The sequence below is a fragment of the Hemiscyllium ocellatum genome, chromosome 46, assembly GCF_020745735.1.
Source record: "Hemiscyllium ocellatum isolate sHemOce1 chromosome 46, sHemOce1.pat.X.cur, whole genome shotgun sequence".
Taxonomy (NCBI): Eukaryota; Metazoa; Chordata; class Chondrichthyes; order Orectolobiformes; family Hemiscylliidae; genus Hemiscyllium; species Hemiscyllium ocellatum.
Genome location: NC_083446.1, coordinates 23240026 through 23384204, shown reverse-complemented (window position 1 = coordinate 23384204; position 144179 = coordinate 23240026).

Genomic DNA, 144179 nt, shown 5'->3' with positions numbered 1-144179 from the left:
TTCATATAAAGGGCTGTCTGACACTGCACATTGCCATAGTAAAACAAGAGTTCATTCAGCACCTCACGCTGGTTTCATAGGAATATGAGGAAGTCGTTCCGCCCATTGACACTATTGGCGAAGAACAGGGACAGCCCATTCAGTGCCTCCAACATGTTATTCAGGAAGCGAAGGGTTCTAGTGTGATGGGCCACACCAGAGTCCCTCGACAATATTTGAAGGCGTTAGCCTAGACTCTAATGTTTTCTTATTTGAAAGAAAATGTAAAGTGTCTGTTCCAGATGCAATGTGACTGGTCAAACAACTCGGTGTGAAGCGTAACATCATTTACTTAAACACTATAGATGAAATAAAACCAAAGAAAGAGGAATTTAGAATAACGTAATTATATTGGACAAGTTAACAGAATAAAAGATCTAGGAACTAATACTAATGAACTGTTCCAATACTGGAAAATCACAAGAACACAGCCCTTGGAAAAAAGGAGTATTCAGACACTGAATGACACAAATATTTCTCCAATTCAGGATTTAAAAACAGCACCAAGAGAAAATTCATAGAGAGTAGCTGCCAGGAGACATTCATTAAAGCTTTCAACTCGGTGGAGACCCCAATGATTTCTGTTGTTACTGAGAAACCAAAACCCAGAAATTCTAATCGGTGAGAGCTGACCATACCCATTCCATCTGCATTAAAATAAACCTAAGGCCTCACTAGTTGTTTACTCAAGTTGTCTTCACTAGCCAGCTTGGGAACGGTCATTCAATCTCTCTCTTAAAAGGAACCAGAACAAAATAACCTCTTAAAGCTACAACATCATCACACTTGTCAGCACATCGAGCTGTCATACAGGAACCAGAGGTAACCAATGAGGCCCTTGGCCCTGTCCAATTAGACTAGGAGGAAGCCAGTCAGTCCCTTGAGTCACTTACACAGGAACAGTAGGAGGCCATTCCCACCACAATGCACGTACACAGGGGCAGAATGATGTAATTGATGCTGATTCATGATGAATGGCTTATGCTCGAAACGTCGATTCTCCTACTGTGCTTTTCCAGCAAACCACTGTCTACTCTGATATTCAGCATCAACAGTCCTCGCTGTCTCCTAACTGATGCTCTAACATGGTGAACAAGTGGAGCAGAAGCTGCGCAGACAGACTGCTTCACGTTGTTCCTCGTAGCTCCGTCTGTCATGATACACACGTGGGACTTTAACGTGGTTTTCTATTGGTAAGGAGGGAAGCTATATGTCTTGTGTGAAGTCTCAAGAAGGCATCTTCCATCTCCGAGAAGCCAGCCTCCTGTTCTCTATGTAGGCTGAAAGCTGGTGGGAATGGCTACCTGTTTCAGATGGAAGGTATTGTGGAAGCTGTTGGGGATTGTGAGCAACATGACGTTCAGTACGGGTTCACGCGCCGACTGCACAATAACTTGAGGAGAGTTAATGTCGGCATATAAACTATTAGGAAAGTCACGTTAGACTGATGAATTGACTCTCTAAGTTCAAGTAATGGTGATCTTGTTCATGTTGATCTTGTCTAGTGCACGTCCTGTTCAGTGTATGCTGTATGCCTTACTCTGTCCAAGTCTATTTCCACCTATGATCTGTCTGGCTGTGCTTACTATGATCTGTCTCCGCTGCTTATAAATAAAGTGTTTCCCTGTACTGAGGTGCACGTGACAATAAATCAAACTACTCAATCCTGGGTAAAGTATGGAATTTCTCTCCCTGTCAATGTCTGTTTTGGAAATAAGAAACCGCCGCCACTCCTCATGTTTCAGCATCGCCATTTCTTCGTCTCTCACAGCTCTACCGATTAAACACTGAGCTGATTCACTCTATCCTCATGTTACCATCATCCTTGTCTGTGGTAAGGGAATAATTCCTTACAAAGGACATCAAATCTGTCCACAGTTCCCCAAATGCTCTCTCAGCAAGGTTCTACAACAGCCGGAAGATGGCTTTACTTATGTACTCGAATCATCTTACAATGAAGACAGCATACCATTGGCTGTACCCATGACTTACACTGGGTTTGATTCGGAGCGGTCAGCATAGACTTGTGAGTGTGAGATCATGCTTCCCAAATTTCGTAGAGTCCTTTGATGAAGTTACCAGGACGTTTGATGATGTTTGATAAGGCTCTACATGACAGGCTGCTCAGGACGGTTAAATCACGTAGAATGCGTGAGAACTGTCCAATTGGATATACAGTTGGCTTGATGTTAGGAAGCAGAGGGATTAGTGGAAAGATGTTTGTCAGACTGGAGGCTTGGTCCATTGTTATCCGTGATTGGGTTGAGAATGTACAAAGTATGATTAGTAAGTTTGCAGATGACACTAAAGTAAGTGGGAGCATGATCAGTGAGGAATATTATCAGAAATGGCAGCAGGACCTTAATCAGGTGGGAAATGGGCCGAGAAATGGAATTTAAGAGAGAAGCGTGAGATCTTGCATTTTGGAAACTCAAATCAACGTAGGAGTTTCATGTTGAATGGAAGGGTCTTAAGGGGTGCCGTGGGCAGAGAGACGTTGGTGTTCAGGTGCACGATTCCCTGAGAGTGGAGTCACAGGTAAACAGGGCAGTGAAGAAGACATTTGGCACACTGGCCTTCATCAAGCACGATATTGAGTATAGAAGTTGGGAAATTATGTTGCAGTTACATCGTACTGTGTTAAGGCCACACTTGGAGTATTGTGTTCAGTTTTGTCACCTTGTTATGGGGAGGATGTTATTAAATTAGAAAGAGTGTAGAAGAAATTTACAAAGACTTTGCCAGGACCCAATTGTCTGAATTATAGGGAGAGGTTGGACAAGCTAGGCCAATTTCTTTAACGTGTAGGAGACTGAGGGAGTTATTACAGAGATGTATAAAATCACGAAGGGTATGCATAGGGTGAATGCTCTCAGTCTTTTTCCAAGATGTAGAGAATCGAGGACGAGACAGGATCAGTTTAAGGTTAAAGGGGAAGGAATAAAAGGGAAGTGAGGGGCCACTTCTTTACACAGAGGCTGGTACGTGGATGAGCTGCCGGCAGATGTGGCTGAGGGGGGTACATTAACAACATTTCAAAAGCATTTGGATAAATATGTGGATAGGAAAGGATTAGAAGGATATGGGCCAACTGCAGGGAAATGGGGTTAGCGTGGATGGACATTTACAAGGTGGAGTAGAACCCTTCTGTTAATTAAAACCAAACACCCAGAAAAGCTCCCCTCACCTCGTAATCTGTTAAAATATGAGTGACACAGACCTCCTACATTCCACCATTAAAAAAAATTAACAAGTTAGGTTCTTTACCTTAATAGTGAACACTAAACAACAACTATTCACAAATACAAGCCCCTCTTTTCTTAGCTACTTACTATCTGACTCCAACTCTGTAAAATTATGCTGTTCCAACAACCCACATATTAAACATTACAATCTCAAGACCATACAGTCTCTATCTCTACAGTCTCTATTTGCATGAACATGTGTCTTTGATAGAGAGTGTTTGAGATGGCCAGTTAGCACTCCTGCTCTACAGCAGTTGCTCTACTGTTGGATGGCAGTAGCTCTCCCTCCAGTGTTCAAAATGCTGTGTTTATATACTCCCCATGATACAATAATTCTCATAATTGGATTGCTGTCCAGGTGTCCAAACAATAATATTCACATTCTGTTGGCTTCTGGTATCCTGAGCGTTATTTAAACTCTTTGGTTACATTTGAATGGCTGTCAAAACAGCAACCAAAACTCAGGAATCCATTTCTCAACTAATGTTGACATGTGGAACAGTGTGACCTTCAGCTGGCATCTGTGGCTTTAATTTTTTTTCAGCAAAACCCGACCTGTCTTAAAGTGTCCATATATGTTTTTGTCTTCATCACATCTCCCCGCTTCAGAAAATAAAATGAACTAGCAGAATGAAACGATTGCTACATTTCTTTTCCTCTAATTCTTAATCCCAATTTTATGAAATACAAAAGTATTAATCTCAGTTATATCAGTCATATTAATTCTGCACAACAATACAACATTGGAATAAGTCAAATCTTATCTACACTGCTTTCCTTTAAATCCGCGAAAACACATGTGCTTTCACATTGTAGGAGCCACAGCATGTACATTTTGTGAGTTTAAAGTCGGTAAGGTAAGACTCCAATGAAATAGTCTCATATTCTGATCTTTAAATGTTCCAAAATATGCGAGAGATTTGTCGTTGCCCACAACCATCTCCGAAAATTTGTTTTTCATAAACACATTAAAATATTGTCAGGCCAGTGTGGAACTTAATCATTCTTGTTCAATAATGGAGAATTTCTATTTTTTTTCTGGTGGATATTGAGTATTTTCGACAAGTAGCCAATCAGCCATTCAATTCCATCATCCTCTTTCTGTATCAATACATCTCTGACCCCTATATCCCGATGTGTTTCAAAATATGTGGTGTAGCTAAAACTGGTGGAGTGATTATTTCTGCTTTAAAATTCTCAAATGCCTCATGACATTGTTCGGTCCACCACAATTCTGTGATCTTCTTGAATAAATCCATCAGTGGTGCCGAAACGCTAGCTGACGTTTGGAACAAGCTTTCAATAGAATCCACTCAGTTCCAAAAACCGAAACACCTCTTTCTTCGAGGATGGTCGTGGAATTTCCTCAAAACCCTTCGTTTTTGTGTTCCATGGGGTCAACCTTCCATGTCCAATGTAATGTCGCAAGAACGTCACCTCTACCTTCGCGAATTCTGTTTTCTTTAAGTTTATGACCCAGTTTGGTTCTTGTAATCGTTCAACATACTCTGGCAATTATAACATGTGAGCTTTCAATCACTTGCTAAAGATCACTACATCATACAAATAAGCTGCACAATTTGTTCATTTGGTCACACCTCTGTTCTTGAGTCTTAAATGTGGCTGGTGCATTATTCATCCTTATGAAATACTTGATAAAGATTTCTAGAACATAGAACATAGAAACATGCAGCGCAGTACAGGCCCTTCGGCCCTCGATGTTGCCCTGACCGAAGCCTACCTAACCTACACTAGCCCAATAACCTACATATGCTTATCCAATGCCCGTTTAAATGACCATAAAGAGGGAGAGTCCACCACTGCTACTGGCAGGGCATTCCATGAAGTCACAACCCGCTGAGTAAAGAATCTACCCCAAACATGTGTCCTATACCTACCACACCTTAATTTAAAGCTGTGTCCCCTAGTAACAGCTGACTCCATTAGCGGAAAAAGGTTCGCACTGTCAACCCTATCTAAACCCCTAATCATCTTGTACACCTCTATCAAATCTCCCCTAAATCTTCTTTTCTCCAATGAGAACAGCCACAAGTACCTCAGCCTTTCCTCATACGATCTTCCTACCATGCCAGACAACATCCTGGTAAACCTCCTCTGCATTCGTTCCAATGCCTCCACATCCTTCCTATAGTATGGCGACTAAAAGTGCACACAATACTCCAGATGAGGCCGCTCCAGAGTATTATACAACTGCAACATGACCTCAGGACTCTGGAACTCAATTCCTCTACCAATAAAGCCGAGTACACCATCTGCCTTCTTCACAGCACTATTTACCTGGGTGGCAACTTTCAGAGATCTGTGTACATGGACACCAAGATCCCTCTGCTCATCCACGCTACCAAGTAGCCTACCATTAGCCCAGTAATCCATCTTCTTGTTACTCCTACCAATGTGAATGTCTTCACACTTAGCTACATTGAACTCCATTTGCCAACTTTCTGACCAGCTCTGCAACTTATCTATATCCCTCTGTAACCTGCCACATCCTTCTTCGCTGTCCACAACTCCACCGACTTTCGTGTCATCCGGAAACTTGGTCACCCAGCTTTCAAGCCAGTCCTCTAGGTCATTAAAAAAATTGACAAACAGCAATGGTCCCAAAACAGATCCTAGTGGAACACCGCTATTAACTGCACTTCAAGATGAACCTATAACATCAACTACTACCCTCTGTCTCCTTCCAGCCAGCCAATTCCTAATCCAAACCTCTAATGCACCCTCAATGCCATACCTCCGTAGTTTTTGCATTGGTACTATGGGGTACCTTATCGCGTGCCATGCTAAAATCCATATACACCACATCTACTGCTTTACCCTCGTTCACTTCTTTGGTCACCTTCCCAAAGAACTCAATAAGGTTTGTGAGGCACGACCTGCCCTTCACAATACCATGCTGACTATCCTTGATCACATTATTCCTATCCAGATGTTCATAAATCCTATCCCTTACAATTCTCTCTAAGACTTTGCCCACAACAGAAGTGAGACTCACTGGCCTATAGTTACTAGGGCTATCCCTACTCACCTTCTTGAACAAGGGGACTACATTCGCTATCCTCCAGTCTTCTGGAACTATTCCTGTAGAGAACGACGACATAAAAATCAACTCCAATGGCTCTGCTATCTCCTCCCTAGTTTCCCAGAGGATCCTAGGATAAATGCCATCAGGCCCAGGGGACTTATCTATTTTCATCCTTTCCAGTATTCCCCAGACCGCTTCCCTACGTGCCTCAAGGCCATCCATTCTAATCACTTGTGACTCAATATTCACATCAGCAACAGTGTCCTGTTCCTGAGTGAATACTGACGAAAAGTATTGATTTAGTGTCTCTCCAATCTCCTCTGCCTCCACGCACAACTTCCCACTACAATCCTTGACTGGAGCGATACCTACCCTAGTCATCCTTTTATTCCTGACATACCTATAGAAAGCCTTTGGGTGTTCCCTAATCCTACCAACTAAGGACTTTTCATGTCCCCTTCTCGCTGCTCTTAGCTCTCTCTTTAGATCCTTCCTGGCTACCTTATAACTGTCAATCGCCCCAACTGAACCTTCACGCCTCATCTTTACATAGGCCGCCCTCTTCCCTTTCAAAAGGGATTCCAATTCCTTATTAAACCACGGCTCCCTCACAAGACCCTTTACTCCCTGTCTGACTGTTACATACTTATCAAGGACACCCAATAGCTGTTCCTTGAACAAGCTCCACGTATCATTTGTGTTCTTCCCTTGAAGCCTATTTTTCCAATCCACGCGTCCTAAGTCATGCCTCACCACATCATAATTTCCCTGCCCCCAGCTATAACTCCTGCCCTGCAGTGCACACTTCTCCCTCTCCATCACTAGAGTAAAAGTCACCGAGTTGTGGTCACTGTCCCCGAAGTGGTCACCTACGTCCAAGTCTAACACCTGGCCTGGTTCATTACCTGGAACCAAATCCAGTATAGCCTCACCTCTTGTTGGCCTGTCTACATATTGTGTTCGGAAACCCTCCTGCACACATTGGACAAACACCGACCCATCTAACGAACTCTAGCTATAGCTTTCCCAGTCAATATCTGGGAAGTTGAAGTCCCCCATAACAACCACCCTGCTACTTTCACTCTTCTCCTGAATCATCCTCGCAATACTTTCCCCGACTTCTCTCGGACTATTAGGAGGCCTGTTGAAAACTCCTAACAGGGTGACCTCACCTTTCCTATTTCTAAGCTCAGCCCAAACTACCTCAGATGGCAAGTCTTACTCCATCGTTCTTTCCACTGCAGTAATACTATCCTTCACAAGCAATGCCACAGATCCCCCTCTTTTACTCCCATCTCTGACCCTACTAAAACATATAAACCCTGGAACCTGCAACAGCCATTCCTCTCCCTGTTCTACCCTCGTCTCTGTAATGGCCACAACATCGAAATCCCAAGTACCAGCCCACGCTGCAAGTTCACCTACCTTATTTCTTATACTTCTGGCATTAAAGTATACACACTTCAAGCCACCTTCCTGTTTACAGGCACCCTCCTTCGAGATCGATGCCATGTTCCTAACCTTCCTACACTCAAGGTCCTGCACCCTAAAGCTACAGTCCAGGTTCCCATGCCACTGCAGAGTTAGTTTAAACCCTCCCAAAGAGCCCTAGCAAACCTCCCCACAAGGATACTGGTGCCCCTCAGGTTCAGGTGTAGACCATCCTGTTTATAGATGTCCCACCATCCCCAGAAAGAATCCCCGTTGTCCAGAAACCGGAATCCCTCCATCCTGCACCATCCCTGTAGCCACGCATTTAACTGTTCTCTCTCCCTATTCCTCGACTCTCTATCACGTGGCACGGGTAACAAACCAGAGAGAACACCTCTGTTCGTTCTAGCTCTGAGCTTCCAACCTAGCTCCCTGAAAGCCTGCCTAACATCCTCACCCATCTTCCTACCTATGTCGTTGGTGTCAACGTGGACCACAATCTGGGGCTGCTCCCCCTCCCACTTAAGGACCCGGAAAACACAATCAGAGACATCATGTACCCTTGCACCTGGGAGGCAACATACCAATCGAGAGTCTCTGTCGCCCCCGCAAAACCGCCTATCTGTGCCCCTCACTATTGAGTCCCCAATAACTATCGCTCTACCTTTCTCCACCCTTCCCTTCTGAGCAACAGTGCCAGCCTCCGTGCCAGAGGCCTGAACCTCGTTCCTTACCCCTGGTAAGTCATCCCCCCTTGTTCTTGAGGGGAATGACCGCAGGGGGTCCCTGCACTGGCTGCTTCCTCCCACTCACCCTCACTGTCACCCATCTCTCTATAACTTTCGGAGTAACTACTTCCCTAAAGCTCTGATCTATGACCACCTCTGCCTCCCGAATGATCCGCAGTTCATCCAACTCCAGCTCCAGTGTCCTAACACGGTCTTGGAAGAGCTGGAGATGGGTGCTCTTCTTGCAAGTCAAATCAGCAGTGACGCTAATGGCTTCCCTCACCTCATACATGTTGCATGAGGAACATTGCACTGCCTTCGCTGCCATCCCTCTAAAAGGTAAACTTTTAAAACTAGATCTAAAGAAACAAATAAGCAAAATGCAGCACTTACCTGCTTACCACAACGGGTCTTATTATTAGGTTAGAGGAGGAGGGCAGGTGGGAGGCTCTACCCCTGTAGTGCCTCGGGTTCCTCACCTGCGCGCTTTTATAAGAAAAAAAAACCTTCCCAGGTAAGCTAGCAAGACACCATCTTCCAGCGCTTACAAAAAACTCTAAATTTTGTCATCTCCGGTATCTTTGCCAGGTAGTTTAACTGACTCCACACTTTTTTTTAATTTGAAAGGGGCCACTAAACCTGGCTTTGAAGGGATTTCTTACCACTGGTGGCGATACTAATACGTCATCCCCACGGGAAATCGTCAAAGTTTCAGAGTTTTTACCTGCCACCTGCATCACTCTATACTGTGCCCTCTTCAGGTGCTGTTTAGCTAACTCACCTATTCCATCCAATCTCTCCTTCACCTCAGATAGATAATCCAAGTGTGAGATCTCCGACTTTGGTCCTGTCAATTTATATTTCATAAATTTCAAAGGACCTCTCACTTCATGCATGAATATTAAATCAAAGGAAGCAAAGTAAGTAGATTTATTTGGGGCATCTCTAATGGCAAACAATTTAATGGTGCACCTTTATCCCAACCATTCGGGTAATCCTGACAGTACGCTGTTAACATGGTCCTCAGTGTCTGATGCTAACTTTTCAATGCTCCCTGGGATTCAGGATGGGACGCATTTGATTTGAAGTGCTGTATGCCTAAGCTGTCCATGAATTCCTAAAACAGCTGAGCAATAAAATGAGACCCTTGATCTGACTGAATCTCTCTGGGCAGTCCACAGCGAGTAAAGAAAGTTACCAACCCCTCCACCTCCCTTTTTGCCTTAACACTCCAATAATGGAATTGCCTCTGGAAATCTGGTAGACGCATCCATTATGGACAGCAAATATTTGTTTCCACTTTTACTTTAGAAAGGGAAGCCACACAATTAATCATAACCCACATGAAGGGTTCTTCGAATGCAGGAATTGGCAACAAAGATGCTGGTTTTATTACTGCCTGTGACTTACCTGCCATTTGGTGTGTATGTCACGTCCAACAAAAATGAACCGCCTCCTTGCTTGTGCATTCCAGGCCACTAGAAATGCTTCTGTACCTTAGCTTGAGTCTTCTGTACACCTAGGTGACCGCCTGCAGTTAGTTTCTGAGCTACCCATAACACTGTACGTTACTGCTAACACAGTCTGGTACACTTAGGCCCATTTCCCTTCTGCAGTAACCTGTCGGGGTCTCCATTTTAAGTTAATAACGATCAACAATATATTCTGATTCCTTTTCTGTGTGTGTGCATGTGAATGTGTGTGTGTGTGTGTATGTGCGTGGATATATCTGTTGTAAGCCCATTAGCCTTTCTGGAATAAACACCTCTGCCTGATCCTCTGCTTGTTCAGATTGTTCCTGCACCGTTATATCAAACAGGGTGTCAGTTCACTGAGCATTAAGTCATTTGTCTTTTTCGTTCGTTTTTCCTTCCTGTTGTATCTTATGACAGTGGGATCTTGTTAAAACATAGTCTGGAAAAAATCCTGAGTAATTTTCTTTTAAATCACCAATTCCCTCGTCTTCCTTTGGCTTCTCCACCACAAGGGGTGCCTCTCCCACCTCGCCTCCTGCTAAATCGTTCCCAAGAACAAACTGTACTCCTGGAACTGACATGCTTTTACTCACTGTCACTGTTACTTCCCCAATCTTGATTTGTCACTCCATCCTGATGTTACACAAGGGAATGCTTAATTTCTGTCCCCATTCCACAAGTTATCACGGTCTTGATTAAATCCAGAAAGAGTGAAAGAAAACTTTCATCTCTTACTATTAGAGGGTGAGAGAAAGTGAGGGCGGCAGATGCTGGAGATGAGAGTTGAAAAGTGTGGCGCTGGAAAAGCACAGCAGGATGGTGGCATCCGAGGGGCAGGAGCGTTGACGTTTCTGACATAAGTCCTTCATCAGGAAAGCGGGGGGTAAGGGAGGGGGAAAGAGGTTGAGAAATAAATGGGAGGGTGGGGGTGGAGCTGGGTGAAAGGGAGCTTAGAAGGTGATTTGTAGATGCAGGTGGGGTGTGATTTTGATCGGTCGGAGAGAAGGGTGATAGGTGGGAGGACAGCTGGAACCCTCAAACTGTACAGCATCAACGTTGACTTCCCCAAATTCCAAATCTCCCCTCCACCAACCATTCCCAGATCCAACCGTTCAACCTAGCACTGCCCTCTTGAACGGCCCTAACTGGCCATCTTCCTTTCCACCTATCGACTCCACCCTCCCCTCCGACATATCACTATCACTCCCACCTACATCTTCTTATTGCTTTTCCAGTGACCCTCCCATCAGCCCAGCTACTACCCTCGTATGTATCTTTCAGCCCCCTTGTTCCCCCACTACGTTCCGGACGATGGGTTTCTGCCTGATATTCGATTGTCCTGCTGTTTGGATGCTGCCTGATCTGATGTGCTTTTCCGGCGCCTCACTTCTCAACTATTAGAGACTGAGCAGGTCCCGTATCTCACAAAATTATAATTTCTTGTCCTTCTCTCCCTGTTTTTTCTGAGTAAACTTTATCTACAGAGGCGAAGTTTTTTAGAGAGATCATGTGCTGCCTCCATACCCAGCCCTTGCCTAGGCTGAGCACTCTCCTTCAGCCCCTCGGCTCCACTTGGGGTCTCATTTACCAGTTTTACTAAAGCCACTGGGCTGAGCCTCTTCCACCACATCTTTTCCCAAAATGTCTTCCTTTAACGCCCAGCACAGTGTGTGCCAGCTTACTGCAGTGAAAACAACTTTTTCCCTGGGCCCTTTTTAAGCCATCGGTACTGTAATTCTATGTGTTCCACTCCCTTATAGTGAGAGCACCTGAGTCCTTTCACCACCTTTCAACCCCCTTGGGCTTCTTTCTTCACCTGTGGTAAACTATTATGAGCTACTGTTCGCTTTGTAATGTGTGATCTTCCCTTCTCCCAGTTCCTATCCCCCACAGGAAGAAATTCCTGCCAGAAGCTAAATTTCACCACATGCCACAATGCATATTTGCCTGCCATTTTTGCCGCGCTTCTCACTTCTTGAACTTGCTATTCATTCACATGAATTTTTACTATCTCTGGAAGTGAGTCTTTTAACTTCTCCAGCAGATTAATCTTCCTTCAAGCCTCACACGTCTTATCAATTTTTAAGGCCAGCACCCACCTATCAAGATGATTGGTTAATTCTTTCAAATTCAATATAAGTCTGACCTGGTTCTGTCTCTATTTTTCTGAACTTCTGTCTATATGCTTCTAGTACCAATTCATAACTAATCAAAATAGCCAATTTGACATCTTGATAATGTCTTGATCCCTCATCTGACAGCGCTGCACATACCTCACTAGCTGTCCCCACCAGCTTAGTCTGAACTAGCATTACCCACAAGTTCCCTGGACACGTCCTCTGCCGAGTCATTTTTTCAAATGAAATAAAAAAAGTTTTGACATTTTTCTCACCGCAATATGACAAGTCACTAACCTAGTTGTATAGATCCCTCCGTTCTCCCTTCATCTCCATCCTGTTAATTTAGCTTTCTTATCTAATTCCCAACTTCTGAATTTCAAATCCCCTCTCTCTTTCTTTCTCTTCTCTTTCTCTTTCTTCTCTCTCTGTTTCCGTCCCTTTATTTATTTCTAACTCCAGTTGCTACATTTGCAATCTAAGTTTTTATAACTCTACTGCAGTTGCCTGTTTCTCTGACACATCAAAGTGCTTGACCAACTCCATTACAATTTCAGCTTCCCTTTTCTCCCTGGTTAAACCCAATTCCAACCTATTTGCTAATTCTAAAAATGTCCTCCTTCTGTCTTTCTAAACTTCCTCGGAAAATTTGGGAACCTCTTTAGTAATGTTAAAAGCCATTTCCCTCACTTTTCATTTAACCAACCACAAGTAACAAAATTAAACGAATTTTCCCACTGGCTTTATTTGAAGATCAAAGTCACTAGTTGCAATGAGTTGGAATTTACTGGGACCTGTTGTATTTCAAATCTGTTCAAGTTTGTCCAAATCCCATACGGCAAGGCCCCAAACTGTTATGACATCAATGCCGAACCCCCCGTTCATTAAAGCAACACACTCACCTCACATCATAATCTGTTAAAACATGAGCGATAGAGAACTCCTAAATTCCACTAATAAACAAAAAATAACAATTTATATGTGTGCAAGTTAGCTCGCTGAGCTTGAATGTATGTTTTCAGAAGTTTTGTCACCATGACTAGGTGACATAATCAGTGAGCGTTTCTGCTGAAGTGCTGGTGGTGTGTTCCACCTCTATTTATAGATCTTAGTTTCTTAAATTGGTGACGTCATTTCCGGTTATTTTAACAAGAGAATGTTGACAGGATCTAAATTGATGAGTTTATTGATGGGCTTCTGGTTAGGAAAACCATTCCTCTAAGAAGGTCCTTGCGTGCCTTAGTATGTGTGTGTGGTTTGTCCCAGTCAAAGTGGTGCCCTTCTTTTTCTGTATGTATGGAACATAGTGATAGTGCGTCATGTATTTTGGTGACTTGTTCGTGTTCATGTATCCTCGTAACACGACAACAGGACAGTTTCAATGGTGGAAAAAAGATTTTATATTAACTGTTTAATCAATGTGTGTGTGCAGATAAGTCGCATATGATGTATAAAATTGATAAAATATTAAGACATGATTTGATCCTCTCAACGTTCCCTCATTTTCTGGCATTCCCAACTCTAATCTCTCATTCTTACTAGGATGTGTGCTCCAAATTCTTGATTTCAGTCAATCCCCTTTCTACCGGGACTTCAATATGTTGGCCTGCTAGGTTCTTTCCAAAGCTCGTGTCTGTCATATCAGTAGAGATAAAAATTTCTGCCATCAGACCCAGCATTTGAACACATTGTTCTGTTGTACATGCACAATGCAAAAAACCACAGCACACAGACATTGCCAAAACATTGGGGGAAGTTCATCTATTTGTTTCGATAATGTAGTTTTCTCATTTTCCACATCTCCATATCTATATCCTCTCTCTCGTTCTCCCTTTGGATCTGGTTAAGAATTCCACCAATTATTCGTCGTGTCCCATCTCTCAAAACACCTTTCAGTTTACATCTCTTCAAAATGCAATGTGGTTATAATTAAGCAATGTAACTACAAAGACTTGCAGACGTAGCTGGCCAGAATTAATTGAAAGGGGAGCTGAGCAGGAAAGACCATGGAGCAGGAATGGGAGGAGGTTCTGGGGATAATTCGGACGATAATTACAGAAATGCAACCCCAAAAACTTGAAATATACTCATGGGAGAACAAGGCAGCCATGAGTGATAAGGCATCAAACCAAAAGAGAAAACATACAATGTGGTGAAGATGATTGGGAATCCAGAGAATTCGTTGGCTCTGAAACTAGATAAGTCTGGTATCACTGACACTACAGAGCTCTTAATCATTGTCAGGGAAAGAAACAGAGGACAACCATTCACTTTAAATACAGACGATGGTATTTCTCAAGGAAAAAGATTCAGGTAAATTAAACATTTGAATTAAGTACTTTTGCAGAATGTGTCAGGTTGGAAGCAAAACCCGGGGAGACAGGCCCTCAGCAAAATGAGAGTTTGATATTGAAGTATTTCCACATCAGAAACCAGGTTAGGTCACTGATGGGTGAATGGGTCTGAGTGAGAATTGGGGAACAGACAGCAGAATTGCATTGCAGATATTGCAGCTCAATACTGCTTATTTATGTAGTGGTGTAGACCACAGCAGCGGAAGAAGCAGGCATGCATTCAACCACAATCTGTAACTTTTTGCCAGGATAACACCCCAGTCTGCTATTACCATCAACACCATCTATGGCTCAGTGACGAGCGTGGGTGAACATGTCAGAGTCAGAATCACATGAACCTTAACCTGATGCTAACTCATTAAAGCTACCAGACTTGACCAACAGATCTGATCGAAGCTCCGCAGTCCTGCCACATTCAGTTATAAATGGTGATGGACGATTAAACAAATGACTGGAGGAGAGGGCTCCACAAACATCCCCATCCTAAATAATGGAACAGACCTGCACATCAGTGTAAAAGAGAAGGATATTTTATCTGCACCATCTTCTGCCAGAAGTGTTGAGTCGATGATAATCCTCACCCTCGCCAGGATGCCCACAGACTCACAGATGCCAGTCTTCAACCAATTTTATTCGCTGCACGTGACATGAAGAAACAGCTGAACACAGTAGAAGTAGATACGACACAGGCAATGGGTCCTGACTCCATTCCTGCAATAGGACTGAAGACTTATGCTGCACAACAAGCCGTGTCCCTTTTTCATTCCAGCTCCAACTCTGACATCTCCCTGACAATGTGGAAAATTACTCAGCTAAGTCCCGTTCCCTAAAACAGGAATAATTACAATCTGATCATTTACCATCCCGTCAGTCCCATCTCGACAATCAAATTGGTGGGAGATATTTTTGACAGAGCTATCAAGCAGCACAGAAATAACCAGCTCAGTGTGGTTTCCGAAAGGTTCCCATGTGGACATGATGCTGTTGTGGAAATGTCACTGGATTACTAATCTAGACCAGGCTAATGCTCTGGCAGCGGGTGGAAGTTACGACAATTAATACAATATCGAGATCTAAAACCTGGGTTCAGTAACAGTGACCTTGAAGCCAATATGGATTGTAAAGAGAATTTCCTTCTCCAATGTACTTTTAGGAAGTGAATCTCCCGTGATTTCCTGGGCTGGCCTAAAAGTGACTCCAAAGACCCTGACATGTGATAAACATTTCAGTGGTCTCTGAAATAGCCAAGCAAGGGCACTCATTTATATCAAACTACTCCGAGGTCTGAAAGGATGAAACTGGACAGAACATCCGGCCTCAGTATCAGTGTCGGAAAAGGGAATGGGAACACATTCCTGTTGACCCTGCAGAGACCTCCTTCTTATCATCTGAGAGCTTGTGACAACATTTACCGAGCTTTCCCACAGACTGAACAGAAACAGTTGGAAAGGAGTCGGTCATACATCACATTGAGCCTCCCCCATTCTAGTTCATGGAAAAAATCTCCTCAATGTACTTACCTCACACGATATACATATCTGTTAATGTGAGTAACCTTGGGAAACTATAAAATAAGTGCTGCAGTAGTACGTTTGATCCATCGAGTGTGCTAACCAATTCCATGCAATGATGCTTGGCCCTTCATTTCCACACCGTACTCCAGCTCTCCCACCATCCCTTTACTGTCTCTTAATCCTTATTTATAATCAGTGTCTTGGTTTCCAGGTGCGAGCGAATTCCCCAAGTTCACCAGTCAGTGAGTGCAGACAATTTATTCTCATCTCATTGCAGAGTGACCTGCCTTTACCTAATACTGTGGTTCCTTGTTTTAGGCATCCCAGCCAGGGGAATATCATCCCTGCTTTCAATCTGTCTCACCATGTCAGAGTTTTGTATATTTCACTGAGATCTCCACTAATTTTCCTAAACCCCATGAAATATTGGCGCAGTCTTCCAAACTCTGCTCCCACAACAAGCCCATCATCCCAGAGTACAGTCTGGTCATCCTTCACTGCTCTCAATCAATGTCAGGTTTGTCCTTTATTAGGTAAGGAGACCAAATCTGCACACAATACTGCACAATGCTCGAGATGGGATGTATCCAAAGGCCTGTACAGCTGAAGTAAGACACCCTTTCTCCTGGACTCACATCCCCCTGAAATGAAGGTCAACACATCATTTATCTTCTTTACTGCTTTCTGTTTCTGCAATATTGCTTTCAGCGACTGGTGTACAAGGATATGCAGATCCTTCTCCGTGTTATAGCTCCCCACTTGTTTGTTGTATATACACTGGTCAGCGTGCCAAGGCCATGCCCAGTATTGACTTCTGGTTACAGAACACACTGCGCTGCGGGGCCGTCAGAGGTTTATGCAGAAGGAAACAACAAAAAGGAGCATATGTCCCTTTGCAAATCAACATGTTTCCACCAATCCTTTTCAAATTGTAGGCTGCCAATTTATCGTTTCCACCTAAGGGCACACCGCCACCTCTATCCACATTGTTCTCCATCTGTCGCGTATTTACCCATTCACTCCACTTGTCTTAGTCTGCTCGGTTCTTTTTTACATCCTCCGCACCCACTCACAATCCCACATCCGTTAGTACTGTCAGCAGGCTGGGATGTGTTGTATCTGATTCCAGCAACCAAATGTTTAAAGAGCATTATGAACAGCTGGGCCCCAAGCACCGAACCTTGCGACACCTCAGCAACCTTCCTCTGTTAATTTCTATTAATTTATTTCGTGAATCTTGGTGTCACTGGCTGGGTCAGCATTTATTGCCTGTCCCTAGTTGCCCTTGAGAAGGTGGTGGTGAGCTGCCTTTTTGAATGCTGCAATCCACCTGCCGTGGTTGACCTCCAGTGCCATTAGGGAGGGAATACCAGGATTCTGACCCAGCGACTGTGAAGGAGCGGTGATATATTTCCAAGTCAGGATGGTGAATGGCTTGGAGAGGAACCCAAAGATGATCGTATTCCCATACATTTGTAGCCCTTGTCCTTCTAGATAGAAATGGTCGTGAATTGGGAAGATGGTTTCTGAGGATCTTTGGTGAATCATTTCATTGCAGCATGTGGATAGTAAAACACTGCTGCTGCTGCTGAGCGTTGATGGTTGCAGCATTGTGGATGAAGGGACAGACAAACTGGCTGCTTTGTCCTGGATGGTATAAAGCTTCTTGAGTGTTGTTGGGGCTCTTCTATCGCACTTCTGACTTATGCATTGTAGTTGATGGACAGACTTTTGGAAGTCAGGATGTGAGTTACTCGCCGCAGTATTCCTAGCTTCGGACCTTCTCTTATAGTTACTGTGTTCATGTGGCGAGACCAGTGAGTTTCTGAGCAATGATTACCCACCAGGAATTTGATACTGGGAGATTCAGTGATAGTAACACCATTGAATGCCAAGGGACAGGTTAGATTGTATTTTATTGGTGATGGTCATGGTCTGGCATTTGTGTGGCCTGAATATTACTTGCCACTTGTCAGCCTGGATACTGTCCAGATCTTGTCGCGTTTGACTGCTTCAGTATCTGAGGAGCCAGAAATGTTGCAGAACATTGTACAACAATTGACGAACATCCCCACTTCTGATCTTACAATGGAGGGAAGGTCATTGATGATGCAACCCTGAAGAAGTTTTCATTCATTGCTCGAAGGACTCCTACAGACTTGGAGCTGAGTTGACTGACCTTCATCAACCATGACCATCTTCCTACGTGTCAGGTATGATAATAACCAGCAGCGAGTTTGCTTCTGATACCTATTGATTCCAGTGTTGCTAAGGCCCCTTGATACCACACAGGGTCGAATGCAGCCATGATTTAAAGGGCTGTCACTCTCACCCGACCTCTAGATTTAAGCTCTTTTGTCCATGTTTGAACCACAGTTATGAGGTCAGGAGGTGAGTGGCCCTGGTGGAGCCAAAAATGAGCGTCATTAACCAGGGTATTGATGAGCAGGTTGCTGCTCAAAAGCACTGATACCTTCCCCCACTTTACTGATGATCGAGAGTAGACTGATGGGGTGGTAATTGCCCGGATTGGATTTGTTCTGCTTTTTATATACAGGAGATACTTGGGGTAAGTTTACACATAATCAGGAAAAGCCATTGTTGTATCTGCATTGAAACAGTTTGGCTAGGGGAGTGGCAAGTTATGGAGCACAAGTTGTCAGTATTATTGCCAGAATGTTGTCAGAGTATGGGCCCTTTGGAGTATCCAGTGTCTCCAACTGTTTCTGGATATCGCTTGGACTGAATCGAATTCGTTGATGACTGGTAACTGAATTGCTGAGGACCACTGGAGGAGGCTGAAATGGATCATCCACTCAACACTTCTGACTGAAGATTGTTACGAGTGCATCAGCCTTATCTTATACACTGAAGTGCTGGGCTCTTCCATCATGGAGGAAGGCGTGATTTGCGGAGTCTCTTCCATCAGTGAATTATTTAATTGTCACCAACGTTTCTCGACTAGATGTGAAAGGACTGCAGAACTTAGATCTGATCGTTGTGGGATCACTTAGCTCCGTCTATCACTTACTGCTTATGCTGTTTGGCCCACAAGTTGTCCTGTTTGATGGCTTCAATAGGCTAACACTTCATTTTCAAGTATGCACGGTACTGCTCCTGTCATCCTGCACCCTCCATTGAACCAATTTTGATCCTCTGGCTTGATGGTAATTGTTACGAGGGGGATACGCCGGGCCATGAGGTTGTGTGGGTGTTCAATTCTGCTACTGTTGATGACCCACAACACCTTATGGATACCCAGACTTGAGCTGCTAGATCTGCTCGAAGTCTGCCCTATTTCACACCATGATAGTACCACCCAAAATGGTAGGGGTTATTCTCAATGTGAAGGGGGGACTTTGTCTCCACAATGACTATGCGGTGGCCGCTCTTACCGATACTGTCATGGGCAGGTACTTCTGCAACTGGCAGATTAGTAAGGCTGTGGTCAACTAAGTATTTTCCCCTTGTTGGTTCCTTCACCTCCTGCGGCAGTACCAGTCCAGCAGTTATATCCTTTAGGACCCGGCCAGCTCGATCAGTAATGCTGTAGCTGAGATACTCTTGGTGGTAGACATTGAAATCCCCCACCCAGAATACATCTTGCGTCCGTGCTACCCTTAGTGCTTCCTCCAAGTGTGGGGGGGGAACGATTTACCAGAGATAAGCAATGTGGTTCAGGCCTCTGGCACGGTGCCTGTCCCAGTTGCTCAGAAGGGAAGGGTGGAGAAGAGCAGAGCAATGGTTATTGGGGACTAAATAGTTCGGTGCACAGATAGGCAGTTTAGTGGGGGCGAGAGAGAATCACGATTGGTATGTTGCCTCCCAGGTGCAAGGGTACTCGACGTCTCTGATCTTGTTTTCCGGGTCCTTAAGGGGAGGGGGAGCAGCCCGAAGTCATAGTCCACATTGGCACCAACGACATAAGTAGGAAGAAGGATGAGGATGTGAGGCAGGCTTTCAGGGAGCTAGGTTGGAAGCTCACAGTTAGAACAAACAGAGTTGTTGTCTCTGGTTTGTTACCCATGCCACGTGATAGAGAGTCGAGGAATAGGGAGAGAGAACAGTTAAATGCGTGGCTGCAGGAATGGTGCAGGATGGAGGGATTCCAGTATCTGTATAACTGGGGTTCTTTCTGAGGAAGGTGGGACTTCTATAAACAGGATGGTCTACACCTGAACCTGAGGGGCACCAGTCTCCTTGGGGGGAGGTTTGCTAGGGCTCTTTGGCGGGGGGGGGGGGGTTAAACGAACTCTGCAGGGGCATGGGAACCTAGACTGTAGCTTTAGGGTGCAGGACCATGAGTGTAGGGAAGTTAGGAACATGGCATCAATCTCGAAGGAGGGTGCCTGTAAACAGGAAGATGGCTTGAAGTGTGTATACTTCAATGTGAGAAGTATACGAAATAAGGTCGGTGAACTTGCAGCGTGGGTTGGTACCTGGGACTTCGATGTTGTGGCTATTACGGAGACATGGGTAGAACAGGGACAGGATTGGCTGTTGCAGGTTGCAGGGTTTAAATGCTTTAGTAGGGTCAGACGTGGGGGTAAAAGAGGGGGAGGTGTGGCATTGCTTGTCAAAGATAGTATTACAGCGGTGGAAAGGACGATGGATGAAGACTCGCCTTCTGAGTTAGTTTGGGCTGAGGTTAGAAATAGGAAAGGTGAGGTCACCCTGTTAGGAGTTTTCTACAGGCCTCCTAATAGTCCTAGAGACGTAGAAGAAAGGATTGCGAGACTTTAACTTTCCAGACATTGACTGGGAAAGCTATAGCTCGAGTACGTTAGACGGGTCGGTGTTTGTCCAATGTGTGCAGGAGGGTTTCCTGACACAATATGTAAACAGGCCAACAAGAGGTGAGGCCATACTGGATATGGTTCTGGGTAACGAACCAGGCCAGGTGTTAGAATTGGAGGTAGCTGAGCACTTCGGAGACAGTGACCACAATTCGGTGACTTTTACTCTAGTGATGGAGAGGGATAAGTGTGCACGGCAGGGCAAGAGTTATAGCTGGAGGCAGGGAAATTATGATGCGGTGAGGCATGACTTAGGATGCGCGGCTTGGAAAAGTAGGCTTCAAGGGAAGCGCGCAATCAATTTGTGGAGCTTGTTCAAGGAGCAACAATTGAGAGTCCTTGATAAGTATGTACCTGTCAGGCAGGGAGGAAAGGGTCGTGTGAGGGAGCCGTGTTTAATAAGGGATTGGAATCCCTTGTTAAACGGAAGAGGGCGGCCTATGTGAAGATGAGGCATGAAGGTTCCATTGGGGCGATTGAGAGCTATAAGGTAGCCTGGAAGGATCTAAAGGGAGAGCTAAGAGCAGCAAGGAGGGGACATGAAAAGTCCTTGTTTGGTAGGGTTATGGGAAAACCCAAAGGCTTTCTATAGGTATGTCAGGAATAAATGAATGACTAGGGTAGGAATAGATCCAGTAAAGGATAGTAGTTGAAAGTTGTATGTGGAGGCTGAAGAGATTGGGGAGACACTGAATGAATATTTTTCGTCAGTATTCACTCAGGAACAGGACATTGCTGCTGATGCAAATATTGAGTCACAATTAATTACAATGGATTGCTTTGAGGTATGTAGGGAAGAGGTGTTGCAAATTATGGAAAGGCTGAAAATAGATAATTCCCCAGGGCCTGATGGCATTTATCCGAGGATTCTTTGGGACACAAGGGAGGAGATTGCAGAGCCATTGGCCTTGGTTTTTATGCCCTCGTTGTCTACAGGAATAGTGCCAGAAGACTGGAGGACAGCAAATGTGGTTCCATTGTTCAAGAAGAGGAGTAGGGATAACTCCAGTAACTATAGGCCGGTGAGTCTCACTTCTGTTGTGTGCAAAGTCTTAGAGAGAATTGTAAGGGATAGGATTTATGAACATCTGAATAGGAATATTGTGATCAAGGATAGTCAGCATGGTTTTGTGAAGGGCAGGTCATGCCTCACAAACCTTATTGAATTCTTTGAGAAGGCGACTAAGGAGGTGAACGAAGGTTAAGAGGTAGATGTGGTGTATATAGATTTTAGTAAGGCGTTTGATAAGGTTCCCCATGGTAGGCCACAGCAAAAAATACGGAGGTATGGCATTGAGGGTGCGTTAGAGGTTTGGATTAGGATTTGGCTGGCTGGAAAATGACAGAGGGTAGTAGTTGATGGTAAAGGTTCATCTTGGAGTGCAGTTACTAGCGGTGTTCTGCAAGCATGTGCTTTAGGACCATTGCTGTTTGTCATTTTTATAAATGACCTGTAGGAGGGGCTAGAAGGTTGGATGAGCAAGTTTGCGGATGATACGAAATTCGGTGGAGTTGTTGACAGTGAGGAAGGATGTGGCAGGTTACAGCGGGATATTGATAAGCTGCACAGCTGGGCAGAAAGGTGGCAAATCGAGTTCAATGTGGATAAGTGTGAAGTGATTCACTTTGGTAAGAGTAACAAGAAGATGGAGTACTGGGCTAATGGTCGGATACTTGGCAGTGTGGATGAGCAGAGGGGTCCATGTACACAGATCTCTGAAAGTTGCCACCCAGGTAAATAGTGCTGTGAAGAAGGCATGTGGTGTACTGGGCTTTATTGGTAGAGGAATTGAGTTCCGGAGTCCTGAGGTCATGTTGCAGTTGTATAAGACTCTGGTGCGGCCGCATCTGGAGTATTGTGTGCAGTTTTGGTCGCCATAATGCAGGAAGGATGTGGAGGCACTGCAACGGGTGCAGAGGAGGTTTACCTGCATGTTGCCTGGTATGGTAGGAAGATCGTATGAGGAAACGTTGAGGCACTTGGGGCTGTTTTCATTGGAGAAAAGAAGGATTAGGGGTGACTTGATAGAGATGTACAAGATGATTAGGGGTTTAGATAGGGTTGATCATGAGAACCTTATTCCACGTATGGAGTCAGATATTACGAGGGGGCATAACTTTAAATTAAGGTGTGGTAGGTATAGGTCAGATGTTCTGTTATGATTCTTTACTCAGCGAGTCGTGAGTTCATGGAATGCCCTGCCAGTAGCAGTGGTTGACTCTCCCTCTTTGTGGGCATTTAAACGGGCATTGGATAGGCATATGGAGTGGGCTAGTGTAGGTTAGGTGGGCTTGGATCGGCGCAACATCGAGGGCCAAATGGCCTGTACTGCGCTGTATTTTTCTATTTTCTATGAATCAGCTCATGGTCAAAGGGACCTCCCACAGTTGTGACTTGTCTGCTTCAGCTGCAGATATTGGCCAGGGATGGGATGGAAACAGTGGAAGGAAGTGGAATTTGTAACCAGAACAGTAGACAGTGATCTCCATGCTCTTAAAATTTAAATAACAAAGACAATGATACAATGCATTGTGGTTCTCCGCTGAAACTGAGTAGGTCAACATAGGGACCCATGAGTAACACTGTCAGAGCAGAGAGGGAGACAGTAATTGAACACATTCATTGATGTAGTTAGTAGTGATCTGGGGAGTGAATATCTGGATTCAAAGTTTCAACAGGAACAATAATAGTAGCAAGAAGTGTAGTCTATGTGAAAGAACAATAACACAGTCATAATTGGTTTATAGAAAACAAAATCTGGACAGTGACGCTTACCAGGAACACCAACGATAGCCAGGAAGGGATAATAAAAGTATTGAATAATGAGAAGAGCGTAATAGATCTGCGATGATAATGACAACCAATCAAATGCAGAAAGATACCAAACATAATTGGATAAGCGCCTGTCTATTGTTGGAATATTCCAGTCTAATATTCTCAGATTCTGATCCATTGTTGAAACATTCCAGTCTAATGTTCGCATATTCTGATCCATTGTTGGAATATTCTAGTCGATTCTTCTCAGATTCTGATCCATTGTTGGAACATTCCAGTCAAATGTTCTCAGATTCTGATCTCTCCTCCCCCTTTCTCTGGAGCTGCCGATCCCTGTCAGTGCTGTCGGTGATGCTCCACTCATGTTATGGGTTGACACATTGAACGGCGCCCATTTATCATTAAAAGATGGAAACCCTCCACTGGGATAATTAGAATCCGTGGAGACTGGCATTAATCACTGTCACTGAACAAGTAGGCTCAGTTAACCAGTTCCATGCATCAGTTTTCATAACACTATAAAAGGTAACATTTACTGGGTTTGGATGGTTGGAATGGAAGGATGGACCATAAATCTTTCAATCTTTTTTAAACTTTTTTGTCTTGTATATGAGAGTATTAACAGAACACTGCAGAGGTCTTTATATGTTCACTCTGTTTATGAAAGGAAGCAGTTATAAAATAACAGATCGGCTGCATAAAAAAAAGTCGGCTGGGCAAGTTTATAGATACCTTAATACAAAGTACTGCACTTATTGACCAGTGTGAGGCTATTCCTGGTTTTAATGTCCTGTTATCAAATCTTTTCTTAACCTTGAGACAGAGCATTGAGGCTGCTGCTCTGGAACAGGCCAAAGCAATTCTGTCCCTATGAACCTCTTCCAGAGGGATAAGAGAAGGCCATTCAGCTCATATTAGCCTGTTGTTACTTGAAAGGTGGAAAGCTGGAATATTGGCATATTTTGTCAAAAGAATCATTCAAAATGAAGAGATGTGTCGTTGCAGCAGTATAAAGTGTTACTGAGAGGACACCCGGAGTACATTGTGCTGTTTCTGTTTCTGTAACTGACAAGAAATGGGCCTCCATCAGATACAGTTTATCGGCTGCTCATAATCCACGGGTTGCTGTGTCATTTAACGTCTCGGGTGTGTTACACAGGGACAGGATGAGGCCATGAAGCCTCTCGAGTTTGTTATAGAAGAACAGTAGGAGACCATTAAGCCTCTTGAGTCTATTACAGAGGAAAATAAGGAAGTAATTCAGCCTCTCCAGCCAATTACAGAGGAACAGGAGGAGGCCATTCAGCCTCTCAAGCCTGTTCCAGAGGGGCAGGAGTGTCTATTTAACTTGTCAAGTCTGTTACGCATAAATATTAGTTTCACACTAGTTGTGAAATAGGAAAGACCTGATGTAAACATTAAAGTTCTAACTTTGACTAAGGCCAATTTTGAAAGTGTTAGGTGAGCCCTGTGAAAGGCTGACTGGGATACCCTATTCACAGGTAAAGGGATGGTTGGAAAATGCAAGGCCATCAAAACTTGGTTTCAGTGAGTCCAGAGCCAACGTGCTCCTATTAGTGAGATGGGCAAGGCTGGTGGGTGCAGGGAGTGCTGGATGGCTAGATATATTGATGTTATGGTCAAGGTAAGGAAGAAGGCATATGTCAGGTAAACAGAGCTGAGATCAAATGGATCCCCAGAGGAGCATAAGGGCAGTTAATGTATAGTCAATGGGGAAATCGGGCGAGAAAGATGTGGACATGAGATGGCTTTAGAAATAGGGTTAACGAGGCATTCAAGAAATTCAGTAAATCCTTTAATGGCAAAAGATTAACTAGGGAGAATATAAGGCCTCTTGAAGATCAGTAAGCCTATCTATGTGTGGAACCACAGGAGATGGGAGGGATTAGAAACAAGTATTCCGCCTCAGTATTTAATGTGGAAGGGGTTAGAAGAGCCAGAGAATTAAGAAATATATAGTAGTATCTTGGAAAGTATCTATATTACAAAGAAATTTCGGACATTTTTAAATATATAAAGATGAGCAACTTTCTGGGACCTGATCAGTTATTTCCCAAAAGTATGTGGGAAGCTAGGAAATAGATTGCTCAGCATTTTGCTGATATATTTGTATTATTGATTTCCACAGGTGATGTGTCAAAAGACTTGAGGGCTGCTAACATAGTGTCATTATTTAAGAAAGTAAGGTTAAAACGGGTAACTATATATCGGTGAGCCTGACGTCAATGTTGTCTAAATTGTTGAAGGGAGTTTTGAGGGAAAGAATGTATATGCATTTGGAAAGACAAGGACTGAAGAGGGCTCTGTACATTGGAGGTCAGTTCTCACTGACTCGGTGGAATGTTTTGAGGAAGTGATGAAGAGGTTTGATGAAGGCAGGCCAGTGGATGTTGTCTTTATGGAATTCAGTAAGAAAACCAAAATGTTCTACATGGTAGACTGGTTAGCTAGGTCAGACTGCCTGGAATCCAGGGATGGCTCGCCATTTAGATCCAACATTTTCTTTATTATTGGAGACAGGGCGTGACAGTGAATGTTTGTTCATTGAACTGTGACCAGTGGTGTGCCGCAAAGATCAATAATGTGTCCATTGCCTTTTGATACTTATACAAATTATTTGCACTTGAGTATATGAAGTATGGTCAGTAATTTTGTAGACAATTCCAAATTTGGTGATGTAGTCGACAGTGAAGAATGGTCTCTCAGACTATAATGGGACCTTGATTAGGTGAGCCAAGGGGTTGCAGCTGGAGTTAAATTTAGATAAATGTGAGGTGTTGCATTTTGGCAAGACAAATCAGGGCAAGAAATGTAGGTAGGTTTCTGTCGAAAGTTGCCACTCAAAGAGAACTCCATTGAAATTATAGAATCCCGACAGTGAGGAAACAGGCTATTCGGCCCATCGAGGCCACCCCACGAAACAGTATCCTACTGGACAAACACCTATCCTATCCCTCTGAGCCTGCTTTTCTCATGGCTAATTCACGTCCACCACACAACTCTGGGTACTTGGGGCAATTTAGCATGGCCAATCTGCACTTGCTTGTATACCTTTATAATGTGGCAGGAAAACGTAGAACCTGGAAGAAACACACGCAGACACGGGGAGAATGTGAAAACTCCACACAGGCAGTCATTCAAGGATAGAATTAAACCCAGATCGCTGTGCACTAAGATAGCAATGCAAACCACTGAGCTAACTGTGTCACCTGGTGGTGCAGGTTCTCTGTTCCTTGAAAGTGCCGTCACAGGTAGACAGTGCGGTGAAGAAGGCACTTGGTGATCTTCCCTTTATTGGTGCGTGCTTTGAGTCTGTGCGTTTGAATGACATGTTGCACGTGTCCAGGACATTGGTTTGTCCACTTGTGTAGCATTGCCTTTAATTCTGGTCTCCCTGCTGTCCGAAAGGTATCGTCAAACTTGAAAGGGTGCAGAAGAGATTTAAAAGAATGTTGCAGATGTTAGAGGGTTAGAGTTACAGGGAGAGTTTGAATAGGCTGGGACTATTTTCAAGTGTTGAGGCTGAGGGGTGACCTTAAAGAGGTTTATAACATCATGAGGGGCATAGATAAGTTAAAGAGTCAATGTCTTTACCCCAGGATAGGCGAGTCGAAAATTACAGGACAAAGGCTTAAGGTGAGAGGGGAAAGATTTATAAAGGCAAATGAGGTATAACACTTTCAAAGAGAGACTGCTGTGTGTATGGACTGAGCACCCAAAAGAGGTGGTGGAGACAGGCACAAATGGGTACGTGCATGGGAATGGTTTAGACGGATATGGGCCAAGTGCTGGCAAGGGGGACGAGATTAATTTAGGATATTTGGTCAGAATGGACGATTGGATCGAAGGGTCTTTTTCCGTGCTGTATATCACTGAGACGCTGTTGACTTTTGAGTGTATAACACAGGAACAGGAAGAGGCTATTCGGGTTCTGAGTTCAGTCAGACAGCTTGTTTGCTCAATTACTAAGAGTCAAATACAAAAATACATCATTCAGATTTTGATGGTGTTTTACCGAAACAGGAGAAAAGCTTTTAGTCAAGAGAAGTTGTAAGAAATGTCAAGAGGCCATTCAGTCACCCAAGTCCATTCCACAAGAGCACCAGGTGAGCACAGAGCTATTGCAGCCTGTTAGTCAGTAGCAAGAGGAGGTTATCAATTTTCACAAAATTAGGATCAGGAGGCATCACTCAGTTGCTCAAGACTGGGACACAAGAGGCAGTCACTCAACAGCTCGAGACTGGGAAACAGGAACAGGAGGCAGTCACTCAACAGCTCGAGACTGGGAAACAGGAACAGGAGGCAGTCACTCAACATGCTAGAGACGGGGACACAGGAATGGGGGAGTCACTCAACTGCACGGGACTGGGACTCAGGGACAGGAGGCAGTCACACAACCGCTCGAGACTGGGACACAGGAACAGGAGGCCTTCAATCAACTGCTAGAGACTGGGATACAGGAACAGGAGGCAGTGACACAACTAATCGGGACTGGGACGCAGGATCAGGAGGCAGTCACTTAACTGCTCGAGACTGGGACTCAGGAACAGGAGGCAGTCACTCAACTGCTCGAGACTGGGACACATGAACAGGAGGGAGTCATTCAACCTCTCGATACTGGGACTCAGGGACAGGAGGCAGTCACTCAACTGCTCGAGACTGGAACACAGGAACAGGAGGCAGTCACTCAACTTCTCGAGACTGGCACTGGGAAATCTGGAGGATTGTTCTGTTATGCAGGGACAGCAGGAGGTGACTCACTCCCACCAACTTTGGGCACTGGGAGAGGAGGGGAGTTTGCCTGTTAAAAATAGAAATAGATGAATAAGTTGCATTCGTGGTCCACACGATCCTGCCCCAACATTCACTAAGAGCAGGGCTGATCTGATGGTGATTCCCTCATGCCATTTTACGGAGACTGTCCTCTCTGCAGCCTCTGCTCCATTTGTTGTCATGTTGCAGACCCAAATGCCGTAACAACAGTCACCATCACTCATCCAGAGGGATGGGTCCAATCAGATGAGTCAGGATTTCAAGGGTCCAATCACAAGAATGAAAACACAAAATAAAGGCATTGCCAGATGTTTAGTTCTCTCACATTCGCAATCCAACTCACATAACCAGCCCATCCATTGCATGTTCAGTATGGAGCAATTTATAAATCCAGCTAGCGAACTGCTGAATGCAACCCAGCAATGTCCAGAGTGGAACTCTGGAACAGCAATGCCTGATCTATAATCCTGGGATAAATGTCCAGCGTGAGGAGCTATGCAGACCAAACTGTTTCATTCATATATAACCCCAGGCTTTTGCATTGTTCGGTAACACTGTGTTAGATCACTACCCAGTGTGGTGAAACTTGCAGCCAATGCTGGCAGTGACAGGAAGTGCAGCTCTCATCCATTTACAGCTTTATATCTCGGTTGCGCCTTGACAAGGGGTGCTGTGGGTGTGAAAATCACTGGGAGGGAGAGATGTAAATTGAAACAGTTTAAATACCAATAGTTCAGATTCAGGCACATACCACTCCAGTATTTAACGATGACATAACTGAGATAATGTCCAGTGAGGTTTTGTGGATGGTGCAAAGAAGTAAGAGGGGGATGGTGATGTGATAGTGCTTGCACTATAAGCCTCCAAATAATCAATGGTAATTAGAGAAACAAATATGCAGGGAGACTGGGGAGACTTGCCGGAGCAATAGAGTTGTCATAGTAGGCGATTTTAAATATACAAACATAGACTGGGACTCCCAGAGTTTCAAGTACTAAGATGGAAAGAAATTAATTAAGTGTGTTCAGGAACGTTTCCACAATCAGCATATAGAGGGTCCTACTCGGGAAGGAACAACCTCGACCTACTGTTGGGACATAGGGCAGGAGGTAAAGTGGGGGAGCATTTTGGGACCGGTGCCTGGAATTGTATTAATGTTAAAATAGTTATGGGAGGGACAGAATTGGTCCACAGATTCAAGTTCTAAATTGGGGCAATGCGAATTTTGTTGGAATTAGACAGGGATTTGCAAAGGTTGATTGGAGTAGCTTGTTTCCAGGCAAAAGGATCTCTGGTAAGTGGGAGTCCTTTTTAATTGAGATACCTCAAGTTCAAGGTCTATGTGTTCCTATGAGGGTGAAGTGAAAGTGAGGCAGGAAGAGAGAACCCTGGATGGCAAAAGATAATCAGGATCTAACCAGTAAAAACGAGGCGTGGCTCAGGTTCAGGCAGCTGGAATCAATGAATCTCTGGTGAGAGACAAGGGACACAGGAGTTTACTGAAGAAGAAAATCAGGAGGTCGAAAAGGGGATATAACATAGCCTTGGCTGAGAAAATTAGGGTGAATCCAAAGATGTGCTTTCAGTATCGTAAAGAAAAAGAACGACTAGAGAGAAAATAGGACACCTTAAAATCTAAAGTGGGCATTCATGTGTAAAACCACAACAGATGGGCGAGGTCCTCAATTTCCCCTCTGTGTTTACCATGAAGAAAGACATGACGATCTGTGGCCTTTGGGGGGGGGGGGGTTAGTTGTCATATATTGGTGCCGTTAATATCACAGTAGAGGTGCTGTTCGACATAGTAGAATGCATAAAGTTAGATAAATCTCTTGGTCCTGACCAGATATATCCAAGAGCACTGCAAGAGTCGAGAGAAGACAATTCAGGGGCAAGGTCCCGGAAGACAGGGCAGTAGCAAATGTAGTGCCCTTATTCAATAAGTCTGCAAATAAATGCCTTGGAAATATAGACCAGTAAACTTCACAACTGTTTTCGGTAAACCACTTGAGAAGGTTCGGAGATATAAGATATGCATGCCTTTGTAAAGAAAGAGTTTGACTTGGAGCAGTCAGCATAGCTTTGTGCGTGGCGGATCATGCCTTACAAATTTTGTTCGGGTGTTTTGAGCAGGTGGCCAGGAAGGTTGATGAGGGCAGGATGGTGGACATAGTCTATCTGGATTTGAGTAAGGCCTTTGATAAGGTTCCACATGGTAGGCAGCTCGAGAAGCTTATATCGCATGGGCTCCAAGGTAATCTGGCAAATTGGCAACACAATTGGCTTGGCGTTAGGAAGCAAATGGCTATGGTGGAGGTATGCTTGTCGGACTGGAGGTCTGTGACTAGTGGAGTGCGTCAGGGATCGGTGCTGGGCCCGTTGCTGTTTGTTATCTGTATCAATGATTTGGACGAGAGGGCACAATGCAAGGTTAGTAAGTTTGCAGATGACACTAAAATAGAAGGGATCCAATGAGGAACACTACCAAAAATTACAGCAGTACCTTGATCGGCAGCGGAAGTGGCATATGGAGTTGAACATAAATAAGTGTGACGTCTTGCATTTTGGAAAGTCAAATCTAGGTAGGAGTTTAATGATCCACGAGAATGCCTTCAGGAGTTTAATGGAACAAAGGACATTGGAGATCAGGTGCACGGTTGTCTGAAATTTAAGTGACAGATACACAGGACAGTGTAGAAGGCGGTTGGCACACAGGCCTTCATCAGGGCATTAAGTATAGAAGTTGGGACGTTACGTTGCAATTATACAGGACGTTGGTAAGGCTGCAGTTGGAGTATTGGGTTCAGTTTTGTTCTACTTGTTCTAGAAAGCATATTATTGAATTAGAAAGAGTGCAGAAGAAATTTCAGAGATGTTTCCTGGGCTAAATGGTTTAAGTTATAGGGATAAGTTGGACAGGTTAGAACTTATTTCTTTCCAGCCTAGGAAACTGAAGGGGTTCTTATAGAAGTGTAGATAGTTTGTGAGAATATTTGTAGCTCTGGTGTTCGTTGTTGTGGTTCTGTTCGCCAAGGTGGGAATTTGTGTTGCTGACGTTACAGCAGACAGCTGTAACTGACAACCGGAAGCGGCAGATACAAACTACTATAAATGCCGGAGGAAACATTACAGCAGTGCTTCACAGGAGGTTCCCAAGCACTGAGGATGTCACGTAGACAGGGGACGAAACGTCTGCAACACCAATTGCCAGCTCGGCGAACAGAACCACAACAAGAAGTATAGATCTTATCAAATTATGAGAGACATGCATAGGGGTGAATACTTCTTTTTTTTCGCAAGGTTGGGGAATCCAGGACTAGAGGACATCCGTTAATGCTTTGAGAGGAATAAAATAAAAATTAACCCGTAGGGGCAACTTTATTACACAGAGTATGGTACATATATGGGAGGAGCTGCCAGTGGAAGTGGTTGAGGTGGGTACAATAACAATATTGAAAAGGCATTTGGACAAATACACAAATAGGAAAAGATTAAGGGATACAGAGCAAAGGCAGAGAAATTGGAAGAGTGAGGATGAACATTTTGTTTAGCATGGTGCAGCTGGGCAGAATGGCCTGTTTCCATTTGAAGAACTGCATGACTCTAAATACATGTGTTTTGGGATAGAGACAGGGAGGGGGAGACTGAGAAAAAATGTCATGGAAAGATATGTTCACTGTTTCCAGACTGCTGAAATGAAGACATTTCGATAGTATCATGCAACACGGGTCAGTATTATGAAGAATTATGAGTGACTGGTATATTAGTATGAGTTCAGGCGATGGAGAGTTATGAATGAGCATTTTTCCTGCAGTTTTGTAACTGGGAGGGGGGACTGCAGAGTCTTCGACACATTAAGCTGTATAAAACAGTAATTTGTCTGAGTTTCATTTTCGTTGAGTGTGGCAGAGGGATTATCTGTATGCAGCTGAGCTAGTTTCCTGGTGCTATCTTATCGAACTCACCTCATTAGCTACCCACCCCACCCCATGATGTCCCTCTCATTCAATACCAGCCCAATTCTCCCACCCATCATGATTGACCAGACGGCACTCCGGCACTTTTACCCCAGTTTTCTTCAAGTGCCTGTTCGAGGGCATTTCCCATGGAACACACTCTCCTAACAATATATTCTATCTGCTTTATACTTTCATACCACGGTCAGGCATGTTTTACACAGACTAAACAAAAAATCTACACTTATTTTATGGTTGTAGATTCCAATCACACTTAGTAATTCTGGTTATTTCACTCGACTCACCTTCATGATATTAAACCAAAGACAGCTTCTAAACACGTCATGTTATAAAATACAATTTCTAGCAGAGAATATTTTTACCCTCAGCCGTTATCTTGACCATTATCTGAATTGTACCCTTTTTCGTTGTTATGAAAGTTTATTTGCACTTTGTTTGTGACTGTTTCTGTGTGTAACAGTTACACTGTCTCCCACTCAGTTAGCTGGACGGCAGGTTTGTGCTGTAGAGGTAGGCCAACAGCGCAGGTTCAATTGCCCACACTGACAGAGGTTCCCATGGTGGGGACACTCTCTCAACATCACCTCATCACCCGAGGTGTGGTGATCCTCAGGATAAACCACCGTGAGTGGTCTCTCTATGAGAGTACTTTGGGAATGTATTCTATCAATGTTAGATTTTTAAATTTAAAAAAATATATTGAAAAAGAGCATTTTAATATTATAATAACCCAATAGCAACACAACTCAAATAACTGAACAAAATTACACTCATGTGCATGTACATACAAAACAAGTTAAAACACTAAATTGCAGAAGAAAATACAGCGAAAAACAATGAAAAATGAATAAATAATACAGCACAGCATAACAAAACGATAGTTCTCGTTCTTCAAGGGCATTAACTTATACACATTTTTATGTTCATAATTCTTCCTCCCTGGATATTAGATAAATTAGCCAATATCGTCATGGCTGTATGTAAGCCCTTAGAGTGGCAGTAAGCCTGTATCATGACAATCCAAAAAGTGCTGCCATATCTTATATAAATCTCTGTTTTTTTGATGCACCATACTGGTGAGAAAGTCCAAGGGATATGCTCCATGAAGAACTTACGACGACCAAACAGACCCGGAATGTTCAGACATCCAACACAGCAGAATATTTTTCCTAGCACAGAAAGTAAGGATGTAATTTTTTTTTGCCTCATGTGCATGTGCATAAGGAACCCTGAGCAGGCCCAGGAAAAGAAAAACCGGGTTCATCTCCATTTCAGTCCCTAAGACTCATTCTATCATACATAACACAGTGCTCCAATATATATGAAGCCTGCAGCGGAACAACAAGCAATGAGTAAGAGTGCTTACAGTCATCCTGCATTGAGGACATGCTGAAGATAATCGCACTTTGAATTTTGAGAGACAATCTGGGGTCAGATAGACCCTTTGAAGAATTTTCAACAGCATGGAATGGGCCCTATTACAGATCAAAATCTTTAGAACATAGAACATAGAACATAGAAGGATACAGCGCAGTACAGGCCCTTCGGCCCTCGATGTTGCGCCGACCGAATCCTACCTAACCTATACTAGCCCAATAACTTACAAATGCCTATCCAATGCCTGCTTAAATGACCATAAAGAAGGAGAGTTCACCACTGATACGGGCAGGGCATTCCATGAACTCACAACCCGCTGTGTGAAGAATCTACCCCTAACATCTGTCCTATACCTACCACCCCTTAATTTAAAGCTATGTCCCCTAGTAACACCTGACTCCATTAGCGGTAAAAGGTTCTTAGTATCTACCCTATCTAAACCCCTAATCATCTTATATACTTCTATCAGATCTCCCCTAAACCTTCTCTTCTCCAATGAGAACAGCCCCAAGTGCCTCAGCCTTTCCTCATAAGATTTTCCTACCATTCCAGGCAACATCCTGGTAAACCTCCTCTGCACTCGTTCTAAAGCTTCCACATCCTTCCTATAGTATGGCGACCAAAACTGCACACAGTACTCCAGATGAGGCCTCACCAGAGTCTTATACAACTGCAACATGACCTCAGGACTCCGGAACTCAATTCCTCTGCCAATAAAGCCCAGTACACCATATGCCTTCCTCACAGCACTATTTACCTGGGTGGCAACTTTCAGAGATCTGTGTACATAGACACCAAGATCCCTCTGCTCATCCACACTACCAAGTAGCCTACCATTAGCCCAGTAATCCATCATCTTGTTATTCCTACCAAAGTGAACGACTTCGCACTTAGCGACATTGAATTCCATTTGCCACATTTCCGCCCAGCTCTGCAACTTATCTATATCCCGCTGTAACCTACCACTTCCTTCCTCACTATCCACAACTCCACCGACTTTTGTGTCATCCGCAAACTTGCTTACCCAGCTTTCAAGTCCTTCCTCTAGATCATTTATAAAGATGACAAAAAGCAATGGTCCCAAAACAGATCCTTGTGGTACACCGCTAGTAACTGCGCTCCAAGATGAACATAATCCATCAACTACTACCCTCTGTCTCCTTCCAGCCAGCCAATTCCTAATCCAAACCTCTAATGTATCCTCAATGCCATACCTCCGAAGTTTTAGCATTAGCCTACCATGGGGAACCTTATCGAACGCCTTACTAAAATCCATATACACAACATCTACTGCTTTACCCTCATCCACTTCCTTAGTCACCTTCTCAAAGAACTCAATAAGGTTTGTGAGGCACGACCTGCCCTTCACAAAACCATGCTGGCTATCCCTGATCACGTTATTCCTACCCAGATGTTCATGAATCTTATACCTTACCATTCTCTCTAAGACTTTGCCCACCACTGAAGTCAGACTCACTGGCCTATAGTTACTAGGGCTATCCCTACTCCCTTTCTTGAACAATGGGGCCACATTCGCTATCCTCCAGTCCTCTGGTACTATTCCCGTTGACAATGACGACATAAAAATCCAGGCCAATGGCTCTGCTATCTCCTCCCTAGCTTCCCATAGGATCCTGGGGTAAATGCCATCAGGCCCAGGAGACTTATCTATATTCATCCTTTCCAATATTCCCAAAACCTCTTCCCTGCATATTTCCAGGGCATCCATTCTAATTATTTGTGATTCCATATTCACATCAGCAACAGTGTCCTGTTCCTGAGTGAATACTGATGAAAAGTACTGATTTAATGTCTCTCCAATCTCCTCCGCCTCCACACACAACTTCCCACTACTATCCTTGACTGGACCGATACCTACCCTAGTCATCCTTTTATTCTTGACATACCTATAGAAAGCCTTTGGGTTTTCCCTAATCCTACCAGCTAAAGACTTTTCATGTCCCCTTCTCGCTTCTCTTAGCTCCCTCTTTAGCTCCTTCCTGGCTACCTTATAACTCTCAATCGCCCCTACTGAACCTTCACGCCTCATCTTTACATATGCCGCCTTCTTCCCTTTTACAAGGGACTCCAATTCCTTACTAAACCACGGCTGCCTCACAAGGCCCTTTACACCATGCCTGACTGGTACATACCTATCGAGGACACGCAGTAGCTGCTCCTTGAACAATCCCCACATCTCATTAGTGTTCTTCTCTTGAAGCCTGTTTTTCCAATCCACACATCCTAAGTCATGCCTCACTGCATCATAATTTCCCTGCCCCCAGCTATAGCTCTTGCCCTGCGGCGCACGATTATCCCTCTCCATCACTAAAGTAAAAGTCACCGAGTTGTGGTCACTGTCCCCGAAGTGCTCACCTACCTCCAAGTCTAACACCTGGCCTGGTTCATTACCTAGAACCAAATCCAATATAGCCTCCCCTCTTGTTGGCCTGTCGACATATTGTGTCAGGAAGCCCTCCTGCACACATTGTACAAACACCGACCCATCTAATGAACTCGAGCTATAGCTCTCCCAGTCAATATCTGGGAAGTTAAAGTCCCCCATAACAACCACCCTGCTACCTTCACTCTTTTCCTGAATCATCCTCGCAATATTATCCTCTACTTCTCTAGGACTATTAGGAGGCCTGTAGAAAACACCTAACAGGGTGACCTCACCTTTCCTATTTCTAACCTCAGCCCAAACTACCTCAGATGGCAAGTCCTCTTCCATCGTCCATTCCACTGCTGTGATACTGTCTTTGACAAGTAATGCCACGCCTCCCCCTTTTTTACCCCCATGTCTGATCCTACTAAAACATTTGAACCCTGGAACGTGCAACAGCCATTCTTGTCCCTGTTCTACCCACGTCTCTGTAATGGCCACAACATCGAAGTCCCAGGTACCAACCCACGCTGCAAGTTCACCTACCTTATTCCTTATACTTCTGGCATTGAATTATACACACTTCAATCCACCTTTCTGGTTACAGGCACCCTCCTTAGAAATCGCTGCATTATTCCTAACCTCCCTACACTCAAGGTCCTGTACCCTAAAGCTACAGTCCTGGTTCCCATGCCCCCGCGGAGTTAGTTTAAACCCTCCCAAAGAGCACTAGCAAACCTCCCCCCAAGGATACTGGTGCCCCTCAGGTTCAGGTGTAGCCCATCCTTTTTATAGAGGTCCCACCTTCCCCAGAAAGGACCCCAGTTGTCCAGAAACCGGAATCCCTCCCTCCTGCACCATCCCTGTAGCCACGCATTTAACTGCTCTCTCTCCCTATTCCTCGACTCTCTATCACGTGGCACGGGTAACAAACCAGAGACTACAACTCTGTTTGTTCTAACTCTGAGCTTCCAACCTAGTTCCCTGAAAGCCTGTCTGACATCCTCACCCTTCTTCCTACCTATATCGTTGGTGCCAACGTGGACCACGATCTGGGGCTGCTCCCCCTCCCCCTTAAGGACCCGGAAAACACGATCAGCGACATCACGTACCCTTGCACCTGGGAGGCAACATACCAAATATGAGTCCCTGTCGCCCCCACAAAACCGTCTGTCTATACCCCTCACTATCGAGTCCCCAAGATCTATTGCTCTACCTTTCTTCACCCTACCCTTCTGAGCATTCTAGTATTTTCTAGTATTTTCCCAAATATCCTCCTATGTCTCCGAAGTGTTCTGAACCCGCAACTCCCTCGCAGACATCACAAAGCTGCACAGTCTCGTCTGAGGGGACACTCTCCAACTAATGACACAGGATACTGGCAGAGAGAGTCTTCTGACACTAAGCACCCGCTTTTCTCTATCGGATCTGTAAGAGTCTGTTAAAAGTATGCGTTTTTTTTATAAATCAAATCCCTGATCTGAAAAAAAACAGAAGAGGACTCTACTCGGTAGTCCATACTTACGAGTTATTTGACCAAATGATGGCATTCCTTCTCCCTCAAATAAAACGTCGTGGCTCAGTCGATAGCACTGCGGCCTCACAGCACCGGGATCCAAAGATGTGCAGGTTAGATGAATTGGCTATTGTTATATCAACCATAGTGTTCAGGGATGTGTATGTAGGAGCATTAGTCAGGGTAAATATAGGATGGTAGGGGAATGGGTCTGGGTGGGCTACTCTTTAAAGAGTTGAAGTGGACTTGCTGGGCCCAAGGGATTGTATTCATACTGTAGGGATTCTACTAATTCTAAATCACTCAAGCAAGGTACAACCCTGGCTGCCCACAGTTTAAACATGAAATCCATTATCCCCGGTTGACAACCTAGTATACCAATCGTACAGGAAAGAAACATCGTTTTGGCTGTATTGTCCTCGAACTGACGCATTGTCATTCATGCTTTAACTTTCTTGATAATTATTGGGTTATGGCAATACTCCATAAATGTTGTTATTTTCTCTAAGAACAACAGACTAATAAGGGTTCACTTTGTCTGAGAGGGTTCAATATCTAACCATATTGGTGCCGGGTCCTCAGCGGCCCAGACACTAACATGGTATAATAAAAAGCTTAATTGATAGCTTTTAATCTGGGACATCTACTCCCCACACTCTGTGGGGTAGTTGCAATTTGGTTAGCTTGATAAAGAGTCGCATATGGCGCCAAATAAAAGAGCTAAACCAGCCATTAAGTCTCTTAAATATCTGTCTGAGAAACATCAAAGGAAGCGTTCACACGGGGTATAGCAAATAAGGAAGGACATTAATTTTAAGAACAGCTATCCGACCCAGCCAGGATGTTGGAAGTGCCTCCCATCTTTGAGGGTCTTGTATAAATTGCTCAAACAAATGGACATAGTTCACGTTAAATAAATGACCAATAACGGATGTAATCAATATACCGAATCGAGAAACCGCCCCCACCCCACTCCCTGACCATTTAAAGGGAAACCAGGATTTGCCTTCAATATCAAGTATTTCCCGAATACCTCCCATAGGCATGGCCACAAACTTTGTAAAATTAATCTTATAGCCTGAAAAGGCGACAGGCGAATTAATGCATTACATCAGGTGAGCTGCCAAAATTGTGGGATTTGACAAAAACATAAGACCCTCATCTGCATACAACATAAACTTATGTGACTTCTAACCCAATTCTGTGCCAGGTATGTTGGTGAAATGTTTCCAATTGTTAGGATGCCACCGTGTCTAAGATTGTTGCAGGGCTGGGGAAGAGATCAACCCTCGTGTGGCATTAGTGTGGGTTAAAGAAGAAAATAAAATCCCGACTTGTGAGGTTGATCTGCCTCCAGACATCCACCAGCTCTCGTTCTGCACACAAATCCACTAATTGCTTACGTTATAACGAGGGTATTGGGGGATCTTTGGACGTTCTGTCCACAGTGGGGCCATAAGACAGTTGAAATCTCCTTCTACAATAATCTGCCACAATGCAAGATAACTTAATTTGGAAAATGCATCTATCAGGATTTTAAGAGGGTGCGCCAGAGGGGCAAGAAACATTCAAAATACGATATTATTTCCCATAGTTCAAGACTTTGGGGGTGATGATCCTTCCGTGAGTATCAAATACAATCTAGTAATTTAAATGGAAGACTCTTCCTAACTAGAATGGCTTCTCCCCTGCTCCTAGTATTAAAAGACGAGAAATAAACACGATCAAACCCGCCCTGCTGTAACGTCAAATGTATCTTGTCATCAAGGTGCATCTCCTGCAAAAGGACAACATCCACCCTCTCTGTTTTAAGATGAGAAAGTACATTTTTTCCTCTTGACTGTCAGATGGCTCACCTTAATGTTCCAGGTACACCATTTAATCACATCATTATCCATAACACACTGTAGCAACATTTCAACTCTAGTTTCACATCGACTTACACATCGCTGATCGTAAAGGGAAAAAAAATACTCATAGAGCCTAGAAACCTTATAAACTAAAACTACTACAACCAACAAGCTCTCAAAACTTTCCAAAGCTAAACACAGACAGAAAAAAAAACAAAGAATAAAATAAACTCCAACGTTCTAATGACACTGGTAAGGGGAATTTACCTCACCCGCCTCCCCCCCTCCCCCATTCCCCGCCAACTGGGGACGCTTTTACATCTTAAAACGTCACCATCTGCCCGCTACCAATTTGGAATCCAGGGCAATTAGCAACAAAAATCGGGCTTGAACTGCCCTTCGGTCAGCACTTAGTCATGACAACTACCTCTGTATCACCCTCCAGCTTGGGCCGCATCCCAGACACATGCAAAGAAAGAGAAAAACAGGAGTAATACTAATGAAGAAGTTAAAAATGAGTACTCTACCCATATCCGACTATAATTTAACACTGGTTAAAAGCAGAGGAATCCAACAAAATGTCTTTAAGGAGAAATATAATTATCGAAATATCCAGCTAACTTTAAAATGTCCACAAAGTTTTCGCGTTCTCTGGAGACTCAGACGAGTTCGTGGATCCATTGAAAGCAATGCAAAGCACCGCTGGGTACCGTAAGGAATACTGAATCCAGAGTTCCCTTACTCTTCTTTTGATCCCATCGAAATATTTTCATTCCTGAATCACCGTCGCTGAAAAGTCCTGAAAGAACATTGTCCTGGAGCTCTCGTGAATTAAACCCATCGGATTTCAGAACCCCGGGTTCTGAAAGCTTCCATCAGTCTTTGTTTGTCCCCATAACTATATAATCGCACAAGGGCAGGATGAAGGCTTTGGTCAGAGTCTGACTTCCACCCCGTAACCCGATGAACTGTCTCAGTCTTCACCCGTCCCTCCTCAGTTTCGAAGTGAAGGGATCGCTGCAGCCAGTTCTTGAAAAAAACTCACCAGCTGACCACCTTCTGTCCGCTCCAGCAAACCGACGATGTGAATATTCTTCATCCTACCCCTGTTCTCGAGGTCGTCATCTTGTTCAGTTAAGGTGCAGACCTGTTTTCCAATGGCGAGGATCCTCTCCCGAGAGGAATCGATCATGGTCTCTGTCGCTGCACTTCGGCGCTTGGTATCGTCTGTTTTATTTCCAAGGATTTCAAGTTGCTGCTCATGTTTTTGGAGCACGGCTGAGAGCGGTTCTAGCCACGGCTAAACCCTTCTTCAATCATGGCTTCAATCATTTCCCGTAACTTGATGAACTCAGTGACCAAGGCCTGGTTAGATAATTGGGTCCATCGAACGAGCAGAGGAGGTTGCAGGTGTCACCTCAGGTACGTTCGATGTTTCTGACGGTGCACCGCTTGTTGGGACTGACTCGATCCTTTCCCCATATTTTGTCATTTCCCTTTGACAAATCGGGATTAGTAAAGATTCTATCGCTCTTTTAGTGTTGAATTTTAAGTAAATGGCTGGGATGGGGTGGGTTAGATAACCACCTTGCCCGTGTGTTGATGCAGAACCCAGCAAAGCAGACCTCCTGGATTGCCGCCATCTTGTATTCCCCAAAACTATTATTATATTCCTGGAGGTTCTGAAGCCGTGTTATTTGATACCACTGTCTACATTCCCCCCACCTGCACGTTGCTGCCAATTTCTCGATAATCCTTGACTGTGTTGTTATTTATGAACCTTCCATTTGTGCTTCAACAATATTTAATATCTCTGACTCCAATGGTCTGTGGGGAAGAGTTTTCCAAAAACTCACAGCTCTTTGAGAAAACAATTATAAGCATTATGATCTGAGTGTGAGATGAGTTTTTTTGTATCACCTTATCAGAGAAAGGATATAACTACATTGGAAGCAGTTCAGAGATATTTCATTTCACGTATTCCTGGGGTGACGGGCTTATATCATCAAGGCTTTAATAGGTGATTCTTGGAATGAGGATGAAACATACAAGATCTTGGTAAGAGTGATTAGGTGTGTACCCACTGGGTGTTTGTATTGTCTTGATGAGTGAAACAAAAGCCAAGAATCCATTTTCAATTGTTGGAAAGACTCATCTGGTTCACTGATGTCCTTTAGGGAAGGAAACTGCTGTCTTTCCCTGGTCTGGCCTGCATGTGACTCCAGACCCAAGGCAACGCTGTTGACTCTTAACTGTCCTCTGGCATGGGCAATAAATGTGGGTTATAAATGTGACGCCCTCATCCTGTAAATGAGTAACAAATAATCATGGGTGCTGCAGTAATACTGAGTGGTGTCAAGTTGCATCGAAACTGTGTTAACTAAGTGACTGCTCATGTTGTGAAAAATAAATTCCATTAGTGTGTTTCAGGTAGGCTGGAGAGTACATTGTGAACCAATCTAGACAGCAGGTTATTTCGGATTTGGTGTTTTATGGTCAAGAGGATTAATTACTAACCTCGCTCTGAATCAGCTTTGAGGAATTGGGACATTAATATGTTGCATTTCACATACCGTCTGCTTGCAATATAGAAATTTTGAACATTATAGTCAAACATCGTGGAAGCCTGGAGGCTGGCGGGTCAAGTAAGTTCCAGTGAATTTGTAAAGTACAATATAACATTCAGTGAGAGACAAGCAATGGTTGTTCGGATCATAGAGTCCTACAGCACGGAGATATTCCCTTTGTCTCAAAGTGGTCCATTCCGTACAAAATGTCCATTCACACTAAACCCAATTTCCCTGTTTTTGTCCATTATCCTTCTTATCCTTTCCTATACAAGTATTTGTCTAAATGCCTGTTAAATGGTGTTAATGTACCCACCTCAACCACTTCCACTGCCAGCTCATTCCATATTCGTACCACCCTGTGTGTAAAACAAATCACTCCTCAGGTTCTCTTTTATTCTTTCCCCTCTGACCTTAAACTGATGCCCTCTAGTCCGGGATTGCCCAACCCTGGGGAATAAAGACTGACTGCATTCACTCTATCCATGCCACCCATGATTTTATACACTTCCATCAGATTCCCCTCAGTCTCATACACTCTAAAGTAAAACGTTGTAACTTGTCGAAACTCTCCTTAAAATCCAAACCATAGAGTCCTTCCAACATCCTTGTAATTTTTTCTGCACTCTTTCCAGTTTAATAACATCCTTCCTAGAGCAAAGTGAACAAAACTGAACATAACGCTACAAGTATGGCCTCACCAATAGCCTGTATAACTGCAACATAACTCCCCAACTTCGATATTCAATGCCCTGATTGATTATGGTCAGGGTGCCAAAAGCCTTCCTCACTGTCCTGTCTATATCTGAATCAACTTTCAGAGAACAGTGCACCTGAATTCCAGGGTCCGTCTGTCCCACTACACTCCTTTAGACCCAAAGACTCACCATGAAACTCCGACCTTGAATTGACTTTGCAAAATGCAAGAACTCACATTTATCCACATTCAACTCCATTTGCCATTTCTTGGTCCACGTCCCCAACTGATCAATGTCCTGCTGCAATTTCTGACAACCTCACTGTCCACGTGACCACGTCATTTAGTGTCATCTTCAATCTTACTAATCATACGCTGTACATTCTAAACTAAATCATTACATATAAAACAAACAGTAATAATCACAGCACCGAACACTGAGGCCCTCCGCTTGTGACAGGCCTCCAGTCCGACACGCATCCTTCCACTATTACTCTCTGCTGCTGACAATCAAGACGATTTTGTATCTAATTTGTCATGTTCCCACCCCATTCCATGCAATCTAACCTTCCAGAGCAGTGTACCATGTGAGCCCTTATTGAAGGCCTTACTCAAATCAATTGAACTACGTACACCACCCTGCTTTCGTCAATGTTGCTGGTTACTTCATCAAAGAACTCGAAAAGATTTGTGAGCTACGCTCTCCCATTCTCCCATACACAAAGCCGTGCTGACTGTTCCTAATCGCACCCTGCCTTTACAAATGTATGTATATCTTATCTTTCAGAATCTTCTCAAGATCCTTACCTACTACTGATGTCCGGTTTACTGATCTATAATTCCCAAGTTTTTCTTTGCAGACCTTTTTGAATAAAGGCACAGCATTCCTTGTCCTCCAGTCATCCGGGATATCACCCGTGGCCAGCGATGATGTAAAAATATCAGCCAGCCCCCCGCAATCTATTTTCTGTCTTCTTGCAACGTGATTCGTTATATCTGTTTTATGGAAATACTGCAAAGTTTGAAACAAAAGTCTATTTCTTAACGGTAAATCACCAAAGAGTGATAAAGTGACTTAATGATGGTTAACACAACAAATTGAAGATTATTTTAATTATAAGAAGTCACTTCAGAAGAATTCCAGACATTGTGCAAACCTGAGAAATGTCAGAAATTCACAATCGAGAAAAGGATGGCCATGAAAATGATAAGGAAATCAGAAAGCGAACATGCATGTTCACACACAGGAATATGAGGACTGCACAAATCTACAATCTGTATTTCAAAGGAAACAAAACAAAAGTAAGGTAAAATGTGGAAATTTGTAATCGGGAGAGGACAGTTTATTGTGGAGAACAGGGAAATGGCCGAGAAAATAACCATTACTCTGCATCTGTCATCATGGAGAAAGACCCAGAAAATAATCCAGAAATACCTAGTGATCATATTGGGCTTGAAGAACTAAAGACACAAAGTCAATTCATATCAGTAACAAGGTAGTCCTTGAACATGTCGCTGCATTAAGCATTGTCATGTCTAATGAAACAAATGTAATTCATTTCAAAATGCCAGAAATAAATTAGCATTGAAGTATTAATTGCACTGCGTATTCAGACTAATGCTAAGTATTAATCGTTGGGTATTAAGACCCAACGATTCACCATGAAACTCCGACCTTGAATTGACTGTGCAAAATGCAAGAACTCACATTTATCCACATTCCACTCCATTTGCCATTTCTTGGTCCACGTCCCCAACTGATCAAGGTCCTGCTGCAATGTTTGATAACATTCCTCACTGTCCACGCGACCACGTCATTTAGTGTCATCTTCAATCTTACTAATCATGCCTTGAACATTCTAAACTAAACCATTATACATAAAACAAACAGTAATAATCCCACCACCGAACACTGAGGCCCTCCGCTTGTGACAGGCCTCCAGTCCGACAAGCATCCGCCCATTATTAGTCTCTGCTTCCGACCATGAAGACGATTTTGTATCTAATTTGTCATGTTTCCACTCCATTCCATCCAATCTACCTTCCAGGGCAGTGTACCATATGACCCATTATTGAAGGCCTTACTGAAATCAATTGGACTACGTACACCACCCTGCTTTCGTCAATGTTGCCGGTCACTTCATCAAAGAACTCTAACAGATTTGTGAGCCATGCTCTCCCATACACAAAGCCGTGCTGGCTGCTCCTAATCACACCCTGCCTTTCCAAATGTATGTATATCTTATCTTTCAGAATCTTCTCAAGTACCTTACCTACTACTGATGTCCGGTTTACTGGTGTATAATTCCCGAGTTTTTCTTTGCAGCCCTTTTTGAATAAGGGCACAGCATTCCCTGTCCTCCAGTCATCTGGAATATCACCCGTGGCCAGCGATGATGTAAAAATATCAGCCAGCCCCCCGCAATCTCTTCTCTGTTTTCTTACAATGCTTTCATAATATCTGTTTTATGGAAATACTGCGAAGTTTGAAACAAAAGTCTATTTCTTTCAGGTAAATCACCAAAGAGTGATAAAGTGACTTAATGATGGTTAACATAACAAATTGAAGGTTATTTGAATTATAAGAAGTGACTTCAGAAGAATTCCAGACATTGTGGAAACCTGAGAAATGTCAGAAATTTACAATCCAGAAAAGGATGGCCATGAAAATGATAAGGAAATCAACAAGCGAATATGCATGCTCACACACAGGAATACGAGGACTGCACAAATCTACAATCTGTATTTCAAAGGAAACAAATGAAAGTAAGGTCAAATGTTGAAATTTGTCATTGGGAGAGGACAGTTTATTGTGGAGAACAGTGAAATGGCCGAGAAAATAACCATTACTCTGCATCTGTCATCATGGAGAAAGACCCAGAAAATCATCCAGACATACCAAGTGATCACATAGGTCTTATGGAACTAAAGGCACAAAGTCAATTCATATCAGTAACTTGAACATGTCGCTGCATTAAGCATTGCCATGTCTAATGAAACAAATGCAATTCATTTCACAATGCCAGAAATAAATCAGCAATAGAAGTATTAATTGCACTGCCAATGGCTGTGTTTTATTTTCCTGTATATTCCACAGAGTCTGGAAAACCATTGTAGATAAATGGAAGGTAATAAACGTGATCCAAGCTTGGTAGGTAGATGAATGTAATGGATACAAGCATCTAGAAAGGGAAAAAGTGATAGTGTGGAGAAATGCAGACCAATTAATTGACATCTATATAGATACGTTTGGAATCTATGAGACAGGACCCGATATGGGATGTTTAGAAATTATCAGTAACATTGGAGAGAATCAGTATACATTTTTGAAGGAGAAATTATAATTGATAACTTCCGAATTAGTTGAAGGGTATTGGGAACATTGTATGTAAGTAGTAAGTTAAAGTTGGGTTCACCTTCAATTAAAGAAGTCAGAATATCGATGCAACGAAATGTTGATGTAGTTTCACAGCGTGATGGTGAGACTGCATCTGGAGTATTGTGTACAGTTTTGGTGACCTAATCTGAGAAAGAATATACTGACCACAGAGGAAGTGCAATAGACATTCTCCAGATTAATCCCACAGATGGCGAGATTGCCTGATGAGGAGACACGGCCTATGATCTCTAGAGTTTCAAAGGATGTGAGGTGATCACAGTGAAATTTAGAAAATTCACAAAACATATGACAAGGTGGAAATAGACAGAATGCTTCCCTGGCTGTCTTGTCTACATTTAAGACAAATAATGGCAAGATAAGGGACAGGCCACTGAAGACAGCAATAAGGAGGAAATTCTTCAGTCGGAGGGGAATGACTAACACAGGGGCATTGAAACCAGTTGGCAGGTCAAGATTAGGGCGAATCCCCAGATAATCAACAGTGTGTCAATCAGAAAGGAATAACCAGGGAACAGGTAGGACCCTTTAGTGACTTGCCAAGTTGCATCTAAATCAACTTTAGAGGTAGGAGACAGAGGGTGGTGGTAGAAGCCTTTTTTTGTGACTGGAGGCTGGTGTCCAATGCTGTAGCACGGGAAACAGTGTTGTGTCCCTTATTATTTGTGATTCGGAGGTGCCAATGTTGGACTGGGGTGGACAAAGTTGAAAATCACGTAACACCAGGTGATAGACCAACAGGTTTATTCGGAGGCACGAGCTTTCAAAGTGCACAACCACCTGATAAAGAAGCAACACTTCAAAAGCTAATGTCTCCGAATAAACCTGATGGACTATCACCTGGTGTTGCGTGATCTTTAACCTTATTATTTGTGGTATACATAAATGGTGTATCTGTGAATATGGACGAGGTGGGGAGAGAGAGAAGAGCAAGTTTGTGTTGGACACAAAGATTGGCCGGGTGGTTGGCAGAGAGGAGGAAGGTCTAATGTTACAGGAAGATACAGATGGAATGGTCAGATGGTCAGATCAATGACAGATGGACTATGACATTGATAAATATGAGATGATGCACTTTCGAAGACGGAACCAGGCAGGGGAGTACTCAATGAATGGCAGCACACTAGGAAGCTCAGAGAGTGCTTCTCCACACATCCCTGAATGTGACTGGACAGGGTAATACACAAGTTGAGAAAGCATCGGGACCCGTAAATACAGCCCTCATTCATCGAGGCATCGATTATAAGAGCTTTTCAAATGGTAGGCTGCCGTGCTCTTTTTTCCAATCATAGGGCACAATATCACATCTACCCACATTGCTTTTCATTGCTCCCTATTTGCACAGACACTCCACTTTCCTCAGCCACATTGGAGCTTTTCTTTCATCTTCCTCACCAACTCACAATCCAACATTGATTAGTGCCATCAGTAGGCTTGGAAATATTACATTAGATTCCCTCTAACTAAAGTTTGCTGTGTATTTGAAATAGCCAGGGCCCAAGCACTGAATCCTGCTATACCCCCGAACCTCCGCTCTAAAAGCACGTTGTTTTATTCCTACTCACTGTTTCCTGTTAGGTCTCCCATTCGAACACTATGCCCTTCTATTAGCCCTAGTCTAATATGTTTCTAATTTGCATAGTAGGCTTGGGGCTTTATCCGGATAAAGATGAAGGGAGGACATAGGGATGTATGCAACTATCGTATTGCATTGCCATATTTCGGTGAGTAAAATGTCAAAACCTTTTTATTACATTGGTAATATTGGCTCGGCTGATGGTGCGTCCAGGGAACTGGTGGGTAAAGCTAGTTCAGACTAAGCCAGTGGGCGCAACTAGTGAGATATATGCAGCGCTATCAGATGACGGGTCAGGAGATTATGCAGATGTCGAACAGGCCATTTTGAGTGTTTATGAATTGGTACTAGAAGCATGTAGACAGAGGTTCAGAAATATAGAAACGGAACGAGGTCAGAGTTTGAAAGAATTAAACACAGTCATTTTGCTAGATGGGTGTGGGCCTTAAAAATGGGCCTCGAAGGGAGATTATTCTGCTGTAGAAGTTTAAAGACTCGCTTCCAGAGATGTTAAGAATTCATATGAATGAACAGAAACTTCAGCAAGTGAGAAGCGTGGCGGAAATGGCAGGTAAATATGCATTGGTGCATGAGATTAAATTTAGCTTCTGGGAGGATTTTCATCCTGTGAAGGATAGAAATTAGGAGAAGGGGAGATCCTACGCTCCAAGACATAATAGTTTACCACCGGTGAAAACGAAGCCCAAAGGGGTTGAAAGGTGGTGAAAGGTCTCAGGTGTTCTCACTATAATGGAGTGGGCTACATAAAATTACAGTGTCGATGGTTTTAGAAAGGCACTGGGAAAAGGTGTTTTCTCTGCAGTAAGCTGGGACATACCGTGCTGGGCGTTGAAGGAAGTCACTTTGGAAAAAGATGTGGTAAAAGAGGTTAAGCCAGTGGCATTAGTGAAACCAGTAAAAGAGATTTCAAGTGGAGCCGAGGAGCTGCAGGAGAGTGTACATCCTCGCGAGGGGCTGGGTATGGAGTCAGTGCCTGTTCACTATAAAGAATTCGCCTCTGTAGATAAAGTTTACTCAGAAAGGTCGGGGGTGGTGGTGGGGGGGAGGAAGGTGTGGATAAGAAATTATAGTTTTGTGAGATACTGGATCTGCTCAGTCTCTAATAGTTGAGAAGTGAGACGACGGAAAAGCCCAATAGATCAGGCAGCATCTGAACAGCAGGACAATCGACATGTCAGGCATAAACCCATCATCAGGAATGTGGCTTGGGGACAAGGGGCTGAAAGATAAATAGGAGGGTAGGAGATGGGCTGGCAGTCGGGTCACTGGAAGGGCGATAGGAAGATATAGATGGGAGTGATTATGATATGTCGGAGGGGAGGGTGGAATGGGAAGGTGGGAAGGAAGACAGGAAGTTGGGACATTTCAAGAAGGCGTTTGGATCTGTGATGAGGTTGGGGGAGGGGAGATTTGGAATTTGGTGAAGTAAACGTTGATGCTGTTTGTTTTGATGGTTCCAGCTGTCCTACCACCAAACCACTTCACTCTCCTCTCCGACCTATCACCGTCACACCCGACCTGCACCTACCTATCACCAACCAACCTACCTCCCACCCACTTCCACCCCCAACCTCCGATTTATTTCTCAGCCTCTGCCTCCTCCCCCGCTTGCCGCCCCCCACCCCCCCCCCCGCTCCCCACTTTCCTGATGAAGGATTTGTACCTGAAATTTCAACTCTCTTGCCCCTCGGATGCTGCCTGAACTGTTGTGTTATTCCAGCCCCATAGTTTTCAGACTGCATCTGCAGTCCTGTCAGGATTCCCTGAATGATTGGGATAAAGGTGCTCCATTAAATTGCTTGCCATTGGAGATGCCCCAAATAAATCTACTCAGTTTACTTCCTTTGAGTTAATGTTCGTCCATGAAGTGAGAGGTCCTTTGAAATTAATTAAATGTTAATTGACAAGACCGAAGTCGGTGATCTCACACTTGGATTATGTATGTGAGGTGAGGGAGAGATTAGACCGAGTAGGTGAGTTAGCTAATCAGCACCTGAAGAGGGCACAACATAGAGTTAAGCAGGTGGCAGATAAAAACGCTGAATCGCTGACGATTTCCCGTGGAGATGACGTGTTAGTATTGCCACCAGTTGTAGGAAGTCCCTTCAAAACCAGGTTTAGTGGTCCCTTTCAAATTAAAAAATGTTGAGTTAGTTAAACTATCTGGTAAAGATACTGGATATGACAAAAACATTATAGTGTATGCCATGTGAATGAATAATGCTCCAGCCACATTTAAGACTCAGGAACAGAGTTGTGGCAAGATGTACAAATTGGCAGCTTATCTGTATGATGTATTGATCTTCAGCAAGCGATTGAAAGCTCACATATTACAGTTGCCAGAACATGTTGAACGATTACAAGAAGCAAACTTGGTAATAAAATTAAAGAAAACAGAATTCACGAAGGCAGTGGTGACATTCTTGGGACATTATATTGGACATGGAAAGTTGATCCCATTGAACACAAACACGAAGGGCTTTGAGGAATTTCCACGACCATCCTCGAAGAAAGAGGTGCTTCGATTTTTGCAACTGAGTGGATTCTATCGGAAGTTTGTTCCAAACTTCAGCAGCGTAATGGCACCACTGATGGATTTACTAAAGAAGGAAGCAGAATTGTGGTGGACAGTACAATTCCAGGAGGTTTTTTGAGAATTTTAAAACACGATTAATCACCGCACCAGTGTCAGCTGCACCAAATATTCTGAAGTCCTTTGAAAATTGTGTCTGATGTTCGGGATATAGGGGTGATAGATGTATTGATGCAGAAAGATGATGATAGAATGGAATGGCCAATTGGTTCCTTGTCGAAAAAAACTCACTATCCACCGGAAAATATACAAAATCTCCATTACTGAAAAAAAATGATTGAGTTTCGTACTGCCCTGACAATATTAGAAATTTTATATGACAAACAAATTGTCGGATCTGTTTGTGGGCAACAACAACAATCCTCCTGTATTTTGTTTTAGAATATTTAAAGACCAAAATATGAGACTATTTCATTGGAGTCTTATGTTGACGACTTTCAACTTACAAAATGTACATGCTGTGGGTTCTAAACATGTGATAGCAGATGTGTTATCGCGAATTTAAAGGACAAAGAACAGATAAGATTTGACTATTTCCAGTATTATGTATGTGTGCGGAGTTAATATGAATGGTATAACTGAGATTAATGACTTTTGTATTTCATAATAATGGGATTAAGAATGAACCGAAAAGAAACGAAACCATGTTTTTATACTGATGGTGCTTTTTATTTCTGTTGGAGAGAGGTGTTATGAAGCCACAAACATGTCTGATCACTTTAAGACAGAACGGGTTTTGCTGAATAGAAAGTACAGCCACAGATGCCAGCTAAAGGTCACACTGTTCCATATGTCAGCATTAGCTGGGAAATTGATACCTGAATTTTGGTTGCTGTTTTGATAGCCATTCAAATGCAACCAAAGAGTTTAAATAACGCTCAGCAGACCAAAAGCCAACGGAATTTCGATATTATTGTTTGGACACCTGGAAAGCAATCAAATTATGAGAATTATTATATCATGGGGAGTATATAAACCCAACAGTTTGAACACTGGATGGAGAGCTACTGCCATCCAACAGCAGAGTAACTCCTGTAGAACAGGAGTGCTAAGTGGCCATCGCAAATATTCACTTTCAAAGATACATGTTCATGTAAACCAACTTGCAATATAAAAAAGACCCAGGGAGATCAGCAGCTGGAAGAGTGAAGACAGTGGGGAAGACAGAGACTATGTGGTCTTGAAATTGTAATGTTTAATATGTGGGTTGTTGGAACAGCATATTTTTACAGAGTTCGAGTCAGATAGTAAGTAACTAAGAAAAGAGGGGTTTGGATTTGTGAATAGTTGTCATTTAGTGTTCACTATTAAGGTTAAGAAACTAACTTGTTAATTTTTGTTTAAATAGTGGAATGTCAGAGATCTGTGTCACTAATATTTTAACAGATTACGAGGTGAGGTGAGCTTTTATGGGTGTTTGGTTTTAATTAACAGAGGGATTCGACTCTACCTTGTAAATGTCCATCTATGCTCACCCCATTTCCCTGCAGTTGGCCCATATCCTTCTTATCCTTTCCTATCCACATAATTATCCAAATGCTTTTGAAATATTGTTAATGTATCCCCCTCAACCGCATCTGCTGGCAGCACATCCACGTACCAGCCTTTGTGTAAAGAAGTGGCCCCTCAGATTCCCTTTTATTCCTTCCCCTTTAACCTTAAACTGATCCCATCTAGTGCTCGATTCTCTACACCTTGGAAAAAGACTGAGAGCATTAACCCTATCCAAAACCCTCGTGATCTTATACAGCTCTATAACAACTCCCACAGTCTCGTACACGCTAAAGAAAAGGTCCTAGCTTGTCCAACCTCTCCCTATAACTCAGACCATTGGGTCCTGGCAACATCTTTGTAAATTTCTTCTGCGCTCTTGCTAATTTCATAACACCCTCCCTATAACAAGGTGACAAAACTGAGCACAATACTCCAAGTGCGGCCTTACCAAAGTCCTTTATAACTGCAACATAAATTCCCAACTTCTATGCTCAATATCCTGCCTGATGAAGGCCAATGTGCCAAAAGACTTCTTCATTGCCCTGTCTACCTGTGACTCCACTCGCAGGGAACCGTGCCCCTGAACACCAAAGTCTCTCTGCCCACTGCACCCCTTAAGACCCTCCGATTCACCATGAAACTCCTACCTTGATTTGAGTTTCCAAAATGCAAGACCTCGCGCTTCTATATTAAATTCTATTTCTCGGCCAACTTCCCAACCTGATTACGGTTCTGCGGAAATTTCTCATAATATTCCTCACTGATCATGCTCCCCCTTATTTTATTGTCATCTACAAACTTATTAATCCTGACTTGTACATTCTCAACCAAATCATCGATAACAAGCAGCAATGGACCAAGCCTCTAGTCTGACAAACATCCTTCCACAAAACCCTTAGGTTCCTACCATCAAGCCAACTGTGCATTCAATTTGCCAGTTCCCACACATTCTACGTGGTGTAACCTTCCTGAGCAGCCTGTCATGTAGAACCTTATCAAACCTCATCAAAATTCCTGGTAAGTTCATCAAAGGACTCTAAACATTTGGGAAGCATGATCTCCCACTCACAAGTTTACGCTGACTGCTCCGAATCAAACTCTGTGTAAGAAATGGGTGCAGTCAATGGCATGCTGTCCTTCATTGTAAGATGATTCGAGTACATAAGTAAAGCCTTCTTCCAGCTGTTGTAGAAACTTGCTGAGAGAGCATTTGGGACACTCTGTACAGATTTGATCTCCTTTGTAAAAAATGATTCCCTTACCACAGACATGGGTGATGATAACATGAGGATCGAGTGAAGAAGCTGAGTGTTTAATCTGTAGAGCTGTGAGAGACGAAGAAATTGTGATACTGAAACACGAGGAGTGGCAGCGGTCTCTTATTTCCAAAACAGACATTGACAGGGAGAGAAATTCCATACTTTACCCAGGATTGATTGGTTTGATTTATTGTCACGTGTACCTCAGTACAGTGAAACACTTTAATTATGAGCAGTGGAGGCAAATCATAGTAAGCATGGTCAGACAGATCATTGGTTGGAAATAGACTTGGACAGAGTAAGGCATACAGGTTATACTGAACAGGACGTGCACTAGACAAGATCAACATGAACAAGATCAGCATTATTTTAACTTAGAGAGTCCATTCATTAGTCTAACGTAGCCTTCCTAATAGTTTATATGCCTAAATTAACTCTCCCCACGTTATTGTACAGTCAGCGTATGAACCCGTACTGAATGCCATGTTGCTCACAATCCCCAACAGCAGCCACAATACTTTCCATCTGAAATAGGTAGCCATTCCCACCAGCTTCCACCCTACATAGAAAACACCAGGCTGATTTCTCGGAGATAGAACGTGCGTTCTTGAGAATTCACACATGACATATGGCTTCCCTCCTCACCACTAGAAAACCACGTTAAAGTCCCACATGTGTATCATGAGCACCGGAACCAGGAGGAACAATGTGGAGCAGTCTGTCTGTGCAGTCTCTGTTCCACTTGTTCACCATGTTAGAGAATCAGTTAGGAGACAGCGAGGACTATTGATGCTGAAGATCAGAGTAGACAGTGGTTTGCTGGAAAAGCACAGCAGGATAATCAACGTTTCGAGCATAAGCCATTCATTAGGAATCAGCATCAATTACCTCATTCTGCCCCTGTGTCAGTGCACTGAGGTGGGAATGGCCTCCTGTTCCTGTGTAAGTGACTCAAGGGACTGACTGGCTTCTTCCTCGTCCGATTGGACAGGGCCAAGGGTCTCACTGGTTACCCCTGGTTCCAGTTTGACAGCTCGATGTGCTGACGAGTGTGATGATGCTGTAGCTTGAAGAGGTTATTTTGTTCTGGTTTCTTTTACGAGAGCGATTGAATGACGTTACCAAGCTGGCTAGTTTGGACCCCTTGAGTAAACAACTGGTGAGGCCTTAGGTATATTTTAATGCAGATAGAATGGGTATGGTCAGCTCTCACAGATTAGGATTTCTGGGTTTTGGTTTCTCAGTAACATCAGAAATTATTGGGGTCTCCACCGTGTTGAAAGCTTTAGTGAATGACTCCTGGCAGCTACTCTCTATAAATTTTCTCTTGGTGCTGTTTGTAAATCCTGAATTGGAGAAATATTTGTGTCATTCAGTGTCTGAATATTCCGATTTGCCAAGGGCTGTGTTCATGTGATTTTCCAGTATTGGAACAGTTCATTAGTATCAATTCCTAGATCTATTATTCTGTGAACTCGTCCAATATAATTATGTTATTCCAAATTCTTCTTTGGTTTTATTCAATCTATCGGTTTAAGTAAATGGTGTAATGATTCACACTAAGTTGTTTGAACAGTCACAATGCATCTGGAACAGACACTTTACATTTTCTTTAAAATAAGAAAGCATTAGAGTCTAGGCTACCACCTTCAAACATTATCGAGGGGCTCTGGTGTGGCCCATCACACTAGAATTCTTCTCTTCCTGAGTAATATGTTGGAGGCATTGAATGGGCTGTCCCTGTTCATCTCCAATAGTGTCAATGGGCTGAACGACTTCCTCATATTCCTGTGAAACCAGTGTGAGGTGCGGAATGCACTTTTATTATACTGTGGCAATGTGCAGTGTCAGACAATCCTTTATATGAATGTTACGGACTCTTTAGAAGCACAAGCCTCAATGGAGTCCATGTCTTGCTGCACATGGACACAGTCCAGTTCAGAATCTGACAGGGGCGTCAAATTATTCTGAACATTGTGGAATCCTCAGTGACCATCCCCACTTCTGATCTTACGGTGGGGAGTGTGAGGGTGGGGAGACATTGATGAAGCAGCAGAAGATGTTTGTGAAGAGGAAGCTACCCTGAGGATCTCCCACAGAGGTCACCCAGGACTGAGATGATGATCATCTTCCTTTGTGCCATGTTTGACTCCAAACACTGGAGAGTTTACTCTGATTCCCATTAAGTTCAGATTTGTTAAGCTCCTTGATGTCAACAGAAGCCTTGATATCATGGCCAGTCATTTTTATCTGACCCCTTGTGTCAACCTCTTTTGTTCATATCAATAGGCCATGATATAGGAGCAACAAAGGTTTTCCTCAAACAGGTGGTATTGAATGTCAGGATTTAACTTCTCAAGGGTGTTCAGGGAGCCAGATGACTGAAAGAATTTGAAGAGGAGGTAGATGGATATAGACCTATCAGAGAGTTGAGGGCGATGAAGAATTGGGTATGAAAGAGGATTCGAGTAAAAAGTGAGGTCTGCAGATGCTGGAGATCACAGCTGAAAATGTGTTGCTGGTTAAAGCACAGCAGGTTAGGCAGCATCCAAGGAACAGGAAATTCGATGTTTCGGGCCAGAGCCCTTCATCAGAATGAAGGACTCTGACCCGAAACATCGAACTTCCTGTTCCTTGGATGCTGCCTGGCCTGCTGTGCTTTAACCAGCAACACATTTTCAGCTCTGAAAGAGGATTTGAGACCAAGAGGAGATCAGTCACGATCTTATGAAGGGCAAGGCAGGTTTCTGGAATGAACGATCTGTCCCTGTGTCTGATGTTTTCACATTCTGTTATTGGAAAGTTAGTGGGTGTTATTTTCATGAATGTTCTGGTATTGAATGTTGCCGTCAGGGATACCAGAGGATTTTGTGAGCCATCGCTGGGTGAGGTGTGGGGGCTGTATTCATAATGAATTTGGGTTTGCAACATGACCAACAAATGGAGCACAAGTTTCAGAGAGGGGAAGCTCTGTAAAGAGAGATGAGGGGCCTGTTTCATACACATCCTGGGTTTTACAATTACATTCCTCAAATCACCTCAAAGCGTGTGGGATAGTCTTGAAGGGCCGAATGATCTCCTCTGTTTCTGTGCATCATTTTATCGAAGTAAGTAGCCTCTAAATGCTCCTGCCTAACATTTTTATTGGCCTGAATGGAACACGGGATTGAGGGACAGGAGTGAGTCATTAGATACGTTGAACATTCTCCACCAGGCACTAAGTTTGTGGCTGATCAGGGTGTGGTCTCAGCCCCACTTTCCTGTCTGCGTCCCATTATCCATGACTCAGTGCTCTGTCAAATATTTCACTAACACATCTTTCAATCAATGTGAACATAGAGGCACGATAAACTTCCAGTGAAGAGGATTCGGATTTGAAAGGTACTTCCAGAATTTTTCGTCATCCTCTTACAGAATCAGAGAGTCATGCAGAATAGAAACAGACCCGTTAGTCCAATCTGTTCACTCCGATCAGATATCAAATCTGATCCAGTCCCATTTGCCAGCATTTGGCCAATATCCCTCCTCTTTCAGATACTTTTTAAATGTGCGATTGTAACTGCCTTCACCACTTCCTCTGACAGCACTTCCTGTACACACACCACTCTCTTTGTGAAACATTTATCTTCAGGTCCCTTCTATATCATTCGCCCTCTCCCCTCCAACCTATTCTCTCCTGTTCTGGGCTCCCCTACCCTGGGGAGCAGAGCGTGGCTGTTCAGAATATCCACGCCCCTGATGATTTTATAAACCTGTATAATGTCACCCTTCAGCCTCTGACACTCCAGGGGGAAACACCGCAAACTAATCAACCTCTCCCTAAAGCTGAAACCTCCAGTCCTGGGACATCCGTGTAAGTCATTTCTGCAGACAACCGAATTGTATGTAGTATTCTTAAAGTGGCCTCACCAACATCCTGTACAGATACAACATGCCACTACAACTCCTATACTCAATGCTTTGACTGATGAAGGCAAATTTCTAAAATGTGTTCTGTACCTCACTGTCTGCATTTGACTCCACTTTCAAGGAACAATGCACCTGCAGCCCTATGTCCATTTGTTTCACAACACTCACCAGGCATATATCATTAAGTGTATAATTTCTGCCCTGATTTGCCTTCCCAGAATGCAAAACCTCGTATTTATCTAAATTAAACTTCATCTGTCAGTCCTTGCCCCTTTGTCCCATCTATTTGTGGTCTTGTTGTACTCTGAGATAATCTACTACACCACCTTTCTGATGTCGTCTGTGAACTTACTAACTATGGTCCCGATAGTCACATTTAAATTCTTTACATAAATGATGAAATGCAGTGAACTCAGTACTGATTCTTACAGCACACTGCTGCTCACAAGCCTCCAGTCTGAAAAATACACCTCTTCCTTCAAGCCAATTGTGACGAGCTTTCTATGTATCAATCAGAATGTTATGAACACCTTACTAAAGTCCATATAGACAATGTCTGCCAAACTGCCTTCATCAATCTTCTTTGTCACCTCTTCATAAAACTGAACCAAATTAATGAGAAATCATTTCCCATGCAGAAAGCCACGTTGTCTACCCCGATCAGCCCTTACCTTCCCAAATGTATCTAAATCCGATCCCTCATAATCCCCTCCAATAACTTACCCACCACTGACATCAGGTTCACCGTTCTATAGTTACCCTGCTTTTTGGGTCACTGTTTCCTTTTCTAGTCCCACCCCTCCACTGCTCACAATAAATGTTAAATGTAGCCAGGTCGGTGATATGGCCTATGAATCGGTCTCAGACTGGGTCAGGGTCAGTTTTAGGAACAAGTCAGGCTAGTTTGTTTAATCTGCCAAAACAACACGTTTAAGATCCAGAGCAAAGTTACTCAAACTATGGTGGGAAGATGAATGGCAAACTGTTTGGATAATGCAAATGAAGAATTAGTAAGGCATTTTATAAGTTTCCCCAGGGTAGGCTTATGCAGAAAGTCAGGAGGCATGGGATAGAGGGAAATTTGGCCAATTGGATAGAAAACTGGCTAACCGGTCGAAGTCAGAGAGTGGTGGTAGATGGTAAATATTCAGCCTGGAGCCCAGTTACGAGTGGAGTTCCGCAGGGATCAGTTCTGGGTCCTCTGCTGTTTGTAATTTTTATTAATGACTTGGATGAGGGAGTCGAAGGGTGGGTCAGTAAATTTGCAGATGATACCAAGATTGTTGGAGTTGTGGACAGTGAGGAGGGCTGTTGTCGGCTGCAAAGGGACTTAGATATGATGCAGAGCTGGGCTGAGGAGTGGCAGATGGAGTTCAACCCTGCCAAGTGTGAGGTTGTCCATTTTGGAAGAACAATTAAGAATGCGGAATACAGGGTTAACGGTAGGGTTCATAGTCAGGTGGAGGAACAGAGGGATCTTGGGGTCTATGTACATAGATCTTTGAAAGTTGCCACTCAGGTGGATAGAGCTTGTAAGAAGGCTATGGTGTATTAGCGTTCATTAGCAGAGCGATTGAATTCAAGAGTCGTGAAGTGATGTTGCAGCTGTACAGGACTTTGGTTAGGCCACATTTGGAGTACTGTGTGCAGTTCTGGTCGCCTCACTTTAGGAAAGATGTGGACGCTTTGGAGAGGGTGCAGAGAAGATTTACCAGGATGCTGCCTGGAATGGAGAATAAGTCGTACGAGGATAGGTTGAGAGTTCTCGGCCTTTTCTCGTTGGAACGGCGAAGGATGAGGGGTGACTTGATAGATGTTTATAAGATGATCAGAGGAATAGATAGAGTAGACAATCAGAAACTTTTCCCCCGGGTACAACAGAGTGTTACAAGGGGACATAAATTTAATATGAAGGGTGGAAGGTATAGTGGAGATGTCAGTGGTGGGTTCTTTACCCAGAGAGTGGTGGGGGCATGGAATGCGCTGCCCGTGGGAGTGGTAGAGTCAGAATCATTGGCGACCGTTAAGCGGCAATTGGATAGGTACATAGATGGGTGCTTAATCTAGGATAGATGTTCGGCACAACATCGTGGGCCGAAGGGCCTGTTCTGTGCTGTATTGTTCTATGTTCTATGTTCTATGTTCTAAGTTCAGATAGTGAAACAAAATAACTGAGAGTACAGATAGACAAACACCACAGGGGCCTGAGTGTACAGATAAAGAAACAACACACTGAATTGAGAGCACATATAAAGAAATAACACAATGAACCGCGTGGGCAGATCCAGAGCATAACACTGAATTGAGAGTACAGAAAGAGAAACAACACACTGTTCAGATGGGGAAACAAAACACTGAACCGAGAGTACAATTAATGAAATAACACACTATTCGGACAGTACAGATAGAGAAACAGCACACTGAACTGTGTGTACAGATACAGAAACATCACACTGAAATGACAGTTCAGGCAAAGTAACAACACACTGAACTGAGAGTACAGATAGAGAAATTACACAATGAACAGAGTGCACAGAAACAGAAACAGCTGAGACTACAGTCAAATTAACAACACACTGAACTGGGAGTACAGATAGAGAAACAATACACTGTACTGACAGTAGAGAAAGAGAAACACCACACTGAACGACAAGTTCAGATACAGAGACAAAACAACTAACTGAGATTACAGATAGACAAACGGCACACTGAACTGAGTGTACAAATAAAGAAACAAAACACTGAATTGAGAGCACATGTAAAGAAATAACACAATGAACTGAGTGTACAGACCCAGAAACAGTACACTGAATTGAGAGTACAGAAAGAGGAACAACACATTGTAGTGCAACCTCAGATAGAGAAACAAAACACTGAACTGAGAAAACAGATAATGAACTGACACACTGTTCGAATAGTACAGAAAGGGAAACAGCACCCAGAACTGAGAGTGCAGATAGAGAAAGAGCACACTGACCTGAGAGTATACATAGAGAAATAACATTCTGAACAGACATTGCAGATAGAGAAACATCACACTGAACTGAGTGTACACATACAGAAATATCACACTGAACTGACAGTACAGATAAGAAAATACACACTGATCTGAGAGAACATATATATAAATAACACAATGAACTGAGCGTACAGAAACAGAAACAACACATTGAATTGAGAGTACAGATAATGAAATAACACACTGATTGAACAGTATAGATAGGGAAACAGCACCCAGAACTGAGAGTGCAGATAGAGAAACAGTATACTGAACAGAGAGTACAGATTGAGAAATAACACAATGAACTGAGTGTACAGATAGAGAATCAGAACGCTGAACTGAGAGTACAGACAGGGAAATACCACAATGTACTGCATGTACACACACAGAAACAGCACTCTGAACTGATTGTACAGGCATTGTAACAGCACACTGTACTGAGAGTACAGATAGAGAAATAACATTCTGATCAGAGAGTGCAGACAGAGAAACAGCATACTGAACTGAGAAGACAGATGGAGAAACAAGGCACTGAATTGAGTGCACAGGTACAGAAACATCACACTGAACTGACCGTAGAGATAAATAAACAATACACTGAACTGAGAGTAGAGATAAAGTAACAACACACTGAACTAAGTGTACAGATAGAGAAACAATACACTGAACCGAGTGAGCGGCACAGTGGCACAGTGGTTAGCACTGCTGCCTCACAGTGCCTGGGACCCGGGTTCAATTCCCGACTCAGGCGACTGACTGTGTGGAGTTTGCACGTTGTTTGCGTGGGTTTCCTCCGGGTGCTCCGGTTTCCTCACACAGTCACAAAGATGTGCGGGTCAGGTGAATTGGTCATGCTAAATTGCCTGTAGTGTTAGATAAGGGGTAAATGGGTGGGTTGTGCTTCGGCGGGTCGGTGTGGACTTGTTTCCACACTGTAAGTAATCTAATCGATATTTCCCTTTCTGAAAACACTGACAAACACACACACTAAACAAAATCTCTGCAATTTCACGTTGAAAGAACATTGTCTAAATATTAGTGTAACTAATGACAAAAGGAAAAATTGCGAGATTGTCCAAAATGTTATTCTGCTTCTGAAGATATTCTACTCACACTGCTGCTAGCAATGGGATTTCATCCTGGGAGAGTTTGATTTGGCTGAATTCCCTTTGCATTCTGCTGGCAGGAGGTTCCAGTTTAGAACAGTAGTTCGCACTGTTCCAAAACAGCATCAGGGGCATGAGTTCAATTCCAGCCTCGGACGACTATCTGCGTGGAGTTTGCATATTCTCCTCTTGTCTGCGTGAGCTTCTGATAGGTGCTCCCGTTTCCTCCCACAATCCAAAGCTGTATAATTCAAGTGGATTGGTCAAATAGTCCATAATGTTCAGCGATTTCTACTTTAGGTGTACTAGTCAGTGGTAACTCTAAAGGCATGGGGAGGTTACTCTTTGGAAGGTTGGCATGGACTTGTTGGGCCGAAGGGCTTGTTTCCACACCGCAATGATTCTATAAAAATAAGAATGGTAACAATAACAGTAGAGTTTTGTTTTAGCTCGTACACATTATTGTGATGAGGAATAATGAAGGAGAGCGAGTGCAAAAGGCCGTTTCTTCTAGGCAGATGTCATTTTCTCCCTGTCTGAGTTGAAACACACAGTAGTGTCATCCTCTCCCAAACTGGACCATGTGAGGTCTCCTTGTACATTGTACAAACTATGTCTCCAACACGTTCTCTGTTCCATGTAGGTGCATCATTGCTGCTGTCATACGCACAGCCATACCCTGAGCAGAAAATGATCTCGGTCGATTTGAAAATCTGTTTATATGTCCCTGCGTCATGAAAACATAAAATGTTTAATGTATTCAGAGTACATAGAACATAGAATATAGTACAGTCCAGCACAGAACAGGCCCTTCAGACCACGATGTTGTGCCAACCATTCATTCTCATGTATGCACCCTTAAATTTCTGTGACCATATGCATATCCAGCCGTCTATTAAATGTCCTCAATGACCTTGCTTCCACAACTGCTGCTGGCAACGGATTCCATGCTCTCACAGCTCATTGTGTAAAGATCCCGCCTCTGACATCCCCTCTATACTTTCCTCCAACCAGCTTAAAACTATGACCCCCCGTGTTAGCTATTTCTGCCCTGGGAAGTAGTCTCTGGCTATCAACTCCATATATGTCTCTCATAATCTTGAATATCTCAATTAGGTCCCCTCTCCTCCTCCTTTTCTCCAATGAAAAAAGTCCGAGCTCAGTCAACCTCTCTTCATAAGATAAGCTCTCCAGTCCAGGCAGCCTCGTGGTAAACCTCCCCTGAACCCTCTCCAGAAGCATCCACATCTTTCCTATAAGAGGGCGACCAGAACTGGACGCAGTATTCCAAGTGCGTTCGAACCAAAGTTTTATAGAGCTGCAACAAGATCTCACGGCTCTTAAACTCAATCCCCCTGTTAATGAAAGCCAAAACACCATATGCTTTCTTAACAACCCTGTCCACTTGGGTGGCCAATTTGAGGGATCTATGTACCTGCACACCAAAATCTCTCTATTCCTTCAAACTGCCAAGAATCTTATCCTTAATCTGGTACTCAGTTTTCAAATTTGACCTTCCAAAATGCATCACCTCGCATTTATCCGGGTTGAACTCCATCTGTCACTCTCAGCCCATCTCCGCATCCTGTCAATGTCCCGCTGCAGCTGACAACAGCCCTATATAATGTCAACGATACCTCCAATCTTTGTGTCATCTGCAAACTTGCTGACCCATCCTTCAATGCCCTCATCCAAGCCATTACTAAAAATTACAAAGAATACAGGCCCATGAACAGAACCCTGTGGAACACCACTCACCACTGTCTTCCGGGCAGAATATTTTCCTTCCACTACCACTCGCTGTCTTCTGTTGGCCAGCCAATCCTGTAACCAGACAGCTAACACAGATACCTGTGTTAAAATGAATGTTTTGTTTTAACAAATACAGAAATTGCTGGAAAAGCTCGGCAGGTCTGTCAGCATCCAGATGCCTTTTACATGATGTTGTTGTACCAGCCTCCACCATTTCCTCTGGCAGCTCATTCCATAAGCATACCACCATCTATGCGAAAAGGTGCCCATTAGGCCTCATCAAAATCTTTCCCCTCTCACTTTCCACCAATGTCCTCTAGTTTTGCACGCCCCTAACCTGGGGAAAAACCTTGACTACAAACCCTATCCATGACCGTTCTGATTATATAAACCTTTACTGCTACGAAATGTGACTTCAGTCAATATGAATGGCTGTATTTTCAATAATCCCAGGCCTAAATGCTGAAATTCAACACCGACATCGGATCTTTCTCCATCAAGTCACAATTCTAAAACCAGTTTAATCAGTTTGTTCAGATATATTAAAAGACACTTTTGTGGGATTTACACCTAGACCTTTGTGCCCCGAGGTAGGGACACGAACACGACTCGGCAATACCCATAAAGCTGTAACACCATTCTCCTGTGTACTTGTTCATCAGCCTGTTATGACATGCTGTGACATACCTCTGCAACAGGGAGGACATCAATCCACACCTTCTGGTCCAGAGCTAGGAACCCAACCAAACAATTTCAGGAATTGGAATCAAACCCAGAGCCATGGCTCAGAGGCAGGGACACTACCCACTACATTACTATACCTAGATTTTGGGTCACATTTTAAGGGGGAGCTTTCAGCTCGGTGTGGATTTATTATAATCAGGTTACCATTACTGAACTACACAAAACATTTTGTTTTGTTAAACAAGTGCAAGATCGAAATTAACTATGAACATCTTTAATCGCTGTTATCTGTAGTCTGCAATATTAGGGAAAGAAATCCTGCAGACACACTCTGCCCAATGAAGGGTCTCAAATAGATATTTATTACTGAACACCAGACATGCAGAAAGACCATAATTTCTGGTCCCAAAACACCGATCAGTATAGCCCAACTCTCACGTGTGTGTGCCCTCTGCCTAAAACCATGAAATGATACCACGCCGCTGATTACTGTCCAGCCTCTCCTCCCCACTGACTGTGTCTGCAATCCGTCCCTCCTCCCTCGAACCACACAAGGCAAACCAAGCTCAGGGTCTTTGTGAAAATCAAGGCCGGAGTGTGCAGGCCTCCTGGAGAGGGGTGGGCATTTTAAAATTAAACGGAGAAGATGAGGAGGTTTTAATATCACTTACTGGCCGAGGCGTGGCAAATGGATTTTAGTTTGGGTTAATGCGAGATATTGGATTTGGTAAATCAACAAGAGGAGGACTTATACAATTAATCGTAGGGCCTTTGGCAATGTTGTAGAACAGAGACCATCAGGTATAATTTTTTCAAACTTGCATCTCATATAGATAATGTGGTTAAGAATGTGTTTTGCACACTTGTCTTCATTGGTCAGATCTTTGAGTATCGGAATTGGGACGTCATGTTGAGGTTGTACAGGACATTGCTGAGACCTCTTCTGGAATACTGTGTCCAGTCAGGACATCCTGCCCGCTCATTCCATGGCACACCACCCTCTGTATGAAAAAGTTGCCCTTAGGTCACTTTTAAATTTTTCTCCTCTTAGCTTACAACTATGTCCTCTAGTTTTGGTCTCCATTCCCCTTATAAAATACATTGACTATTCACTTTGATATTATTGACTTTGATATTATGAATCTGGAGAGGATTCAGAAGAGTTTAACCTGGATGTTGCTGGAAATAGAGGGATTGTGCTATAAGGAGAGGCTGAATAGGCTGGGACATGTTTCACTTGTGAGTATGAGATGGAGGAGTAACTTTGCAGAGGCTTATAAAATGATAAGGGGTACACATAAGCTGAAGGCAGATGTCTGTTCCCTAGAGTTGGGGATTCAAACTGAGTTATATTTTAAGGTGCGGGGAAAAAATGGTACCAAATGATTGGTACCATTTACAATCTTAATGTTTGTAAATGGTACCAAACCCGCAAGGATTGTAAAGTCTATGGAGGACAGTGTGAAACTCTAACAGGACAGTGACACGCTGGTAGACGGGGATCAATGCAGAGCAGTGTGAGGTGATGCACTTTGGAATGAAAGATAAAGAAAGACAGTTTTAAAAAAGGCTGTGCCATTATAAAGGGGCTGCAGGAACAGAGAGCCCTGCTTGTATATGAGCACAGATTGTTGAAGATGTCAGGACAAGGGGGAGAGCAGTCACTATCACAGATTAGTTTCAGTATCTGAGCTCTTTACAGGTGGAGGTGTAGGAGGGAACCTCAGTGCTCCCTTCCTGGCAGGTGGTGGTGACGATGTGTTGTGAGCCCACCCTCCTGTCCCCCGAGACCATGGGATTTCCATTTGTACCAGCTTGACACAAGGGAGATGGCACCAGGGCCACAGCTTCTAAGTTGTGCGGGGGTGGGGGGCGAGGGGGAAACGGAGCTGCCAGTGGGTTTAAAGTGAGAATTGCCCTTCACTGAACATTGCTTCTTACACGGTCGGTCGGAGGTGGATGTTTCAGAATCCCCACACGACATGTCCCGGTCCTCTTCGGCTCGTACCAGGGTCCTCCCCACATGGCGGGCTGAGGCGGGGGGGGGGGGGGTGGTTAGGGAACTGATATCGGGCACTCCACCACCCTGCTCGGCCCTTTCTGTCGTATTCCAGGCTGTTTCTCCTGGAATGGGAGAAAGAGAGGGAGGGATAGTGGGGGTGGTTGACCATGCTGTTAGTGATGGTGCAGGTGAGGATAATGGCTAATCGTGAGGGTTTCAGAGGGAGTCTCTCGACAGTGTTGTATCCATACAGTGTAATTGATGTGGGGGGAAAAGTGGACGGTGAGACAGAGAGAGAGAGAGAGAGAGAGAGAGAGACATAGAGAGAGAGAGACGGTGCTGCATGTGGCAGTGACAGTTGGAGCATTAGCCTTATTCGTGTGTAGGTGCTATAACAGATATACCATGAGTGTGAGGAAGCAGAGAGAATACGGTGAGCCTAATCCTGACAGACTGGGGAAGGTTATTGATGCTTGTCCTGTATTGCTGCATATTTCTTCAGATTGCAGATACTGCACTGAGCTGGGTGGGGAGCTCAGACCATGCTCGGTGGGTCTGGTGATGTGGCGCCCTCTGGGAAGGAAATGGTTCCTCCTCTGTACTAGCCCATTCACCAGGACCTCCGTGCCCCTGTCGACAAACCGTGGTGTAATTGCCACTTATCTGACATGCTCGTGGTAAGCTTTACAGGGCATCTCCAAGCTGAGAAAGCTCAGCTGTGTGCCCATTGGCCTTTCAAAGATGGCACCAGTGCCGGGGTTTTGGAATATCCAGGTGCACCAGGGAAACAGTGAGTCCCTCCAGCCATGATGGGTGGGAGAATCGGCTGGTATTGAGGGAGAGGGACACCTTGTGGCGTGGGGAGGGGCGGATGGTGTGGATAGTCAATGAGTTGAGTTTGATATGATAGCACCAGGAATCTAGCTTGACCTCGTCCAGATAATCTCTCCGTCACACTCAATAAAAATGACACTGAGGCAAATTATTGTTAGAATCAGCCCAGTGAGTCATAGATTCTGTTGAAACTACTCCCATTTACTAAGCTGTAGAACAAATGCTAATGCAAAACGCTCCATATTGTCACCTCACACCAATCTCCCTTTTTCCCATTTTTCCTGGGAAGACTGGCTCAAGTTACAGGATGCTATCAAAGTGTCTACATTTCAGCATTCTGAAACCTGGGAACACATCTGTCCATGACACTGTCTCTCAATCTCCCCCTTTCTGTCTATACACCAAACACCTCCCATGTGATGAAATTTAAACTGATTCCCCCGCCATCTCTCTCAGGCAGTGATGTTCACACCCACAGCACCCCCTTGTCACGGCACAATATAGATATGGAGCTGGAAATGGATGGGAGCTGTACGTCCTTTCACTTCCAGCATGGCTGCAAGTTTCCCCACACTGGGCAGTGATCTAACACAGTGTTACTGAGCAATGCACTGGGGTGGTGTACACAGTCCTACATGCTGGGAGGGTAACTGCTCCTGGTTTACAAAACAATGCATTGGGGCAGGGTACGCATTCCTACATGTTGGGAGGGTAATTGCCCCTGGTATACAGATCAATGCACTGGGGTGGTGTACATAGTCCTACATGCTGGGTGGGTAACTGCTCCTGGTTTACAGATTAATTCACCACTGTGACAGGTCGCTGTGCTGGGCTGACTGTCTGGTTGAGGTTTATAGATAATGCAATGAAGTGGGATGTGCAGCTCCCGGTGCTGGACAGATATGGAGCCTGTGCACAGTACATCATGTTGGTGGGGTGGATGGGGGGAAACATGATGGACAGATCACGGAGCTCCCTGGAACATTTTGTCCCCAACATTCTACAACTGACATTCCCCCCGAACGTTCTATCGCCAACATTCTATAACTGACATTCCCCGGAACGTTCTCTCCCTGACATTGTTTGTGAACGGCCGGACGTCAGTGAATTGAATAAACGATAAAATCCAGAGGGAAGAGATCCCGTTCCAGGGAGAAGTTGACACTGTTCCGAAGGCCCCTCAGGCAGTTAAAGGAGTGAATACGTTTTCCCTGTGTTTACATTTCTCCACAACACAGGATCGACCACAATTTAAACCAAAATGCAGGAATTCCCAATCTCCGTTTGTCTTCAGAAAATTGGGGGAGAATCCTTCAGGACAGCAACGTTTCCACCCCCCGTACTAGGAACTGGGAAAGTGTGACCTGTGTCTGCTCTCGAGGGATCGAGTGCGTGAGAATGTTCCAGAAACCATCTGTCCTTATGAATGTGTCTCTGTGTGTTTAGGGAGGGAGGGTTTCTTGTGATTTATGTCATATTTTTGTCAGTAATTCCCACCTTCCCATTTGTTATTCCAGCTCCAATTATTTTAATAAATCCCTGAATACAGGGACACATTTGAAAATCTCACTGGGTCCCTGATCAAACGGGTCCTTTTGCCTCCAGGCTGCTGGATAATGGGTTTGTTTTCCTTCCTCATAGTTAACGTAGTGACCATCTACGTCCTGCTTTATAAAGATTGTGGATTGTCTCCATGTGTCAGACGTTACCTGGGAGCCATGGCAGAGGCGGATCTCCTGGTCATTATCCTCGACCTGATACTGAGACACATTCCCATTGTTTATCGGGAAAAGTTTTATTTCCTGAGGGACTCCGTCCCCGTGTGTAATATCCATGCCGTCCTGCTCTATGCAGCCACTGACTGCTCTGTCTGGTTCACCGTCACTTTCACCTTTGATCGGTTTGTGGCCATTTGTTGCCAGAAGCTGAAAAGCAAATATTGCAGTGAGAAAACAGCGGCTGTGGTTCTGGGAGCAGTGACTGTACTGAGCCCTGGTTTTGTGATGTAACAGTCGCTGTTCTATCCTCCAGTGTCTGGGTCACAATCGAGTCCCTCCACCACATTCTAACCCCGTGTGTCCCATTTCTCCTGCTCAATGTTCTCACCGTCAGACACATTTTAGTGACGAGCAGAGCCCGCAGGAGACTTCGAGCTCACACCAATGGGGACGCTCAGTCTGACACTGAAATGAGAAACCGAAAAAAATCCATCACTTTACTGCTTGTGATCTCGGCCAATTTCATCCTGTTATGGTCAACGTTCATGCTATATTCTGTATGGAGACGGATGTGGTGGGTTGGGTATTGGTCTGTGAATCTCCATCCCTTTGTGCGGGAATTGGGCTTCATGCTGCAGCTCCTCAGTTGCTGCACAAACACCGCGAATTAATGCCGTGACCCAGACTAAATTCAGGCAGCAGCTGAAGAATGTGCTCAAATATCCCATCACCCAAATCCATCCATCTATAAAATTCCCTTATTAATCAATCCATCCGTGATTTTCTCATTTCAGTTCAGTGTTTCAGCGATGGAGCAGCTTGTCGTTATGGTAACAGACTGAGGGTAACGCTGGCTTGTCCATCCTTATCCCACAGGGGATTACAGGGACACATTTCAATGTTTCTCACAACTCAGGGGCCAGTGAGAAAAGGCACAATCCCACTGAATGAATACATCACTTCCATTTGTAAACAATAAAAATGTTTAAAGCGTGCCGAGCAGCAGAGGGACAGATGTTGTTGTGTGTCTTTGTGGTGGAGAAGCTGAGCTGGAAGAGACAGACTCAGCCCTAAGTCCTGGTCCTCAGGGAAGGGGAGGGCACCGCGCCCTAAGCTCAGGAGCTGGGTTTAACTCCCTTTGTCCTTACTTTCCCTTCTGGGTCTCCCACTCCAACTTGTCTCTCAGCAGAATTCACCTTGCTCTCTTTGTCACTGTCCCTCCATATATCCCTCCCACTCTCACTAGGCTGCTATTTCTCTCTCCTTTTCACATTTAAACACTCAATTCCACTGTCCTTGCCTTCCGCAATCTCATTAATTCTGTCTCCATCTTGCGATCATAACCTCCCAATGTTACTGTCTTCCTGGAACTCTTCGGTGCTGGGGGAACAGACGTGGGTTGTCGATCTTCAGGCCGATGTTAGGGAGCAGAGATTGGGACGGCATGTCAGGCCATTGCCAGGGCAACCATGTGGAGCTTGGGCCAAACGCCATTGCGCGGGGACATAGTGGGTGAGGGAACACCAGCCGTTACTAGGGGTAACAGGTGGAGTGGCACCGTAGGCTGTGTCTGGGACTGGTACAACAGGATATCGCAAAGAGAACACATTGTGTGGGGCATACTGTCTGTTACTCAGGGAGTAGAATGGGGATGGGGTCAAATGCCATTTAGAGGGGATCAACTGGGTCGGTGTTCATAGGCAGGAGCTCAGTTTAAGGTCTGTGAGGGGTGTGATGATGGGCGATTGCGTGGGCATGTGCGAGGGAGTGAGCATGATGGTGGGGGAGTGTGCGGGAGAGTGAGTGGGATGATGGGGGAGTGGGCGAGGGAGTGTGCGTGATGGTGGTGGAGAGCACAGGGTATGAGAATCAGGGTGGGGCTGAGAGTGGGGGAGTGAGTGATACAGTTGGGGAGAGTGTGTTTGAGTGAGTCTGATGGCGAGGCTTTGTGCAGAGTGAGTGAGCATGACAGTGGGGCATTGTGAGGTGGAGTGAGTGTGATGGTGGGCGACTGTGCAGGAGAGTGAATGTGAGAATGGAGGTGTGTATGGGGTGAGGGTGATGGTGAGGGTGGTGTGGGGCAGTGTGTGATGGTGGTGGAGTGTGTGGGGGTGAGGGTGACGGTGGGGGTGGTGTGGGGCAGTGTGTGCGAGGGTGGTTAGTATGACGGTGGGGTTGTTGTGGGGCAGTGTGTGTGAAGGGGGTGCAGTGCGTGGTCGTGAGCATGATGGTGCGGATGGTGTGGGGCAGTGTATGTGAGGGTGGTGGAGTGTTTGGTGTGAGCATGACGGTGGGGTGGTGTGGGGCAGTATGTGAGAGGTTGGTGGAGAGTGAGGGTTAGCGTAACAGTTGGGGTGGAGTGGGGTAGTGTATGTGAGATGATGGAGTGTGGGGGTGAGCGTGACGGTGAGGTTGGTGTGGGGCAGTGTGTGTGATGGTGGTGGAGTGTGTGGGGGTGAGCGCGATGGTGGTGGAATGAATGGAGGTGAGCATGATGGTGGAGGTGGTGTGGGGCCGGTCTTGTGAAGGTGGTGGAGCGTGTTGGGATGTGCGTGACAGTAGAGTTGGTGCGGGGCAGTGTGTGTGATTGTGGTCGAGTGTGTGGGTGTGAACATGATGGTGGTGGTGTTGTGGGGCAGTGAGTGTGAGGATGGTGGAGTGTGTGGGCGTGAGCATGACTGTGGAGGTGGTGTGAGGCAGTCCATGTGAAGGTGGTGGAGTGTGTTGGGGTGTGCGTGATGGTGATGGTGGTGCAGGGCAGTGTGTGTGATGGTGATGTAGTGTGTGGGGGTGATCGTGACGGTGGGGGTGGTGTGGGGCAGTGTTTGTGAGGGTGGTGTAGAGTGTGGTGGTGAGTGCGGCGGTGGGTTGATGTGGTGCATTGTGTGTGAGGGTGGAGTGTGAGGGTGAGCGTGACAGTGTGGGTAGTGTGGAGCAGAGTGTGTGTGATGTGGTGGTGTGTCTGTGTGAGTGTGAGATGGTGTGGGTGTTGTGCAGCTGTGTGAGTGATGGTGGAGTGTGAGGGAGTGAGCATGACATTGAGGTGGGGTGGGGTAGTGTGTGAGGTGGTGGAGTGTTAGGGAGTTAGCATTACAGTGTGGATGGGGTGGGGCAGCATTTGTGATGATGGTGGTGTGTGTAGGTGTGGGTGCGACGATGGGGGTGTTGTGCGGCTGTGAGAGTGATGGTGGTGGAGTGACTGGTGGTGAGTGAGATGGTGAGGGTGGTATGGGGCAGGGTGTGACATAGTGAGAGTGAGGGGGTTAGGGTGACGATTATGGAGTGAATGTGAAAGGGTCAGATTAACCGTGATGGAGAGAGTGTGAGGGGGTCAGGGAGACAGTGATAGAGTGAGTGTGAGTGAGTCCTGGGGGACGGTGATGGAGTGAGTGCGAGGTGGTCAGGATGACAGTGATGGAGTGAGTGTGAGAGGGCCGATGTGTCAGTGAAGGAGTGAGTGTAGTGGGTCAGTGTATCGGTGATGGTGCGCGTGTGAGGGGGTCAGTATGACAGTGACAGAGTGAGTGTGAGAGGTTCAGGGTGACAGTGATACAGTGTGTGTGGCGGTCACGATGACGGCAATGGAGTGAGTGTGAGGGAGTCAGGATGACGGTGATAAAGTGAGCATGAAGGGGTAAGGGTGACTGTGATCGAGTGAGTATGATGGTGCCAGGGTGAAGATGATGGAGTGAGTGTGAGGAGGTCAGGGTGACGGTGATGGAGTGAGTGTGAGGGTGTCAGGTTGACAATGATTGAGTGAGTGTGAGGGGGTCAGGGTGACGGTGATGGAGTGAGTGTGAGGGAGTCAGGGTGACGGTGATGGAGTGGGTGTGAGGGTGCAAGGTGACGATGATGGTATAAGTGTGAGGGGGTCAGGGTGACTGTGATGGAGTGAGTGTCAGGGTGCAAGGTGACGCTGATTGAGTGGGTGTGACGGGGTCAGGATGACGGTGATGGAGTGAGTGTGTGGGGGCAGGGTGACGGTGATGGAGTGAGTGTGTGGGGGCAGGGTGACGGTGATGGAGTGAGTGCGAGGGGGTCTTGATGACGGTGGTGAAGTGAGTGTGAGGGTGTCAGGGCGACAGTGATGGAGTGCATGTGAGGGAGTCAGCGTGACGGTGATGGAGTGAGTGTGTGGGGTCAGGGCGACAGTGATGGAGTGTGTGAGGGTGGCAGGGATTCGGTGATGGAGTGAGTGTGATGTGGTCTGGGTGACAATGATGAAGAGAGTGTGAGGGGGTCAGGGTGACGGGGAAGGATTGAGTGTGAGTTGGTCAGTGTTACGGTCATGGAGTGATTGTGAGGGTGATATAGGGAGTTTGAGAGGGTCAGCGTGACGGTGATGGAGTGAGTGTGAGGGGGTCAGGGTGATGGTGATTGAGTGAGCGTGAGAGGGTCAGGTTAAACCTGATGGCGAGAGTGTGAGGGTGTCTGGGTGACAGTGATAGAGTAAGTGTGGGGGAGTCAGGGAGACGGTGATGGAGTGACTGTGAGGCTGTCAGGATGACGGTGATGGAGTGACTGTGAGAGGGCCAATGTGACAGAGATGGAGTGAGTGTGAGTGGGTCGGTGTGTCTTTTAAAGGAGTGAGTGTAAGGGGGTCAGTGATGGTGCGAGTGGAGAGTGAGGCGGTCAGTGTGACGGTGACAGAGTGCGTGTGAGATGGTCAGGTTAACCGTGATGGAGAGAATGTGAGGGGGTCAGGGAGACGGGAATGGAGTGAGTGTGAGGCGTTCAGGATGTCGTGGATGGAGTGAGTGTGAGGCGTTCAGGATGTCGTGGATGGAGTGAGTGGGAGGGAGCAGGGTGACGGTGATGGCGTGAGTGTGAGGGGGACATGGTGACGGTGATGGAGTGAGTGTGAGGGGTCAGGGTGACAGTGATGGAGTGAGTGTGATGGGAACTGGGTGACAATGTTGAAGTGAGTGTGAGGGTGTCAGGGTGACAGTGAAGGAATGAGTGTGAGGTGGTCAGTTTTACGGTGATGGAGTGAGTGTGAGGGGGTCAGGGTGATGGTGATGGAGTGAGTGTGAGGGATCCAACGTGACGGTGATAGAGTGAGTGTGTGGGGGTCAGGGCGAGGGTGATGGAGTGTGTGTGATGGGTTCTGGGTGACAATGATGAAGTGAGTGTGAGGGGGTCAGGGTGAGGGTGAAGGAATGAGTGTGAGGTTGTCAGTGTTATAGTGATGGAGTGAGTCAGACTGACGGTGATGGAGAGAGTGTGAGAGGGTCTGGTTAACCGTGATGAAGAGTGTGAGTGGGTCAGGGTGACAGTGATGGAGAGAGTGTGAGGGGATCAGTGTGACATTGACAGAGTGAGTGTGAGGAAGTCAGGGTGACGGTGATGGAGTGACTGTGAGGCGGCCAGGATGACGGTGATGGAATGAGCTTGAAGGGTTCAGGGTGACTATGATAGAGCAAGTGTGAGTGTGTCAGGTGAGGATGATGGAGTGAGTGTGAGGGGACAGGATGACGGTGATGGAGTGAGTGTGAGGGGTTCATTATGACAGTGAAGGAGTGAGTTTGAGGGGATCGGTGTGATGTAAGTCTTAGACTTAGACTTAGACTTAGACTTACAGTGTGGAAACAGGCCCTTCGGCCCAACAAGTCCACACCGACCCGCCGAAGCGCAACCCACCCATACCCTTACATTTACCCCTTACCTAACACTACGGGCAATTTAGCATGGCCAATTCACCTGACCCGCACATCTTTGTGACTGTGGGAGGAAACCGGAGCACCCGGAGGAAACCCACGCAGACACGGGGAGAACGTGCAAACTCCACACAGTCAGTCGCCTGAGTCGGGAATTGAACCCAGGTCTCCGGTGCTGTGAGGCAGCAGTGCTAACCACTGTGCCACCGTGCCGCCCACTCCATGATGGAGTGAGTGTGAGGGTGTTAGGGTGACGGTGAATGGAGTGGGTGTGAAGATATCAGAATGACGGTAATGTAGTCTGTTTGAGGGAGTCAGGATGACGGTGATGAAATGAGCATGAATGGGTCAGGGTGACTGTAATAGAGTGAGTGTGAGGGGGTAAAGGTGGCGATGCTGGAGTGAGTGTGAGGGTGTTAGGGTGACGGTGTTGGAGTGAGTGTGAGGGGGCAGGGTGTCGATGATGGAGTGAATGTGAGGGGTGAAGGGTGATGGTGATGGAGTGAGTATGAGGGGGTCAGGGTGACAGTAATGGAGTGAGTGTCAGGGTGACAGGGTGACAGTAATGGAGTGAGTGTGAGTGGGCCAGGGTGACGGTGATGGAGTGAGTGTGAGGGGAGCAGGGTGACAGTGATGGAGTGATGAGGGGTCTGTGTGACGTTGATTGAGTTAATGTGAGGGGTCAGGTTAACGGAGATGGAGTGAGTGTGAGAGAGTCAGTGTGACTGTTTTGGAGTTAGTGTGAGTGGGCCAGGGACGGTGAGGCAGTGAGTATGATGGGGTCAGAGTGAGAGTGAGGGTGTGAGTGTGTGGGAGTCAGTGTGACATTTATGGAGTGAGTGTGCGGGGTCAGGGTGACGGAGATGGAGTGAGTGTGCGAGGGTCGAGATGACGGTGATGGAGTAAGTGTGTGGGGGTCAGGATGACGGCGATGGAGTGTGTGTGAGGGGGTCAGTGTGACCGTGATGGAGTGAGTGTGAGGGGTTCAAGGTGATAGCGATGGAGTGAGTGTGAGGGCATCAGTGTGACAGTGGTGGAGTGATTGTGAGAGGGTCAGGGTAACGGTGATGGAGTGAGTGTGAGAGGGTTAGGGTGATGGTGATGGAGTGAGTGTGAGGGGATCATGGTGACAGTGATGGAGTGAGTGTGTGGTGGTCAGGGTGACGATGATGGTGTAAGTGTGAGGGTGTCAGGGTGACGGTGATGCTGTGAGTTTGAGGGTGTAAGGTGACAATGATTGAGTGAGTGTGAGGGAGTCAGCGTGACGGCAATGGAGTGAGTGTGTGGAGGACAGGGCGACGGTGATGGAATGCGTGTGAGGGGGTCAGGGATTCGGTGATGGAGTGAATGTGATGGGGTCAGGGTGACGATGATGGAGTGAGTGTGATGTGGTCTGGGTGACAATGATGAAGAGAGTGTGAGGGGGTCAGGGTGACGGGGAAGGAATGAGTGTGAGTTGGTCAGTGTTATGGTCATGGAGTGAGTGTGAGGGGGTCAGGGTGACAGCGGTGGAGTGAGTGTGAGTGGGCCCGTGTGATGTTGATGGAGTGATTGCGAGGGGGTCAGTGTGACGGTGATATAGGGAGTTTGAGAGGGTCAGCGTGACGGTGATGGAGTGAGTGTGAGGGGGTCAGGGTGATGGTGACGGAGTGAGTGTGAGTGGTTCAGGGCGGCGGTGATGGAGTGAGTGTGAGGGAGTCAGCGTGACGGTGATAGAGTGAGTGTGTGGCGGTCAGGGCGTCGGTGATGGAGTGTGTGTGATGGGGTCTGGGTGACAATGAGGAAGTGAGTGTGAGGGGGTCAGGGTGACAGTGAAGGAATGAGTGTGAGGGATTCACGGAGACGGTGATGGAGAGAGTGTGAGAGGGTCTGGTTAACCGTGATGGAGAGTATGAGGGGGTCAGTGTGACATTGACAGAGTGAGTGTGAGTGTGTCAGGGTGAGGATGATGGAGTGAGTGTGTGGGGGCAGGGTGACAGTGATGAAGTGAGTGAGAGGGGTTCATTATGACAGTGAAGGAGTGAGTTTGAGGGGATCGGTGTGATGATGATGGAGTGAGTGTGAGGGTGACGGTGAATGGAGTGGTTGTGAAGATGTCAGAATGACGTTAATGTAGTGTGTTTGAGGGAGTCAGGATGACGGTGATGAAATGAGCATGAATGGGTCAGGGTGACTCTAATAGAGTGAGTGTGAGGGGGTAAAGGTGACGATGATAGAGTGAGTGTGAGGGTGTCAGGGTGACGGTGTTGGAGTGAGTGTGAGGGGGCAGGGTGTCGATGATGGAGTGAATGTGAGGGGTGAAGGGTGATGGTGATGGAGTGAATATGAGGGAGTCAGGATGACAGTAATGGAGTGAGTGTCAGGGTGACAGGGTGACAGTAATGGAGTGAGTGTGAGTGGGCCAGGGTGACGGTGATGGAGTGAGTGTGAGGGGGTCAGGGTGACAGTGATGGAGTGATGAGGGGTCAGGGTGACGGTGATGAAGTGAGTGTGAGGGGGTCCGGGTGACAGTGATGGAGTGAATGTGAAATGGTCAGCGTAGTGGTGATGGAGTGAGTGTGAGGGGTTCAGTATGACAGTGAAGGAGTGAATTTGAGGGGATTGTTGTGACGATGATGAAGTGAGAATGAGGGTTTCAGGGTAATAGTGATGGAGTGAGTGTGAGGGGGTCAGGGTGACAGTGGTGAAGTGAGTGTGAGTGGGTCGGTGTGACGGTGATGGAGTGTTTGTGAGGGGGACATGGTGACAGTGATATCGGGAGTTTGAGAGGGTCCACGAGACGGTGAAGGAGTGAGTGTGAGGGGGTCAGGGTGATGGTGATGGAGTGAGTGTGAGCGGGTCAGGATGAGGTTAATGGAGAGAGTGTGAGGGGTCAGGTTAACTGTTATGGAGAGAGTGTGAGGGGGTCAGGGTGACTGTGATAGAGTGAGAGTGAGGGTGTCAGGGTGATGGTGATGTTGTGAATGTGAGGGTGAAGGTGACGGTGATGGAGTGAGTGTGAGGGGGTCAGGGTGACGGTGATGGAGTGAGTGTGAGAGTTCAGGGTGACGGTGATGGAGTGAGTGTGAGGGGTCAGGGTGATGGTGATAAGTGAGCGTGAGGGTGTCAGGGTGAGGGTGATGGAGTGAGTGTGAGGGGGTCAGTGTGACGGTGACATAGGGAGTTTGAGAGATTCAGCATGACGGAGATGGAGTGAGTATGTGAGGGTCAGCCTGACAGTGATGGAGTGAGTGTGAGGGGGTCACTGTGACGGTGATGGAGTGAGAGTGAGGGATTCAGGGTGACTCTGATTGATTGAGTGTGAGGGTGTCAATACAACATTGATGGAATGTGTGTGAGGGTGTCAGGGTGACGGTCATGGAGTGATTGAGAGTGGGTCAGGGTGACAGTGATGTAGTGAGTTTGAGAGAGTCAGCGTGACGGTGAAGCAGTGAGTGTGAGGGTGTCCAGGTGACAGAGATGGAGTGAGTGCGAGTTGGTCAGGGTGGTGGTGATGGAGTGACTGTTTGTGTGTCAGGTTGACGGTGGATGTTGTGGGTGTGAAGGTGTCAGGGTGATGGTGATGGAGTAAGTGTGAGAGGGTCAGTATGACGGTGGTGGAGTCCGTGTGAGGGGGTCAGGTTGACGGTGAAGGAATGAGTATGAGTTGGTCAGTGTGATGATGGTGGAGACAGTGTGAGATGTTCAGGGTGACGGTGATGAAACGAGTGTGAGGGGGTCAGGGTGACAGTGAGGGAGTGAATGTGCGGGGTTCAGTGTGATGGCGATGGAGTGAGTGTGAGGGGGTCAGATTGACGATGAAGAGAGTTTCAGGGGGTCAGGGTGACGGTGATGTAGTGAGTTTGAGAGGTTCGGAGTGAAGGTGATGGATTGAGTGTGAGAGGGTCATGGTAACAGTGATGGAGTGTGTGTGAGGGGATCAGGGGACAGTGATGGAGTGATTGTGAGAGCGTCAAGGTGATGGTGATGAAGTGAGTGTGAGGGGGTCAGGGTAACGGTAATGGAGTGAGTGTGAGGGGATCAGGCTGACGGTGATGGAGTGAGTGTGAGGGGGTCAGTGTGACCGTGAGGGAGTGAGTGTGAGGGGATCAGGGTGAAAGCGATGGAGTGAGTGTGAGGGGATCAGTGTGACAGTGATGGAGTGATTGTGAGAGGGTCATGGTGACAGTGATGGAGTGATTGTGAGAGGTTCAGGGTAACCGTGATGGAGTGAGTGTGAGTGGGTTAGGGTGATGGTGATGGAGTGAGTGTGACGGGATCATGGTGCCCGTGATGGAGAGAGTGTGAGGTGGTCAGGGTGACAGTGATGAAATGAGAGTGAGGAGGTCAGGGTGACTATGATAGATTGTGTGCGAGAAGGTCAGTGTGACATTGATGGAGCGTGTGTGAGGGTGTCAGAGTGATGGTCATGGAGTGATTGAGGGGAGTTAGGTTGACAGTGATGAGTGAGTGTTTGATGGTCAGGGTGACAGTGATGGAGTGTGTGTGAAGGGATCAGTGTGGCGGTGATGGAATGAGCGTGAGGGTATCCGGATGGCAGTGATGGAGTGAGTGTGAGTTGTTTAGGGTGATGGTAATGGAATGAGTTTGGGGGCGTCATGGTGACAGTGATGGAGTGTGTGTGTGAGGTGATCAGTGTGACCCTGATGGAGTGAGCGTGAGTGTGTCTGGGTGACAGTGATGGAGTCAGAGAGAATGGGTAAAGGTGACGATGATTGAGTGTGTGTAAGGAGGTCTGGGTGACAATGATGAAGTGAGTGTGAGGGGGTCAGGGTGACGGCGAAGGAATGAGTGTGCGGTTGTCAGTGTTATGGTGATGGAGTGAGTGTGATGGTTTCAGCGTGCTGGGGATGGAGTGAGTGTGAGGGATTCAGGGAAATGGTGATGGAGTGAGTGTGAGGGGGTCAGACTGATGGTGATGGAGAGAGTGTGAGAGGGTCTGGTTAACCGCGATGGAGAGTGTGAGGGGGTCAGGGTGACAGTGATGGAGAGAGTGTGAGGGGATCAGTGTGACATTGACAGAGTGAGTGTGACGAAGTCAGGGTGACGGTGATGGAGTGACTGTGAGGCGGCCAGGATGACGGTGATGGAATGAGACTTGAAGGGTTCAGGGTGTCTGTGATCGAGCAAGTGTGAGTGTGTCAGGTGAGGATGATGGAGTGAGTGTGAGGGGGCAGGCTGACAGTGATGGAGTGAGTGTGAGGGGTTCATTATGACAGCGAAGGAGTGAGTTTGAGGGGATCGGTGTGATGATGATGGAGTGAGTGTGAGGCTGTTAGGGTGACGGTGAATGGAGTGGGTGTGAAGATGTCAGAATGACGGTAATGTAATGTGTTTGAGGGAGTCAGGATGACGGCGATGAAATGAGCACGAATGGGTCAGGGTGACTCTAATAGAGTGAGTGTGAGGGGGTAAAGGTGACGATGATGGAGTGAGTGTGAGGGTGTCTGTGTGATTGTGTTGGAGTGAGTATGAAGTGGCAGGGTGTCGATGATGGAGAGAATGTGAGGGGTGAAGGTTGACGGTGATGGAGTGAGTTTGAGGGGGTCAGGGTGACAGTAATGGAGTGAGTGTCAGGGTGTCAGGGTGACAGTAATGGAGTGAGTGTGAGTGGGCCAGGGTGACGGTGATGGAGTGAGTGTGAGGGGGTCAGGGTAACGGTGATGCTGTGATTTTGAGGGTGCAAGGTGACGATGATTGAGTGAGTGTGAGGGGGTCAGGTTGACGGTGATGGAGTGAGTGTTTGTGTGTCAGGTTGACGGTGGATGTTGTGGGTGTGAAGGTGTCAGGGTGATGGTGATGGACTAAGTGTGAGAGGGTCAGTATGACGGTGGTGGAGTGCGTGTGAGGGGGTCAGGGTGACAGTGATGGAGTGAGTGTGAAATGGTCAGCGTAGTGGTGATGGAGTGAGTGTGAGGGGTTCAGTATGACAGTGAAGGAGTGAATTTGAGGGGATTGGTGTGACGATGATGAAGTGAGAATGAGGGTTTCAGGGTAATGGTGATGGAGTGAGTGTGAGAGGATCAGTGTGACAGTGGTGAAGTGAGTGTGAGTGGGCCGGTGTGACGGTGATGGAGTGAGTGTGAGGGGGACATGGTGACAGTGATGGAGTGAGTGTGAGTGGGTCAGGATGAGTGTGATGGAGAGAGTGTGAGCGGGTCAGGTTAACCGTTATGGAGAGTGTGTGAGGGGGTCAGGGTGACAGTGATAGAGTGAGTGTGAGGGGATCAGTGTGACAGTGATAGAGTGAGTGTGAGGGAGTCAGGGAGATGGTGATGGAATGACTGTGAGGTGGTCAGGATGACGGTGATGGAGTGAGTGTGAGAGGGTCAGTGTGACAGATGGATTGAGTGTGAGTGGGCAAGTGCGTAGGTGAAGGAGTGAGTGTAAGGGGGTAAGTGTATCGGTGATGAGGCGAGTGTAAGGTAGTCAGTGTGACAGTGACAGAGTGAGTGTGAGAGGGTCAGGTTGACCGTGATGGAGAGAGTGTGAGCAGGTCAAGGTGACAGTGATCGAGTGAGTGTGAGGGTGTCAGGGTGATGGTGATGTTGTGAGTGTGAGGGGGCAAGGTGACGGTGATGGAGTGAGTGTGAGGGGTCAGTGTGACGGAGATGGAGAGAGTGTGAGGGGGTCGGGGTGACGGTGATGGAGTGAGCGTGAGAGGTCAGGGTGAGGGTGATGGAGTGAGTGTGAGTGGGTCAGTGTGACGGTGACAAAGGGAGTTTGAGATGGTCTGCATGACGGAGATGGAGTGAGTGTGTGAGGGTCAGGGTGACATTGATGGACGGAGTTTGAGGGGGGCAGGCTGACAGTGATGGAGTGAGTGTGAGGGGGTCACTGTGACGGTGATGCAGTGAGGGTGAGTGGGTCAGGGTGACTCTGATTGATTGAGTGTGAGGGGGTCAATATGACATTGATGGAATGTGTGTGAGGGGGTCAGGGTGACGGTGATGGAGTGAGTGCGAGAGGTCAGGGTGAGGGTGATAGAGTGAGTGTGAATGGGTCAGTGTGACGGTGACATAGGGAGTTTGAGAGGGTCTGCATGACGGAGATGGAGTGAGTGTGTGAGGGTCAGTGTGACAGTGATGGACTGAGTTTGAGGGGGTCAGACTGACAGTGATGGAGTGAGTGTGAGGGGGTCACTGTGACGGTGATGTAGTGAGTGTGAGGGGGTCAGGGTGACTCTGATTGATTGAGTGTGAGAGGGTCAATATGACATCGATGGAATGTGTGTGAGGGTGTCAGGGTGACGGTCATGGATTGATTGAGAGGGGGCAGGGTGATAATGATGGAGTCAATGTGAGGTGGGTCAGGGAGACGGTGAAGTAGAGAGTTTGAGAGGGTCAGCGTGACGGTGAAGGAGTGAGTGTGAGGGTGTCCGGGTGACAGAGATGGAGTGAGTGCGAGGTGGTCACGGTGCCGGTGATGGAGTGAGTGTGTGTGTGTCAGGTTGACGGTGGATGTTGTGGGTGTGAAGGTGTCAGGGTGATGGTGATGGAGTAAGTGTGAGAGGGTCAGTGTGATGGTGATGGAGTGTGTGTGAGAGGTTCAGGGTGACGGTGATGGAGCGAGTGTGAGGGGGTCAGGGTGACAGTGAGGGAATGAATGTGCGAGGGTCAGTGTGACGGTGATGGAGTGTGTGTGAGTGGGTCAGGTATTTGGTGATGGAGTAAGTGTGAGAGGGTCAGTGTGATGGTGATGGAGTGTGGGTGGGAGGTTCAGGGTGACGGTGATGGAGCGAGTGCGAGGGGGTCAGGGTGACAGTGAGGGAGTGAATGTGCGGGGGTCAGTGTGACGGTGATGGAGTGAGTGTGAGGTGGTCAGGGTGACAGTGATGGAATGAGAGTGAGGGGGTCAGGGTGACTATGATAGATTGTGTGCGAGAAGGTCAGTGTGACATTGATGGAGCGTGTGTGAGGGTGTCAGATTGACGGTCATGGAGTGATTGAGAGGGGGTTAGGTTGACAGTGATGGAGTGAGTGTTTGATAGTCAGGGTGACAGCGATGGAGTGTGTGTGAAGGGATCAGTGTGGCGGTGATGGAATGAGCGTAAGGGTGTCCGGGTGACAGTGATGGAGTGAGTGTGAGTTGTTTAGGGTGATGGTAATGGAATGAGTTTGGGGGCGTCAGGGTGACAGTGATGGAATGTGTGTGAGAGGATCAGTGTGACCCTGATGGAGTGAGTGTGAGTGTGTCTGGGTGACAGTGATGGAGTCAGAGAGAGTGGGTAAAGGTGACGATGACTGAGTGTGTGTAAGGTGGTCCGGGTGACAATGATGGAGTGAGTATGTGAGGGTCAGGGTGATGGTGATGGATTGAGTGTGAGGGAGTCACTGAGATGGCGATGGAGTGAGTGTGAGGGGGTCAGTGTGGCAGTGATGTAGTGAGTTTGAAAGGGTAGGTGTGACGATGATGGAGTGAGTGTGAGGATGTCCGGGTGACAGTGATGGAGTGAGTGTGAGTGGGTCAGGGTGACGTAGATGGAGTAAATGTGAGAGGATCAGTGTGACAGTGATGGAGTATGTGTGAGGGAGTCAGGGTGACAGTGATGGAGTGTGTGTGAGGATGTTCAGGTGACTGTGATGGAGTGAGTGTGAGGGGGTCAGGGTGACGGTGATGGAGTGAGTGAGAGAGGGTCAGGGTGACGATGAGAGATTGAATGTGAGTGTTTCAGTGTGACGGTGATGGAGTGTGTGTGATGGGATAAGTGTGACCTTGATGGAGTGAGTGAGAGGTGGTTAGAGGGATGTTGATGGAGTGAGTGTGAGGAGATCAGAGTGACGTTGATGGAGTGAGTCTGAGTTATTCAGGTGAACGGTGATGGAGTGAGTGCGTGGTGGTCAGGGTGACGGTGAGGGAGTGAGTGAGAGGGGGTCAGGTTGACGGAGTTGGAGTGAGTGTGAGGCTGTCAGGCCGAAAGTGAAGGAGTAAGTGTGATGGGGTCAGAGTGACGGTGAGGGTGTGAGTGTGTGGGAGTCAGTGTGACGGTGATGGAGGTGAGTGTGAGAGGGTCACTGTGATTGTTTTGGAGTAAGTGTGAGTGGGCCAGGGTGACGGTAATGGAGTGAGTGTGCGGGAGTCAGTGTGATGATGATGGAGTGAGTGTGAGGGGTCAGGGTAACGGAGATGGAGTAAGTGTGAGTGGGCCAGGGTGACGGTGATGGAGTGAGTGTGTGGGAGTCAGTGTGATGATGATGGAGTGAGTGTGAGGGGTCAGGGTAACGGAGATGGAGTAAGGGTGAGGGGATCAGTGTGACAGTGATGGAGTGATTGTGAGAGGGTCATGGTGACAGTGATGGAGTGATGGTGAGAGGATCAGGGTAACGGTGATGGAGTGAGTGTGAGAGGGTTAGGGAGATGGTGAAGGAGTGAGTGTGAGGGGATCATGGTGACAGTGATGAAGTGAGTGTGAGGTGGTCAGGGTGACGATGGTTTAAGTGTGAGGGTGTCAGGGTGACGGTGATGCTGTGAGTTTGAGGGTGCAAGGTGACGATGATTGAGTGAGTGTGAGGGGGTCAGGTTGACGGTGATGGACTGAGTGTCAGGGGGTCAGGGTGACAGTGAATGAGAGAACGTGAGGGGTCGGGGACAGTGATGGAGTGAGTGTGAGGGAGTCAGCGTGACGGCAATGGAGTGAGTGTGTGGGGGTCAGGGCGACGGTGATGGAGTGTGTGTGAGGGGGTCAGGGATTCGGTGATGGAGTGAATGTGATTGGGTCAGGGTGACGATGATGGAGTGAGTGTGATGTGGTCTGGGTGACAATGATGAAGAGAGTGTGAGGGGGTCAGGGTGACGGGGAAGGAATGAGTGTGAGTTGGTCAGGGTTATGGTCATGTAGTAAGTGTGAGGGGGTCAGGGTGACAGCGGTGGAGTGAGTGTGAGTGGGCCCGTGTGATGTTGATGGAGTGATTGAGAGGGGGTCAGTGTGACGGTGATATAGGGAGTTTGAGAAGGTCAGTATGACGTTGATGGAGTGAGTGTGAGGGTGTCAGTGTGATGGTGAAGGAATGAGTGTGAGGTGGTCAGTTTTACGGTGATGGAGTGAGTGTGAGGGGGTCAAGGTGATGGTGACGGAGTGAGTGTAAGGGGTTCAGGGCGGCGGTGATGGAGTGAGTGTGAGGGAGTCAGCGTGATGGTGATAGAGTGAGTGTGTGGCGGTCAGGGTGACGGTGATGGAGTGTGTGTGATGGGGTCTGGGTGACAATGATGAAGTGAGTGTGAGGGGGTCAGGGTGACGGTGAAGGAATGAGTGTGAGGTTGTCAGTGTTATGGTGATGGAGTGAATGTGATGGGTTCAGGGTGACGGTGATGGAGTGAGTGTGAGGGATTCAGGGAAATGGTGATGGAGTGAGTGTGAGGGGGTCAGACTGACGGTGATATAGGGAGTTTAAGAGGGTCAGCGAGAATGGGATGGAGTGAGTGTGAGGGGGTCAGGGTGACGGTGATAGAGAGAGTGTGAGAGGGTCTGGTTAACCGTGATGGAGGTTGTGAGGGAGTCAGTGTGACATTGACAGAGTGAGTGTGAGGAAGTCAGGGTGACGGTGATGGAGTGACTGTGAGGCGGCCAGGAGGACGGTGATGGAATGAGCTTGAAGGGTTCAGGGTGACTGTAATAGAGCTAGTGTGAGTGTGTCAGGTGAGGATGATGGGGTGAGTGTGTGGGGGCAGGGTGACGGTGATGGAGTGAGTGTGAGGGGACAGGATGACGGTGATGGAGTGAGTGTGAGGGGTTCATTATGACAGCGAAGGAGTGAGTTTGAGGGGATCGGTGTGATGATGATGGAGTGAGTGTGAGGGTGTTGGGGTGACGTTGAATGGAGTGGGTGTGAAGATGTCAGAATGACGGTAATGTAGTGTATTTATGGGAGTCAGGATGACGGTGATGAAATGAGCATGAATGGGTCAGGGTGACTGTAATAGAGTGAGTGTTAGGGGGGTAAAGGTGACGATGGTAGAGTGAGTGTGAGGGTGTCAGGGTGACGGTGTTGGAGTGAGTGTGAGGGGGCAGGGTGTCGATGATGGCGTGAGTGTGAGGGAGTCAGCGTGACAGTGATAGAGTGAGTGTGTGGCGGTCAGGGCGACAGTGATGGAGTGTGTGTGATGGGGTCTGGGTGACAATGATGAAGTGAATGTGAGGGGGTCAGGTTGACGGTGAAGGAATGAGTGTGAGGTTGTCAGTGTTATGGTGATGGAGTGAATGTGATGGGTTCAGGGTGACGGTGATGGAGTGAGTGTGAGGGATTCAGGGAAATGGTGATGGAATGAGTGTGAGGGGGTCAGACTGACGGTGATATAGGGAGTTTAAGAGGGTCAGCGAGAATGTGATGGAGTGAGTGTGAGGGGGCAGTGTGTCGTTGATTAAGTGAATGTGAGAGGTGCAGGGTGAAGGTGATGGAGTGAGTATGAGGGGGTCAGGGTGACAGAAATGGAGTGAGTGTCAGGGTGTCATGGTGACAGTAATGGAGTAAGTGTGAGTGGGCCAGGCAGGGTGACGGTGATGGAGTGAGTGTGGGGGGTCTTGTAGACGGTGATGAAGTGAGTGTGAGGGGGTCCGGGTGACAGTGATGGAGTGAATGTGAAATCGTCAGCGTAGTGGTGATGGAGTGAGTGTGAGGGGTTCAATATGACAGTGAAGGAGTGAATTTGAGGGGATTGGTGTGACGATGATGAAGTGAGAATGAGGGTTTCAGGGTAATGGTGATGTAGTGAGTGTGAGGGGGTCAGGGTGACAGTGGTGAAGTGAGTGTGAAGGGGACGGTGTGACGGTGATGGAGTGAGTGTGAGCGGAACATGGTGGCAGTGATACAGGGAGTTTGAGAGGGTCCGCGAGACGGTGATGGAGTGAGTGTGAGGGGGTCAGGGTGACGGTGATGGAGTGAGTGTGAGTGGGTCAGGATGAGGGTGATGGAGAGTGTGTGAGTGGTCAGGTTAACCGTTATGAAGAGAGTGTGAGGGGATCAGTGTGACAGTGATAGAGTGAGTGTGAGGGAGTCAGGGAAATGGTGATGGAATTACTGTGAGGTGGTCAGGATGACGGTGATGGAGTGAATGTGAGAGGGTCAGTGTGATGGAGATGGAGGGAGTATGAGGGGGTCAGGGTGACGGTGATGGAGTGAGTGTGAGAGTTCAGGGTGACGCTGATGGAGTGAGTGTGAGCGGGTCAGCGTGAGGGTGATGGAGTGAGTGTGAGGGGGTCAGTGTGACGGTGACGTAGACCCTTTGAGAGGGTCAGCATGACGGAGATGGAGTGAGTGTGTGAGGGTCAGCCTGACAGTGATGGAGTGAGTGTGAGGGGGTCACTGTGACGGTGTTGGAGTGAGTGTGAGGGGTCAGGGTGACTCTGATTGATTGAGTGTGGGGGGTCAATATGACATTGATGGAATGTGTGTGAGGGTGTCAGGGTGACGGTCATGGAGTGATTGAGAGGGGGTCAGGGTGACAGTGATGGAGTCAATGTGAGGGGTGTCCAGGTGACAGAGATGGAGTGAGTGCGAGGTGGTCAGGGTGCTGGTGATGGAGTGAGTGTGTGTATGTCAGGTTGACGGTGGATGTTGTGGGTGTGAAGGTGTCAGGGTGATGGTGGTGGAGTGAGTGTGAGGGGGTCAGCTTGACGGTGAAGGAATGAGTGTGAGGTGGTCAGTGTGATGATGATGGAGACAGTGTGAGAGTTTCAGGGTGACGGTGATGGAGCGAGTGTGAGGGGGTCAGGGTGACAGTGAGGGAGTGAATGTGTGGGGGTCAGTGTGACGGTGATGGAGTGAGTGTGAGGGGGTCAGATTGACGATGAAGAGAGTTTCAGGGGGTCAGGGTGACGGTGATGTAGTGAGTTTGAGAGGTTCGGAGTGAAGGTGATGGAGTGAGTGTGAGAGGGGCATGGTAACGGTGAAGGAGTGTGTGTGAGGGGATCAGGGGGACAGTGATGGAGTGATTGTGAGAGCGTCAAGGTGATGGTGATGAAGTGAGTGTGAGGAGGTCACGGTCACGGTGATGGAGTGAGTGTGAGGGGGTCAGGGTGACAGCGATGGAGTGAGTGTGAGGGGAGCAGTGTGACAGTGGTGGAGTGATTGTGAGAGGGTCATGGTGACAGTGATGGAGTGATTGTGAGAGGTTCAGGGTAACCGTGATGGAGTGAGTGTGAATGGGTTAGGGTGATGGTGATGGAGTGAGTGTGACGGGATCATGGTACCCGTGATGGAGAGAGTGTGAGGTGGTCAGGGTGACAGTGATGGAATGAGAGTGAGGGGGTCAGGGTGACTATGATAGATTGTGTGCGAGAAGGTCAGTGTGACATTGATGGAGCGTGTGTGAGGGTGTCAGAGTGTCGGTCATGGAGTGATTGAGGGGGGTTAGGTTGACAGTGATGGAGTGAGTGTTTGATGGTCAGGGTGACAGCGATGGAGTGTGTGTGAAGGGATCAGTGTGACGGTGATGGAATGAGCGTGAGGGTGTCCGGGTGACAGTGTTGGAGTGAGTGTGAGTTGTTTAGGGTGACTGTAATGGAATGAGTTTGGGGGCGTCATGGTGACAGTGATGGAGTGTGTGTGAGGTGATCAGTGTGACCCTGATGGAGTGAGTGTGAGTGTGTCTGGATGACAGTGAGGGAGTCAGAGAGAGTGGGTAAAGGTGACGATGATTGAGTGTGTGTAAGGAGGTCAGAGTGATGGTGATGGTCCGGGTGACGCTGATGGATTGAGTGTGAGGGAGTCACTGAGATGGCGATGCAGTGAGTGTGAGAGGGTCAGTGTGACCGTGATGGAGTGAGTGTGAGGGGGTCAAGGTGATAGCGATGGAGTGAGTGTGAGGGGATCAGTGTGCCATTGATGGAGTGATTGTGAGAGGTTCAGGGTAACGGTGATGGAGTAAATGTGAGAGGGTTAGGGTCGTGGTGATGGAGTGAGTGTGAGGGGATCATGGTGACAGTGATGGAGTGAGTGTGAGGCGGTCAGTGTGACATTGATGGAGCGAGTGTGAGGGGGCAGAGTGACGGTGATGGAGTGAGTGTGAGGGTGTCAGGTTGACGAGGATGGAGTGAGTGTGAGGGTGTCAGGGTGATGATGACGCTGTGAGTTTGAGGGTGCAAGGTGACGATGATTGAGTGAGTGTGGGTGGGTCAGGGTGACGATGATGGAGTATGTGTGAGGGGGTCACTGTGACGGTGATGGAGTGAGTGTGAGGGGCAGGGTGACGGTGATGGAGTTAGTATGAGAGGGTCAGGGTGACAGTGAAGGAGAGAATGTGAGGAGTTAGGGTGATGGTGATGGTGTGGGTGTGAGGGGGTCTTGATGACGGTGGTGAAGTGAGTGTGAGGGCGTCAGGGCGACAGTGATAGAGTGCGTGTGAGTGAGTCAGCGTGACGGTGATGAAGTGAGTGTGTTGGGGTCAGGGCGACGGTGATGGAGTGTGTGTGGGGGGTCACGGATTCGGTGGTGGAGTGAATGTGATGTGGTCAGGGTGACGGTTATGGAGTGAGTGTGATGTGGTCTGGGTGACAATGACGAAGAGGGTGTGAGGGGGTCAGGGTGAGGGTGAAGAATTGAGTGTGAGGTGGTCAGTGTTATGGTCATGGAGTGAGTGTGAGGGTGTCCGGATGATGGTGATGGTGTGAGTGATAGGGCAAGGGTGACGATGATGGATTGAGGTTGAGTTGGTCACGGTGACAGTGATGGAGTCAGAGAATGGGTAAAGGTGACGATGATTGAGTGAGTGTAAGGCGGTCAGGGTGACACTGATGGAGTGAGTGTGAGTGTGTCAGAGTGACGGTGATGAAGTGAGTTTGTGAGGGTCCAGGTAACCGTGATGGAGTGAGTGTGAGGGAGTCAGAGTGATGGTGATGAACTGAGTGTGAGGGTGTCCGGGTGACAGTGATGGAGTGAGAGAGTGTGGGTAAGGGTGACGATGATGGATGAGTGTAAGGGGGTCGGGCTGACGGTGATGGAGTGAGTATGTGAGGGTCTGGGTGACGGTGATGGAGTTAGTGTGAGGGGGTCAGTGTGACAGTGATGTGGAGAGTTTGAAAGAGTAGGTGTGACAATGATGGAGTGAGTGTGAGGATGTCCGGCTGACAGTGATGGAGGGAGTGACAGGGGGTAAGGGTGATGATGATGGAGTGAGTGTGAGTGGGTAAGGGTGACGTAGATGGTGTGAATGGGAGAGGATCAGTGTGGCGGTGATGGAGTATGTGTGAGGGAGTCAGGGTGACAATGATGGAGTGTGTGTGAGGTTGTCCGGGTGACTGTGATGGAGTGAGTGTGAGGGGGTCAGCGTGACTGTGATGGAGTGAGTGAGAGAGGATCAGCGTGACGTTGATGGAGTGAGTGTGCGGGGTCAGGGTGACGGTGATGGAGTGAGTGTGAGGGGATCAGAGTGACATTGATGGCGTGAGTCTGAGGTACGCAGGGGAATGGTGATGGAGTGAGTGCGTGGGGGTAGGGTGACGGTGTGGGAGTGAGTGAGAGGGGGTCAGGTTGACGGAGTTGGAGCGAGTGTGAGGCTGTCAGGCCGACAGTGAAGAAGCAAGTGTGAGGGGGTCAGGGTGACGGTGATGGAGGTGAGTGTGTGAGGGTCAGGGTGACTGTTTTGGAGTGAGTGGGAGGGGGTTAGGGTGACGGTGATGGAGGTGAGTGTGAGAGGGTCAGTGTGACTGTTTTGGAGTAAGTGTGAGTGGGCCAGGGTGACGGTGAGGGAGTGAGTGTGATGGGGCCAGGGTGACGGTGAGGGAGTGAGTGTGCGGGAGTCAGTGTGTCGTTGATGGAGTGAGTGTGAGGGGTCAGGGTGACGGAGATGGAGTGAGTGAAAGAGGGTCAGTGTGACTGTTTCGGAGGGAGTGTGAGTGGACCAGGCTGACGGTGAGGGAGTGAGTGTGATGTGGTCAGTGTGACGTTGATGGAGTGAGTGTGCGGGGTCAGGGTGACGGAGATGGAGTGAGTGTGAGAGGGTCGGGATGACCGTGATGGAGTGAGTGTGTGGGGGTCAGAGTGACCGTGATGGAGTGAGTGTGAGGGGGTCAAAGTGATAGCGATGGAGTGAATGTGACAAGATCAGTGTGCCAGTGATGGAGTGATTATGAGAGGGTCATGGTGTCAATGATGGAGTGATTGTGAGAGGGTCAGAGTAACGGTGATGGAGTGAGTGTGAGAGTGTTAGGGTGATTGTGATGGAGTGACTGTGAGGGGATCATGGTGACAGTAATGGAGTAAGGGTGAGTTGGTCCGGGTGACAGTGATGGAATGAGAGTGAGGGGGTCAGGGTGACTATGATAGATTGTGTGCGAGAAGGTCAGTGTGACATTGATGGAGTGTGTGTGAGGGTGTCCGGGTGGTGGTCATGGAGTGATTGAGAGGGGTTAGTGTGACAGTGATGGAGTGAGTGTTTGGGAGTCAGTGTGACAGCGATGGAGTGTGTGTGAGGGGATCAATGTGACGGTGATGGAGTGAGTGCGAGGGTATCTGGGTGACGGTGATGGTGTGAGTGATGGGGAAGGGTGACGATGATGGAGTGAGTGTGTGTTGATCACGGTGAAAGTGATGGAGTCAGAGAGAATGGGTAAAGGTGACGATGATTGAGTGAGTGTAAGGTGGTCAGGGTGACGCTGATGGAGTGAGCGTTAGTGTGTCAGAATGACGGTGATGAAGTGAGTTTGAGAGGGTCCAGGTGACGGTGATAGAGTGAGTGTGAGGGAGTCAGAGTGATGGTGATGGAGTATGTGTGAAAGGGTCACAGTGATAGTGCTGGAGTGAGCGTGAGGGTGTCAGGTTGATGGTGATGAAGTGAGTATGAGGGTGTCCGGGTGACAGTGATGGAGTGAGAGAGAGTGGGTAAGGGTGACGATGATGGATGAGTGTAAGGGGGTCAGGGTGACGGTGATGGAGTGAGTATGTGTTGGTCCGGGTGACGGTGATGGAGTGAGTGTGAGGGAGTCACTGAGATGGCGATGGAGTGTGTGTGAGAGGGTCAGTGTGACAGTGATGGAGTGAGTGTGAGTGGGTCAGGGTGACAGTGATGGAGTGTGTGTGAGGTTGTCCGGGTGACTGTGATGGAGTGAGTGTGAGGGAGTCAGGGTGACTGTGATGGAGTGAGTGTGAGGGGGTCAGGGTGACGATGAGGGATTGAATGTGAGTGTATCAGTGTGACGGTGATGGAGTGAGTGTGAGGGTATTAGTGTGATCTGATGGAGTGAGTGTGAGGTGGTTAGAGGGATGTTGATAGAGTGAGTGTTAGGGGATCAGAGTGACGTTGATGGAGTGAGTGTGAGGTAGTCAGGGGAATGGTGATGGAGTGAGTGCGTTGGGGTCAGTGCGACAATGAGCGGGTGAGTGTGAGGGTGTCAGGTTGACGGAGTTGGAGTGAGTGTGAGGCTGTCAGGCTGACAGTGAAGGAGTGAGTTTGAGAGGGTCAGGGTGACGGCGATGGTCTAAGTGTGAGGGGGTCAGGGTGACGGTGATCGTGTGAAAGTGAGAGGATTGGTGTGACAGTGATGTAGTGAGTTTGAAAGGGTCAGGGTGATGTTGATGGAATGAGTCTAAGTGGGTCAGCGTGGTGGTGATGGAGTGAGTGTGAGGGGGTCAGGGAGACAGTGATGGAGTGAGCGTGAGGGTGTCAGGGTGATGGTGATGAAGTGAGTGTGAGGGTGATCAGGTGACAGTGATGGAGTGAGTGTGAGGGGGTCAGGGTGACTGTGATGCAGTGAGTGTAAGGGGGTCGGGGTGACGGTGATGGAGTGAGTGTGAAAGGGTTCGGGTTATGGTGATTGAGTGAGTGTGAGTGAGTGTGAGTGATGGTGATGGTTTGAGTGTGAGAGGGTCAGGGTGACAGTGATAAAGTGAGTGTGAGGGTGTCAGGGTGAGGGTGAGGGAGTGAGTGTGCGGGGGTCAGTGTGACGCTGATGGAGTGTCTGTGAGGGGATCAGTTTGACGTTGATATAGAGAGTGTGAGTGGGACAGGGTGATGGTGAGGGGGTGAGTGTGCAGGGGACAGTGTGACGTTGATGTAGTGAGTGTGGGAGGGTCAGGGTGATGGTGATAGAGAGACTGTGGGGGGTCAGGATGACAGCGATGGAGTGAATGTGAGGGGATCAGGGTGACGTTGATGGAGGGTGAGGGTGTCTGGGTGACGATAATGAGGTGAGTGTGAGAGGGTCAGGGTGACGGTGATGAAGTTAGTGTGAGGGTGTCAGGTGATGGTGATGGAGTGAGTGTGAGTGGGTCAGGTTGACAGTGATGGACTGAGTGTGAGGGGGTCAGGGTGACGGTAATGGAGTGAGTGTGAGGGGGTCAGGGTGACTGTGATGGATTGAGTGTGAGAGGGTAAGGGGTGACGTTTATGGAATGAGTGAGGAAGTCAGTGTGATGATGATGAAGAGAGTGTGAGAGATTCAGGGTGATGGTGATGGAGTGAGTGTGATGTGGTCAGGGTGACGGTGAAGGAGTGAGTGTGCGGGGGTCAGTGTGACGTTGATGGAGGGTGTGTGAGAGGATCAGACTGACGTTGATAAAGTGAGCTTGAGAGGGTCAGGGTGACGGTCATGGTGTGAGTGTGTCGGGGTAAGGGGGAAGGCGATGGAGTGAGTGTGAGAGGGTCAAGGAGACGGTGATGAAGTGAATGTGAGGGTGTCAGGGTGATGGTGAGGGAGTGAGTGTGCAGGGATCAGGGTGACATTGATAGAGTTTGTGTGAGGGTATCGGGTGGACGGTCATTGAGTGAGTGTGAGGGGATATGTGTGACATTGAATGAAAGAGTGTGAGGGAATCAGTGTGACAGTGATGGAGTGATTGTGACGGTGTCAGGGTGATGGTGTTGGAGTTAGTGTGTGCGGGTCAGGGTGACAGTGATGGAGTGAGTGTCAGGGGATCAGTGTAACCCTGATGGAGTGCGTGTGAGGGTGTTCGTGTGACAGTGATGGAGTGAGACAGAGGGGGTAAGGCTGACGATGATGGACTGAGTGTAAGGAGGTCAGGGTGATAGTGATGGAGTGAGTGTGTGTGTGTCAGAGTGACGGTGATGGAGTGAATATGAGAGGGTCCGGGTGACAGTGATAGTGTGAGTATGAGGGAATCATTGTGATGGCGATGGATTGAGTGTGAGAGGGTCAGTATGACAGTGATGGAGTGAGTGTGAGAGGGTCAGAGTGTGAGTGATGTAGTGAGTTTGGGAGGGTCAGCGTGACGGTGATGGAGTGAGTGTGAGGGTGTCTGGGTGACAGTGATGGAGTGAGTGTGAGGAGGTCACTGTGACGATGATGGAACAGTGTGAGAGGTTCAGGGTGACGTTGATGGAGTGAGTGTGAGGGGGTCAGGGTGATGGTGATGGAGTGAGTGTGAGTGGGTCAGGGTGACGGTGATGGAGAGAATGTGAGAAGATCAGTGTGACGTTGAACAGAATGTGTGTGAGGGAGTCACGGTGACAGTGATGGAGTGAGTGTGAGGGTGTCCGGGTGACTGTGATGGAGTGAGTGTGTGGGGGTCAGGATGACTGTGATGGAGTTGTGTGTGAGAGGGTCAGCGCGACGATGATGGAGTGAGTGTGAGGGAGTCAGGGTGATGGTGAGGGATTGAACGTGAGTGGATCAGTGTGACGGTAATGGAGTGAGTGTGAGGGGATCAGAGTGGCGTTGATGGAGTGAGTGTAAGGGGGTCAGGGTGACCGTGATGGAGTGAGTGTGAGGAGGTCAGTGTGACGATGATGGAGACAGTGTGAGAGGTTCAGGGTGACGGTGAGGGAGTGAGAGTGTGGGGGTCAGTGTGACGTTGATGCAGTGAGTGTGGGAGGGTCAGGTTGTCAATGATGGAGTGAGTGTGAGGGTGTCAGCGTGATGGTGATGAAATGAGTGTGAGAGGGTCAGGGTTATGGTGATGGAGTGAGTGTGTGGAGTTCAGGGTGACGGCAATGGAGTGAGTGTGAGAGGGTCAGGGTGTGCTGGTGGAGTGAGTGTAATTGTGTCAGTGTGACGTTGATGGAGTGAGTGTGAGGGGATCAGTGTGGCAGTGATGGAAGAGCGTGAGGGGATCAGTGTGACAGTGATGGAGTGATTGTGAGAGTCTCAGGTTGACGGTGATGGAGTGAGTGTCGGGTGATCAGGGTGACGGTGATGGAGTGAGTGTGAGAGTGTAAGGGTGCTGTTGATGGATTGAGTGTGAGGAGGTCAGTTTCACGATGATGGGGAGATGTTAGAGGTTCAGGGTGATGGTGATGGAGTGAGTGTGAGGGTGTAGGGTGACGGTGATGAAGTGAGTGTGAGTGGGTCAGGCTGACAGTGATGGAGTGAGTGTGAGGCTGTCAGGGTGACGGTAATGGAGTGAGTGTGAGTGGGTAAGGGTGACGTTGATGGAATGACTGTGAGGAAGTCAGTGTGACGATGATGGAGACAGTGTGAATGGTTCAGGGTGTCGGTGATGGAGTGAGTGTGAGGGGGTCAGCGTGACGGTGAAGAAGTGAGTGTGCAGGGGTCAGTGTGACGTTGATGGAGTGTGTGTGAGGGGCTCAGGGGGACTGTCATTGAGTGAGTGTGAGGGGTTCAGTGTGACAGTGATGGAGTGATTGTGAGTGTGTCAGAGTGACGGTGATGGAGTGAGTGTGTGGGGGTCAGGGTGACAGTGATGGAGTGAGTGTGAGTGTCTCCGGGTGACAGTGATAGAGTCAGAGAGAGTGGGTAAGGGTGACGAAGATAGAGTGAGTGTAAGATGGTCAGGGTGATGCTGATGGAGTGAGTGTGAGTGTGTCAGAGTGACGTTGATGAAGTGGGTATGAGAGGGTCCGGGGGACGTTGATGGAGTGAGTGTGAGGGAGGCAGTGTGATCGTGATGGAGTGAGTGTGAGAGGACAAGAGTGATCTTGATGGAGCTAGTGTGAGGGTGTCAGGGTGACGGTGATGGAGTGAGTGTGAGGGTGTTCGGGTGACTGTGGTGGATTGAATGTGAGACGGTCAGGGTGACGGTGAGGCAGTGAATGTAAGAGGATCAGTGTGACAGTGATGGAGTGAGTGTGAGGGTGTCCGGGTGACAGTGATGGAGTGAGAGAGAGTAGGTAAGGGTGACAACAACTCACCAGGACAAAGGACCCGATACCTAGCATGCGCAAAACCAACGTAGTGTACAAAATCCCATGCAAGGACTGCACAAAACACTACATAGGACAAACAGGAAGACAGCTAACAACCCGCATCCATGAACATCAACTAGCCATGAAACGACACGATCAGCTATCCCTAGTAGCCATACACTCAGATGACAATCAACGTGAATTCGACTGGGACAACACCACTATTATAGGGCAGACCAAACAAAGAACAGCCAGGGAATTCCTAGAGGCATGGCACTCATCCACAAATTCTATCAACAGACACTTCGACCTAGACCCAATATACAGGCCACTGCAAAGGAAAGCAACTGACAACCGGAAGCGGCAGATTCAAACCAGTATAAATGCCGGAGGAATCAGCACAGAAGCGCTTCTCAGGAGGCTCCCAAGCACTGAAGATGTCACCTAGAAAGGGAACGAAACGTTTGCAAGAAAAACTCCCAGCTCGGCGAACAGAACCACAACATACCTTATCAGTTGGGGCATTTTGAATTCTGCTATTCATTATATTTTATTTTATCAAAGCCAATTACTCCTCATATTTTTCACTGTCTTAATAATATATGTACAAAGAAATAGAAAAGACAGTTAATCATAGCTTACTTGCTATAAGATTAGTAATATGACTTGTGTTATAAAGTTTGTTATATTGTGTAAAATTATACAGCTACTCTTTCTGCCGGGACTTTAGAATAAATGGGCAGTCAACATCATACCGTGAAGTTAATTCCTAAAACTAGCTAACGTCAAATCTCAGTCTAAATGCTTTTCTATAATGATTTTAGTAGGCATTGGTTACATGTATCAAACTTATGTTGCAAATTTCCCCTATTCTACTCAAGAATCTGAAATTAGAAACTTTGATTAATATTCTGAGTAACTGTAAAATAATAACTATATGTGACAAATGAACTTTTCTGTTGTCATGATAGCTGTTTAGTGAGTTAACTGGGCTGCACCTTGCAGCGGCTGTTTATTCATTTACTGGGACAATTATCCTTTCATTTATGAAGATCAGGATTGGTCATTTGTCTGTATGTCGGCTTGCTCTTATCAAGAAATGTCTGGAATGCTGTAGTCTTGGCGTTGGAGTAGGTCCATTGGTAGTGTGCTTTCTTTTAATTTAAGGCTGGAACAGAATGTTAGTCTCGTTTATCAACCCCTGACACCTTGTATTTTAGTTCTAAGGCAGGCTGCCTGTTGTTAATTGTCAGGCATTTTGTATGAGCGAATATGGACCATTTTATTCCAGTTGGGGGCAGTCCTTGCCCATAACAGCAAATCAACTAAGATTCAAGTATTGAGATAAAAATCACCATTCGCTACCATTGGTTTCTCTACAATGCAATACATTTATGATACTGAGCCTTAATTTCATACTTAAAGCTGGATACCCTGGATTTGGTCCATTCTTAAATATTAGATATAAGCAACAATTAATCTCAAAAACGTTTCATAGCAAACTTAAAAATTATTAGAAATCTCATTTGGCTGCCGTCATGTGTAAAAATGAACAGCATTTATTGGAGTGCAAAATAATCAGACGTCTCTTAGTTTGTAAGGCTGAATATTAACCCAATGATTTCTGTCAACATTCAAAGGAGAAGGGAACAGATATTATCTGTGAGTGTTGGATGGGAATCATTAATTAATTTGTGTTTGTGTTATCCTGGAATAAGAGAATTATTATATATTTTTTAATATTAACACGAAGAAATACTGGATTAAATTAAAATGTGAATTTGACTATGTTTGTTACAAAACCTAAACTGAATTACTGTGTGATTTTTGGAATGACAATGAATTGATAATTAATTTTAGAACTTTGCCAAAGTAAATGATTCAATATTTCTTAATGGATTTGCTCTTATGTTGACTAGATATTTCTTAATATGTCAGCTGAGAATGCAAATTCTGGCATCATGATATGGAAAGACTTAGATATTTAGTGAACGTTGATCAGAAATGGTTTGTCATTCAAAATTCTCAGATCTTCAAGAGTTCTATACTTGGTTTCTTCTGGAGAAATATAATATACAATAAGAACAAATTCTGCATTGTATTTAATTCATGCAATTTTCATAAAATCAATATTTATACATTTGAGTCAGAATTATAAAGAAAATGAGTCAATAAGGAAGATTTATTTTCACAGAAGCATACAGTCAACAGCATTTATCAACGCAGTTGTTTCAATATTGTCTCTGAAAAAACGGGTAAATGCGTTAAATGGGAATCTGTTGACAATGTAATGAGCCACTAATACATTTTTATCATAATTTTTGGATTGGAAATCTATTAGAAAAAAATCCTGTATTCAGGACTTACTTCATCTCGAAACATGTTACAAGTAGTCATAAGAAATATATTGTCATCATGGGTCTGGGAAAGATGTAGTGTGTAAATTATAATAAGGTTTCTCTTCCATATCTTTGCATCTGGTGAGACTGTGATGTTTGCTGTGATTATTCATCCTGAGAACAATAAGGCACGTACAAAGTGTTTTTCACCGAACAGTAATTAGGTGGTCTTGAAGACCATTACGAGTACTTTGATTTTCATAATGTTGAGGTGATTCCCATGATCTGGGAAATGTTTCTCTACATTTTCCCAAAATTCTGTATTCTAAGCATTCAATGGATTTCGTGCAAATACCCTTCACTTGTTGTCATTTTCAAGTGAGGTGTATAACGCTCAGGCACTGGCTGCAAGTGAAGGTGCCTGAAGTCTGCTTAAAACTCTCCAAAACACAACTCTCGGGCTGGTTGTGACGGGATCTCTCGAATTTTGTGAACTCTTTGACCGGGCTTTCCACAGTTTTCTGGAGCTGATTATTTTATCGAATGTTTGCTTCAGATTGGCCTTTTTAGCACGGATTTCTCCATTTGTATGAATATTTAGAATGTTACATTATGGGCGACAGGTCACTTGACCTTAGTGGACAGGTAAAATATGGTTCACTTATTGTTTTAATAACGCTTGAGAATGAATCTTTGCATTTTAACAAACAAAAGTTTCAACTTTTTCAATAGTTTACAATGACATTGATTAGATACTCATTAAGAGAGATCAATTGACAATTATATGCTATTTCCAGGATTATTGAATTGAAAAAGGATACAGATGTGCAGAGAATTTTTTTGGAAGTCATTGCTTTTTCATTCAAATATCTCGGATGTTCAAGAGATCTATGTAGCTGTAAATTGGTTCTCTTGTCCAGATACTAATTTATAATTCATATCGATTTTATTGTGCCCGGAATTTTGAGATTTGTCTCAAAGTTAAGACGAAAACGAGGAGCAATTAATATGAGAACTTGGGTGAATAGAAAGCACAGTAAATTTAAATTACAGAGTGTGAGAAACAAAGCTCACTCACTTTAATAATTTCAGTCCAAGACAAGATCTGAAGCAATCAGTATGTTTATTAGACGCTTGCAAGCGTGGTGCCTGAAATAAGGCACTCAGAGTTTAGCAAATACATATCTTATATAGGATTCACTACGCCAAACCCGGTGCCCATTACTATTGTTTCTCTCTTGCCTTATCCGGCCTTGTGCATAACAACGTACACGTTTTACTTGGCCATTTCACCAGATCGTGCTGTGGCCCATTGTTAGGTATATCCTCCATCACCTCTATCTAAATCCCTCACTTGTGACATTTCCTCCCTTTGCCCAACTATATTGATCTTATGACCATTTAATTGGGGATTGTTTTTGTGTTTTTGCAAAAGTGGGAAGCAGATGCTTATAACTACTGCTTGTACAAGCATATTTAGCTTAACCTACATCCTAACAGCACCTTATCTCGTTGTCTGTACCATCTACCATTGTTTGCAGGCACCTTCCATTCTTGTATGCACATTTTAGCTAATACAAAAAATATATATACATTCCCTCCAAGTAGTTTTCATTCTTGTTGACTCAGCTCTTGGCTGAAACAATTATACGCTGGTATGGGTGCATTTGGTTTGCATAAGTAATTATGATCGCAGAAGTAACATACTTTTCCTATATCCCACAATTTCCCCCTTTTTCTTTAATAACCCTTTTTCTTTAATAATCTTCTGCATTTTTCTTTTAAGCATTGGTCCCAAAATTCAGAAGCATCATTCCGGAGATTTCATCCATCTTGGTCTCACTCATCTCCTCATTATTTAATCGACAAAGTTCCTCTGCCTGATTGCCTTTTTGGGGCATCTGTTTTATAAAGGCTGTCTCAATCGGTCTTTGGGTGAGTCCTCGTATACAGGGCATGATACAACAGCCAAGGGCTTCCAATACCCAGACTAGTACTATCAGGGAAGTAAGAATGGAAACTACCACCCCCTTCCATTTTCCAAACCATTATTCAAGCCATCCCGTGAGAGATGTGTATACTCCTGAACTCTCAGCCAGTTCCTCTGCTAAGGTAGTCAATCCCCTTAACGCCCGAGTAATTGAACCATCAGGTGCAGTGTTATTAGGGATAAAGGTGCAACAGCTTCCTCCTAACATCACACACACACACACACACACACACACACACACACACACACACACACACACACACACACACACACACACACAGACACACACAGACACACACACACACACAACCTTTTTCTGCTAAAATCCATATCAAGAGCCATTATGTTCTCCCATGCCATCCTACTTGTCGCATCAAGCTGGTCTGATATTCCTTCAACCGCATTTCTTGTATTATTTATAAATCGCTGTTGATTATAGAAAATGTAATTTATCCAATCTACATTTGTATTAATTGTTACCCACCAAAAGAGAGCTGACTCATAGCCTGCTGCAATCTGATTACGAGCCTTGAACTCATCAGGTACCCTCCTAGAGACTTCTACAGAATCGAGATAAATCCTGTCATCGAAAGAAGTGTCTAACAGTGATCGCTTACTCCTTCCCTTTTCCCCACTATCTTTTCCTTCTCAAATGTCAGGATAAATGGAATTGCCAATTGTACAATTGCACATACCACTTTCCAATCCGGTGATAGGGTGGGTCTTAATATTTTGCCTCCATAGTGCCACCACAGATCCGCACGGGGAGTCTTTGGTGCTGAGTAGTTCCCTCCCTTGTTCGTTTCGGTGACATTCTTCATCTCTATACATACTTTCAGCTCCCCCAAATCTCGAGACCGATTTGTATCTTGTCTATGCGCACACGTCGTGTGATTTCCGACTGCGGCTGAAAACGTGGGGCGGGGGTGGGGGGGCTTTTGAATCTTTCTTCTCCAAGGGAGCGAACCTCAGAGATAGGGAGGTACAATTACTATCATTCCATGCAGTCTTACCCTGTTACAGGGCTATCATACATTTCATGACCTTCTTGTCTCACTTACACACGAGCGGAAAGGGAACCGCCTGGGCCACTGGTCGACCGGAGGCACATGCATAGCAATTGCTTTTGTTCAGACTGTTGACAGTATACTTTACCCATTCAAACCAGGCATTTGCATCCAGTTTCTATTTCGATGGTCTGTTTCAAGTCCGTTATCTCCATAATTTTTACTACTTTAGGATCATCGGGAAGGGTGAAATTTGTACCTTATTATCCAATAGTTCTGCCCGTTTTCCTTGTCCTACACTAATTTGAAAACAACAGCCCGGGAAATCCTTCCCGTTTGCTTACATTTCTATCCCAAATGTTTCATCTAATTGTATCTCATAGGTGCCCCCTCCCCCTGCCACCCCGAGAATTGCTTTGTGCCATGTGGTTTTCTTTATCATTAGGTATATTGGGTTACGCTCTTTATCGGGACAACTGAGAGGTGACCGGAAGATGGCCTGGTGTATTGTGACAAGACCATTATATCAAGTACCATCCCCAAAGGACTTAAGATGTATCTCTGAGCTGCAGTACTGTCTCTGATTATCTACATCCCCAGAATTAACTAAGCTACATGCATCAGGTCTCTTACTTACGGGTTATCAGATTCAGGGACCATTAATAACACATATGAAAATTATATTTGACAAAATCCCAATGCTAAGAGAGCTAGCATCATAACTCTCAGCATCCCTAGCATTCTAAAAATTGTGCTGAAGCACTAAAAAGTTATTACACAATCTTACAGAAATAATCTCGCGCTCGCGTCGCTACTGTATAATCAGTTACTCTAAGTCTCTTCAGTCTGAGTTTCAGCGGGTCTTGCGTTGATTCGGCTGTCCAGACTTCTTCCTGAAATGAAGATTTCACTGGCCCCTTCATCCGAGTGTCCTGATTCCAGCCTTTCTCCGCTGTCCTTCTTGTCGTTTCGGTAATCAAAGATCCTGATACGGCCGTTCCCAGTCCGGCTGCAATTTAGTCTCTGTCCATGATTTTACTAAGACCCAGTCTCCTGGCCGGATGGGATGAACGGTGAATTCAAGGGACGGAGTCTGTGCCGATAAACTCTGTTTCCTGAGGAGAGACAAAGAGGCGGACAAGCCCAGTATATACTTTTTTAGAACAAGTCTTTAGTTTCGGGAATTGTCAATTCTCCGTTCGTTCCCAGATAAGATAATCCAAATATGATTTCATAGGGGATAGTCCCAAATCTTTCCTTGGGGTCTGCTCGTACTCGATAGAGAGCTATAGGTAAATATTTGCTCCAAAGGAGTCTGGTTTCTATTATCAATTTAGAGAGCTTCCGTTTGTGAGTTTGGTTTGTCCTCTCAAACCTTCCTGATGATGGTGGGTACCATGGAGCATGAAACTCCCAGGAATTTCCCAACCCTCTCAATATCTCCTGTAACACTTTAGAGGTAAAATGAGTTCCTTGGTGGAATCTATACGGTTTACTAACCAATATCGAGGAATTATGTGCTCCAATATTGTTTTACACACCACACTCGCAATGGCGGTAGCTAGGAGGTATGCCTCAACCAAACCAGATAGTTGGTCTACTATGGTCAGCATATATTTTAGACTCTGTACTCTGGGTAGTTCAGTATAATCTAATTGTATACTCTGGAAAGGTCTCAATCCCGGGTCTCTTCCTCCCGGGGTCTGTTTTCTCAAGACTTTCTTTTTTTACCTTTGTGCATATTATACATACCTGACATATTTGTTTAGCAATTGTATATATTCCTTTACATCCATATTCCCTAAGAACTAAAAGATACATTGCTTGTACTCCCCAGTGGCTGCCTTGATGTAGAACAGCCATAATTTCTCGCATCATTTGTTTATCATTTTCCTTCCAACAGGTAACATCCATTACCCGTCTGCTGTTTTTTGCAGCCCCAAAATCTTTCAATTCTTTTTCTTCTCTTTCAGTAAATATAGGAGCTTCCGGGTATCAGGGACAGTAGGTATTAGGGAATAAATCAGCACTCCTTGTGGGTCCAGGTCTGCTTCCTTAGCCTCTTCATCGGCTAATCTATTCCCCCTAACCTCTGGTTCATTTCCTTTTCTGATGACCATTCACATGCACTACCACTATTTCTCGGGGGAATAATAGGGACTCCAAGATCCGTTTAATCAACCTCTCATGGGCTACTTCCTTTCCCCGGCTATTGATCAGTCCTTTTTTTCAGCCATATCTTTCCAAACGTGTGCACAACACCAAATGCATATTTAGAGTCACTGTATGCTGCTCCCTCTTTATTTTCTAACGCCCTAATGGCTCTTTCCAATGCATAGAGTTTGCAGGTCTGAGCTGACCACCCATTTGGCAACATTCCTGCCTCTATCACACTCCCTTTCGTCCCGTATACAACTGCACACTCATAATGTCTTTTCCCTGCAGTCACCCGGGATGATCCATCTATAAAAAGTTAGGCTCCTGCATGAAGCAGAACATCTCTCAAGTTCATGCAGAACTTAGTTTGGTATTCTATAATGTCAAGGCAGTTGTGCTCTGGATTCTGAGGAGATTATCCTTCCCCTTTCCAAAGAAAGGCAGGTGGATTTAAACAATTATTCGTAACCAACACTAGATCATCCTTTTCTATTAATATTGCCTCATATTTCAGAACCCGCGAGTCTGTCAACCATCGACCAGCTTTTTGTTTTACGATCATTCTCACTTGGTGTGGAGTGCTTACTATTAGGGCTCCCCCAAACGTAAGCTTCCTACTTTCCTCCACCAACAGTACAGTGGCAGCCACGGCCTGCACACACGCAGGCCACCCCCCAGGATACTGGATCCAATAACTTTCAAAGACATGCTACTGGCTGTTTCATTCCTCCCCACCTCTGGGTTAATACCCCCAGAGCTGCTCCCTTATCTACGGTAGAAATGAGCTGGAAAGGTTTGTCTAGCGAAGGTAAAGCTAACATGGGGGCATGGATCAGATCTATTTTGAATTCTTAAATAGTTCTTTTTTCTCTTCTTCCCAACTCAGACACTTTGGTTACTCCTCTAATAGTTTGAGGTGTAATTTATTCGGCTTTTGAGCGTAAGAATCAATCCACAATCTGCAATATCCCGTTAAACCTAAAAAGTTACGTAATTCCCGTTTAGACCTGGGCAGCGGAATCCACACTATTCCCTCTAACCGTTCTAGGCTTATCTTTCACTTTCCCTCACTAACTAAATGTCCCAAGTATTTCACTTCTCACTCCACATATTGTAGTTTGTTTTTCGATACTCGCAGTCCCTGCTGACCCAGGAAATTCAATATTTTTTTAGTGGCTTCTACTACTCTTTCTCTTCTCTTTCCTGTTACTAAGAGGTCGACTACATTCTGCAACAGGATAGTTCCTATGGAGCTGCTAAATTTCTCCAATATTTGTTCTAACATCTGTCCAAATAAATTCGGGGATTGTGTAAACCCCTGGGGGAGCACTGTCCACCAGTATTGATATTTCTGTCCTGTCATGGGATCTTCCCATTCAAAGGCAAAAATAATCCTACATTCCTCCGCCAAGGGACAAGCCCAAAAGACATCCTTTAAATCTATCACACTAAACCATTTGTGGTCAGGAAGGATCTTACTTAATAACGTATTAGGATTTGGCACCACTGCGTGCCTGACCGGTTCTATGTTCTCAAATCCTGCACCAATCAGTAAGCTCCATCGGATTTTCGCTCTGGTAGAATTACGATATTATAAGGAGACATACATGGCTCCAACAGTCCATCTCTAGCCCCTCAATTACTGGCTGCAGTCTTCGTTTACTTTCTATGGAAATGGGATACTGTCGCTCATAAACAACGTACCCTTTCATTTTTAAACTTATTTCTGGGGACGGATCTGTATTTTTCCACGATTCCCTTTTCTATCCCATATAATAGTGTCTATCGCTCTCTCCACATCTTCTGTCAACATTGCCATTAGTACAACTAATTCTTTTTCCTGAATTCAAATCTCCGCTCCTAAGAGGAGAATTAAATCTCTCCTTAGTACGTTACTTCCTATATCAGGAATATACAACAGTTCCGCTGTGACTCTTTCCTTTGGACCTTCTATCATCAGAGGTTCAAACAGTGGAACAGTAAATCCTTCCCGTTTTACCCCGGAAACAGTAGTTGACTGTGTTGACATTCCTACTTTCTTAGGTTTAAAATTCAGTGATGACCGTGCTACCCTTGTATCTATTAGGAAGACTACCTCTTCCCCACAGGGTCCCACCTTCAAGTTTATCAAGAGTTCCTGGTGGCTCCCCCGGGGCAGGAACCCCTGACATCCCTATTCTTCATCAAAATTCATAAGCAGATTTGACCTTTCTTCCCTTTTTAAATCAGGACACTCCCGATTAAAATGCCCATCTTTCCACAATAATAGCATCCTGCCAGTGGAGACTTCCATCTCTGCCCTTGTCGCCCAAACCCTCGATCAAATGACCCCCCTTTTCCTCTCCCTCTCCCTCTTCCTCTCTGCCCTACATGCTGCCACCCACTGCTCCGGTTGCTCACTATTGGTTCCATTCTTTTCTTTACTACCTCATCAATCATAGCTACCATCATTTTTGCCTTATGTTTTTGTCTCTCATCCTCTCTCTTTGCAAACCCTTTCTGTGCCTCCTCTTAACAATTCATCTAATACTGTTTCGCTCCTCCCTTTTATCTTCAGTATCTTTCTCTGTGCCTAGCCATGCCTTTGTCACAAAATGTACTTTCAAAAGACCCTATGCCACTGGGTCCTCAGGGTTCATTTCAGAATATTTCCGCATTGAGTCTCTTAATCTTTGCAAGAAAGCTGAGGGAGTCTCATCTTTCTCCTCTCTAACGTCAAAGGCTTTAGTCAAATTCTGCGACTTTGGAACTGCCTCTCTTATTCCTTTTAGAATCAGGTGTTTCAATTCTCTCATTTCTTCCCTATGCTCCGGGTTTTGATTTTCCCACTGGGTGTCTCTGAGGGGAAATTCTGTCTCTCCCTGTCCAGTATCCCCATCCTAAATGGGAAGTTCCCTGTCCCATATTTTAATGGCTGCTCCTGGGATAAGTCCCCTTTCTTCCCCAGTAAACAGTATATTCAAAATAGACATTAACGCAGCCCACGTATACAGACTGGCCCCAAGAATTGATCAATTTGTTCAGACAGCCCTACCAGATCCTCAACAAGGACTTTCATCTCCTTTTTAAATATTCTGACCTCCCCACTAGTGACGGGGCACTTACAAACCCAATCTCTTTGTCCCCTATTTGTACCTCCCGAAGGGATAAGTGTTTACATTCTTCCCCTGTTTAGACTTTTTTTTTCCCCTGATGCTTTGGTTTAGACTCTCCAGAGGCCTCTTCTACCTCTACTTAATCTTCCCTTTCTTTTGTTTAGGATTGAGGTTCGGGAACAACAACATCCCTGTCCACCGCCCCTTCGTCCTCCTCTTGTGGGTCATCTGTTACATGTCCCTGTCTGTCTGTATCTCTTCCTCCCCCATTTTCGCCTAATCTGATTTTATGGTACGAGGGGTTGGGGGGGGTGGGGGGGGGAGGAGGAGGAGGAGTGCAAGCAGGCAAAAGGATCCCAGGGACTGGGTGGGGAAGAGGGGGAGTCTTTTGTCTTTACTACCATCCTTCCCAAATTGCCCTTCCAAAAGGACGCATAATCCGCCTCTTCTTGAATAACAGGATGTTTTTTATTCACATACAAATCTAAATACTGACATACCCAATCCTCATCCGAATCATACTTTGGCCAGAAGGCAGCTTTTTATCTTGTTCGCTTATACAAGTGTTACTTTTCCATTCCCTCAACTTCCTCCCCAACGGACTTTCAGGAGGAATGTTACCGGGGACTTTTTCTTCCTTTACTCCGTGACAGTTCGACTTACGCTGCCTACCCCCCATTTCTCGGGGCCCTCACCAGTCCTTCAGCGATTAAATACCCCTTTTCCTGGCCACCAAGTTAATACTTAAAAGTCAATTTTCTGACGTTGGTCCGTGCACAGAGTTGCCTGGACCCTTTTTTCCTTTCTTTTTATCGACCTCCTTTCACTGTCTGATTCAGATATCTCTCTTGTGGGATTCGTACCAGTCGCCCAAGGGAGTGGACAAAACCGGGACAAGAAACTGCTCCTCAATTGTGACTAGGAGGCATCTTCCCAGTGTCCAGGGCCACTCCCACGGCGATGAAAGAATATCCCGGATGAAACCCCAATTGTGAGAAACTAAGTCCACTCACTTCAATAATGTCAGTGCGAGACAAGATCTAAAGCAATCAGTATGTTTATTATACGCTTGCAAGCGTGGTGCCTGAAATAGGCACGCCGAGTTTAGCAAGTACCTAGGATTCACTACCCCAAACCCGGTGCCCATTACTATTGTTTCACTCTTGCCTTATCCGGCCTTGTGCATAACAAAGTACAAGTTTTAATTGACCTTTACACCACATCCTGGCTGTGGTCGAATGTTAGGTATATCCTCCTTCACTGCGATCTATTTCGCCCACGTGTGACACTTCCTCCTTTTCCGCTACCATATCGAAACGTATCACCTTTTAATTAGGGTTTGTTTTCTGTTTTTGCAGAAATGGGAAACAAATGCTTATAACTATTGTTTGTACAAGCATATCTGGCTTAACCTACATCCGCTCAGCACCTTATCTATTCGTCTGTACCATCTACCATTGCTTGCAGGCACCTTTCATTCTTGTATACGCATTATAGCTAATATGAAACCAATTATATATTTCCTTCACATAGGTTCTATTCTTGTTGACTCAGCTCTTGTTTGAAATAATTGTACACTTGTGTGAGTTCATTTACCTTGCATAAATAATGATGATTGCAGAAGTAACACTGCTTCACCTGTAACCCATAGTTGATAGTGTAGTGAACAAAGAAGAGCAAAGAATACAGAAAATGTGCAGCCCAGGAACAGGCCCTTTCGTCGGCCAATCCTGAGCCGGTCCAAATCAACTGTCGAAACGTGTCGCCCAATATCTAATCATCCATATCCCTCTGCTCCTCACTTAATCATGCAATTGTCCAGGAGCATCTGAAATGAATCTAACATGCCTGCCTCTACTACCTCTGTTGGCAACGCATTCCAGCACCTACCACCCTCTGTGTAAAATACTTTCCATGTCTATCTCCCTTAAACGTTTCACCTCTCTCATTGAACGCCTAACCTCTCAATATTGAATCCCTCATCTTAGCAAAAAGCTTATCTCTATCCACCCTGTCTGTACCCTTCAGGATATTGCTGACCTCAATCAGGTCCCCTCAATCTCGTTTTTTTTTCTAATGAAAGCAGAAGTAACCTACTCAGCCTCTCTTCAGAGTTTGCATCTTCCATACCAGGCAACAACCGTGTAAACCTTCTCGGCATTCTCTCCTAAACGTCCACATCACTTTGGTAATTTTTTGACCAGAACTGTACAGAGTATTCTTAATGCGGCCGAACCAAACTCTTGTACAATTTTAGCAGGACTTGCCTGTTCTTATACTCAATGCCCTATCCAGTGAAGGCAAGCATGCCGTATGCCTTCTTAACCACTCTATCCACCTGTGCAGTCACCTTCAGGGTACAAAGGACCTGAACTCCCACATCTCTCTTCTCATCAAATTTACCCAAGTCTCTTCTGTTTGCTGTATACTTGGCTCGGGAATTAGACTTCCCAAAATCATCACCTCCCATTTGCTTGGATGGAACTCCATTTGCCACTTCTCCGCTCAACTCTTTTGTCTATCTATATTCCCCTTCATTCTTTGACAGTCCCCTATGTTTTCTGGCTACTCCACCAATCTTTGTGTCATGTGCAAACGTAGTGGTGATATAGAGGATTGAAGTATAAATCTTTGCCCATAAAAATACTTCACCAATCAAGAAATTTACCACTGATTCCTCTCCAAGTCATGCTAGCAACCCTTGGAGATTGGAATATTGCAGATGTTCACCCCATGCAGCAAGGAACCATGTTTGGATGCTTGTTCCCACTGAAGTACCACTGTTTCCTGATGTAGATCAATAACTCAAACTTTTTTTTTAGGAGTCATGATGTCGAAGTTTCCTGACTGTACAGAGTCGTGTAGTTGACTATGATGAATAATGCCAGGGATCACAGGGCTGTATCCATCTGGTGGAAAGGAAAAATGGCGAATGGAATTGAATCCAGACCAATGAGTGGTAGTGAATTTGGGGAGTTGTAACAATAACAGTGAGGATTCTGAGTGGCTTACAGGAACAAAGAGATCTTGGAGTGCATATTCACAGATCCCTGAAGATTGTTGGACAGGGAGATAAGTTGTTCGAGAGGATTTTGGATATTTTCTATTGTTAACCACAGACAGTGGATAATATTCGATATTTAGCAACCGCCAGTTTAGGAAACAACTAAAGGAATGAGCACATGTCTGGTCCATGCAATAATCTGCATTTTAAAAAATTGAAAGATGAAAGATAGAGGGCTGAAGTATAAATCTTTGCCCATAAAACTACTTCACCAATCAACGAATTTACCACTGATTCCTCTCCAAGTCATGCTGGTATGTGCCTTGGAGGGTAATGTGCAAATTGTGAAGTTTCAGTGCATCTTCAAACTTGTCCTTATAGTCGGTACAGTGTTTGAGCTTTCAAGGTTCTATCAACAAAGCTGGATGATTTACTCCAGTGCATCTTCGATGTGGTGCACTCTGCTGCAATTGTGCCTTAGCAGTTAAGGGAAAAAATATTCAGGAGTTGAACAACATACAGTTAAGCGACTGCATTGTCGTGGAGGGTGCCCAGTTCCTTCAGTGGCATTGAAGTCGCATCAACCCAGGTAAATGGAGAGAGGTTGTTAAACATCTAATTTGTGCGTTGCAGACGATGCATGCTTCACAGAAAGGAGAGATGTGTTAATAGTAAAGCAAAGCCGACTGATTGACATGCTTTTGTCGTCAACTTCTTTACATGGGCGGTCACGTTCCATTTCTCCTAAATATTATCACCCAGGACGATTACACGGAGGAATTCAGTTACATTGAAACCATTGAATGTCAATCGAATATGATTAGCTTCTCATTTGTCAGAGTTATCTTCGCTGTATTTGGTCCTTCTATGGATCAATCCGATTCTAATCGCTTTCTGATTTCAAGTTCCAATTCCCATATGCGCCTGAAATTTCAACCCGCTTCCTCCCCGAAATTTCTCTACCTGTCTTAATAATATGTAAGGACGCTGTAAGGGACTGTGGAGACTTACAAACATGCATACAGTACACTGTACACAGTAGAACTTCATGGAATGGTTGGTTAGGCTGGGATTATTCTCCTTGAAACAAAGGAGGTGGAGGGGAACTTTATAATCACATAATAACAATTATAAACGTTCAATATTCCTGCGATCTTGACAGGGTAGATACGGACAGGTGGCTTGCCCTATGCTCTGAGGAGAGCACCAGAGGACATAATCTCAGAATTTGATATTGACTATCACCTGATGAAGGAGCATCGCTCCGAAAGCTAGTATGCTTCCAATTAAACCTTTTGGACTATAACCTCGTGTTGCGTGATTTTTAACTTTGTACCCCGCCCCCCTCCGTCCAACACCGGCAACTCCAAATTCCGATCAACCATGAGTTCTTTGAATGGTTGATCAGACTCCTTGGGCAGAATAGCATACTTCCACTTCGTTTAACTTTTGCGTCTAACGCCTTATTTTATCCATATGTTCAGAATTGTGAGGGGATGGGATGAAGTGACAGAAAAGATCAGACAGTTCAGGAACAAGGCTCATAAACTCAGGAAGAAGAAATGTGCCGTGACCTGGGGGCAACAAATGACGCTGGGCACAGCACAGGTGGCTGTGTACAGAAGCTGTGATTGCTGAAGGAAGTTGCTAGATCTTACACAGTTGGCAAGCTAGTGATCACGCTGGATGATGGATCGTTGTATGATTCACACACAGCAGAAATTTGTGAAAGAATAAAATGTCCTGCGTTTCCAATTCCGAGTGACTTTTTGAAATACTGATCAGATTTTTGTGTGAAGTGTTAGGTTAAAATATTCATGAACAATCCCACTGGTAGACTTGTGCTCCTGATCTCTTGTCATCTGTTTCTCTTTCTTTCGATGTAATTTCATAGAAAGACAAGATGGAATGGAGGGCTGAAAGAAAAATGTGTTCCTTCTCATTACAGCAATTTCATCTACAATTGAATAGAATGACTGCTATAACTCTTCATTTCGACTTTAATGTGGTGTCGACTATTTGTGAATCTCACGTGCAGTGAAGGGCAAGAACACGATTTTTGATCCAGTGTATACCATAGCTGTGAGGTGTAACGAAAAACTGCTAGAGCGGTGCGTAAAGTTAGCAACCAGGGTGTGACTCGAACCGGTGAATGTGGAGCATAGTGGTACAATAACCCACCACCATAATCGCTCGGTCTCCTCTGCACATTTTGTAGTGAGGTGACATGTGACCTCATCAGGTTACATGTGGTGAAATTCATGGATGAGAAAGTTCCAGAGAGTAATCAAATCCACACCATTCTGTTTCGGCTTTCAACTGATTTATAATAACACCAAATTCCAATAAATAGCCATGCTGGTCTTATTAAATAACTGTCACTAATATATTCTGAGTCAGAACTGAGTCAGAATGAAACAGGACAATAATTTTCCGTCATATTTACACCTACATTTGAATCATCACTTTTTTCAGTCACATTCTCTCTCACATGAAGAAGCAGCCATGCTGAGTGAAATAAAGACGATGTTGTTGCTCAATGGCCTTTCTCATATGGCTGGGCCTGAATTGGATTAAATTGCCAGAAGTGCTGATTTGTTCGTTTCATTTTAATTTTGCTGAAATCTCACAATGTTCATTGTAAAAATCAGAAGTGAATTAGATATATGTCATTGGAACGATTAATGTTGTATTCAAATTTGTTTTGACTTTATTTCAGCTTAAGGAAAATACTGCTGAGAAAAACAGAGAGTTAAAGTGCAAAAGAAAACCCACCAGTTTTGTTGCGCGTTGCTTTGGCAGATTTCACTGAGTATTAAATGAACCAAACATCATGGTGTTTGTTCTCACCTCCTTAACGCATGTGATGAAAGCAGGAAGTTGATCTCCAAGCAACTGGTCACTTTCAATAAATAAAAATCCATTCAGTTCCTTTACAATGCTTTAGGTGGAATATTATGCCAAATCTTTCAAAATGCAGAGTTTTGGAACCGAATCTTATTCGGCAGCACACATTAAAAAAATTTATTTTCATTTAACGTCAACCAACTTAGACATTGTTTCCCTGCAACTTCCAACCGACTTCAACCCACCCCGACAGCTAGCTATACACGGTCTCTCTCCTTGTGAAATTTATTCCTTGCATGTCACCAAACGTGCCTTTCCAAATACTTTGAAAAACAGATTCTCTGAGTGACAGCGATTCTGTTCTCATCATTTCTTTGTCCTTCAAAGGTTTTATCAAAGGTATTGAATGCCTGACATCTAGATGTTTACTTACTTGAAAGAGGGAATTTTTCACCTATTTACTCCGCCCAAACATTTCATAACCTGAAAAAACCCCATTAAGTATTCCTTGGTTCAGGGATAACTGTTCTCAGTTTTACAAGAAGACAAGTGAATAAAATCTCATCCTCAGTAAACCCCCATCAGCATCTTCTCTAATGGCTTTACACCTCAGTAAACACCGTCATTATCAATTCATGGAATCACAGAATCCGACAGTCCAGAAAGAGCATTTCAGTCAATCAAGCCAATGTCGACTCTCTGAAGAGCAACTCACCCAGACCTATCCCACCTCGCTATTCCCTTATATTTCACCAGAAGAAGGGACAACCCTCCCCCTTGTGATGTCAAATAAACCTGTTGGACTATAACCTGGCGTCCTGTGACTTCTGACCTTGTCCCCGCGTTACCCGTGGCTAATTCACTTAATTTACTTAATTCACTCCCTGAACACGAGAGGGCAATTTAACTTGGCCAATCAACATCACCCTAAGATCGAACAGCAGTGCGAATTACTGAGCCAATGTTCCATCATCCTGAGCAAAACCTGTATCGTTTCTAATGGCTTTATATCCTGGTAACTCTGCCTCATCAAAGCAAATCAACCCAAATTCAATGTATCGAAACGCTACTCTGTGCTTTACAATCTGATTCGTTCTGCAGGAAATGTTTCCGCACTCATATTTGAATGCTTTTACGCTGTTTATTCCTCACCTTCCTGCTTCCAATAAACACTTCAGTCCGGAACAAGCCTGTCAAATGCTTTTCATTCCATCACAGTACAAATGTGCAGTTTGCAGAAGTCACGTGTTTGCGCTTTCACTGACACTCTGCCTCCCTGAGAGCTTCAGACCTTCGTCACCTTGATACAGGCAGCACTGTCCTTACTGTGACATGCCCTATCGAGAATGGAAGGACAACTATCAATACCCGCACTTGGGAATGGAGCGACAGTTTTAAAATATTTACACTGTCCCCAAGGGAGAATTGAGCCATGTGACAGGCAGGGACATTAACTACTATACTACTGAGAACAAGAGTGTCAAAGGAGGCCCTTCAACCAGTTGTGGCCACACTTGTCAAAAACACCTGCCTTATGAACTGAATCCCATTTCACAATGTTTATCCCACAGCCTTATATGTCTTGGCATCACAAGTTCACATCGGAATGTTTATTCAGGCTATAACAGTGTCTAGGAGAAAGTGAGGACTGCAGATGCTGGAAATCAGAGCTGAACATGTGTTGCTGGAAAATCGCAGCAGGACAGGCAGCATCCAAGGAGAATCTCCTTGGATTCTCCGGCTCCTTGGGTGCTGCCTGACCTGCTGCGCTATTGCAGCATCACATTGTCAGCTATAACAGTATCTGCCACTCTGAACAATGCAGACAGTGTATTCCAAATTCCAACCACCCACTGACTGATAAAGCATTTTTGCACATCTTCTCAAACCTTTCTGCCTTTCTCATTAAAACTCTGGCCCCTGCTAATCGATCCCTCCTTCCATGGGAAACTCGTTCAGTCAACCCTGTCCCTTCCCTAACTCAATCATGTCTCCTCTACATCTCCTTTGCACTGCGACCAACGGTCCACTTTGTCCGGTCTTTCTTCCTAACTGAGCCTCTTCGTCCCAAACAATATCCCGGTAAATATCTCCTGCAATGTTTTCAGTGTGATTACATTCCTGCGATAATGTGACTTGCAAAACTGCGCACAACACTCTTGCTTGAACCAAATGAGCACGTGTTTTAAAATTTCTGTATTAGTATGAGGACGGTCCTGGCAAAGCAGAATTTATTACCCATTCCGAATTGCAGAGAGCGCTGTTGTGATTCAACCATATTGCTATGAGGCTGAAAGCCCATGCAGGTCAGACCAAGTAAGGACAGCAGATTCCATCCTGAAATGACATCAGTGAACCAGATGTTTTTTTCAACAAATGTCAATGGATCTATAGTAGTCATTAGGTTCTTCATTGCAGATGATTTCTGAATCTAAATTTTACAATCTGGCATAGTGGGACTCAAGCCCGTGTACCCAGACTATTACCTCGGTCTCTGGATTATCAGTCCTATGAAATTACCACAAAACCAACGCAGAAAGCCACAAAGCTGATCTTTTCCAATAAAATCTCTTTTTCCCGATACTGCCCTGGATCTTTTCCATGAGTCTGATGCTTCAATTGTCTCTGTCCTATGTCAGTAAAAGCTGCTACATGGGGATTGATTTCACAACCGCGATATTCAAATGGATCGATTTGTTTGAAGGTCCCGATGGTGGTATTGGGGCACGTTCACCCTGCAACAGTGACCGCAGCACAGACAGAACTACATCAATGTGAAAGAGAGTGAAAGGTTGTGCATTGCCACAGAGAAATGGGCGGAGGGACGGAAAGGAGGTTGAATGATCGTGGGAAGGAGAGGAATCACCGACAACGGGTGTGTTTGAATCCTGATATATGAAACGCAGAGATGTGAGAAAGCGAAATTTGAAGGTAAAACAATTAATTTCTTGTGATGTGCCACAAAAAAGACAACTGGGAGAACACTTAGGGATATGGTTTCGAACCGAGGTTGCTGTGGTCACAATGCAAAATACAGACGACCACGATCACAGCAACAACAGAACAGGATGCTTGCAAGCAGTAATAAGTATAATAGCAGAGGAAATATTCAGAAGAACAGGAAATGTACATATCAGTACTCAGCTAACAGTGACAGACATGTGGGAACTGAGAATGAGCTGAATCTTACAGTTCGATGTCCTCAGAGGCTGTGGAGCTCCTTAAATGAGAATGTTGGAAAATGAGATTGATCGATTTCGACAAAACATCACAGACTCGGGGGACAGTACAGGATATTGTTGAAATGCATGCTTCACTAGCATTTTAGCTTAACATCGGCGACTTCACCAGCTTCCTCAAGGCAGTAACCAGTGCTGGGAACTAATACCAGTTCCCAGCCTCGGAGTCAGAGAAACTGCGGGACAGCCGCCCAGATCCAACCAGAAATGGGGATGGGAATGAGTGTGCGGACTTACTCTTTGTCTCCAGTGATGCAATAGGTGATAGTGCGGTCCTTCTGTGATGTGATTTCTTGTGGAGGCACAAGAAATTCCTTGCTCCTGATCAACGGAATAGTTGTCCCCGTTTATACTATCATAGCGATCTACAGTGTCTCTTGCTAAGATAGCTGAGTGGCGCAACGGGAGCGTGTTGAGCCCTTAACTTTGCAGTGGTGGGTTTAAAAGATGATTTTGCCATTTGGGTCTGTGATTCCGACACTGGCGATGGCAGCTGCTTTTGCTTGCATCAGCTCAGCATCAGTTTCTTCCCACAGTAAAACTTCAACATGGAGGAGGTGATGTTGGGGTGATATTTTAAAATAGTTGTCATTGGGGACTTGGAGAGCGAACCAGTAATGTTTAAGTTCGACGAATAAAACCTAGAACTCAAGCCTGACCTCAGGAACAGAGATCATGTGTTTAATTTCCTGAAATCAGACTCATTCATGTCCCGTATGCAAGGAATTCTACCATCTTTACCCAGTTCTGCTACGAGAGACTCCAGGACCAGAAAAACATTAGCTGACCCTTAATTCAAGAATCCTCACGTATGGGGAAGAAGGCTAGTCGGCCGTTCCAGTCCACACGGCCCCTCCAAAGGGCATCTCACCAGACCGCACGCTATTCCCGATCCCATAAGCCTGAATTTCCCATTGTTGATCTCTTTAACTGGCAGATCTTTGGTCAGAGGGAGGAATAAAAACGCAAACATATAGACAATGTGCAGACTGCCCACAGACAGAGACCCGAGGATGGGATCGCACCCAGTTGTGTGATGCAGCCAGGCAGCAACGAACAAGGGTTGAAGAATAAATGTTGTCCCCACCAGTCATACTCACATCCTATGTGTGAATGAGAAAGAATGAAAACACATTCACAACATGGAAAACAGCATTTGTTTCTGAGTGGACATAATTTGAAAGGAGCGTTCACTCTGGGTTGAAAAAATGACGCCAATACCACAGAGAAAGCAGGACAATGTAGGAACTGCAGGAAGGGATTCAATTAACCACAGAAATGGAACCTCATATAATCAGTAACACTGGGGAGAGGCCGTTCACCAGTCCAGTGACGGGAAGGGATCACTGAGCAAAACCTCCTCCGGAGACTCCAGCAGGATGATATATCCCATCAGGTGTTCGATTATGCTGTCAATGCTGCTGTTAATCCCAACCAACTGTCTGTTCCATAGCGTAAGTCATAGAGTTATACAGCATGAAAACAGGCTGGTCAGACCAACCAATCCATGCTGAACATATTGCCAAACTAATCTAGTCACATTTGCCTCCTCCTGTACCCCCTGAGCGGTGATAATGTAGTTTTATTACTTTATCGTTATGCCAAATCCCAGGTAATATTTTGGGGACAAAGGGTTCAGATCCTGGCAGGACAGATGATGGAGTTTGAAGAGTCTCGTGATGACCTGATTCAGTTGGTGTGGAAACTCCGACCTGACTCACTCATGCCAGTTCAGGAAGCAAACTGCCAAAGTCATCTGTTCTACCCCACGTGAAACTCCAGATACGTAATATCGTGGTTGACTCCTAACTGTCCTCCTGGAAATAACTGATGCACTAGGCATGAAAGAAAAGATTTTATTTTTAAAATCCACTTTTTCATTCATGGATGGATCCAATTTTCCTTTAAATGTTGCAAATGCATCCTCGTCCATCACTTCCTCAGCAAGTTAATTGCACACGTAAAACACCCTCTTTAAAAGCAATGCCGCACATGTCTTTTTTATAATGTCTCTTATTTCACTTAAACATATGCCCTCTCGCCTTGAAATCCCCCTTCTGGGAAAAGGCAGCTATCGTTACCTTTAACTTACCTCTCCATAATTCATAAACTTCTGTCAGGTCGCCACTCAAATCCTTAACCTAGAATGAAAACATTCTCAATAGGAAAAAGTGAAAACTGCAGATGGATATCAGAATCGAGAGTGTGCTGTGCTGGAAAAACATTGCAGGTCAGGCAGCATTTGAGGAGAAGGAGAATCCACGTTTCGGGCAAGAGCCTGATGAATGACACTTGCGTGAAAAGCTGATTCTCCTGCTGGTCGCAAGCTGCCTTACCTGTTGTGGTTTTCCAGCACCACAATCTCGAATCTGAAAATAGTCTCAGCCTATCCAGCCTTTCATTTTAACTCAAACCTTCCACAGGCAACATGCATGAAGAACGTTTCTGAACCTACTCCAGCTGAATAATATCATTCCTTCAACTGGGCGACCAGACTTGGACATAATATTCCAGAAGAGGCCTCACCAATGTCCTGCAAAACTTCAACATAATGTCCCAACACCTGTGCACAAAGGATTGAGCAATGAAGGGAAGTGTGTCAAAGGCTTTTAACAATCCTGTCTGTGTGCGGTGCAAACTACAAGGAATTATGTACCTGCACCCCTAGCTTCCGTGTTCTCCGACACTACGAAAAGATCTACTCTTTTTGATGTACCATGTTACATTTATTCAGATTGAACTCCATGTTACATTTTTCAGTCCATCGACTCATTGGATTAAGATCCTTTTGAATTTTAGATAATCTTCCTCACTGTCTATAATTCTGATGTTGCCTGCAAACCTACGAAGCACGCCTGCTGTGATTTCCATTGTTTTCTCATATAGATCAATGATTCATATTTACTTGTCGTGACCGTCATTTAGCAGTGTGCAGATCATACAACAGTTGGTCATGCAATTAACCATGAGGAATAAATCTGCAGACTTCAGGGAGATATCAAGCAATTGGAAAGAAAAATGGTGAAAGCAATTCATTCCAGGCAGGTGGGTGATCGTGAAGCAGAATCAAACTTTAAGCAACCACCCAAGCTCCAGTTATGGCACTCAGCTGTCTCAGCAAGGTGCACTGTAGATTGCTATGTCATTATAAACGGGAAAAATTTTACTTTCCGCCCTGCCTTTGATCAGGATCACTGCCAACCTCGTAATTGCCTGTGCCTCTAAACTGTCGTAGAAATACCGTGCATTCACCGGTTATATCAACGGAGCCATTGAGTATCTCTGCGACCTTATTCACAACCCGATTTCAAGTTGGATCTTCGCGACTGCGCCACTCAGTTCCTCTGGTTCTGGGGCTGGGAATTGGGACTCTGTGGCAGCAGTGGTTACTGCCTGGTGGGGGAAACTGGTGAAGTAGCTGATGTTAAACTACATTGCGATTGAAGCATACATTTCAACAAAACCTGCACTGTCCCCGGAGTCTTTGATGTTTTGGAGAAATCTATTTATCTCAGCTTTCAGCATATTAATGATGGAATCACCACAGCCTCTGGGGGCATGGATGTTAAACGGTCAGCCCATTCGGATTTCCCACATATCTGCCACTGTTCGCTAAGCACTGATAATGTGCATTTTTTGCTCTGCCTAACATTTCTTATGCTACTGGAGGGGAGATAGTAGTGTGTACTCGTGTGGGATGCCGTGATCGTATAGTGGTTAGCACTCTGCGTTGTGGCCGCAGTAACCTCGGCTCGAATCCGAGTTACAGCAGTAATTGCTCTATCTGCCCCAGTTTCTGTGAAACACGAAGGAATCAGTTGTTTTAACATGGTCATTTTCTCCAAAGTGATGACTTTTTCCCTTCAAATTCTGCTCGCTCACATCTCTGTGTTTCATATGTCAGAGTTCAAATCCAACCGTTCTCAGAGATTTCTCTCCCTCCTACGATCACAAACTGAACTTTCCGTCCCACACCCCCGTTTCATTAATTTAGAGATGCCGGTGTTGGACAATGGTGTACAAATTTAAAAATCACACAACACCAGGTTAGAGTCTAAAAGGTTTACATAAGCACAAGCTTTCGGAGCTTTGCTCTTTCATCATGTGGTTGTGGAATCATTTCTCATTTAATTAAGGCACTGCTGAATCTAACACTGACTCTCACATTGATACCATTCACTCTGTGCTGCTGCAGTCAATGTTGCTGGGTGAATGTGCCCCAAGACCAAATTCGGGACCTGAAGACTAGTTGATCCATTTAGTTACCACTGTTGTGAGATGATCAATCTTCATGTAGCAGCTTTTACTCACATGGACCAGAGATTTTTGGGGTTCAAGCTCAGGAAATTGACGCAGGACAATATCAAGGAAAAGCGACTTCATTGGGAAAGATTAGTTTCTTGGGTTTTCCGCAATGGCCGAGCGCTATTACCACTGGAATGTTAATTCTGATACCATGCAAATGAACCAGGGACCCGGGTTTGACTCCGACCATGCCAGGTGTTAGAATTGGGATTCAATAAATATCTGGAATTACGAATCTAATAACTCCTATAAATCCATGCTCAATTGTTGAAAAAACAAAACCATCGGGTTCACTGACATCCGTTAAGGAAGGAAACTGCTATTCTTTCCTGGTCGGGCCTCCATGTGATTCCAGACTCACTGCAATATGGTTGAATGTCAACTGCCCGCTGTGCAATTAGGGATCGCAATCAATACTGCCGAGACAGCGACGCCCTCATACTGTAACAGAATAGGAAAAAAAAGTTAATTCGGCTCTAGCTAGAGTACTATGTGCAGTTCTGCAATTCACAGTATAGCAACGATGTGATGGCACTGCGAAGGTTGCAGGAGAGATTCACTGGGATATCGTCTGGGCTGAAGAGTGTCATTTATGAGGAGAGAATGGACAGACTGGGGTTGTTTGCCGCCGAGCAGAGGTGATTGGAAAAGACATGACTGAGATGTACAAAATAATGACGGATATGGATAGGATAGACTGAAAGAAGCGTTTGTCATTGATGGAGGGATCGAACACCGGGGCCAAGAGTTTTCGGGAAAAGGCAGAAAGGTTTGAGTAGATGTGCGGAAAGGGTCAGAGAGGCGGAAACTCTTTTAACCTGAAAAAATTCAGATGTGAATTTGTGATGACAAGGAATGTAAGACTATGGGCTAAACGATGGAAATCTTGATTCAGGGCGTTGGGCAATTGTGTTGGAGCAGTGCGGGCATAACAGGCTGAAGGGCCTCCTTCGATGTTGTAGTTCTCCACAGTATCGTGGTTAGTGTCCCCTCCTCTAACAGGACTCAAATCTCCGCTGGGGGCATCGTAAATGTTTTAAATCTGTCGCTCTGTCACCCAGTGAAGGTTATTAATGCCTACCCTTCCATTCTTGGTGGGATGTGTCACAGGAAGGACAGTGCTGTCTGAATCAGCTGGGAAGAACTGCAGCTCCTGGGGAGAGAGGGTGTCAGTGAATTTGCTAACACGTAACTTCTAAAAACTGCACATTGTGTTTGTGTTGGAATGAAAACCATTATATAGAGTTGTTCCTGACTGATATGTTTGTTTAAAGCAGGAATCTGAGGAAGAAAACAGTAAACCCATTCAGATCTGAGTGCAGAAACATTTCCTGCAGCACTAATGAGGTTGTACAGTGTAAAACCGCGTTGGATGCATTGAATTCGGGTTGATGGGCGCAGCTTGCTTTCACTAGGCTGAGTTACCAGTGTGTAAAGCCATTAAACATGATGCAGATGGTTCTCAATGTGATGGTACCTTTGCTCAGTGTTTCGCACTGCTGTTAAGTCTGTAGGTTAGGTGGCCTGGCCATGTTAAATTGCGCTGATGTGTCCAGGGAGTGAATTCAATAAGTTAAGAGAATTAGCCATGGGGAACGCAGTGATAAGGTCAGCAGTCTCACGATGCCAGGTTTTATTCCAGTAGGTTTATTTGAAATAACAAGCCAGAGGCATGCGGTGATAGAGAGGGGGGCTAGGTCTGGTTGAGATTTTCTTCAGAGTGTCCTTACAGACTCGATTGGCTGAATTGTACTTTCTGCATTGTAGGGAATCTGTGATTCTTTCAGAAAGAGGACAATGCCAGCTCTTACTGGGGTACTAAGACATTAGAGATGATGCTGACAGCGTTTAGTGGGGATAGAATTTTATTTATTTGTGTGTTTGAAAATTTGAAACTGAACCAAATAAAACCGAATGTAAGTTTTCCAGAGTATGTGAGGTTTGGAGAGAGTAAATAGGTGGTAAATTCTCTCTTTCAATTCGGTAAATATCTGAACGTCACTCTTTCAAAACCATCGATGTAGGACAAAGAAATGATGGGAACAGAATTTCTGTCACTCTGAGAATCCGTTTCCAAAATATTTGGAAAGGCACATTTCGAGACACGCAAGGAGTGAGTTTCACCAGGAGAGAGACAGCCTGTGCCCAGGTAAAAGTGTAAAAGTGGGGTGTGGGGGATGAAAGATGCAAGGAAACAATGTCTAATTTGGATGACTATAGATGTAAAGAAATATTGGATACGTATGCAGCTAAATAAGATTCAGCAAAAAAACTAAGAATTTGGAAAGATTTAAATTAATATTCCACATGAAATATTATAAATGGAACAGAGCCGATTTGGTATATTGTCAAGAAAAGATCTTCAATAATGAACAGGAAGTGACTCGTCTCTTGAAGATCGATCTCCTGATTTAATCATATGCCTTAAATGGAGGATATTCAGCATGATGTTGGGTTCATTTGATACCCACTGAAATCTGCCAAAGTAACTAAGCATCAAAACTGATATCTTGTTTTGTAGTTCAACCATCTATTTTTCTCATCAGTATTTCCTTTAAGCTGAAATAAATTCGGAGCAAAATTGAATACAACATTTAACGTTCCAATGATAGAATTCCAATTCACTTCCGATCATTGCAATGAACAGAGTGAGGTTGCAGCAAAATTAATAAAATGAAATGAACAAAACTGCTTTTCTGGGAATTTTACTCAGTCCAGGTTCAGTCATATGAGAAAGACCATCGAGCTAATACATCACTTGCACTTCTCTCTCCATATATACTTCTTCACGTGAGAGAGAAACTATGTGAAGAAATTATGAGTCAAGACTAAATGTGCTTGTGAATGTGACGGGAATTTCTTGTTTGCTGGTTCACTCTGAGACAATTCCGAATCGGAATGAATCAAGGACAGGTATCCTTCCAAGGATGATGTAAATTCCTTGGATTTTGCTGGTACTATTATACCGCTGAAAGCAGAAACATAATGATGTGGATTTGACCCCTTTGCCACGGGCTGAAGTGGCCCAGAGGTTAAGGCGACGGGTTGCTCTTTCATTGTGCATGTGTGGATTTGAATCCTACTCTGGCTGTTACTTATATCAAACACAGCGGTGGTTTTTCTTCGTGTCTCGCATCTTTAGTAGACATTGGATGGAAATTTTGCTCTTGCCCTTCATTGCACTGGAGATTTGTGATAAATCGATACCACATCAAAGCCGAAATAAAGCAATGTGTTTCTGTTGTAAGTTAAATTGGGATAATTGTGGGCGGCACGGTGGCACAGTCGTGGGCGGCACGGTTAGCACTGCTGCCTCACAGCGCCTGTAGACCCGGGTTCAATTCCCGACTCAGGCGACTGACTGTGTGGAGTTTGCACGTTCTCCCCGTGTCTGCGTGGGTTTCCTCCGGGTGATCCGGTTTCCTCCCACAGTCACAAAGATGTGCGGGTCAGGTGAATTGGCTGTGCTAAATTGCCCGTAGTGTTAGGTAAGGGGTAAATGTAGGGGTATGGGTGGGTTGCGCTTCGGCGGGTCGGTGTGGACTTGTTGGGCCGAAGGGCCTGTTTCCACACTGTAAGTCTAATCTAATCTAATCTAAAAAAAAATACAATTGAGTGCAACATTCCTTTCATCCTTTCATTCCATCTTGACTTTCTCTGAATTTACATCGAATGAAAGTGAAACAAATAAGAAGAGATCGAGAGCAATAGTTTATCCAGTGGGGATGTGAATGAGTATTTTGATGTTACACTCCACATAAAGGTCTGATCAGTATTTTAAACAGTCAATTGGAATTGGAACTGCAGAAAACTTCTTTAATGAAACAAACTTTACATTCTTTCACAAACTATTGCAGTGTGAATCATACCGAGTTCCATCATACAGCATGATCACCAACTTGCCAACAACATTAGATCCGCCAATTTTATCAGCAATCACACCTTCTGCACATACCCATCTGTGGTGTGCACAGTGCCATGTGTTGTCTCCAAGCAACAGCACATTTCTTGTTCATGAACTTATGAGCCTAGTTCCTGATCTGTCTGATCCGTTTTGAGAAAACTTTTCTATCACTTCATCCCATCACCACAGAATTCTAAACTTATCAACGTGTTAGACAAAATGATATAGTATTGCAAGTCGGCCATTCAGCCCATCGAATCTGCTCCACCATTCAAAGAATTCATGGCTGATCTGATAATCCTCAACTCCATTCTCCTGCCTTACCTCGACAGAGCTTCATCGTCTTTCTGGTTAAATATCAGTCTGGCACAGTTTGAAAATACACAGCAACTCAGCCTCAACAACAGTTTTGGTCAGCAGTTGCACCGATTCACTGGCCCCTGAGCAAAGAAATTAATCCTCATTTCTGAATTAAATAGACAATAACTAAGTCTGAATTCATGTCATCTGGTGCTCTTCATACCAGAGGGTAAACCACTTCCCCGTCGCTACCCTGTCAAGGTCCCACGAATATTGAACGTTTATAAATGTAATTATGTGTTTATAGAGCTCCCCTCCACCCCCCTTGATTCAAGGAGGATAATCCGAGCCTAAAAAAAATTCCACTAAGCTCCATTTTCTCCTGTGTTGGCACCATCCTCATAAATCTCTGCTGTCCCCTGCAGCGGCCTTACATATTATTAAGGCAGGTAGAGACATTTATGTGAGACAACGGTTGAAATTTCAAGCACAGATGGAGTTGGAAATTGATATCAGACAGCGACTGGAATCAGATTTGTCCACTCAAGGACGAAATAGAGTAATGATCACTCTGACAAATGAGAACCTAATCGTATCCCATTGACATTCAATGGTTTTGCTGTAACCTAATTCCCCTGTGTAATCGTCCATGGAGCTGGTATTTAGGAAAAAGGGATTGAGACTGGCTATGAGCCTAATCTCGGTGGTGAAAGTGAGGTCTGCAGATGCTGGAGATCAGAACTGAAAATGTCTTGCTGGAAATGCGCAGCAGGTCAGGCAGCATCCAAGGAGCAGGAGATTCGACGTTTCGGGCATAAGCCCTTCTTCATTTATGATAACCTCGGTGGTGGGCAACTTGTTGGAGGCAATCCTGAGGGACAGGATATACATGTATGTGGAAAGGCAAGGACTGATTTGGTATAGTCAACATGGCTTTGTGCGTGGGAAATCATGTTTCACAAACTTGATTCAGTTTTTTGGCGAATTAACGAAGAATATTGATGAGGGCTGAGCAGTTGATGTGATCTATATGGACGTCAGTAAGGTGTTCGACTAGAGTCTGCATGGAGACTGATTAGCAATGTTAGAGCTCATGGAATACAGGGAGAACTAGCCATTTGGATACAGAACTGGCTCAAAGGTAGAAGACAGCGTATGATGGTGGAGGGTTTTTTTTCAGACTGGAGGCCTGTGACCAGTGGAGTGCCACAAGGATCGGTGCTGGGTCCTCTATGTTTTGGCATTTACATAAATGATTTCGATGCGAACATAAGAGGTACAGTTAGTAAGTTTGCAGATGACACCAAAATTGGAGGTGTCATGGATAGTGAAGAGGGTTACCTCAAATTACAATAGGATCTGGGCCAGATAGGTCAATGGGCTGAGTAGTGGCAGATGGAGTTTAATGCAGATAAATACGAGGTGCTGCATTTTGGGAAAGCAAATCTTAGCAGGACTTATACACTTAATGGTAAGGTCCTAGGGAGTGTTGCTGAACAAAGAGACCTTGGAGTGCAGGTTCATAGCTCCTTGAAATTGGAGACGCAGGTAGATACGATAGTGAAGAAGGCGTTTTGTATGCTTTCCCTTATTGGTCAGAGTATTGAGTACAGGAGTTGGGAGGTCATGTTGCGGCTGCACAGGACATTAGTTAGACCACTGTTGGAATATTGCGTGCAATTCTTGTCTCCTTCCTATCTGAAAGATGTTGTCAAACTTGAAAGGGTTCAGAAAAGATTTACAAGGATGTTGCCAAATTTGGAGGATTTGAGCTACAGAGAGAGGCTGAACAGACTGGGGCTGTTTTCCCTGGAGCGTCAGAGGCTAAGTGGGGCGGGGAACCTTATAGAGGTTTACAAATTATGTGGGGCATGGGTAAGATAAATAGGCAATACATTTTCCCAAGTGTTGAGGAATCCAGAACTGGAGGGCATAGGTTTAGGGTGAGAGGGGCAAGATAAAGAAGAGACCTAAGGGACAACGTTTTCTCGCAGAGGGTGGGATGTTTATGGAACGCTCTGCCGGAGGATGTGGTGGAGGCTGGAACAATTGCAACTTTAAGAGGCATTTGGATGGGTATACGAATAGGAAGGCTTTGGTGGGATATGGGACGGGTGCAGGCAGGTGTAATTAAATTGGTTAGGGGTGTTTGTTCGGCATGGACGGGTTGGACCAAAGGGTCTGTTTCCATGATTTACATCTCTATGACTCTATTACTCCACATAAACACTCTGACAACAAAAAAACATGTTTGTTGGTAGACTGTTTTAATTATAAACTCAACTTATTGAATTCTTTGAGGAAGTGCACAAGCATGTGGATGAGGGTAGAGCAGTGGATGTAGTGTACATAGATTTTAGTAAGGCATTTGATAAGGTTCCTCATGGTAGGCTTATGTGGAAAGTCAAGAGGCATGGGATAGTGAGAAACTTGGCCAGTTGGACAGAGAGCTGGCTAACCGGTCGAAGTCAGAGAGTGGTGGTAGATGGTAAATATTCAGCCTAGAGCCCAGTTACAAGTGGAGTTCCGCAGGGTTCAGTTATGTGTCCTCTGCTGTTTATAATTTTTATTGATGACTTGGAAGAGGGAGTCGAAGGGTGGGTCAGTAAATTTGCAGACGATACGAAGATTGGTGGAGTTGCGGATAGTGGGTAGGCTTCAAAGGGTCTTAGATATAATGCAGAGCTGGGCTGAGGAGAGGCAGATGGAGTTCAACCCTGTCAAGTGTGAGGCTGTCCATATTGCAAGGACAAATAAGAATGCAGAATACAGGGTTATCAGTCGGGTTCCTAGTAAGGTGGAGGAGCAGAGGGATCTTGGGGTCTACGTTCATAGCTCTTTGAACGTTGTCACTCAGGTGGATAGAGCTTGTAAGAAGGCCTATGGTCTATTAGCGTTCATTAGCAGAGGGATTGAATTCAAGAGTTGTGAGGTGATGTTGCAGCTGTACAGGACCTTGGTATGGCCACATTTGGAGTACTGTGTGCAGTTCTGGTCGCCTCAATTTCGGAAAGATGTGGAAGCTTTCGAGAGGGTGCAGAGGAGATTTACCAGGATGTTGCCTGGAATGGAGAATAGGTTGTACGAGGATAGGTTGAGAGTGCTAGGCCTTTTAACATTGGAACAGCGAATGATGAGGGGTGACTTGATAGAGGTTTATAATCTGATCAGGGAAATAGATAGAGTAGACAGTCCGAGACTTTTTCCCCGGGTACAACAGAGTGTTACAGGGGGACATATATTTTAGGTGAAGGGTGAAAGGTATGGGGGGATGTCTGGGGTAGGTTCTTTACCCAGAGAGTGGTGGAGGCATGGAATGCCCTGCCTGTGGGAGTGGCCGAGTCAGCATCATTGGTGACCTTTAAGTGGCAATTGGATAGGTACATGGATAGATGCTTACGCTAAGACAATTGTTCAGCACAACATCGTGGGCCGAAGGGCCTGTTCTGTGCTGTATTGTTCCTTGTTCTATGCTCTATGTTCTACTCATTACTCCATGAGTCTTATATCGTTTATAAGGCACAAATGAGATGTGGAACATAACTCTCTCCATTTGCCGAGATTGGTGTAACTTCAATAACACTTCAGGTACTCGACACCATCGACGACAATGCAGTCACTTGGTTGTACCCTATTCAATACCTGAATATTTATTTCTTTCACCGATAAGGCACAATTGCAGAGAATGCACCAACTACACGATGCACTGGAGTAAGTCATCCGGGCATTTTTGACAGACCTTCAAAGATCAACAACAATATTGACTATAAGGACAAGGTTGGAAAATGCAACGAAACACTAACATTTGAAAGTTCCCCTCCAAGGCCCATAGCACCCTGACTTGGATAGGAATCAGTGATAAACTTATTGAATAGTAATACAGTCTTGATGGGCAAAGTTGCATACTTCAGACCTCCATCTTTTATCTTAAAGTTTAATAAATGTTGATTAATGCAGTGACCAGACTTGTGCTCAGTCCTTCAGCTATTCGCTAAACTGGTGTTTGCAAAATTCTACTATCGTCCTCAACCTGTGTTCAACAGCACAAAATATCCAAAAAACATCTCAGTCAACTGATTCCCCTCAAGATGAAAGTGGTGCTGGAGATGTACAGCAGGTCCGGCAGCATCTGAGGAAAATTCAATGTTTCAGGCAAATGCCCTTCATCAGGAACAAGACTGTGAGCCTAGGGGTGGAAAGATAAATGGGAGGGGCTGCGTCTGGGAGAAGGTTGCTGAGAGTGCAGTAGGTAGATAGAGGAGGGGGTAAAGGTGATATGTCAGAGAGAAGGGTCGAGCGGATAAGTAGGAATGAAGATACACAGGTGGGACAGGTCATAAGGACGGTGCTGAGCTGGAAGTTTAGAACTATGGTAAGATGGGTGAGAGGGAATGAGGAAAATGATGAAGTCCACATTGATGCCATGGGGTTGAAGGGTCTCGAGGAAGAAGACGAGGCGTTCTTCCACCAGGTGTCGGGTGGTGAGGAAATGGCGATGGAGGGGATCCAGGACCTGCATGGCCTCGGGAGAGTTGGAGAGGGAGTTGATGTTTTTGACCATGGGACAGTGGAATTGATTCTTTCAGGTGTCCTGCAGATGTTCTCTGAAGTGATCTGTTAGAAGACACCCCTCTCCCCAAATTAGAGGTGACCGCATGAGGAGCAGCAGGTGTAGTGAGTGATATGTGTGGAAGTACAAGTGAACCTTTGATGAATATGGAAGTCTCCATTGGAGCCTTGGACAGAGGTGAGGGGGAAGATGTGGCGCAGGTTTTGCAATTCCTGCGGTGGCAGAGAAAGGTGCCGGGAGGAAATGGTCGTCCATTGGAGGGCATGGGCATGAATAGGAATTCAAAGAGGGAAAGGTCTTTGAGGAAAGCGGATAGGTTTGGGGAAGAGAAATGTATCCCTGCTGGTGGGGTCAATTTCGAGGTGGTGAAAGTATCTGGCGATGAAGTGATTTGTGCGGAGGTTGGTGGAATGGAACGTGAGGCCCTTCCTCTGTCATTGTTCTGTCTTTGCTGTGTTTGGAGGTGTGGGGTTCATGGATGGAGGTGCGGGGCATGGCTGGGATGCGTGAGAGAACATTTTCAACCACATGGGAGGGGAAGTTCCGCTCTTCAAAGAAGGAGGTCATCTGGTGTGTTCTAGGGTGGAGCAGGTCCTCTGGGAGCAGATGCGGTGGACATGGAGGTTCTGAGCACAGGATAGCATTTATGCAGTAGGTGGTTTGGGAGGAGGTGTAATCTAGATAGCTGTGGGAGTCAGTGGGTTTATAAAAAAAATCAGTAACACTGACCTCCAAAGATATTTTTCCCTCCTCACCCCAACCACTTTACGACAAGACCATTCCCTCCACGACTACATAGTCAAGTCCACTCCCTTCAATGACCCACCCTCCCTCCCAGAACCTTCCTCTGCCACCACAGGAATTGCAAACCCTGAGCCCACGCACCCTTTACCTCCGCCCACTGCCCCAAAGAAGCCTTCCACATCCATCAAAATTTCACCTGCACTTCGACACATGTCATTTATTGCATTCGTTGCTCCCGGTGCAGTTTCGTTTAGAGTGGGGCCACAAGACACCTTCTCACAGAGCGCTTCAGAGAACATCTCCAGGACACCGGCAACAATCAACCCCAATGCCCGTGACTGAACATTTCAACTCCCCCGCCACTTTCCCGAGGACATGCAGGTCCTGGCCTCCTGCACCAAACACTCCCTCACTACCCGACGCCTGGTGGAAGAATGTCTCATCTTCGGCCTTATGATACTTCAACTCCATTTCATTAATGTGGATTTCTCCAGTTTCCTCATTTCCTCTCCCCCACCTGACCTTAGTTCCAACCTTCCAGCTTAGCACAATTCCTACTGACCTGTCTCACCTGTCTATCTTCCTTCCCACCTATCCGCTCCACCCTCTTCTCCGACCTAACACTCTTATTCCCACCTCTATCCACCTACTGCACTCTCAGCTAAATTCTCCCAAACTCCAACCCTCCCATTTATCTCTCCAACCTGGATGCTCCCAGCCTTATTCCTGATGAAGGTGTTTGCCCAAAACTTCATTTTTTTCTGCAACTCAGATGCTGCCTGACCTGCTGTGCTTCGTCAGCACCATTCTAATCTTGACTCTGATCTCCAGCATCTACAGCATGCACTTCAGTCCAACTGATTCCCCTGTCCATCTTCAGTGATCATGAATGTCCACGCCCAGGTCTCTTTGTCTGTCTACACCACGTTGGATACTCACTGTTATTGTTTCTTCTCCCAAATTTCGTGAACATTCATTGGTCTGGATTCAATTCCGTTCTCCTTTTTTATCTTTCCACCTGATTGATGCATCCCTGCAGTCTCTGACATTCTTCGTAATAGTCAACTACGCGACCAATTGTTGCATCATCAGCAAATCTCTGAACCATGGCTCCTATAACTAAGTCTAAGTCATTGGTAAACATCAGAAAACAGTGGAACTCCACTGGAAACACGCATCCAAACAGGGTTCATTGCTGGTTGGCATTCACAGCTGCAATAACAGTAGAATTTAATTCTTGCTGTCATTTGTAAACATGCTGGTGACTTCATCAGTTGGTCTCCAGAGTGATCACTTCTCACGTATGGAAATGGTGAATGACCTGTGCGTATTGTGACTGAGCAAGTGGTTTTTAACATGAGTGGGTAATTGAATCCCTTCCTGCTGACACACCATGGCCCTGACTTCTTGTACTGCGGGTATTCTTGTGTCTATTTAGTTTGAGAATCAATTAAATTCGAGTCCACACAGGCACAATTCCCATTTTCCTTGTTGTCCATGTATTTTTATTCTTCCTTATTCTCCCACGGATGGTTATCATTGGTCTGAAGAGAATTTGTTGTTCATTCTTAATTCACCATGAACAGAGTCAGAGGGCATTCATGAGTGAACTACATTGTTGTGGGTCTGGAGTCACATGTTGACAGGACTCGTTACGGTCGCTAGACTTTACTTTCAAAGGGACCTGAATGAATGAGTTTTCAGCAATATAAAGTTATTGTCTCTGTTCCTGAGATGGGGTTTATTTTCCAGGTTTAATTCACTGAATTTAAATATGAGTAGCTGCCACTTTCCGGTCCCTAAAGATTACTAGCCCAATACATCGCCGCTGCACTAACAACTCCCTGCTATATTTCTCCATTCAAATAATTACATTGTTAATTCAGATTATCCCAGATAGAGAGAGAATCGGACGCGTTTCTGTGTTGGAATGGAAACAATGTACGCTGGATTGGAGTGTTTACTGGAGCAAGAGACTGATGTGGAGATGATGTGAGCAAAAACAGTTCTTACTGTCAAAATAACAAAATACCGCTTTGTTAAGGAAAATCTCTTAGAATGCTTTCAATACATCGACCTCTCACTTAAGGCTCGAGCACGCTTCCTTTGAGCCAATCCTCAGTGCGGGTAAATGATACTTCTAAATATTAATCATATAATAAATTGAGACCAATCTGCCCTTCCTTTGATGAAAAGCACTCCCAGCCTCAGCATTTCACGAGATTGGATAAATAGACAATGTTTTTTTTTCCCTCGTGGCGGGGAGCTCAGAACTAGAGTGCACAGACGTAGGTTGAGAACGGAAAGATATAAAAGAGACCTAATGGGTAACTTTTTCAGACAGATGGTGGTGTGTGTATGGAATAAGCGGCCAGAGGAAGTGGTGGAGGCTGGTAAAATTGCAACATTTCTAAGGCATTTGGATGGGTATATGAATAGGAAAGGCTTGGAGGGATATGAGCCAGGTGCTGGCAGGTGGGACTAGATTGGGATGGGATATCTGGTCGGCATGGACGTGTTGGACCGGAGACTCTGTTTCCATGCTGTATATCTCTATGACTCTATGACCGCACCTTTGCCAATCATATCACTGATGCCACAGAATAGCTTCACACACTCATTTCTACCCCCACTTCCGGTTTGATATTTGCGGCTGCGCGACGAAGTTTGTCTGATTCTGGTTCTCGGAACTGGTGTCATGAGACTGACTACAGCAATGGGTACTTTCTTGTGTGGGAAAGTTGGTGAAGCAACAGTATTAAAACTGATTGTTATTGAAACATACATTTCAACAATATCCCGCACTATCCCGTGAACCTTTTTCTTTCTAGAAATCTATCAAACTCAGTCTTCAACATGCAGTACTCGATGGAACCACCACAGCGTCTGGGGATATCGAATTTAAAGATTCAGCTAATTCTGAATTCCGACATTTCTGCTCTCGCTCGCCTAATATTCCTGTTGTGCATCTACTACGCTTCCTAACATATCCTCTGTCACTGTTATTATTGTTATTTTTAAACGCGTCTCTGCATGACCCAGTGATGGTTTGAATGTTAGAATATTCTGCATTGTGGCCGCAGTAAGCTTGTTCGAATCCGAGTAAAAGCATTTTACTCCTTGTGACTCATGCAGAGGAAACACAGAAATAAATTTGTTGATTTTACATGAAATCAATCTCAAAGATTATGATTTTTTTTCCATCAAACCCCTATGTCTCTCACATTTCTGCGAATCATATATCCGGATTCAGACTCACGCATTCTCGGAGAATTCCCTCCCTCCCGGAATCACTTACTTTCTTTAAGTTCCCCCTCTCATTTCCCTTACACTCACTTTCACATTGACCCCGTTCAGTCTGTGTTGCTGGACTCACTGTTGCTGGGTGACCATGTCCAAGTCTCACCATCGGGACCTTCAACCCAGTTGATCCATTTTGATACCGTGGGTGTGAGATCAATCCGCATGTAACTGCTTATACTGACATGGACCAGCGATTATTGACATCAGGTTCAGGTAAAAGATACAGGGCAACATTGAGGGAAATAAACGTTGATCAAAAAGCGCCAGTTTTTGTCGACTACCACATCATTTATTTCACTTTTTCATTCGGCTCTAGTGAGACTATTGTGTGTAGTTATGCAATTCACATTATAGCAGGTATATGATAGCACTAGAAACGATGCAGGGGAGATTTGCCAGGCTATTGTCTGGGCTGAAGAACAGAGATTGGACAAACTGGAGGTGTTTTTCTTAGAGCAGAGGAGATTGCGGGGGGCATGATTAAGATGTGAAATGTACTGAGGGATATGGATAGCATGAACTGAAATACATGCTTCACTTTGATGGAATTCTCGATCATGGGAGGCCATCGATTTAAGGTCAGAGGCGGAAAGATTAGACTGAATGCGTGGAAGAACGTTTTCAAATAGTGGGTGATTGAAATCTGGAACTCAGTGTATGCAAGGATCGGAGAGGCAGAAATCTACATAACTTACCGAAATATTCAGATGTAAGTTTGTGATGCCAAGGCATACAAGGCTATGGGTCAAGTGATTTTAAAAGGAGTTACAATAGTTAAGCAATTGTTATTGAGCAATACAGGTACTCCGTTCGAAGTACAGGTTACTAATAACTGTCCTTCCATTCTCGAAGAGACATATCAATGTAAGAACTGTGGTGTCTGAATCAGCATGGGGGAGTACTACTGCTCCCGGGTAGACAGAGTGACAGTGACTGTGCAACTCCGTGACTTATGCAAGCTGTACCTAGTGTCAGTGTTGGAATGAAAATCATAACATACTTTTTCACTGTAGTGTGTTTACTTATAGCCCGTAGCTCAGTAAGACATACATTCTACTGCCCTTTCCCCACTAGCCCATACAACTGAATACCGACACTATGCAAGCCAATTTCTCTCTGAACACCCTCGTCCAATCCTCTCTTACCCCCAGCACTTCCCTATATGGCACCATTCCACGAAATCCCAGAAGGTGTATTGTTTCTCGTTTACGATGTCTCTCCTCACTGTGTAAGGTTACAGTGATTTATCTGCCCATCACTCAATTTTTAAAAATGCATTTCCAGCTCACAATGTGATATCATCTAGACAGGGAGGGAAAGACAGAGCGGGTGACAAACGTGTGTACATCTTCGTTCTGTCTGCAAGCAGAAAAAGACTCTGAGCTTCCTGGTTCCTGTCACTACAACATCCCACTGTGTTCCTATGACTCCATTTCAGTTTGGTCTGCTGCATAGAACAGCGCGAGGTGGAAGAGCGGCACGTCATTTTCTGCTGAGACACTGCACAATCTTCAATAACCAGTATCCAATCAGTTTAGACCCTGTCCACCTTCTTTCACATTCCTGCCCTACCTACACGTACCATTCGTTCCAAAGACGGATCGTTTGTCTCGAAAATATCTCCCCAGTTGCAGTAGACCTGCTGATTTTGTTCTGATATTTCTGATTTTCTTCTGATAATTTTGCTCTGTTCTGATCGTCAGCCTTCTGGAAACGTGTGTTTGCAAGGGAGCGTGGTCAGAGGAGATTTACCAAAGTGGTGACTGAGCTCAATCATACCCCCTGCGAAGATTAGCGAAAGTGAGGGCTGCAGGTGGTGGAGCTCAGAGTCAAGAGTGGAAAGCACAGCACGTTCGACAGCATCTGAGGAGAAGAGAATCGATGCTTCGGGCACAAGCCGCCGTGATTCCATTGCCAGCTGATGCCTGGAGGAAGAACGTCTCATATTCCATCTTAGGACCGTGCAACCACACGGAATAAATGTGTATTTTAATAGCTTCCTCATTTCACCTACCCCCAGCCCCCCCCCACTCCCCCACATTATTCCAGTCCAAAACCGCCAACTAGGCACTGCTCTCTGGATCCGGCCAACAATTCCTCCTCTGAACTGCCACCTTCTCCCTCACCTTCATCCACCTATCACTTTCCTAGCTACATGACCACCAATCCCATTCCCCTCTCTCAACTCCGACTCAAAAGTCTCATTCCCGATGAAGGGCTTATGGCAGAAAAATCGATTCTCCTGCTCCTCGGATGCTGCCTGACATGCTGTGCTGTTAACGCACTACACTTTCGCCAATGCAAAGATAGATGAGCTCGACTGGGGCTCTCTATCTAAGAGCGGAGAAAGCTGAGAGAGAAATTGATTAACGTGCACAGAAAGGGGATAGATACGTGTGACAGGAAGAAAACTTCTTATGGGAAGGGTAAATAATCATGGATAAAGATGAAACGCTAGAGGGAGGATGTTCTGTGAAGATTTAGAAAGAATGTTTACATCCTGATAGTGTTGTTTGTCTGGAACTCACTGTTTGAACGTGTGGTAAAGCTAAGAGTCATCCAAATACTTCAGGAGTATTTAGCCGAACACTTGAGGAGCGATATCATGCACGGATAAGGACCTGGCACTGGAACATAGGGCAAAGATAAACAGATATTTATTGAAAGACTTGAATTCCGTAACTTTCGGTGCAGTAAAACGGAGGCTAGCGCAGCTCTGTGGAACAACGAAAGACGTGGTGTACATCTACTGCATTGTTAAGATTTCGATTCACAGTTTGTGGGTTTTATTCCCACCAGAATAGGAATTTAGTTCAAATTTCAGCTGATTCAATGATTGATCTGCTGTTTCATCGTCAGTTCCCATAGTCTGGAGTTCTCATCCCTGCTACTGGCCAGAGAAGGTTCCTCACTTTCTTGGTGGTGAGTTTTATGAAAATCATATCATTTGAAATATGAACAGCCAGGAATCGGCTGCTCATTCACAAAACCCACTACAGATACCTACTGTCTTTCAACACAGTTCCCTCCCACGGTTGCACAGAGTGTTTCGATTTATTCAGTGTATTTTTCCCTTTGGGTGATAGATTGATGTAGATGGGCTGGAAAAAGGCATTGACGTATTCAATCAGCCGTAATTATGTCAAATGGCGGGGTAGCGCTGGCGGGTGAAATGGCCCCCTCCTATTCCTCTCAGTCGGTGCTGTGTCTGACAGAGGGTTTTTAACAATAACAGGATGCGGACAATGTTAATCTTCACCACGGAATACCAAGATCCTCCCCTTTATCCCACCGCTCTCACAGCTGCTGTTGTAGCTTTAGATCAGACAGTGGAAGATTGTCCCAGGTGCTCTTTCAAGCTGCATGCTCCTTCACACAGATTTCCAACTAGACGGATGGAGCAAACTGCCGGTTAGATGTTGGGGATTTAGGGACAGATTTCCCCTTTTTCTAACTGGAGTTCTGACCACGGTAAATAAACATTAATTTAAGGCGTTCTGTATCTTACTCTAGATTCTTATCACTTTACAATTTAAACTGAAATTCAATTTACTCTTGCATGACATTCTTATGACTTTAGCATTCATGAAAACTGTGCATCATGTCCTTGGATGAAGTCATGGTGAAGATTGATGATGAGTGCAGTGTGTTTCATGCTGTCTGTAGGATCTTGCAGAAGCATGTTCGTGAAGTGTCATTGAATCGAATTCTGTGCCAAATTGAAGCCGACCGAGTGAGAAACCCTGTGATAATGTAACATTTTCTGTAAACAACGCAGCGACCATTGGAAACCCAGTTTTCAATCAAGTCCATTTTGCACAACATTTTTCTGTATCCCATTAAATCAGTGAGTATTAAAAGGACTTAGTCCTGTTCCTGGTCATTGTGACCAAATGTTCAGGGCAATAGATGACAATGATAATGATGCTTGACATCTACAGGTCCATTCCTACTCACTAGAGTCACATTGTATTACAGATCACGTGAGCAGAGGAGATGATGATCTTTCTGGCATCCGGAGACAGGGCGACAATTAATCCCACGTTGTTAGTCTCACTCTATACCATAAACTAGTTAGCCAGCGGAGTGAGCTAACCGACTTCCATTTAATGCAAAGCTAAAACAAACAGCTCAGCACATTAACAATCTGTAGTAATTCACGGAGAACCAGCTGCTTCACCTTTCAACAACACCAGCTCTTCTTCCACTTAACATGTTCAGTTGCAGGTATTATGTTATTTCTTTCTGATGAACACTAACCAATTCGCGAGTGTGTCACTTTTGCCTCCCCATCCAGGCAGCCCAGAATCCCTGACCCTGTTAAATTCGCTCCTTGTATGTCTGCACGTGGCCTGTCAAATATGCTGGAATCATCTTCTTAATTTTTTTTTCTTCCTGAAAAATCAATTCCGATTTCAATAACTCTCAGAATAAAAGGTACCTGCTGTCGTTCCTTGCTGGTATTGAAGCTCTAACGAGTCGTTACACACTCACCTGAACTAGGTAATTTCCCTCCTATTTACCCTTACCAACCCCACATCCGCTCGAAAACCTCCATTAGGACACAACTCAGTCATTCCTGATTTGTGTCGCGTGATTCTTCATCGATTCCACCATCTTATCAAATCCCTTGTTTTTTTTTTCTCGTGGCTTTATCTCCCAGTAAACTTCATTTCCGTCATCTCAAACGATTTTATATCAGGGGAACTCTGACCATATCTTTCCTCACCATATTCCATCCTCCATACCACGTGCATTTCATTATGTCTTTATATACCAGTAAATTTCGTCCTGAGAAATTATGCTGGGTCCAATTCACCTCATGAAAACTTACCACTATGCTATGCAATTTCATTACCGGTACATGAAAGATGACGGCTATTTCATTTACAGCTGAATCAGTTGGCTGCAGCAACATTGGGTCAATTCGCAGTCGCATAGGTGTCTGTTGTTCTCATTTTTATTTCTTTTCAATGTGTGCTGAAGTAACACAGTGAGGAATATATTAATATTGTAAGACATACATAAGCGGCGTGTTAAGTCTGAGATTATGAGAAGAGTGCAGTTTTGATTAACGTATATAAGAGATTGTTCAAATCTCAGGCACATGAAATTGACAGCAATCGATGTTGAGCAAAATAGATTGTTTTGGCAAATGCCAGTGTTGTGAATTTGTGGGTGTAATGAACTTTTAATGGTGCTGAAATGTCTGGCTAGCAGAAGGGGTCCAGAACAAGGTAACAACATAAGATTTGGTCGAAACAATTAAGAGCTGTGTTACATGGATACAAAAAACAAATTCGAATTCGGCCGATCAGTTTAAATTATGCCCCAATCAAGTTAGAATTTGGTACTTTTACAATGTTAAAACCAATGAAACGATCCAACGTTTTGTGGGACAAATTTCAGGCATTTTGACAGTTACCCAGGGCAGCAAAGAACAGCAAAGACAGCAGCTAAAAGACCAACAGATGTCGAATGTTAGTAAACTCTCCAAGAGGTGCCTATCTGGAGAAATAGATTGCATAGAAGAAATGCTTCACCACCGACCTGGAGAAAATAAAATCTACAGAGGACGATGCAAAGAGAAGATTCGACAATTGGCTGGTTTTGAAATTTAATTTTTTTGTAAATGTTAACGAAATCGGATTTGGTGAAGGTATTGTAGAGGAGAAGGATAAAAAAAACAGTTTAGAGAAAGGCGTTGAAAGTAACTGTAAGTTGCTTATTCTGTTACAAATATCACAAAAATGTTATTGTTATCTTTAAATAATGATTTTTGGGATAAGTCCTTGGCTCTTGAATTTTAACAGAAGACAGCAGGGGGCGAATCCTTTCTGTTTTGATGGTTTTCATTTGCAGAGGAGTTTACCCCGTCACGCAACGTCAGTTTCTGTGGTTGCTTTGTAGTTTCGCTCTTTTGTACATTTTGTCTCAGTAACGATTTTGAAGTTGTTTCCTCTACACAAAAGGTCCGAGCTTTTGCACCATTGTACAAAAGGTGCAGTGTGTCAAAGCGACAGGGTTCCCTACAATAACATTCGAATCTGTTTCAATCTATCTATCTTGATATTGACCCATGGAAACGGCACTGCGTACTCTCCTCCAGTCTGGAAAACAATCCCCTCACAAATAATGTTACATCCCTCTCTCAAGGGGCTTTTTATTCCATTGCATTCAATTCCTTACAGAATCCGTTTCAACAGATTTTGTCACTCAGTCATTCCTTTGTTTGTGTTCAAATCCTGTGAGCAGAGGGTCACAGTTGGAGCGTGCTGAGCCCATAATCCAGAGGTCAGACCATACTCTGTGAACTATAGTCTGCCATTCGTCATTTAACTAACAGCAAGTAGATGTAACTATGCTCTGCAAAAGTTTCACGCATGTTTTAAGAAGCGAGATAAACAGTTCCTGGTTCCTGCTTTTGTTGTCACACAGACCAAGATTGTAAATGTTGGAAATATGCACTTGTCGATACTGTCTGCTCTCCCACATCCCTTTTCTTCCCAGAGGTGTTAAGAGGATGGTCTGAAACACTATCTTCTGTTCCCTGTCACTCTGGGATGATGTGAGCTGTGAAATTTATTCTCTGAGCTTGGGGTAACTTGATAAAGCTTATACATTTCTGGTGCAGTGTGCGTGAGTGACAGGATACGCTGCAGTAACATCGCATGCTGATTCCGACAGCAGAGGCCTCGCTGTACCTTCGAGAAGGACACAGACACAGTTCCCGATGACTGGGAGGGATTCTCTCTTTTCCTGCAGTTCTGCTTCAGAATGTTTCATCTATTTCAGATGGTGTTATTTGCACAGGGTTCCCAAAAGAAGATGGGTTGCTGTGCATCGCGATCTCCCTTTTGTACAGCTTTCCAGATTTTGCATAACTCCCACTCCCTCTTCCCGCCTCACCCAATCCCCAAACCTGTGTTTGATATGGAGCTGAAGAGAGCGTTACAATTCTCTCCAACGGCACTGATTGCTATGCCACACGCTAGATGAAAAGCTGAAGACTGCTGGAAACTGCTGTGGTCAGCGCGAACAGAGCGGCCCAGCGGGAGTGCATTGGGCTCATAACCCAGAAATTAATGTATTGAAAACATCCTCTGCTCGTTGACAATTCCAGGTTTCAGTGTGTCTACTATCCCCGCTAGTGTTCCTATATAACATAGCTGCATTCTACGTATTGCATGTTATTTCACTTTCAGCTTCCTTTCACTCAATGCATCTGAAATGAATGTTTCGTACTGGTTAACCGCCAAATTCACACAGGTGAGGAAACACACTTGTGACGTTCTGGAAGCACTTTTCCTGTTCTCTGTCAGTCTGCTCTGATCCAAATCGCAAAATCATTTGCCAGAGCTGGGAATAAACTGGCGAAGGTGTGATATATTAGTTATGGAGTGCTCTATACGCATGACGCCCTGCAGTTATTCCCTACACTTGTTCGCACAGCAGTGTACTCCCTGTGAAATGAAAAGCCGTGAGTTACAATTGGATCAACTTGTTGGAGACAGCATTATGACACTGACAAAGTTCCACATTATTAGGACATACATCGCCAATTATGAATAACCAACGAGATATACAAGCTACAGAGAGTTGCCCAGGACTCGATGGGCTGAACAGCTTCTGAAGGCTCGTGAGTGAGGCCACACGTTAATGCTGTTCATCTTCCTGTCTCTGGGACAGAGTGGCTGATGGTGAAACAGTGTCTCATTTTAACCCTCCCTTCCGTATTAGACTGTCTGCAGGCCCGCAGCTCAGGGCCGTGGGGATGACTCTCAGTGACTGAGGGTTTCATTTGAATTAATTTCGTCTGGGGTAGTTGGGACTCAGGTGTTAAATGTTGTTCGATTGCAGCATAGAAACCGATGTCACTGCTTCAAAAGCCTTTCTGCAGGATTGCTGTGTGAAGATAGATTCTTAACAGTAAACAAGCTGCACAAAAATGTCCTCACATGACTTTACGTGAGAGTAGACAATCCGAAGTACATTCTGTCTTTCCCAACAGCTCAGTGTCTTTAGCATCTCTCAGATAAATGATATTTGGAGAAAGTTCCTAATCAACTTGCTGATTTCCAGCACTTGATGGAACTGGCTGTACCGATCAGAGCGAGCTTGAGAGCACATCCACGCTTGCCTCCCCTCACACTGCCTGCCATTGGAGGGAAATAGCTGAATACTCTGGCGATGCGGCCCAAGCGGAAGGGATACACAGCACTGTCCCATGAACAAGGAGACGGAATGCGAAGGCGATATTCTTGAAACTCTTTGGAGCTTAGAAATCTGAGAAAAGTGTGATGTAGTTGCATCTGAGCGAATTTGAGCTGGATTGGTGTTGGAAAGTAAGAATGTCACTTGTCTAGGGGCATGATCTTCGCTTAGTAGCTTGAGTTAATACTGGCATGTGAGAATGTCTTACTTCAGGTCGCCATCGAGCTTTGATTGTTTGATTTGTCTTTGCCCGGTCGCCCTAGCAACTGTTTGCTAAAAACAAGATGTAAATCATGAAGTTTCACCCCTTGAAATAATGTCAAGTTCTGGGGTAAGTGTAATTCTAGTGGGCATGGCACAGTACCACATGCGGTAAAAGTGAAACAAGTGTTTCAGGATGTTCACCCACACAATCCCACTCTGAATAAATCCACCATCTGGATGTTTGCACAGTTCTGAGTTTGAACCTTTAGGAAGTGGGGACGGGAAAGGATTGGAAACAGCGCTGAGCAGGTTGATGGGAATGGTCTGGTATATGAGGAATGTCAACAATAAATGTTATTTAGAAAGTTGGGACAGTTTTCTTTGAAGAGCAGAAGGCCGAAAGCCGGCCTTGTGAAACCTTTCCAAGACACGAGTGGGATAGACAGAGGAAATAAGGAAGGGAGAATGCTCCCCACGCCTTTAAGGATCGAGAATGATTCGGCAGATATTTAAAGTCATTAGCAAAGGAAGAAAAATGTATATGAGGAGGAATGTTTTCACATAGGGAGTGGTTAGGGTCTGTAAACCACCGCCTGACATTGACAGAGACGCAGTTTCAATCGAGTTATTTAAAAACTAATTCGATGTTTCTGTTGAATTCTGTTGAACTCTGGAGAGTTACATGGAGAAGGCAAGAGAATGACACCAAAAGAGAAACACATTTATTTCGGTGGAGAGCCAGCACAGCTAAGGTGGTTAGTGACACATTTGTGATTCTGAGTGGAATCAGTTAGACCAACAGAATGTAGGGAGTTAAACAACGGTGATATTGGCAAAGCCGGGGCACATCTACACAACAGAATATTGTCCAGCACGGACATGTCACAGGGAGGATGGCGCTGCCTAATAATCCTGCAGGGTGTCCTGCGGATGATACACAGCACCCTTCATTATTCAGAGAAGACTAGGGCACTGTAGCTTGGCCAAGCAACTGAAGCCGCAGGATTCAGGTTCAAATTTAGCAAGTGGTGGAGGTTTGAATCCACTGCTGCAATTTCATCGCATCAGCTGCAGCGTGTTGAAGGGCCGTGGTCAAAGCATAAATGCAGGTCTGTCTCTTGGAGAGTAAACTGCAGTGTTGGAGAGTGCAGACTTTCTCCAAGGCGTCAGTGTCTGCGCTGTTTTGATGTGCTCGCCTCCCACAAGGTAAATCGCGGGTTGAAGTAGCTCTCCTGCTGCTGTTTCATTCCAGCAAGTTGAGTTTTCACTGGAAACGAAGAGAGACTGTTACTTCATTGCTGTTGTGAAACAAAGTCCTGCAGTGACTCTACTTGTCGTTATTTAGTGTTCTGGCGCAAGGTAATTTTTTAACAATGAATTGCGATGTCATATGATCTTAAATTTCTATTTTTCCTTCTTTTCTGTCCTGGAGACGGCGGAAGGGAAAGTTAATCTAATCGAGACTGTGATTGATGAAATTGACTTTCTATAGCCCATTCTTATTGTGTTCTTTTTTCTCTCTTTTCAGCAGTTTCTGTGAAGTGGTGGTTCACTAAGGCTCCAGTCTGTTTGAAAGAATAATGTGGAATTTCCCTGCTGTTAGTTGTGAGATAAGTTTATGGCTCATGCACACAGACTGTCTCACATTAAGCATCCATGCTTCACTGTGTCTGAAAATGCATTTGGTTTGTCATTTTTGTTTGTGTTCCGTGTTAAATGCTTTCTGTTTTACCATTCACTCAATACATTACGAGATAGCACGGTTTGTGAGGTAACTTTCAGCATCAAAAATCCTCAACTGAGGATCCGGGAATATTTCACGAAGTATGGTCAGTCGGGACAAAAGTGAGGAAGTCTTCCAGTTCTGCAGTGTTTCACAATGCGACCTTTCCGTTGAACAGTTGAATAGACTAAACTATTGCGCCACAGCGAGCGATAGCAAGCTGCACTAATAGTAATCCTTTAAAGGGGGTGTAAGCAACACAACGTTATTGGAAAACACAGCATAGAAACAGAGTCCTCAGTGGATTTCGTCCATGCTGACCACATCGCCGAAATTAAGCAAGTGCCATTTCCCAGCATTTTGCTTTCAGTGCAGTTTGTTTCTGTAGTGCAGTGGTTGTCACAACCGCTTCACGCACGAAAGATCCCCCGTGCGATACTGGGCAGAAACAGCCCTGCCTCCCACAACAGCCTTATGGATGGACGAGAACGGAAATTTCCTGCTTGCTTTACCATCAGCAAACCTGGCTTTGAGTTTGCTCGCGCAAGTCGTCTCTCGGGTTGAAAAATAATGCAATTCCATTTAAGTTCTGAGCGAAACGTTGTTAAGTGTTTCTCCAACCTGCTTCTGAACATACGCCATTCTGTTTAAGAGTGTAGTTCCCGCGTTCTAATCCTGCCACAAAAAGCCGTAACACATTTGCATTCCTTGCGCAGATGGCCTGTTTCAAAGCCAAGGAGAAACCTGATGTGCTGGTGTCATGGTGCAGCACGGATTCATAATGTTGTTTCTCTGTCAAATATATTCCAGAGTACTCTCTGAAAGGCCTCATTTGGAAACTGCCTGTCGTTATTCAACGTGCGAGAATTAGTACCAGAAGTCCTGAATCATGTTTTCGCACGTTAGCGGTTCATTCCATCAGCAACAGCAATGAATGAATTTACACTCTCAGAGGAAACTCTGCACTTGTGCTGTCTTAGCGTCACTAATATTAAGGTGTGCCCCGAGATCTAAGCCATGGTGGTACTGAGACTGCGGAAATAAAAGGCAGGCTACCGAATGGCATTGCGTCCATTTGGTTTTCTTTAATCACAGATGAGCAAGAAAATGTAAACGGGGAGTGGATGGCAGAGGGGAGGGGGGAAGCGAGATAACAAAGTGAGGCAGTTGCACCTTTGGTGAAACTCTTTCATTGTGATTCACTCAACAACAAGAGACGTGAAGGTGACTCAGGTGGGAGAGCTTTTTACATCGAGAACAAAGAGCACTCACGTACAGTTAGCACCTCTTTGACATCTTGTGGGGTGGGGGAGGAATAACCAACCTTTTGACTTCTGTTACTATGTTCAGAAACTGCCTTTTAGATTGACGTGAACATAAACTGCATTTCTAAATAGCACCATGGAGTTTAGCAAAATTTATTGAGTCTCTTCCCACGCAGGTTTCCAACTCAGTTGGTATCCATGTGGTTCATGCCCAGGTGTGAACATCTCTGCAGCAAATTGCACGGTTAAGGTAAAAGGCAAGGTAAGTGGCATCTCGAACTGGCCCCGAGGAGAGAGCATCCTCACAATGTGATCTGTCATTCTCGGATTGTAATGCTCAGCTTTGTGCATTTTCCATGTAGTCCGGTGTGTTTCATTTTCCGTGTAAATGTGAAAGTTGTTCTGTTCCGACCAATGGGCTAAATCATTTACTAAAGCAAGAATCGATATTCCAGTAATGTCATGGCTATTACATCAAATCATGACGGAACATGCATTCTAACACTTGCATATACATTTGTAGCTGAAAAGAGTCTCAGAAGATAGATTCAGCTTTACATTGATTTTTTGTGTGGATTGATGGGCTACCTTTATCTGCTGTGAAATTAATATTGTAGTCGGGCATATCCCAGCTGCTTTGCAAGCAGGACAGGGATCGGGGAATGCTTTCCCTGTGAGTTTCCTTCTGTTGTTTTGCAGGGGCACAATTGAAAGTATATGAAAACAAGCTGCGCGCTTTCGGGTGTTACCGTGTCCGAGCGGTCTAAGCTGCTGGATCCAGATTCCAGTCTCTAAGGGGCGTCGCTTCCAATCCCACCAGTACCATTTCAGCTGGTCACCAGCAAAGCTACTGCGTGTTTAAATGCCGTGTTAAAAGAGGGGGTAAAAAAAAGAACTGGTGGGTTTGCTTCTTGGAGAATTAACTGTGGTGTGGCAGAGTGTCGACTCTCTCAAAGAGGTCAGTGTCCATGTTGTCATGATCGTGTTCGCCTCCCACACGATAAGTCGTAGGCTCAAGCATCTCTCCTGCTGCTGTTTTGTTCCAGACAAGTTGAGTTTTCACTGGAACCGAAGAGACACTGTTATTTCACCGCTGTTGTGAAACAAAGTTCAATGTTGACTCTACTCGCCAGTATTTTCTGTTTAGACGAATGGGAAAATGATTCCAATGAATTTCGATGTCATATGTTCTTAAATTTCTACCATTTCCTTCATTTCTGTCCTGGAGACGGCGCAAGGGAAAGATAA